The sequence below is a fragment of the Rhinolophus ferrumequinum genome, chromosome 22, assembly GCF_004115265.2.
Source record: "Rhinolophus ferrumequinum isolate MPI-CBG mRhiFer1 chromosome 22, mRhiFer1_v1.p, whole genome shotgun sequence".
Taxonomy (NCBI): Eukaryota; Metazoa; Chordata; class Mammalia; order Chiroptera; family Rhinolophidae; genus Rhinolophus; species Rhinolophus ferrumequinum.
This window is the reverse complement of record NC_046305.1, coordinates 50,158,745-50,286,363: the sequence shown is the minus strand read 5'-3', so window position 1 is coordinate 50,286,363 and position 127,619 is coordinate 50,158,745. Positions and strand designations below refer to the sequence as shown.

The 127,619-nt window shown below is 44.4% G+C and overlaps 6 protein-coding genes, 16 non-coding genes and 1 pseudogene across 23 annotated transcripts; 13 read left to right on the top strand and 10 right to left on the bottom strand.

The window, feature by feature from the left end:
• The first annotated feature begins 18,028 nt into the window (after nucleotides 1-18,028).
• Nucleotides 18,029-18,101, top strand: TRNAV-AAC (transfer RNA valine (anticodon AAC)). Its single transcript has one exon. It is a non-coding gene; the product is annotated as a tRNA-Val (tRNA).
• Nucleotides 18,102-18,947: 846 nt separating this feature from the next.
• On the top strand, nucleotides 18,948-19,019 carry TRNAE-CUC (transfer RNA glutamic acid (anticodon CUC)). Its single transcript has one exon. It is a non-coding gene; the product is annotated as a tRNA-Glu (tRNA).
• Nucleotides 19,020-24,605: 5,586 nt separating this feature from the next.
• TRNAN-GUU (transfer RNA asparagine (anticodon GUU)) lies at nucleotides 24,606-24,679 on the bottom strand. The gene has a single exon. It is a non-coding gene; the product is annotated as a tRNA-Asn (tRNA).
• A 550-nt stretch (nucleotides 24,680-25,229) lies between these two features.
• Nucleotides 25,230-25,301, top strand: TRNAH-GUG (transfer RNA histidin (anticodon GUG)). Its single transcript has one exon. It is a non-coding gene; the product is annotated as a tRNA-His (tRNA).
• A 1,128-nt stretch (nucleotides 25,302-26,429) lies between these two features.
• TRNAE-UUC (transfer RNA glutamic acid (anticodon UUC)) lies at nucleotides 26,430-26,501 on the top strand. The gene has a single exon. It is a non-coding gene; the product is annotated as a tRNA-Glu (tRNA).
• A 966-nt stretch (nucleotides 26,502-27,467) lies between these two features.
• On the bottom strand, nucleotides 27,468-27,539 carry TRNAE-UUC (transfer RNA glutamic acid (anticodon UUC)). The gene has a single exon. It is a non-coding gene; the product is annotated as a tRNA-Glu (tRNA).
• Nucleotides 27,540-28,667: 1,128 nt separating this feature from the next.
• TRNAH-GUG (transfer RNA histidin (anticodon GUG)) lies at nucleotides 28,668-28,739 on the bottom strand. Its single transcript has one exon. It is a non-coding gene; the product is annotated as a tRNA-His (tRNA).
• A 550-nt stretch (nucleotides 28,740-29,289) lies between these two features.
• On the top strand, nucleotides 29,290-29,363 carry TRNAN-GUU (transfer RNA asparagine (anticodon GUU)). The gene has a single exon. It is a non-coding gene; the product is annotated as a tRNA-Asn (tRNA).
• A 2,162-nt stretch (nucleotides 29,364-31,525) lies between these two features.
• Nucleotides 31,526-31,598, bottom strand: TRNAV-CAC (transfer RNA valine (anticodon CAC)). Its single transcript has one exon. It is a non-coding gene; the product is annotated as a tRNA-Val (tRNA).
• Nucleotides 31,599-43,044: 11,446 nt separating this feature from the next.
• On the bottom strand, nucleotides 43,045-43,208 carry LOC117015474 (U1 spliceosomal RNA). Its single transcript, XR_004421716.1, has one exon. It is a non-coding gene; the product is annotated as a U1 spliceosomal RNA (small nuclear RNA).
• A 735-nt stretch (nucleotides 43,209-43,943) lies between these two features.
• LOC117015516 (U1 spliceosomal RNA) lies at nucleotides 43,944-44,107 on the top strand. The gene has a single exon (XR_004421748.1). It is a non-coding gene; the product is annotated as a U1 spliceosomal RNA (small nuclear RNA).
• A 3,153-nt stretch (nucleotides 44,108-47,260) lies between these two features.
• On the top strand, nucleotides 47,261-47,334 carry TRNAN-GUU (transfer RNA asparagine (anticodon GUU)). The gene has a single exon. It is a non-coding gene; the product is annotated as a tRNA-Asn (tRNA).
• Nucleotides 47,335-49,371: 2,037 nt separating this feature from the next.
• On the bottom strand, nucleotides 49,372-49,444 carry TRNAK-CUU (transfer RNA lysine (anticodon CUU)). The gene has a single exon. It is a non-coding gene; the product is annotated as a tRNA-Lys (tRNA).
• Nucleotides 49,445-50,404: 960 nt separating this feature from the next.
• On the bottom strand, nucleotides 50,405-50,476 carry TRNAH-GUG (transfer RNA histidin (anticodon GUG)). Its single transcript has one exon. It is a non-coding gene; the product is annotated as a tRNA-His (tRNA).
• Nucleotides 50,477-51,324: 848 nt separating this feature from the next.
• Nucleotides 51,325-51,396, bottom strand: TRNAG-UCC (transfer RNA glycine (anticodon UCC)). Its single transcript has one exon. It is a non-coding gene; the product is annotated as a tRNA-Gly (tRNA).
• A 1,612-nt stretch (nucleotides 51,397-53,008) lies between these two features.
• On the bottom strand, nucleotides 53,009-53,080 carry TRNAE-CUC (transfer RNA glutamic acid (anticodon CUC)). The gene has a single exon. It is a non-coding gene; the product is annotated as a tRNA-Glu (tRNA).
• Nucleotides 53,081-61,600: 8,520 nt separating this feature from the next.
• HJV (hemojuvelin BMP co-receptor) lies at nucleotides 61,601-65,854 on the top strand. Its single transcript, XM_033092817.1, has 4 exons — nucleotides 61,601-61,785; nucleotides 63,009-63,195; nucleotides 63,556-64,130; nucleotides 64,600-65,854. Exons 2-4 carry the CDS (start codon nucleotides 63,099-63,101, stop codon nucleotides 65,221-65,223), a joined length of 1,296 nt encoding a protein of 431 aa, XP_032948708.1. The 5' UTR covers nucleotides 61,601-61,785; nucleotides 63,009-63,098; the 3' UTR covers nucleotides 65,224-65,854.
• A 6,095-nt stretch (nucleotides 65,855-71,949) lies between these two features.
• LOC117014697 (mitotic spindle assembly checkpoint protein MAD2A-like) lies at nucleotides 71,950-72,555 on the top strand (annotated as a pseudogene).
• Nucleotides 72,556-77,845: 5,290 nt separating this feature from the next.
• Nucleotides 77,846-81,883, top strand: TXNIP (thioredoxin interacting protein). Its single transcript, XM_033092818.1, has 8 exons — nucleotides 77,846-78,354; nucleotides 78,822-78,894; nucleotides 79,019-79,166; nucleotides 79,371-79,473; nucleotides 79,600-79,856; nucleotides 79,946-80,102; nucleotides 80,207-80,358; nucleotides 80,489-81,883. The coding sequence occupies exons 1-8, from the start codon at nucleotides 78,105-78,107 to the stop codon at nucleotides 80,522-80,524; spliced, it is 1,176 nt and encodes a 391-aa protein (XP_032948709.1). The 5' UTR covers nucleotides 77,846-78,104; the 3' UTR covers nucleotides 80,525-81,883.
• A 9,583-nt stretch (nucleotides 81,884-91,466) lies between these two features.
• Nucleotides 91,467-99,281, bottom strand: POLR3GL (RNA polymerase III subunit GL). The gene is given in 10 exon segments (XM_033093458.1): nucleotides 91,467-91,954; nucleotides 92,256-92,369; nucleotides 92,501-92,574; nucleotides 92,798-92,854; nucleotides 93,201-93,269; nucleotides 94,121-94,250; nucleotides 94,598-94,765; nucleotides 97,114-97,251; nucleotides 97,253-97,317; nucleotides 99,206-99,281. Coding segments are annotated over 10 exon segments (978 nt in total). The 3' UTR covers nucleotides 91,467-91,867.
• Nucleotides 98,861-102,365, top strand: ANKRD34A (ankyrin repeat domain 34A). The gene is given in 4 exon segments (XM_033093783.1): nucleotides 98,861-98,987; nucleotides 99,471-99,534; nucleotides 99,919-101,375; nucleotides 101,377-102,365. Coding segments are annotated over 2 exon segments (1,482 nt in total). The 5' UTR covers nucleotides 98,861-98,987; nucleotides 99,471-99,534; nucleotides 99,919-100,034; the 3' UTR covers nucleotides 101,518-102,365.
• Nucleotides 102,366-103,830: 1,465 nt separating this feature from the next.
• Nucleotides 103,831-122,171, top strand: LIX1L (limb and CNS expressed 1 like). Its single transcript, XM_033091980.1, has 6 exons — nucleotides 103,831-104,196; nucleotides 112,093-112,256; nucleotides 114,688-114,828; nucleotides 118,973-119,068; nucleotides 119,404-119,481; nucleotides 119,976-122,171. Exons 1-6 carry the CDS (start codon nucleotides 103,905-103,907, stop codon nucleotides 120,216-120,218), a joined length of 1,014 nt encoding a protein of 337 aa, XP_032947871.1. The 5' UTR covers nucleotides 103,831-103,904; the 3' UTR covers nucleotides 120,219-122,171.
• Nucleotides 122,172-124,880: 2,709 nt separating this feature from the next.
• Nucleotides 124,881-126,697, top strand: RBM8A (RNA binding motif protein 8A). 2 transcript variants are annotated; one of them, XM_033091983.1, is made up of 6 exons: nucleotides 124,881-125,026; nucleotides 125,300-125,359; nucleotides 125,486-125,563; nucleotides 125,737-125,873; nucleotides 126,246-126,382; nucleotides 126,493-126,697. In XM_033091983.1, exons 1-6 carry the CDS (start codon nucleotides 124,960-124,962, stop codon nucleotides 126,536-126,538), a joined length of 525 nt encoding a protein of 174 aa, XP_032947874.1. In that variant the 5' UTR covers nucleotides 124,881-124,959; the 3' UTR covers nucleotides 126,539-126,697. The 2 variants fall into 2 exon arrangements, with proteins under 2 accessions (XP_032947874.1, XP_032947875.1); XM_033091984.1 differs by having other exon boundaries at nucleotides 125,489-125,563; nucleotides 126,493-126,690.
• The last annotated feature ends 922 nt before the right edge of the window (nucleotides 126,698-127,619 follow it).

Here is a 127,619-nt window from a genome sequence, read left to right as displayed (position 1 = left end):
TATATGCAACAACTTCCAATTTTCATTTAAAAAAAAGCCATCTTCCTGAAACCCATTATGAATTTGGGGTGTTATCTTGGCTACATCCAAGGAAATGAAATATTTAATGCAAATGTTGTAGAGAAGAAAAAGAATTCATGTGTGAGTGGAAATATCCAGGAGAAAGGAGTTTCAGAGTATAAGTGGGAAGCTCTATGTTACCAAAATGAGTTGGTTCCTGGGGCAGATATAAAAAGGTTTTTTAGGTATTCTGTTAAGAGAGAAAGAAAACTAAACAGAAACTAAGATGAGTTGAATGAGTGCAAATGGGACTTGGGTAGCAATTTCACCAATAGAATTAAAAATGATGACAAATAATATTGTAGATTGAATTGTTCACCCCAATTTTTCACCCTACCCTGAATCTACACTATCTGTACAGCCTCAGGAGAGGCTGAGGGTATCTCCCTGACCCTGGGCTTTGGCTCATCCATGTGACTTTCATTGGCCGATGAAATATGGGTGGAAACATCATTGTGCTATGTTCGAACCTAGACCTTAGGAAGCTTCATACATTCTTTCTCACCCTCTTGGGCTTCTGTGATTGTCGTGACAAGAACATGCTCTGGCTAGCCAGCTATGTTGTGTGGCAGAGCTGTCCTAGCCATCGTAGCCTGAATTAGAGCTGCCCCAGCTGCCCTGCAAACTTCCAGTGAGAAATCAATGCTTATTGTTGTATACCACTGAGATTTTGAAATTATTATAGAGCAATAGCTGACTGACGCAAAGCAAGGAAGAAAAGTCTAGGAAGAACTTAGGAGATTCTGAGAGAGACAAGAAACTGTGAGTAGACACTCTTGTAATCTCCCTTTTACAAAAGAGGAAATTAGTCAAGAGAAATATGGTAACTGTTACAAGAAGTACAAACAGACAGATTGATTTCCTTTACACTCTCACAAATAGACTATGATAGTACCCACCCCATCCCTTACAATTTCTGCTTTGTAGGAAAATAGCTGTTGTTTGAAAAATGTGTAAATATATTTCAGTGACCAGGAAAACATGGAGGAATGAGTATTATTGTGGAAGACAAATAGAAGTGATTCATGACCTGGAAGGAAATCTTTTTTCTCTGATAAGTTTCCAAATGTTGAGGAAATAGCCAGCGATGTAAGATTGAATCCATGTAAAAAGAACTAGGAGGTCATGAAACAAACATTGTAACTAAGGCAGACGAGTCTCCAGTACCAATGGCCAGTGAAAATCATGATGCTTATAAGGACCATTAGAATTTACATCTATATGTGACATTTATATTTCCATATGTTGATGATATTTTACAATACCATCATACTCATAGGATTCATAGATTTAAAATCACTTCACACATACACTTTTCTCAAAGGCAGATGCAAAGTCTTGTTTGCCTATTTTAACTAAAATTGTTCTTTTCTCACAACAGAAAATAATTTGTGAACGATTACTCGATATATTTTTTAAAAGGTAAGATAATTTAAATCTCATAAAGACCAAAATTTTATTTTTGTATTCATTAAAAGTGAAAATCAGAGAGCTAGAAAGGGAGGTGCAGAAATACAGTGCTACACAAACACACAGGGGCTGATTTTGTCCTTCCTTACATTCACTGATTGGTCTGCTCGATATGATTAATAAATGACTAAATAATTAATATGTCAAAGTAATTATAAAAGGGTGATGATCATTTTGAGGAGTTATATTCTTGTGTTTTTTAACCACATAAACCCGTTACCTCCAATAGAAAAGGCATCTTAAAAACATTGATTTGTTTCCATAATAATTGCTTAGGAACATCAATCTCATATACGAGTATATTTATATTTCCCCCTACTGTCTTTTGTATTCACCCATTTTCATTTTTCTTCTCATTTCACTTTGTTTTCTCTCCTAAAACTATTCTGCTTCCCCAAAAATAAGACCTAGCCAAATCATCAGTTCTAATGTGTCTTTTGGAGCAAAAATTAATATAAGACCCAGTACTATATTATATTATATTATACTATACTATACTACATTATATTATATTATATTTATTATACGTGATCTTATATTAAAATAAGACCGGGTCTTATATTAATTTTTGCTCCAGAAGACACATTAGAGCTGATGGTCTGGCTAGGTCTTATTTTCGGAGAAACAAGGTTGTTCTCCTCTGGATCTGCCCACTTTCAGTCTTTCTACCTACCTCTCTCATTCTCTGTCTCCTCTGGGTATTTCTCTAGCATTTCTATTACTCTTATTTCCTTTTAACTACCCATTCTGTTTTCTAAGACAGTTATTTTTCCTCTTGATTATCACTTTTCTATTGTCATTATGTTTATTTTTATCTTCTCATTCATCTTTTTTTCTCTAATCTTTTTCTCCCTTTTATGGCAAAAAAAAAGTAAAAATCAGTCAACAATCCTTTATTCACTACTCATCCCTTCTTTAACAACCACATATTTTAGGAACTACTGAAACGTGTCAACTAAAGTTATGTAAATAATTGTATTGAGTAATTTCCTACCGCACAGTCTTGCTTAATATGTTTTGTATGATGTAGAGCATCTCTTGAATAGCTGAAATATATTACCTTTATATACCTGCTAATACTGGAAGTGTTTTTCAGGAGATTCAGATAAATTTTACCTGATGTTTTTCTTCAACTACTATTCATTATAAAAAGTCCCCCACTTGTTCGATTTCATGTTTCCATTAGAAATTCAACTTATTTTTTATTTTTAAAAACTGGCTTAACACAACACAAATTTATTATTTTACAGTTCTGTAGGTCAGAAGTGTGCAATAGATTTCACTGGGCTAAAATCAAAGTGACGGCAGGACTGGGTTCCCTTCTGGAGGCTCTAAGGAGAATCCATGTCTTGCCTTTTCCAGCTTCTAGAAGCCACCCACATTCCTTAGGTCATGACTTCCTTCCATCTTCTAAGCCAGAAATAGCCAGATAAGTCTTTCTCCCAATGCCATCTTTCTGGTTCTTATTTTTTATTCTTATTCTTACTACTTGATCTATCAAATCTTTCCTTGGTTCCTGCATCCTCAAAGTGATTCCATCAACTTTTAAAAATTTTATCTTCCCTGTCTATAACTTTTTTATCATCTAGTCTTTACAGTTAATTTTTTGGTGGTGTTACAGTTTGTCTTTTATAGATTGTTTCAATTTGGCATGCCCTTGTCCATTTCCTTTTTCCCTAACCCCACCGTTTTTGTCATCGTGAACAGACTCATCAAGCCCCTTGTCTAATTTTCCTGTGTGCCCTTGAGATTTCTTCCTAAGCTTTTTTGATCAAATCATTATAAATCTCTGTCTGCTTTTATATGCATTTTCCATCATTCCCAAGATAGCACATCACTGCATTTTGATTTTGTCCCTGCCCCATAGCAGCAAAGAGTTCCGGCCAGATTGAAAAGGCTAGAGGGGAAGGTGAGAAGGGTCCAAACGTTTATGTAGCTTGTGTTTCTAAAAATAGCTATTATCTGGAACATGAACTCTTCCCATGAACCCCTCCCCTAACTTTTCACTGGTAGTGTGAGTCAACACTGTTCAGAAAGGCCCTCATCTAGTATTATAAGTGGTTTGTGGGATCCTAGGGTATGAAAACTCCTGCTCTTTCCTCTCCCCAAGGTAGCGTCAATTCCCTCAACCATCTTGGTGAGTCAGGAAAACACGTTCAGTGACATGGGGAATAGGAGAGAGTTGATCAAGATGGGGGCTTGTGAATAGAAGGAGTAGAGGAGTCAGGAAGGTAGCGGGGGTAGGAGGTTGCCACAAACTCTTCCTACTTCTTTTGCCCTTGTTCTATCCCCGGGGAGAAAAAAAATCTTTCTTTTCAGAACTTTAAAAAATTTATGCAGGAGTACCTTTCTAGCTGCCAAATAGGATGCTGCTCATTCATGAATCACTAAATAAAGCCAATTAGATCTTAAAGAGAAAAAAGTTATGCAATATTTCATAGAAATGAAAGAATGTGTATCTGGTTATAAGGAACAATAAGCAAATGAACACTTATGAACACACCACTCAAATGAAGAACTAAAATATTATTAAGCACACACCAGATTTCTAGCCAAGATGGAGTAGCAGAGATTGGATTTATTTTTCTTACCTAAAATGACAACAAAATGAAAAAATATATTAAATAGTGGTTTTCAAAACAGTGGTCATTAGGTAACAAAGCACAGTCATCCCTGAGGGATGGGAAAGAAAAGTTATGAGCCCAGCTCACTGCGTTGAGAGGATCCTCAGGCTGTGGTGCAGGAAGGGGGAACTGAGGCACAGCCTAGCCGAGTCCCTAAGTTGAGAAGATGGAGATGAGAGTCTGGAGAGACCAAGGTGGCTAGGAAAAGGAGAAAGCTGTTCAGAGAGAGAATTTCTGAGATCTGCAGGGAATTCCCCTCAAGCATACAGCAGAGCAGTGATTAGTTATAAGTATGAGAAAAATCAGGCCTGGGAAAGAACCATTTGAAAGGATTAAATGAAATAACACTCAGTCCTCACACTGAGTGCTGGAAATAGCGCAAGTTCCCAACAGCCAGAAAGAACATCTTACTTCATCAGGCATGTGACAGAATACTGAGAAGAGTCATACCTCAGCTAAGGTGAGTCATGGAACATATAAACAGACCAAAATCCGACTTCTGGAGATGAAAACTGATACATTGGATGGGATTAAGAGCAGATTAGATATTGTAGAAGATTAGTGAATATCAAAACAGCATTAGAACCTATCCAAAATGAAACAGAATGAGAAAGAAAATGAAAACAGGACCAGTGAAGTATGAGACAACTTTTAGTATCTTAATGTGTAATTAGAGTCCCTGAAAAAAAAGAGGGTGGGTTGTGGACGGAAAATATATTTGAAGAAATAATGGCCAAAAATTTTCCAAACTTGATGAAAACTATAAATTTATAGATCCAAGAATCTCAATAAGCCCCAAGCACGTGCACACACACATGCGCGCGCATACACACACGCTATGAAGAAATCCAGTGTGGAGTGTAGGAGGATTTCTACTCTAGCTTATTGCCCTTAAACTAAAACATGTGATCCGTAACTTGTCACTGACTTTGGTTCAAATAACAAAACATCTCAAGCTTTGAATACTCCACAGATTAGCATAAATGTGTTACCTAGAATAGTCCAGAATAGTGAAAATATCCTTTACTGTACACTGGCCAGCTATACAAAAGCTATTTTACCTTTTTGAAGTAAAGACTTAAAAAATTGATCAATCTATCAGTTAAAAAGTTCACAATGTTAGTTAAGATTAATCACACTGATTCTTGGGCCCTATACTCATGTTCAGGCCCAGTCTGACTAGAAAAATGGGTATGAAGTAGATTCCAAATTTCTTATAATATTTGTGATCATACTCACACTTTTTTTGCCTTCTTCCACTCACGTTCATGTGTTTAAATGTTGATACAGAGCCATTATTCTATGGTAACATCCAAATGATTATTATGTATCAACAAAGGACTGATCTAACGGTCAAACTGTCTCCATTAGAAGCAGAATTTTGACCAAACGCTGGAAAGTTAAAAATTCTGAAGAGGAAAATGGTACAAACCTGGTTTAAGGGTTCCAACAGATGGACACTTGCAGAGATAACTCGTCATGTACAGTTTCTAGCTAAACTTTCAGTTCTATCCAGAAAACCCCAAAATCACTGAAATTGGTTTCCCCCATGACCCAATAAAATTGCTCCCAGGGTAGACTGTTCAGACTTTCCTTTTAGAGATCCCAGAATATCAGTTTATGAGAGAGAGAGAGAGAGAGAGAGAGAGAGAGAAGAGAAGAGATATCTTTACCATTCCCTCATTATGTTTTCTTTTCTCCCCTCTCACCTATTTTGTTTTAATATAATTTTTTTTGGAGGGAGCTTTGTTTGAAGATCAACAATTCTTTCTTATATACAAGAGTGAATTATATACGGATAATTGCCTCTGAATTGTTTTTTAATACTATCAATTAATATTGTTAAGGTCTGGAATCGTCCACCCCTCAGACAGACAGAGGACACACACAATAATGCAAGTCACACAGAGAGGTTTATTTCCAGCCAGCTGGGGTCCGAGTCTCTGCCCGACGCAGCGGGTTTTAACAAGGACCCCAAACACTTAAAGCCAAGGGTTTATATAGCATTTTCAAGGCACTCAGTAATTTTCCATAGCTTCAGAGAGTACAAGATAAACTACAGGACTTACATAGCTTCAAAGAGTATAAGATAAACTACAGGACTTACATAGCTTCAAAGAGTATAAGATAAGCTACAGGACTTACATAGCTTCAAAGAGTATAAGATAAGCTACAGGATCTCTGGTCTCCGTGCTGCAACTGCCCACATCCTGGAATTTACAATTAGGTTGTGTTTCAAGCCAGGGGCTGTTAACCCTGACCTTAAGATAGCAGTTCTCATGCTAACGGTCTCTTACAATATAGACACATCACATACAAATGTATACACACATTTATAAATCTCATGATTCACTTTGTAAATGAAAATGTGAGTTTACATTTATACACCCTGGATCCTCTAAAAAACAATGCAGGAGGGCAGCAGGATGAAGCGAGCAGAGTACAGAAAGCTCTCAGCAGAATTGAAGAGCAAAGAGAATTCTGCTATAAACCAAAAAGCTAAAAGCCAGGTTGTAAAAGAGAAATATATCTCTATGGTTCAAAAAAGCTGTTTGCTATGCTGAAATACATTTTTTTTTTTTTTAATGTCCAGAGTCTCTCTAATGCTCAGATCACAAACCCTGCTGGAAAGAAAAAAAAAGTTCTGATCCTACTCCCTAACATTTGAAGCCAGTGGAAACTGAATTAATTAAACAAAACCAACTCAGCTCAAGACACACTAGATTGACTCAGCCCTCCATACTAGAGGCCTGATAGAAAAATGGACTGTCCATACCTGGGAGTAAATATTTACTTCTGTCTCTACTGTTCTGTCACACACACTGTCTGGCATATATTAAAAAGCTACAAGAGGCACAAGGAAGCAAAAACAGTGACATTAAATCAAGAGAAAAAGTTAATCAATAGAGACAACCCCAGGTGGCCTAGATGCTGGACTTGGACATTAGACAAGGACTTGAAAATAAATATAAGAACTATGTTAAATGACCTAGCAAATAAAAGGTAGACAATACATGTGATCAAGTGAACAATTTCAACAGAGCAATGAAAAACAATAAAAAGTAACACAATGGAAATGTAAATAAAACAGGATCAGAGATCAAGAATCTATTCATGGCATTGACAAAAGACTACGCACAACAAAATATGAAATGGTGAAATTGAAGCTGAGTTAAGAGCAATTATAAAACAGAAACACAATGACAAAGGGGATTAAAATCAGAACGGGGTCGGGAGGGGAGGGTGAGAAGTAAACAGTGGAAACTGATTCACATGATTCAGCTATTGGAGTTATCAGATAGGAACACTGAAATATATGTTTCCAGTGGTCAAGGCCATAGATGAAGATAAGATGAAAACATACACCAGAGATTAGCAATTAAAAAACAAAATGAAATTTTAATTTAAAAAAATTTAAAAAATTAAAAATAAAATGGAAATTCCAGAACTGAACTATATAACTCATTTTAAAAAGCAATGTATATGGTTTTATAGCAGTTTGGACCCAGTAGGAGAGGAATTAAAAATTGAAAAATAAATATAAAGTATCTAGTTGATGTATAGAGAGCTAAAAGGAAGGGAGCTTCAGACAGGAGAGTAAAAAAAGTACAGGTCATGTTATAAAGGGCTAACATACATGTATTCGAAGTCTCATGTAGGAGATGGAAATTGGATTAAAAGCAATTTTGTAAAATATAATGGCCAATTAAAAAAAAATAACCGATGAGCTTTAAGGCAAATGTACAAAAAATTCTATCAACTCCAAACAGGTTAAAAACAAGAGAACTGAATCTAGAGACATGATTGTAAAACTGCTGAAAATCAAAGGCAAACAGAAAAGTCATAGAAACATCCAGAAGGAAAAAATTCACATTGACTATTAAAGGGCTAAAATACTACAATTTTTAATTGACAACTTAATCCCTGACAAAATATCTTTCAAAGTAAAGATGAAATAAAGATCTTTCCAGATCTTCAGTCGAACTTCACTTCTATTAAGACCTAAAGGAAAGAATAAACAAATCTGTTAAATTTACGAATCAGCCCCACATTAAATATCCATTACTCATATTCAAGGATATGAACAAAATATTTCAAGGACTTTAACAAAGTGGAAAGTAACAGAATGAAAATCAAAATAGTCATTAACAGCATGTAACATTTATAGAGATTTTTTTTTTTTTAAGCAATGCACAAACTATCAACTACAAGTAGCGAAGTTCGGTGAGGGTGGGAGTTTGGAAGGTTAAAATTGACTTCATGTTAAATGAAACCCCTACAGTTTTCCCTATTGGGAGAGAAAGAAATCCAACATTGCATTGGCATACATTCATTATTATGGGATGAAAAAGTAAGACATCATTATGCTAAATTTATTAGTCAGACTTACAGCATTATACTCCAGTGTTTGATCACTATATTCTTGAAAAAGGATGGAGGGGTCAAAATCTGGAGAGTTCCCACATAGGAACAGTACAAATCACTATAGATGCTTTTAATAATTCATTTAGGAAAAAAAACCACGAGAATTGTTTCTATTGGAAACTGTCTTCAAGAAAATAAGTGTTGAGAAAATATCGTTTTGATATTTTTCCAGTAAAAGCAAGATTGAACAAGGAGAATATGCTTAAAAGTTTCTCTAGAAATTGATTGGTTGGTAGTATGAGCAAAAGGATACACAGATATGAAAACTGGCTGGTGAAAGAGGTGGTCTCTCCATTGATAGAGCTGTCCAGGGAGAAACTGGCAGCCTTGTGTCGAGTGTGGCGAGTAATCAGAAGGCCGAGTAATCAGAAGGCCGAGTTTCCTCGGGTTCTGTAGCTACCTCTACATTCTAATTCTGATTATGGCTGGAGACTTGGGACCCTGAGTCATTCCCATGGCACTATCGTTCATGGGTCAGTGACTTGGGATTTGAGCTTTGCCATCTAATGCTTTGTTTCTGTCTTCATGACTCTCAAAACTTGTGGGTGATAAAAAGGTTTTCTGAATTCCGAAGGGACACTCGCAGGGAACTTTATTTTAACTGTAAGTACCAAAAATACTCATCCCTTAGCCCAGTATAAAGCCCATTCGTTTTCATCATTGTTTGCTTGTTTTTTCTTCTAAAACACCTCTGGACCCCACCTCTTCCTCCTCATAGCAGGATCTCTCCCTATTTGCCGGATCTTTCCTCCAACCCAGTGGGTCACCAGGGTCTTCATGGCTGAGGAACTCTTCAAGGGAGTATATTATAGGCTTCATTCTTTACTTCCTTGGAGGTTCTGCTCTTGTGATTTTCATGCCACTATGGGATCCCTCTTTATAATCCAACTTCCTTAAACCATAATTTTGTTTTGATACTTCTGTGTATCTTTGGAAAAAAGTGTGGCTATTGTGGAGGCCCAGACACATTTCTTTTCCATCTTTCCTTTTAAAGGAGGCAGTAACAGGGTTCTTCGTGAGAAAACGCTCCAACTGAAGGCTGGGATGCATCAGCCCTTAGAAAAAAAGGGACCTGCTGAGAAGGGAGTGAACGAGCAGACGACACCGCCTGAGGAAGCAGGATTCTCCTCTGTGCCCCTCAGCAGATAAGAGACTCTTTGTTCAGTGACTTCCACTGTCAGAATTAAGCCATTGCCATCAGAGCAGTTTTCAGTGTCTGCATCCGGGTTCTGTACCTTAACTGCAGGGCTTTCTCTTAAGACCTTCCTGCAAATTCCTTAGAGAAAAGTCTATAGTATTTTCATTATTAATTATATTATTCAGAGTAATTTGGTGTTATTCTAACAACGTATGTATTCAGCAAACATATGATCTTGCAAGCACATGGGTGCTTGAAATTTCTTGGATATCTTGTCACGTGAGTGATGTCCTTTCTGCATTGCTGGGAGCACATAAGACTCTCCTGTTACCTCAGATGTTAGCCTGGTGAATGCTGACCCATCCCAGTGCCAGAGGTAGATTTATACAGAGGCTCCTTTATCTCTACTCCATTCTCCACTCCATTCTCTAGAAGCTCATGTCCCTGGTTTCTGGATGGGCATTTATGATAAGCTCATTTTTTAAAATAAGCTTATAAAATTTCCAAATAATGGCCTGTTGGCTAGAGTCCTCAAACTACCTTTAATGGCAGTTTTCCTATAACTCTTCAAAGATATTCAAATAATATGGGGTTAATCCATTATGCATTTACCTGTGATGAGCAACAGTTACTGAAATACTAAATGGTCACTAACTTGCTTAATCATTGGGGCACAGCTTTGGAGGCAATTAAAATTGTTCATGCTCCGTTATTGGGTCACTGTGCATCTGTACCACTTACATTTCCCTGACCCAGAGAATAACGTCAGAGCTAGAAAAACCTTAGTCAGTCAGTTTCATTTCCTCATTTCAAAACTGCGAACATGCAGGCCCACAGACACAGTCAATCACCTGATCAAAGTTGCACAATAGCCTTGGGGGAAACAGTAGAATCCTGGACTCTCAATTCATAAAGCCTATACACGCTTTGTCAAATACATTTTGAAAATGTATATTCTTGTGATTATTCTTTTTAAAAAACAAACTTTACTTTGGAGAAGTTTTAAGTTCAAAGCAAAATTGACTGGAAAATACAAGGAGTTTCCTGTACACCCCCGTCCCCACACATGCATAGTCTCCTCCCCCACTAGCAACATGTCCAGAACACAACCTACGTCAGGTCCAGTAACATTAAGGTGTGGACGGAAAAGGGGCCACATGTTAAACCTGACAAGCTCAGGAGACTGAAAATAACCACATAGGATGCTGTGAACATAAAAATTCCTAACTAAGGTGGGCCATGGCGGGAAGTCACATCCTTGGCCTGTAGCTTCCTTGACAAAGGTCAATCTTTACCTTAAGTGAGCCTGTCTGTTGTCTTTTTGCATCTAAGATAACATAGCCTTGGAATGTCAGAGTAATCCCTTTTTCTGGACCCCACCAGGAGGCACAACCCACCTCACCAGAGCACGAAATTACAAAATCCCTCATTGTGATCTTGTTCCCCAAATACCATCTCGATATGTTGTAAAATGTTATTAACAATCCCGTACCCACCAATGTAAAAGTGTGTGTCTCTCCATTTTGCTTTTTATCCAATCCCAGAGATCCCCCATCCCCCGCTTTGCTTTCTCCCACTCCCTTAATCTACAACCAATGGATTTTATGTAACCCTCCTCCTTTGATTCTAATGTATAAAATAAGTTGCAAAACGGCCATTTTCTGGAGCATTTTCTCAATCCGTTGAGACTTTGCTTCCCGGGAATTGTTGTCAGTTTGGCTCAAATAAACTCTTACAAGCTTTCTCTTAGGCTGGATGTTGTTTTTTTGTTGTTGTTGACAAAGGTTTTCTGTACATGGGGACAGACTGCCAGCAATGAAGTTTATAGTAGTTATGGGCCATCCTTTAGCTTCCAAAGCTTCCTCCCAATACTAGATAAATTGGCCAAAAGTATTAGTTGAACGGCCAATGGATGGATGCCCAATGTTTTTGTAAAGCCATTTTCCTGTCAGCCAAGCAAGTATAGGAGCTGGTTCTAATATCAACTGAGGGTCTTCCTGAGCAACTATTTTGACTAGTAAAGAAAGGTATGTATTGAATGGTGGACCTTAGTGGATAAAGAAAATCCCTAACAGAAAAAGGAACATGAGTTTGAGCATTCTGTTAGGTTGTAAAGCAGAAATATCGCAATAATTGCCATTAAAGTAAGTCCCAGAAAAAAAGAGGACCCAGCAGAATCTTGTTCTGTGGCCTTGGGAGTAAGCTGGCTACCTTGTGTTGTTGTCTGCTTCGAGGGAAGATTTTCCCCTGGAAATCCTTAATTTTAAGTCAGCCATAGGTTGACACGGCTAAGAGTCTGGGGGCAGAGAGGAGGGACTCTCTTGAATTGATACATATGGACCCAAGGTTCAATATCCTATAATTTAACTGCTGTGTGAGAAATTAAAAGAACCTCCTAGGTCCCTTTTCATTGAAGTTCAAGTGCTGTTTTCATGGATATCTCTTCCAGAACACCCACTCTCCAGGTTCCAGTATATGGGTGTGTAGTCACACAACAGCCTAGCCAACTGTCCCCCCGTGTCTTTCCTTAAGGAAAGAAGAGTCTGTAAGACTGTGCCTTTCTGGGACTCTGTTCCATCCTTGTGTTTACACCTTATGTCTCTCTGTCTGGTCCCCAAAAGATGGTTTGCAGCCAAAGACGAGTAAGACATCTCACGGGAGATACAACCTAAGCCAGGTGGAGTCGAGTGAGGACCCCCAATGAGCTGCCTTAGAAAAATATGGGAAGGGGCCTTGCCTCCCTTTCACCCTGCCGGGGAAAAGCCATTGCTGGCTCTGGCTTTTCCCTGGCACCTGTTTGTGAGAGAAGTCATGAAGACAATAAAGATCAGTTCTCTCCACTTAATCTCAACGGAGCCGTAACAATATGAGAGACTTGACCCTGAGAGGGTACAAACCTTAATTAAGACATCATGGGACCTTGTGCTTCGGCTGTTTACAGACAAAGGGTGATTGGAATAAACATTTTTCTGCTATGATGTATGAGTCTCACAGACCGTGTAAGAAACAATGTTACTTTCTTGTATTTGTATACCTATCAATAAAAACCTTCAGTCGGCCTTATTCTGGGCTCCAGTCCTCTGAGACTGCGAGACCCCTGGCCTTCGGAGAGATTTAACTGCATTAAGTCTCTGTTCGTTTCTTTCTTAAAAACTTAACCCGGGCCGCCCCTTCTCACACCCTCACTGCCCGTGTTGCGCTGGACGCGACATGGGTGTAAAGACTTCATCAAGTGGAGGGTCTCTGAAAGCTTCTGCAATCTGTTGGATATAAGCTTTTGCATATTGCATTAGTGCGTTACAGTATCTGGTTATATTACTATTTACAAGGGCAGGATAGAGTTCTATCATCAAAGGCATGGGTTGTCCTGTGATGATTTCATAAGGTGCTCATTTATGTTTCACAAGAGGCATTGACCTCATTGTCATAAGGAATAAGAATAACGCCTTAGGCCAAGGTATTCCTGTGGTTTCAGTCAATTTTGCCAATTTTAGAATATCACTGGTATGTACAACCTTTCCTAAAGACTGAGGATGACAGTGCCATAATATTTGAATAAGCTTGTTTAGTTGTTTTATAACCTGTCCAGTAAAGTGAGTCTCTCTACCACTTGAAATTTCATTTGGGAGTCTCTACAATGGAAAACCATTTTCTAATAATTTCTTTGCTACAGTGGTGGCATCAGCTTTCTAACAAGGAAAAGCTTCTACCTATCTAGAAAATAGACATACTGTTACAGTACGTATTAATAGCCCATAGAAGGAGACAATTGAAAAAGTCTAATTGTAAATATTCAAATGGTCCAGATGGTGGGGGAGAAGACCCTGGAGTTATTTTAATGGTTTTAACCAAGTTATGTGATTGACAGTTTAAACATTGATTAGAAACCTGTTGTTCTAATTTAGAACAATCACCCTACTAATATTTTTTCATAATTTGAGTCCTTTTGTCAATTCCATGGTAGGCAGTCACATGAAGTCCTTGCAAGAGTAGTGATTTCAGGAAGCACCAGGCAGCCATTTGGGCCCTTCCAAAAGTCCTCTTTTTATGTTAAATTTGCCTCCTTGATGCAACTTTTGTTTTTCAGCATTAGATAAAAAAATATTTTGTCTATTACACAAATTGTCTTAAGCAATCTGATTTGGATCTATAGTGGACCACAAGTTGTGGAAATTCAGGAAAATGGCTTTACAAAAAGGTGTGGTATCTTAATTAGTCCAGTATCCAGCAGCTGTCTAACGACATGCGAAATGTTGGACAGAACTGTAAATAAAGTACAGGGTGGTTTTAAAGATTCAATGTTGGGGGATAACCTGCCCTGATCTCCATTCTGGCTCCTTCCAACACCTGAATTACCTGTTCCAGACCAGTAACTGACCAGTGACTCTGAGCCTGAGGCAAATTTCAGCTTCTCAGAAAACAGCTACGTAACATCTATGCCCCCTGCTGGCACAAAACAGACAACACTGCCAGGAGGTGAAATCCGAAGCCACTGGATCTGCTCTGGCACACCTACAGAAACACAGAGGATGTGGAGTGGGCCTCGCAAGTTTATCATTACCAAAGTAATGACGGATAATCTGTCTTCTTTTTGACAAGTTCAGTACTTTACAGTCTTTGCTCCACTCATCCCAACATTTAAAATAAATTTCAATCCTGACCATATTTCTGAAAAGGCAAAGTAAGTATTTTACCCTCACTTCGCAGATGGAGAAACTGAGGCACAAAGAAGTAAAGTGACGTCTCAAAAATGCAGTGGGAGGGTAGAGCACACTGGGGCTAAAACCCAAGCCTGTTGATTCCTGCTATATACATCCAACCGCTTTGCCTCTCTCAGGAACAAGATGAACTAAAACATTCTCTTCTACTCATTTCTATAACAAATAGTCAGGATATTATGGAATTCTAAGGCAGTTCAGAAAATTTTTTGGAGATCATTTTTTTCAGATCATCATTTCTTTGAACGCCTATGGGAAAAAACACCATACTAGCTAGTTACATGGAAGGATACAGAAGCAATAGGGGGTCCCAATGGAAAATCATACATATCTTCATCAGATGACATTTACTAGAATATTCACGCTAACATAATGTGTTAAGGTCAAAACTTAGAATCTACGTGAGAGCCCACCCATAGTAGAAAGGGCAAAAAAATTGTGTTATATTCCAAGAGTAGATATTATAGAGCAATGACAAATGGATAGAGCATGCTTGTCATTTGGAGCAAAGTGCTGAGGGCTACGTATCTGAGTGACTCCAACCACCCTTGAATTTGCCTTGAGATTAAATACCACTTTAGAGGTCAGCGTGAGAAGCCCTTAGGCAAGAAAGCTCTAGGTAAGTTGGCATTGAACAAGGCCTTGAGGAAGATGGAGGAGGAAAATGAGGAAATTCGTGGGCCACTCTGAGCTTCTCCAGAGCGCAGGGGCCCCAGAGGAGTAATGGAGAGGGATCATCAGTCCACTGCAGGACTGATTCCAGATAGTGACGAAGGTGAGGGGGACAGGGCTGGGCTCATCTCAGAAGATAGTTCCTTCCGTTTGTCATTGTAAATCCAAGATTAGGTCAGGGACACTTTCAGCACTTCAAGGTAGGAAATAGGGGAGTTGTCGCTTCCAGCACAACACGGGCAGTGAGGGTACGAGAAGGGGCGGCTTGGGTTAAGTTTTTAAGAAAGAAACAGAGACTTAATGCAGTTAAATCTCTCCGAAGGCCACGGGTCTCTCAGTCTCAGAGGACTGGAGCCCAGAATAAGGCCGACTGAAGGTTTTTATTGATAGACATACAAATACAAGAAATTAACATTGTTTCTTACACGGTCTGTAAAACTCATACATCATAGCAGAAAAATGTTTATTCCAATCACCCTTTGTCTGTAAACAGCCGAAGCACAAGGTCCCATGATGTCTTACCTAAGGTATGTACCCTCTCAGGGTCAAGTCTCTCATATTGTAACGGCTCCGTTGATAAGGGGAGAGAACTGATCTTTGTTGTCCTCATGACTTCTCTCACAAACAGGTGCCAGGGAAAAGCCAGAGCCAGCAACAGCTTTTCCCTGGCAGGGGGAAGGGGAGGCAAGGCCCCTTCCCATATTTTTCTAAGGCAGCTCATTGAGGGTCCCCACTCGGTTCCACCTGGCTTAGGTTGTATCTCCCGTGAGATGTCTTACTCGTCTTTGGCTGTAAAGCATCTTTTGGGGACCAGATAGAGAGACATAAGGTGTAAACACAAGGATGGAACAGAGTCCCAGAAAGGCACAGTCTCATAGACTCTTCTTTCCTTAAGACACGGGGGGACAGTAGGCTAGGCTGTTGTGTGACTACAGGGAGTCACATATGACCCCCCCTTTACAGCTGAGAAATTTGTTATATAGACAACAGTGACAGGGTTAAGAATAATTCAGGCCTTCTGAACCCAGTTGAAGGGGAAAAACTCACAATCTCCAAAAGTTACAGTGAGAAGGCTAGCCCAAGATTCGGCTATAGGACGCTGAGATCAAGTCAGCAAAGCAGGGAGGGTGTGTGTTCCCTGATCTCCCTGTCTTCTGTGGGAGCGTGGATGGGGAAAGGAAGAAAGCAGAGCTGGGCAGCAAAAAGAAGGTATGTTTAGACGCAGCCTGGAACGCATCCTGAAGGGAGTCACGTTGCTCCTCTGCACTTACTTCCAGAAGCAGCTGCAGGCAAAGACAGAGACGGTGGGAGCTCAGGGCTGAACAACTGGCATCTAGTAGGCTGTACACAGCACAAGCAAGCAAGACAGTGCCAGATCCAAATCCTGAGTTTCCCAGGTAGGGGAGGAATACTCCTCTTTAGATTCCCATGCTCTTGTGCGGGACTTGACAGCAGAAAATGCCATTTGGATCTGGAAAGAGATGCTGTTTTATATAAATGGCTTCCCAGCCCCTGCTCCAACCCCCTTTCTCTATTTATTTTTCTAACTCATCTTCTGCTCTCACAGTCCTGTTCTTTGCACTCTTCTGCCCACCTTTTTACTCTTTGTAGCTACAGTTTTAGGAGCACTTGCTACAATGAAAACAAGACAAGACAATGGCGACTTCTTCACACTGTCTCTTAAATGCAACACAGAAAACAAGATGGAATCCTTGAAAATCCATGACGGGATGGTTTGAGAACTACTGGTGGGGCCTGGGACCTACTTGACGAGAAGTACTGGCTAAGCAACTATAAGAGGACCTGTGTGCCACTACACCAGGGGTATTTCTCAGGGGAAGCTCCTGTGTTAGAGAAGCGGGTGGGGTGGGGGCAATAAGGGGATTCGGGTGGTGTGGTGGGAATCTGACCAACCACTGCCCCAAACCCACTGCCCCAAACCCAGGATGTGGGCATTGTAGAGCAGCAAATGGAGCATTAAGAGAAAACCCTGTCAAATCTCAGAATGTGACAGCCTAGATGGAAACACTGCTCTCACCCACCACCAAAGAGGGGCCGCCGTCTTATCCTTCAACTTTAAGGTGGATGCCCCAGCCCTCAGAGCTCAACTTAAGGACAGGGATCCTAGAGTACTCACTGGACCACCCAGACCCAGAGTGGGCATGCATCTCTACCTGCCCAGTGCCATTTAATAGTCACTTCTAGACTGACCACACATGTAACACTGAATTGTTAAAAGTAGAACATGGATCACTATTGTCTCCTGCAGAAATAGCTTGGCTTTTTTTCACCCAGTGATATAGCTATCTTGGAAAATCATGGGGTGAAGGAGGTTTCCTGCGGATGACTCTTCCTCTCCTGCATAACAGAAATAGGAGACAGCTAAACAATCTAACGGGAAGAGCTCAAGTGATCAGTCCTCCAGGCACACAGCTTTTGGCCCAGGCTTTGGCTATTAAGGAGGTAAGTAGTTGGCTGGAAAAGGGAAACCACACCAGATCATTTACCATGTGGAAAGGATTAAACAGTAATTGGATGCTTAACATGCAAAAAACAAACATCAATTTAAAACAGGTAAAAAGAGCAGGAAGCAGTTACCATACCTAGGGCTGAAAAATCGAAGGGAATATGCTGGAGTTGCTAGAGTCTGGAAACTTGGTCGAGAGGTCCCATGGGGCTGGAACCCAGAGAGAGCTCTGAGGATACTGTCTAGCTATTGCAGTGAGCACAGGCAATCAGAGGGGGCCCCCAGAACTAGGACTGAAACCTTTGGGTGGAGGGTCATTACCTGGCTAGTAATGGTCTGAGGGATCACCGGTGCTTCCCGGGGCGCTTTTCAGTTCAAAAAATTGGTAGCTAGAAGCGTTGTAGCAGGTCCCACAGTTTTCATGTGGATATCATTGGTCCCTTCTCCCGGCCAGGTTTCCGTAGTGTAGTGGTTATCACGTTCGCCTAACACGCGAAAGGTCCCCGGTTCGAAACCGGGCGGAAACAGCACTCTTTTCTTGAAAATTACCTTCACGTTTAACAACAAAAAAAGGAGGACAAAGGGGTGGGCTTTGGAACTTTTTTCCAGTCACAAGACACGTGGCTGGAGTTCGATTCTCACCTGAAAGCCTTGTCACCACGACGAACCAGGCCTCCCTTGTCTCCTCTAAATCACACTGGAGCGCAGGCCACAACCACTTAGTCCAACCAGGCACACTTCACGTTACCCTTAGATCAAGAACTCCACTGACCTTCTCATCTAGCGCCTCAATCTTCTCTACCTGCTGGCTGGCATTATGCCTCTGAAAACCAGCAAGTTCTTCCCGGCGAAGAGCACTTGGCTCTCCTCCATCCCAGCTAGCTTGTGGAACAGGTTGATTTGTGTGATCGAATAAAAGAAAACCAACCGAAGTCCGCATCTGGGGCTCGAGCAAAGCAGTTTCATGCTCCCCTAGTTGAGCTGGTCGGGACACCAAAAGGGAGCCCGTACACGTGACGTCAGGAGAGCCCCTTGAGCCAGGACAAAGATCAGGAAGTAGACGGACTCCGCTGACCCCCCGCTATGAGCCAAGTCCGTACCCTACTCACAAGGCAACCGAGGCCGCACACAGTGCTAAAGCTGGACTAGAACACAACCCAGCTCACTTACCTTGTAGTCTGATCTCAGAGCCCAAAGCGTCCTCCAGGACTGGGAGAGGTGAAGGGTGATGAGCCGCTGGGCAAGAAGGGCACAGCTGCATTCAGCCCCGTGCCGCTGGGAATCGCATTCAGTTCTGCTGCCCGTTTCAGAAAGCTAACCTTCACTTTCAACATTTTCCATCTAGAGATGCTAGGTGAGGTTCTTCTCGCGACTCCCTGGTGGTCTAGTGGTTAGGATTCGGCGCTCTCACCGCCGCGGCCCGGGTTCGATTCCCGGTCAGGGAATCCTGTTTTTATCTTTTTTTTTTTTTTTTTTTTTTTTCCAGGAGCTTTCCTACTGACTTCATAAACGCTGGTGGGGCGAGATCCAACGGTTCCAGGCATCATCGCCCAAGCTGAGAGAGGGGAAAGGGGATGATTTTTCCTGGCCTTTGCCTGTCTAGACTCCAGTCTAACTCCAAGCAAACACAGGCATCCTGATGTGTGGTGCGTATTCAGTTGTACCTCTCCTCAAAGTGGGAGGCCTTAACCGAGCTTCTGTTTCCAGAGTCCCATGGAGTCCAAGAGTGGGTTTAAAAAATTCTAGCTGTGGCCAAATTACTGGTTTTAGTGCTAGGAATGAGGAATAAGGGGGAAAAATAAAGATGATAAAAGGGTGAATCTCAAATGCTTTTAAACACTTTAAAGAATTCTAATAATTGACATACAGTGGCATAGAAAATTTTTATGTCATGTCATATTTCTAAAGATGACTTGTATGCACCAGACCAGTTTAATACTTTCACTCTAAAAACTATTTTTTGTTGCCTCCCAGATTTTCCAATAATGTAGAAAATATTGGTAGCATAGTATTCTGGTTTGTGTACATCTTGGACTTGTTTTCTCTTCAATATCTTAATTTTGAATTTCCTAAATTTCCTATACTGGTTTTCCCAGCCAAATAAGAAAACTTTAAGTCCAATAAACATTTTTTAATAAAATTTAAAATGATGTGTTCCAGGAAGGAATTCTGCCTCAAGAGTGCAACACAGAAATCCCGCCTGAGTTTTCAGCCTGCTGGCCTTCCCTATGGATTTCCAACTCAAGACAGCAGCAGCAACTCTTCCATGAATTTCCAGCCTGCTGTACTGCCCTACAGACTTCAGACTTCCCAGACTGTACAATCTCACGAGCCAATTCCTTAAAATAAATAGATGATAGATAAAGAGATGGTAGATAGATAGAGAGATAAACAGAAATATCTCTATGCAAACAAAATAGATTCTGTTGGTTCTGTTTCTCTCGACAAGCCTGACTAATACACCTCTTGCAATATTCTGTGCATTAATGATTAGCTTTCACTTATAAATTTGCAAGAAAATGATCTACATAAATCTAGACTATTATATAACCTATGTTCAGAGATTGTCAGAATGATACTATTTCAGTTTTAACAGAATTTTGACAGGCTCCTTCTCACAGCCATTTAGCTAAAGTGTCTTTTTCAAGGTGGTAGTGTTTTTTCCTTATTAGCAGTAACATATGAGATTATATTTATGTTTGACTGCATATAGTGTATACCATCAAAACTGATTAAATGAGTCATTTAAAAAATAAAAAATAAAAATAAATAAAATTATGTGTTCCAGCAAATAAATATACCACATAATACCTTTTAAATGGAGAATAAATCTTATAATTCTACAAATCATAGTGACAATTATTCCATTTACAATTTTTGGGTAAACATTTTTAGGAATCATGATTCCTATGTGCATTTCTCTATTATGTGTCAGCTCAATTTGCCATTTTAAGATCTAGTGTTAACTTTAAGTTCCTTGATATTAAATGGAGTTAATGTATAATCTTCACCTGGAGAATTTCTAATTAAGATAGAAATAATAAATCACTGTTTTAATTAATGCTGCCTCATATTTTTATGGATTATAGAGTGGCTGTATGTAAACAGGTTAAGGGGAGGCATGGATACCGTTAGGAGAGTCTGGTAAGCACGGCCATTATGTCACTTTAAGAAATGTGAAACAGGGAGCATTTGAGATCTTGCTCCCCAGCATATATCATCAGTTTGGCTCAAATAAACTCCTATAAAAATTCTCTCTTAAAAAAACAAAACAAAACAGAATAACAAGTGTAAAACATGCAATCACGTGCAATGTCTGCTCCAGGAAGTAAGCAGTTATCACTGGAATCACTGGAGGCCTGCTGTTTGCCTAAAGTGCTTGCATATTAAATATATATATATATTTATATATATATATATATATATCTGCCCACTGCTAGTGCCCCTAGGCCAAGGCAGGCAGGTGCACCTGGAAAGGTCACAGCACCAACCGGTTGTGCTCCCACAGTGGTGCCCCTTTGAGGCCTCCAAATGTGGATTCCACAGGGCAGGGACCTTGGGTCTGCTCATGATGCATCATCTCTCCCAGAGCAGGGCCTGCCACCTACTCAGTGCTTAATAAGTGCTCAGTGATTGAATACTTTCTAATGCAAGATCCTGGAAAGCTGAAGAGGAAGAGAATAAAGTAGGTAAGATTGGAGGCCGCCTAGAGTATGAGGAACAGAGACAGACAAAGACATACAGGATAGATTAGATAGATGATAGATTAGATAGATAGATAGATAGATAGATAGATAGATAGATAGATAGATAGATAGATAGATAGATAGATAGATAGATAGATTAGATAGATAGATAGATAGATAGATAGATAGATAGATAGATAGATAGATAGATAGATAGATAGACAGATAGACAGACAGATAGATAGACAGATAGATTGATGATAGATAGATAGAATAGAAAATGTCCAAGACCCAAATTTAGTGTGCAAAAGCCAAAGAGTTCATTTTTGTTCAAGAAATTCAACAGAAGATTCAAGGGAAGGTGAGCCAGTAACTCTGAGGAGCCAGGCCTGCCTGCAAAAGATGCATTGCCAGGTGCAGGATTCTGCTGGTTCCAATGATTTGTTTCAAATGGGATACTTTGTACAGAACCAGCCAAACACGGTCAAGGAATCATATAGAGACAGTTGTCAGCATGCCGATGCACACTTGAGTTAGGAGAAAGACCAGTCAGTAGATCGTGTCCACCCAAAGAAGGAAAAAACACAGTTAAAAAAGGAAAGGGAAAAGGAACAAATATCTGGGACCAGCTTATACACTCCCCTCCAATCCATTAGCTGCAAAATCCTGGCTTATTCTGGCCAGTCTTCTCTGGATTTGATTAAGTAAGTCACCACTGAAAGCAAGTACAATTGTTAGGAGACTTTCTAAACATCTTGGAAGTTTAGCTGCCAAACACGTGAGATAAGGTATCTATGGGTAATGTTCACATTGTCCTGTTTTACCTCAAGAGGGCTTAGTTGAGTCAGGAGGGCACCACTCCTCTTGTTAGAGTATCAGGTAGGTGTGCAGAAAATTCATTGTGCTGGTAAAAGCAATACAAAGGAATAGAATTGGCACAGCTTCTAGTGAAGTCAAACTAAGAACATACAAAGAGATGCCTGCAGCTTCTGGCAAAAATGGAATGACAGAAATCAAGTTTACCCTCCTGCCAGAACTCTCACTCTTCCCTCTCCCCTCAAAGGAAAGAAAAAGAAAAACACATGAAAGACTGGTTTCCCCGGCACTGGAAACCAGGCAACAAAGGACAGCAACCCTGAGAGATGAGAAACAAACAAGGTGAGCCCCACTGTTGGCCCAGCTTTGCTGCTTTCAGAGAGTTTCCAGGGTGGAAATGAGGAGGGGGGCCTCAGACCAACTCCTTGGACTGTAGAGGTGAAGCCGAATGTCCATGGAGAGCAAGGCAGCTGGAGTTCATGGGACAAAGATCCAGTGATGAGAGATGGACACAGAGAGAATCCAGGCACATGGCAAGTCTCTTTCAAGTATTCAGCACAGTACTGATCAACACATGTGTGTGAAGAAACTGCCTGAGGCCAAGGGAAGAAACTTCTGTAAAGATCAGAAGGTTCAGTGCCTGAAGCTCGCACAGGACAGGAAATCATACTTATTCCCACCAGCCAGACTGGACTACTCATAATTTATGGGCTACTGGGAACAACACTCAGGAAAGTCTTGCCTCAGTTGTGGGAATAATCATCCTGAGACTGATCGACCTCAAAATTCATAAAAGTAAGCTCCAAGGGAATCAAACTGTTGACAAATCACCTTAACTGTACTCCAGAACAAAACTCGAGAAGAGTTATAGGACCACCAAAATAGCCAGTACCCAAGAAGACAAACTATGACAATGTCTGGCATCCAATCAAACAATGGAAGGTAGGCAAAGAAGGAGGAAAACAACCCACAATGAGGAGAATAATCTATCTATTGAAACTGAGCTAGAACTGGAACAATGTAAAAATTAGCAGAGACGATTTTAGTACAGTTATTATGACTGTCTCATGTCCAAAGATTCATTAGAAACATGGAATCCAACTTTAGAGATGGAAACAATAATATCTGAAAATAAATTCAGCAGGTGGCATTAACCACAGGTTAGAAATTGCAGGGGAAAGATAGGGAACATAAAGCCATGAACAACTGAAAATATCCAAAATGAAACTCACAGTCCTAAAAAAATTTTTTTTTGAAATGAACATAGCATCAGTGAATGGTGGAACAACATTAAGAGGCCTAATATACGAGTAACAGGAGTCCCTGAAAAGACTTCAGAAGAAGAGACAATTTTTGAGGAAAGCATGACAGAAAAATGTCCCATCCTGACAAAAATGATAAACTCACTGATCCAAGGAGCCAAATGAATGCAATGAACGGAGCCCAAGAAACATGAAGGAAACCGCATCTAGTCAGCTCGTAATGAAGTTGCTCAAATACATTGAAAAAGAAAAAAAAAATCTCCAAACAGGCAGGGGAAAGAGATATGGCACATTCAGATAACAAAAATAAAGATCAGGACAGATTTCTCATCAGAAGCACCGCAAGTGAGAAGACAGTGGGGCAACATCTTCAGAGGACTGAAGGGGGGGAGTCAAAGAGGAATTCTATGCCTCCCCGCACCCCAACCCCCCAAAAAAGTCTTTCAAGAATGAAGGTGAATGATAACATTTACAGAGGCACAAGGAAAGACTTCATCACCTGCGGACCCCACCCTACAAGGAATGGTAGAGTCCTCCAGTAAGGACACTGATACCAGATGGAAATCTGGGTGGACACGAAGGAACGAAGGACGACAGAAGTGGTATCTGCATAGGAAACTCTAGAAGATGTTTCCCTTATTAATGAAATCTCTTTAAAAACAGGGCACAGACGAAAACACAGTCGGTAATAACGATGGGTTGTGGGGTTTATAACACAAGTAAAGTACTACTACAAAGCATGACGACAACAGCATAACGGCAGGCAGGGGAGAGATGCGAAGAGGCGCGACGTCACTTGAAGGCGGGCCGTGGTAAGTTACAGCTGTATCCTATAAAGCCCAAAGCGGTCGCTGACATAACAAAGGAAACGGAAACCGATGGAATCCTATGGAAACCTCGTTGGCAATCTAGTAAAAGCCTCGATAGAGCAATTGCTCTTCCGGCACTCTACCCTACAGAAATCGCCGTACGATTGCCCAAAGACGTGTGTGCAACAATGATGGCTACAGCACGCTTGGTAACCTTAAAATGGCAGAACCAGCTAAACTTGAAAAGTATATGGAAAGGGTTCAGTAAACACTAGTACAAATGAAGACTTCCGGATTCCCGCCCGAGATCTTTCTGTGAGGATCCTGTCTGTTGCGCACAGTGGACAACAGAAGACAGGAGGGTCGGGGTGGTGGAGGAGGCCTCTGTCTGCCTTTACGAGAGAGGATGTGCAGAAGAGAAAGATCCGCGGCGGCTCTACTTCCAAAAGTTACACACGCGTCCCTGGGTGGGCTCGAACCACCAACCTTTCGGTTAACAGCCGAACGCGCTAACCGATTGCGCCACAGAGACCACGACGACCGCACCCTCAAGCCAGCAGAGAGCAAGCGCCCAGTCACTGCCAGGCGGAGCCACTCGCCTGTTGCCCGACGGCCGTGCCCCCGGCTCCAAAGCCTGGGAAAACCCGACAGGTGGGAGTCCACGCTGCATGTTGGTCGCGTTTGAAACCCGTACTTTGGGCGATTCAGAAGGCAGAGGGGCAACCGAAAGGCCTCGCCGGGCCTTGCTCCACCCCCGCCTCAGTGCCAGGACCCCGGCAGACGCCGGTGTCCGCGGCCCCCCGGGGCCTGAGCCGAGTGGGGCCGGAAGGAAGCTGAACGGCCCGTGGGCTCCCGTGATGGCTCTTCCCGTTTGCTCCGGCTGCACCCGACCGTCTGGGGTGTTCTGTGTTATCATCACCGGTCAGAATTGACAGGAAGGGAGGGGGAAACGGAGAGCGGGCACTGAAGAGACAAGCATACGAGCACCGGCCGTTGTCCGAGAACCAGGCAGCGCGGTGATTCGAGTGGTTTTACGTCAAGTCACAGAGCGAGGCCGGGCGCGGTCTCCGAGGCTGCGGCGCGCCGTGATCGTATAGTGGTTAGTACTCTGCGTTGTGGCCGCAGCAACCTCGGTTCGAATCCGAGTCACGGCAGTGTCGCCTGTCGCACCTGGCGCTGGTTTCCCTTTTACACGAGTTCGAACCCGCCCAGGCTGCTCCTTTCCTTATCCGGTGGCCACAGGCCCAGCGCTTTCCGCTGCCCATCCCGCGCGACCACTTCAGGGGAAGGGAAGGAACCCCTACATACACCGCACCGACCTGGGGAGCGGGTCCTCCTCCACTCCGTCTCTCAGCACAAGGAAACTCAAGTACATCCTTTCTCTCCGCTGGGGATCCCAAAATGCCCGACTCCTTCGTGCCCCAACTGCCCGGCAAGGACGCTCAAGCGTTGTCATTGCTGGAAAGTGGTGCTTCTGTCTTACTCAAGTTCCGAAGGATCTCAAAGACCCGATTTTTAAAAATTTTAAAAAGTTTTCATCAGATACGCGGCGCCTCCTCCACAGACCTGGTTCAGCTGTTTCAACCTTGGCTCCTGGGAATCTGCTCGGGGGACCTTGGCGGTCCTTGGCTATCGGTCTCCTTATTCTCACCGTATCAACCTCTCTACGTAGTAGACTCTCGGGGTTTTTTTAATGCCTGCGGGCCGCTACTCACACGCCGAATGGTAGCGGTCAGGATCGCGCAACTGGAAGGATAGAGCTTTCCTCCACTAAGGTGGGGACAGTGCGGATGAGGCAGGGGGCGGGGGCGGGGTGGGGTAGGGTGGGGTGGGGTGGGGTAGGAGCCCGCCTCCAGGTCGGGGCCGCGGAGCGTCGCTGAAAGCGCGTTCCATCCCCGGCCTCTCGGTTCCCGCACGCCTCAGAATCTTTTCTGAGGTTGGAGATCCCGGGGTCTCACCCTCCGGCACCTCGTCCACTGCCCGGCGCCGGCGACCTTCCCTCTACATGCGGCCGCCTCGCAAAGGCGCGACCCCCGGGCGGTTCCGAGAGGCGGCCAGGACGGGACATCTCGCTCCAGGACATGTGGACTTGGGGGGGTTCGGGACGCTCGGTGGGCTGTCCGCGGGCTTCTTGGGGAAGAGGGCAGGGAGGGAACTCCGCCTTATGAAAAGATTCCTGGACGACGGGAGCCATTACCCACCTCCCACCCCAAAACCTCGCGGAACGCAGGGGGTAATATTTGTCGGCTCTGAATCCAGGAGCCAAGAGCCTCCCCTACGGCTCCCTGGTGGTCTAGTGGCTAGGATTCGGCGCTTTCACCGCCGCGGCCCGGGTTCGATTCCCGGTCAGGGAAGCTTTTTACGCCCAGACATCGGCCCTCCCGCAAGAATGTGCCCTCATCGCCCCACCCCACCCGAGGTGTGATGGCGCGTGCTCCCCGCACCGAGTGTTCAATCGCACAGGGGAAGGGACGCAGGGGCGGGCCGCTTCTCTGGGCTCTCCGCTCTTGCTTTTTCTCCACGCCGGCGACCCGCACGAGGGATTTCAGGGGCTCCTCCGCGTCTCGACCAGGTTTACACGGCCGTGTGGCGGTCACATCCCGGTGGGCGGCACGCGAGCCCGCGCTCCGGGGCGCCGAGCACGCGGAGCCCCGAATAACTGAGAGGGTGGCGAGTTGGTTGCGCGCCCTAGCCACCGGCGGGGCCCGCACAGGAAACGCTAAGCCTTCGGAAGAGGTGCCACGAGGGCGACCTCCGCCAGGAAGGTGACAGGGAGGCGAGAGCGGGCTGGGTTAAGTCTTCCAGGGCTGTCTTGTCCGTCTACTAAACGGTGTAGGGAGGTGACGTGAGCGGACCCAACAAAGGCACCGGGTGAAATAGGCACAAAGTGGGAAACGCCGACCGAGGGGGCACCCTCGGGCACCTCTTCCCAAGGCTTAGTTAGCGTTTCCTGTGCGGGCCCCGCCCGTGGCTAGGGCGCGCAACCAACTCGCCACCCTCTCAGTTATTCGGGGCTCCGCGTGCTCGGCGCCCCTGCGGCGGCCAGGAGCGCGGGCTCGCGTGCCGCCCACCGGGATGTGACCGCCACACGGCCGTGTAAACCTGGTCGAGACGCGGAGGAGCCCCTGAAATCCCTCGTGCGGGTCGCTGGCGTGGAGAAAAAGCAAGAGCGGTGAGCCCAGAGAAGCGGCCCGCCCCTGTGTCCCTTCCCCTGTGCGATTGAACACTCGGTGCGGGGAGCACGCGCCATCACACCTCGGGTGGGGTGGGGCGATGAGGGCACATTCTTGCGGGAGGGCCGATGTCTGGGCGTAAAAAGCTTCCCTGACCGGGAATCGAACCCGGGCCGCGGCGGTGAAAGCGCCGAATCCTAGCCACTAGACCACCAGGGAGCCGTAGGGGAGGCTCTTGGCTCCTCGATTCAGAGCCGACAAATATTACCCCCTGCGTTCCGCGAGGTTTTGGGGTGGGAGGCGGGTAATGGCTCCCGTCGTCCAGGAATCTTTTCATAAGGCGGAGTTCCCTCCCTGCCCTCTTCCCCAAGAAGCCCGCGGACAGCCCACCGAGCGTCCCGAACCCCCCCAAGTCCACAAGTCCCGGAGCGAGATGTCCCGTCCTGGCCGCCTCTCGGAACCGCCCGGGGGTCGCGCCTTTGCGAGGCGGCCGCATGTAGAGGGAAGGTCGCCGGCGCCGGGCAGTGGACGAGGTGCCGGAGGGTGAGACCCCGGGATCTCCAACCTCAGAAAAGATTCTGAGGCGTGCGGGAACCGAGAGGCCGGGGATGGAACGCGCTTTCAGCGACGCTCCGCGGCCCCGACCTGGAGGCGGGCTCCTACCCCACCCCACCCCACCCTACCCCACCCCGCCCCCGCCCCCTGCCTCATCCGCACTGTCCCCACCTTAGTGGAGGAAAGCTCTATCCTTCCAGTTGCGCGATCCTGACCGCTACCATTCGGCGTGTGAGTGGCGGCCCGCAGGCATTAAAAAAACCCCGAGAGTCTACTACGTAGAGAGGTTGATACGGTGAGAATAAGGAGACCGATAGCCAAGGACCGCCAAGGTCCCCCGAGCAGATTCCCAGGAGCCAAGGTTGAAACAGCTGAACCAGGTCTGTGGAGGAGGCGCCGCGTATCTGATGAAAACTTTTTTAAATTTTTAAAAATCGGGTCTTTGAGATCCTTCGGAACTTGAGTAAGACAGAAGCACCACTTTCCAGCAATGACAACGCATGAGCGTCCTTGCCGGGCAGTTGGGGCACGAAGGAGTCGGGCATTTTGGGGTCCCCAGCGGAGAGAAAGGATGTACTTGAGTTTCCTTGTGCTGAGAGACGGAGTGGAGGAGGACCCGCTCCCCAGGTCGGTGCGGTGTATGTAGGGGTTCCTTCCCTTCCCCTGAAGTGGTCGCGCGGGATGGGCAGCGGAAAGCGCTGGGCCTGTGGCCACCGGATAAGGAAAGGAGCAGCCTGGGCGGGTTCGAACTCGTGTAAAAGGGAAACCAGCGCCAGGTGCGACAGGCGACACTGCCGTGACTCGGATTCGAACCGAGGTTGCTGCGGCCACAACGCAGAGTACTAACCACTATACGATCACGGCGCGCCGCAGCCTCGGCGACCGCGCCCGGCCTCGCTCTGTGACTTGACGTAAAACCACTCGAATCACCGCGCTGCCTGGTTCTCGGACAACGGCCGGTGCTCGTATGCTTGTCTCTTCCGTGCCCGCTCTCCGTTTCCCCCTCCCTTCCTGTCAATTCTGACCGGTGATGATAACACAGAACACCCCAGACGGTCGGGTGCAGCCGGAGCAAACGGGAAGAGCCATCACGGGAGCCCACGGGCCGTTCAGCTTCCTTCCGGCCCCACTCGGCTCAGGCCCCGGGGGGCCGCGGACACCGGCGTCTGCCGGGGTCCTGGCACTGAGGCGGGGGTGGAGCAAGGCCCGGCGAGGCCTTTCGGTTGCCCCTCTGCCTTCTGAATCGCCCAAAGCACGGGTTTCAAACGCGACCAACATGCAGCGTGGACTCCCACCTGTCGGGTTTTCCCAGGCTTTGGAGCCGGGGGCACGGCCGTCGGGCAACAGGCGAGTGGCTCCGCCTGGCAGTGACTGGGCGCTTGCTCTCTGCTGGCTTGAGGGTGCGGTCGTCGTGGTCTCTGTGGCGCAATCGGTTAGCGCGTTCGGCTGTTAACCGAAAGGTTGGTGGTTCGAGCCCACCCAGGGACGCGTGTGTAACTTTTGGAAGTAGAGCCGCTGCGGGTCTTTCTCTTCTGCACATCCTCTCTCGTAAAGGCGGACAGAGGCCTCCTCCACCACCCCTACCCTCCTGTCTTCTGTTGTCCACTGTGCGCAACAGACAGGATCCTCACAGAAAGATCTCGGGCGGGAATCCGGAAGTCTTCATTTGTACTAGTGTTTACTGAACCCTTTCCATATACTTTTCAAGTTTAGCTGGTTCTGCCATTTTAAGGTTACCAAGCGTGCTGTAGCCATCATTGTTGCACACACGTCTTTGGGCAATCGTACGGCGATTTCTGTAGGGTAGAGTGCCGGAAGAGCAATTGCTCTATCGAGGCTTTTACTAGATTGCCAACGAGGTTTCCATAGGATTCCATCGGTTTCCGTTTCCTTTGTTATGTCAGCGACCGCTTTGGGCTTTATAGGATACAGCTGTAACTTACCACGGCCCGCCTTCAAGTGACGTCGCGCCTCTTCGCATCTCTCCCCTGCCTGCCGTTATGCTGTTGTCGTCATGCTTTGTAGTAGTACTTTACTTGTGTTATAAACCCCACAACCCATCGTTATTACCGACTGTGTTTTCGTCTGTGCCCTGTTTTTAAAGAGATTTCATTAATAAGGGAAACATCTTCTAGAGTTTCCTATGCAGATACCACTTCTGTCGTCCTTCGTTCCTTCGTGTCCACCCAGATTTCCATCTGGTATCAGTGTCCTTACTGGAGGACTCTACCATTCCTTGTAGGGTGGGGTCCGCAGGTGATGAAGTCTTTCCTTGTGCCTCTGTAAATGTTATCATTCACCTTCATTCTTGAAAGACTTTTTTTGGGGGGTGGGGTGCGGGGAGGCATAGAATTCCTCTTTGACTCCCCCCCCCCTTCAGTCCTCTGAAGGTGTTGCCCCACTTCTCACTTGCGGTGCTTCTGATGAGAAATCTGTCCTGATCTTTATTTTTGTTATCTGAATGTGCCATGTCTCTTTCCCCTGTCTGTTTGGAGATTTTTTTTTTTCTTTTTCAATGTATTTGAGCAACTTCATTACGAGCTGACTAGATGCGGTTTCCTTCATGTTTCTTGGGCTCCGTTCATTGCATTCATTTGGCTCCTTGGATCAGTGAGTTTATCATTTTTGTCAGGATGGGACATTTTTCTGTCATGCTTTCCTCAAAAATTGTCTCTTCTCCCCGTCTTTTCAGGGACTCCTGTTACTCGTATATTAGGCCTCTTAATGTTGTTCCACCATTCACTGATGCTATGTTCATTTCAAAAAAAAAATTTTTAGGACTGTGAGTTTCATTTTGGATATTTTCAGTTGTTCACGGCTTTATGTTCCCTATCTTTCCCCTGCAATTTCTAACCTGTGGTTAATGCCACCTGGTGAATTTATTTTCAGATATTATTGTTTCCATCTCTAAAGTTGGATTCCAGCCCTTTGTATATGTTCCAAGTTTCTAGTTAACTCTTTGGACATATGTAACACAATCATAAGTTTTAAAATTCCCTGCTATCTTTGACATCATTCCACTTCTGGATCGGTTTTGATTGATTGATTATTGCCTTCATTATGGGCCCTGTTTCCGTGCCTCTGCATGGCTGACATTCTTTGCCTTGATGGCAGACATTGTCAAAATTTACTGTCTTGGGTACTGGCTATTTCGGTAGTCCTATAAATCTTTAGTTTTGTCCTAGAGTCCAGTCAAATGACTTGTGAAACCTTTGATCCCTTTGGAGCTTGCTTTTACGTTTTGTTTTTTGCTTGTTTTGTTTTGTTCTTAGGTAGGTCAGCCTAGAGCTGATTATTTCCACGACTGAGATAAGACCTTCCTGAGTGTTGTTCCCAATGGCCCATATATTATGAGTAGTCCAGTCCAGCTGGTAGGAGTGAATATGACTTCCTGTGTGATCTCAGCCTGTGGAGAAGATGTGGGAGATAGATCATGATCATTGTCATGGGAGATTCTGGATCTAAAGGTAACCTGAAGTGGGCCTGGTCTTTAATGTGACTCAAAGGAGAAAACCGAGTGCTGCCTCGTTGTGGTGAGTAGTCTTTCATGTAACATTAGAACTCCAGCCATGGTTTTTCCGAATAGAAAAATGCGGCGTGACACACTCCCCTTTTTGGTTCCAACAATAAATTTCGCGAAAATAAGAGGCTGTTTCCGCCCGGTTTCGAACCGGGGACCTTTCGCGTGTGAGGCGAACGTGATAACCACTACACTACGGAAACAAGGCTTGTGGGCCACTATAACGCTGTATCCATGAAAACTTCAGGACTTGTCACAACTACCGTATTCTGGCCAATCTTTTTGAAATGAAAAATGCTCCAAGTATCATTGATCCCCCAGACCAGAAGACGGGGGCTTCCGAGAGGCCCTTGCTTGGGGTTCCGCGCCTACCCCCGAAGCAAGGACCCTGGGGACCTCTCAGTTTGGCTTTGGGATCCCGCATCGAACGTGGGTTTCCATTCCTGAACTCATCCCGGTGGTGGAGGGCACAAATCGCCCCCACTGATGCCTCGGCTCCCAGCAGCTGCAGGAGCCGGCAGGTTGGGTGTGTCTGAGTCCCAGGCGCACCCGCGCCGCCTAGCAGTGTGGACACTGCCCCTCTCTGGCTGGGGACACACGCCGCCGGGGCCCTTTTCACAGCGCCGGCGGTCAGTGCTCTTGGCTCTTAACCGTCGGCCGGTGCCTGGAATCTACCCAGGAACCGGAGGTCCCGCTCTCCCCGCCCTCCCTCTCCTCTGCTCCGACCTGCGCGCTCTTTCCACAGAAGCCCTTGCGCCTCTGTGCTTCTCCCGAGTCCTCTTGACAACAGTGTGTGTGGGGGGGGCGGGGGTCTATTTGGTATACTTTGGGTAAAACGGACCCCTCCGGTTCCTTCATGGGCTGCTTGCTCTAAAGCCATTGAATGAGGCCTGTGGCCATGACCATCTAACAGGTCCCATAAAATCTAGGGCAGGGAATGGAGGCATGGAGAGCAAGCACAAGAAACCGTTTTAAATGGCGCAGAGCTAAAGAGTGGCATAGCCCTGACTGGGCAGGGGGGCATCACCTGACACTCCTCATTTCATAGGCACCTATTCCTACCTGGAATTTCTGAGTCTGAGACGTGAGTGCGCTGCCCTGGAGTAACCCTCTTTGGCTCTGCTGCCAGACCTGAATAGGCTAGTGGTGACACTTGATGTGACCACAGCCACCTTCATCGATGCAATTAAGAATTTAAAACAAGGTGAAGACAAAAGCCCTAGAAAAACAGATTTTTTAAGTTGTTCCCTCTTTTTTAAAAAAAAAAAAAAGGCACTACTCAAAGTGGCCCATGCAGGGATCAAATGGGCAACCTTGGTGTTAGCAAGGCTCTCTAACCAACTGAGCTATCTCGCCACTCTTAAGTTGGTCTCTCTCTTCCCTCTGTCTGAATGCATGTATTACTGTGTGATATTGATTGGATTGTACTTTAGCACAACCACTTTCCTAATATTTGGCAGTTTCTTTTTATATTCTTAAAGTTATACCTTCCCTGTTACCTGGTAATATTACTTCTATTTACTTCCCATGAAAAATGAATGCGTACATCAAAAAAAGGAGGTTCTACAAAAACATTTATAACAATGCCATTTGTAGTAGGCAAAAACTGGATAAAACTCAAAGTACATCAACAGGAGAAGTGATATACAAACTATTGTATATTCACATAATGGATCAATACTCCCTCGTTAAAACAACCAACTATAGATCAGACAATAATATGGATAATTCCCCTCAAACAGAATGTTCAGCAAAAGATACCTAACAATAAATATTTTTGCATTATACTAAATGAAATAAGTCAATCGGAGAAAGACAAATACCATACGATCTCACTTATAGGTGGAATCTAAAGAACTAAATAAATGAGCAAAGTAAACAAACAGTCTCAGAGACACAGAAGAAAAACTGATGGCATAAATTTTCAGTTATTTAATTAGGGATTAGACAGCACAGAGTGGTAAGTAAGTACAATATTGCCACGGGGATATGAAAGACAGTTTGGGGAATATAATCAATAATATTGTAAAGATTTTGTAGGTGTCAGCTGGGCGCTTGTCTTATTAGGGAGACCTCTTCATGGACGGTGTAGATGCTTGACCACTGCACTGTACACCTGAAGCTGAAGCTGAATAATATTGTATGTCAGCTATAATTTAATATATATATAGTCACGGGATATGGAGTATAGTATAGGGAATAGAGTCAATGGAATTGTAATAGATATATATGATGTCAGAGGGGCAATAGATTGGAGGTGGTGGGTTATCACTTTGTGAGGGATGAAATGTCTAACTATTGCATTGTTTGGTACACCTGAAACTAATAAAAAAAAGAATTATTTTTGAACACTTAAAACATATCTATTTTAATGTACCTGTCTGATAGTCCTATGTGATTCCATGTCCGGGAAGTATCAGAACAAAAGAGTGATTCCCTTTTGGAGATATTTTGACGGGAAACTTCCTGAGTTGATAGAAATGTTCTATACACCCATGTGATACTTACAAAGATTTATACATTTATCACGTTTCACTGTATACTTTTTATATTTATATTTTTGACATAAAAAATAAGGTGAGTTATTTTTAAAACTAGAGAATTCTCAAAAAGAACAATTGTTTTAGGTTTTGGTTTTACTCTGAGATATATACATATATATATCTGTAAAATCTGTGCAAAAGACTTTGATATAAATTAGAACTTTTTACATTTCCTAGGCAATGCTAGGACTCTGGGACATCTTAATTCCACTTACTCTCCTCCTGATTTTTGAGCTATTGACACTGATTTTATTTCAACATATATGTATTTAAAATCACATAGGCATTATTCTTATTGTTCAGAGGGTAATATTTGTTTGCTCATATTTGACCTATCCATTGCTCTTCATTCCTTCCTTCCTTTTCCACATTTTCCTTAGGATCATTTATTAATAACTTCTGCCTGAAGAGTGGCCTTTTGCATTTCCTTTGGTTAGGGCCTGCTGCTTACCAGGTAAGACTTTCACTTCACTTTCCCTTGACAGGTACTACTAGGTCATGGATTAGGAGCCCCTCGTGGGCTGGAATTACACTACGGTAGCCCTTTTAAATGTCTTCTTTTTCATTGTTTTTGCTGAGAATTCAGCTCCCAATCTCTGGACGATGTAATGGAAATTTCCCCCTCTGGGTGTTGCCATGATGTTTTTCATTTGTCTTTGTTGTTCCGCAGTTTTGGGTGTGGTTTTCTTGTCCTTTACCTGCTTGAAGTTCATAGATCTCCTTGCACATGTGGTTTGATAGATCATCATGTTTTCTCCTTAATGGCCCATACTATCTTCCAATATTGTTTCTGTCCCATTTTCTGGCTTCTCCAACCTCTGAGACTTGAATTACATGTATATAGGCCTTTATGACATGACCTATATCTTTTTTATACTCTTGTCTTAATTTTTTCTTCCTTTTAGCCCTCTCTTCTTTAGTCTGGAGAGTTTCTTTCTACTTACATATTTCAGGTTAATAATCTCTCTTCAAGTGGGTCCAAACTGCTATTAAACTGATCTACTGACATTGTAAAATGATAACCAGTATATATTTTATCTCCATAATTTCCATTTGCTTTTTAAAATAGATTCAATTCCTCTGGTGAAAATTTTTATCTTGGCATCTACTTTCTGAACAGCTAAAACATATCATTTTAAGTTCCTGTCAAACAATTTTAATATTGCAACCCCCTGTGTGTCAGTTTCTACGGTTTGCTTTTTGCCTCTTGCTTCTGTTCCTTTATGGTACTAGAATATTGTGACTGAATGATGAACCCGTTGTGTGAAAATTAATGGCTAGTTTGGATGATTTCCTTCTCTGAAGATTCTTCGCCTTCTCCCCGAGGGGGGGGGGCGCGGGGAGGGCAGCAGCGCAGGTCAGCTCAATCCAATCCTTGACTGAGCTGATTTGCAGATGGTTGGCACTCCTGGGAAGTCTCAGTCTACACTGAGTTTGCTCTTGCTGCTGTGCTACAGATCTCTAGGGCTCCCACCTGAGACCTTGGGGTATTTCCTAGCACCCCTTCTCCTTGATAATGAATTCTGAACTTCAATTTATATCTCCTTAGCACCATGATAAGGAAAAATTCCTTATCATGCTGAAAATTCCACTCTCAGCCACACTCTGCCTGTCTTCATAGCCTCTTATGTGCACATACCGTGTTTCCCCGAAAATAAGACCTAGCCAGACAATCAGCTCTAATGCGTCTTTTGGAGCAAAAATTTATTTAAAACCCAGTATATTATATTATATTATACCTGGTATTATGTTATGTTATGTTATATTACATTAGATTACATTATATTATATTATATTATATTATCATATAAGACTGGGTCTTATATAAATGTTTGCTCCAAAAGATGGATTAGAGCTGATTGTCCGGCAAGGTCTTATTTTCAGGGAAACACGGTAGCTTAACTTGTCAATGTGTGTAGGGGAAATCTTGCACCAAGCATCCAGCTCACCTGTTAACCCACTCCAAGTCCTGGCTCCTCAAGTCTGAACCCCTGAACAGCTCCACCTGTCTTTCTTCTTTTCCATCCAGAAGCATGAGATTACTTCAAGTGTTGCTGTTTTCTCTGACTCTTAGCAGCTGCCCTCTCCCCAGCTTCTCCATCTCTTGTTCTTTGCCAAGAACTGGCAAATGTCCTGAAGGGGGAAAAGGCAGAGAGTTACTTTAATTCTAATGAGCCCTTATCTGAAGCTGGTACTGTTTGTCTTAGCTACATTGGCAATTCTCCAAAGACTTCAACAGAATTCCTTTAAACCAGACTTTACTTACTTATTTTCAGGGTGAATACTGGTTTGGTACAGATATTCCATCATAACTGAAAGAGAAAACCTACAAATTCCAGGTAAATTAAATTTTCCTACTTTGATTTCTTAAGAACAACAAAAAAGAAGGGGTCATTGGTACATACTTTGACTTTCCTTATAATACTTGGTTAAGTCGGACTGGATATTAAAGGCTCTTGCTAGACTTGTGTGCAAAAGTTTGTCTACCATGAGCTAAGCAATCGTCACACCTGTCCCAGGTCCAAGGATTTGATGAAGTTGGGTTCAGTCCCCTCATGCATTGTCTACACCTCAGTTAGATCACCATCAAACCTTTCAAGTAACCAGTTTTTCAGATCTGGCGACTAATATGGGGGAGAAGAGGCCAACCAAACCATTTAACACTCCTCGTTTATTCTGGGGAATGTTGAAAGTCAACAGTGGTGCAGTTAGACGTGGAAACAAAAGACATAATGAGAACAACAGCTTCCTTAGAGCTTTACTGTGTGACCAGCATGGTTCCTCAGTGCTTTAGCCTGTAATCAGTTATTTAGTCCATGTAACAATCCTGAGGTAGTGTGGCCATTACCAGCCCTCGCTGCAGATGAGAACACTGTGGCACTAAAAGGCAGCTAACCTGTCCAAGGGTCCCACCCCTGTGATGGTGAGAGCCAGCACTCGGACCCAAGCAGTTTGCCCTTGCTCTTAGCCATCATACTACCTGAGAAGACTTCACTGAGATTTGCATCCCCTCCTTCTTGCTCAAGCTCCAAGATTTTGAAAAGAAGAAGATTAAAAGTAAGGCTTACAAAACACTCAGAACTAATTAATGAAATAAAGAAGAAAAGGAGGAAGGGCAAACAACCATTTAGTCTTCCCCAGAAACAGACTCCATGGCTCCAGGGATGATGCAATCATATCTCCCATCCAGAAGTGTTTATAAGCCTTGATTATTCTTTTTTAATTTAAATTTTTTTGTTGGGATATAATTGACATATAACATTATATTGGTTTCAGGTGTACACCATAATGGTTCGATATTTGTACATCTTACAAAATGATCACCACAATACGTCTATTTAACATCTAGACACATACATTTTTGTTTTTATTCTGGGGAATGTTTAAAGTCAGAATGTTGTAATGAGAACGTTAAGATCTACTCTTTCAGTAACTTTAAAATATACAATACAGTATTATTAATTACATGGCTTTGCTGTACAGTACACCCCCAGGGCTTATAAGTGGAAGTTTCTACCTTTTGATCCCCTTTACCCACTTTGACATCTACCCCCACCTCACGCCTTTGGCGACAATGAATCCACCAATTCAAGGAATAGGAAATAGGTGTGGGAGAATGCATTCCCTGAGAAACATCCTTCCCCTCCTGCCTCGTCCCACTTTTCTTCCTACTAGAGGATGTTTCGAGATGTGCATGTTTTCTTTGGACCTGAGCTTGTCTGCAGTACCGGCAGGGTCTGTGCCCACCTCTGTGCGCCGTTCCCGAGGTGGCCACGAGGGGCCGACGTGCTCCTTCCCGAGAACCACCGCCTTTTTCTTGGTTGAATAAGGATTTCAGCCGAATTATTATACATTCCCCCAAACTTTGTCGGTCAAATGTGAGTGGTGCTAGAACGGAGGTGCCTTAAATTTAGTCACCACCGCCTCGGGGTCGTTCTGGATCATCCTAAGGCCTGCGCCGCCCAGACGTCGAGGAGGTGGCTGTGGACGCTCCGCAGCCCCACGTTGGAGCCGTCTCACTCAGTGTCCTCACGACCCGCAAGTCTCCTCTCCTGACCAGACCAGAGAGAAACGCATCCGTGCATCCGTGCTTCTTGCGTTGATGGAAAAATATACCCTGATCTTCCTCTGAGACTGTGGAAACCCATTAGAATGTTCTGCTGGCATTCATTACATGCAAGGGGCGGAGGAGGGCAGAGCAGCGATAGGAAGGAAAGATGGTGAGGTGACAGGGGCTGGGGCAAAGGGATGAGGAGAAAGAGAGCAAGAAAGGAAAGGAGATGAGATAGAGGTGGAGCAATAGAATGGGAGGCGGAGGGACAGGGAAGAGGAGGAGGAGGAAGAGTGACATCCCCAGGGTACTTCAGTTCACGGGCCCCATCACAACAGCTCCCACCACCACCACATCCCCACCTCTGACCTTGGGCTCCCAGACCCGACAGGCCCCTCGAGGGCAGTCTCCCCATTAATCGCAGTTCTCACCTCATTTTATTCTCTCCCTGACCCTTGTCAGAGCCCCGTTCTCCGACTTTCCTGGCCATTCTGTGACCTTGCAACACCCTTCCAAGAGATTTATTTTCTTCTTAAATGAACCAGAGTCCATTTCTGTTCCTTGCAGTCATAAACCTTGACTGATCTTAAAGTTCTTTTGGAGAAGATCTTTGTGGTTTGTTACTGCTCCACTTCTTGGTTTTCCAGAAGGAAATTTCGTCTTCTGCAAGTTGGAGAAAACGTTCCTCTCCATAACAAGAGTAGCCTCTGTGCCTCCTTCCTCCTTGATTCAACCTTCATCTAGTCTCTAGGAACAAAATACCTCTTCCAGTAATACCGGGTATCTTTCTGACTGTTTTTCACTCAGCAGATTTTTCTTCTTTTAATGCTAATTTTTCTGTTCTGTGTACTAGGTAAGGGAAGAAATGGCTTTGGGATAAAATAAGTAAAGGTGAAATGAAATACACAGATTATTATTTTGAGATATAATGTAGATTTATATCTATGATACATGTAACTATTTAGATTGGTGTATTTTGTGTACATAAGTATTATATACACTGTGAGACAGCTTAGGTACACATACCCTATGGCCCAGCAGTGAATTCCATGAGTACCTTATTATATGTTCATTTTAAAAAAACAAACATGCAATTTCCAGGTCATGATATATTGAGAAATTGAAATGGAATTAACTAGGCCAAGCTCTCAGAAAACAATCTGTGGCTGTATAAATGTTGATGGTATGTAGTTGGTTTTGAGTCACTACAGGTGAGTATGGCCTGGTTTGTCTGAGTGTTTTATATGAATGTTAAATGGTTGATTAAATTGTATTGTAAATTTAACAAATGTACATTTGTCATAAGAAAAACTTACAACAATTAAAAAACGCCAGACGTGTATGAAGAAGAACTCTGCCTCCTAATCATTCTCCACTGCTGACACACCTTTATATATCATACGTAGGCTGTTATGGTGGCTTTAGAGTATGATGGGTGTTATGTGGCCAAGGGACCCAAGAAGTCCCACGTCCTGCTCTGGGACAATCATCTGCCCTCTCTGGGCAGTGGGAAAAGTCTGAAAGCAACGAAAAGGAAAATAACATTATAATTTTCAGAAATTTCACCTCAGGACAGGAAACTGATAAACTGAGGCAGAATATGTGATTTATGGTGGAGGCTTAAGGGGCTCTTCACTGGCCCTAAGCAGAGAGTGAATTTTACGTCATTTCCTGAAGTGCAAGTGAAATGACAGAAGTCAAAGGAGAGAGGCAGAGGAAAAGCAAGTTGATAATCACCCAGGCAGGTCAACAGTACTTAAGTCTTGTCTAATCAGTAGAAGCAATGCCTTGGAATTGTCAGTAGAAACTATGGGTGCTAAACACAGTAACTGCTTATACATGTCTGGTGAGTAAACAAAGGGCCCCTGGCAACGGTTGTAGAGTATAATGATGAGCGTTCTGGACTCTGAGCCCAGCGATCCGAGTTCAAATCTCGGTGGGGCCTTTCCCGTTAGTTAAAATAAGGACTACCTTTTACTTCTCAAAGAGGGCCTGTCTTCCCGCCCCCGCGTCCACCCTCGGGTCCTCTTTTGGTCCCGGGAAGGACGCCCCGCGGGACATACGCTGCTCCAGGCCCCGTGTCCTTCTGCTCCCGCCGTCGACTGCGCTCTTGCCTCCTGCTCAGGAGCTGAGTCCCGGACACCCGGTCCTCAGAGTGACGCGGTCCATACGGACATGGCAGGGAAAGCCGGTGACCGAGCCTGTGGGGCTTCGTGTAGCTCCGCCCGCTGCTGGGCAACGGAGGCTCCGGCCTAGCGACCGAGCTAGTGCCAGCCTGTCAGGGTCACCCTCAGGCGTCGGGGATAAAAGGCAGGGGCTGCGTCCACTGAGTTCTGGCCCACGAGGGGTCTGCACACAGCACGTTGTTTATTGCGCAGATTGTCTCTTTATGAATAAATGGGAAGCTTGAGACACTGTGACCTGGCAGTGCTGTCATTGGTGACTCTAAGTTTGGGAGTCCAGGGTTCGAGACCTAAATTGGAAGTACTGTAATTTACTTAAATGACCTATTTTGTTCTGAATTTTAACTTATTTTATTCTAATTTATTCAGATTTTATTCAGACTTTCTAGCCCTTAGCCTCCATTGGACAGTAAAGCCACGATCACACTAAACTTGAGATTGCCTGACTCCAGGCAATCTCATCTTTGGTCCCCAGCTTGGGGACTATTAGAAACAAAGCTGCTATGAAGTCCCTTTTGTGAACATGTTTTATAAATTCTATTTTTAATTCTTTAATACTAACTTATTTTGTGAATGGATGTTCCATTGACAATACAAAACTCATTTAAATGTTACAAAAGCCTGAAGCAGAAATCTACACTTTTTTTGGTTATATTTCATAATGTAAACAATAATATAAATGGAACCGGAGCTGTCTTACCAGAACCATCTTGTACATCTTATGTCTCAAATCTTTAGAATGTTAAAACAGCAAAATAACCTCTGGGCTGGGCCTAAAGCAACCTTGTGCCTTGCAAAAGAACTGTTCACAAAGAACAAGAAAGCAGATATATTATGATTACTGGAGTGATGACTACTGAACTGAAAGTTTAAAACTTTGTTTAGAATTAACATCACTATATTATGTATGTATGTATTATGTATGTATGTATGTATGTATGTATCTGCATCAATAGAAATTTCTTCCTTCTATTGATGTAATTGTTCCCTTTTGTTTCTCATAAATACCATTGCCTTTGTCTCCTAATTGGAACATTGTTTGGGCTTCTGCCTGACTCAATGATTCCTGAAGAGCTATTTGTATTGATCTCAAATAAATGCTTGTTTGCCTCTGACTTTGAAAGGTCTTTTTATCTTTAGGTTAACAATAATTAAAGGAAAAAAGCTTATTTTGGATAGTTTCCTATCAGCACATACTTAATATAAGCCGTACACTATGCTAGGTGTATTATTAGATTATCTCAGATAACCTATGCAACTTTATGAAGTACTTAATATTGTTATTTTCATATGAGATTTGCAAGACTGAGCCCTAACATTAAGGACCTGGCCCAAGGTCAAACAGTAGACAAGTGGTGGAGCCAGGACTTGAAAGGAGGCCTCCCAGAAGTTGTGCTCCTAACCACAAACCCAACCTAATGTCTCTGTAATAACCTCAGGATGTCTCACAGGCCTGGAAACCAATATCCAACCAGTACTGGTCTGCAACTTTTGGTAAGAAACTCCTCCATCAGGCATCCGAAACATAGTGCAGACAGCCCCAGGACTGAGGAAATCCTTAAAAATCCTAAAAATCCAGTGTTCTCAGCAGTAAGGCACTGAATGTTGACTTCTCCGTTCAGATTTTTACATATTACATGAACAAGGAAACCTCCCCCTTCTGGGAGTTCATGCTCTTCATCACACTGGATCAGTCCGTAGGACATACAGTTTTCTACTGGCAATGTCCTGAATACTCGATCGGCTTCCTATGTGTCTTAGTTGGTTTTCTTTGGACTTACCCTTATGTGCCACCCCTTCCACATCCTGGCGCCCACTCCCAGACCCGCGGGGGTCTCAGCAGTTTCTGGGGCTGAGCGGACCTAGGGGGTGCCGTCTGCAAAATAGCCACGAGGGGTCGCGATAGTCCTTCCTGCGTTCCTGCTTTTCTGTTTGGACAGATTCTATTTGCCAGGACATAGTGGATCAGAAGTGAGGTTAAGAGAACACACCCCGGGAAATGCCCACAACTGCCAACACTGGACCTGGGGTTTTCTTCTAAACTAGCTCAATATTCCCACATTTTCAGATAGGAAAAAGCTAGTTATTTCTGACAGTAAAAAGAAAGGTGTTATTAAAATTTCTACTGCCATTAAGAAGGGATATTAAGGAAACTTCCTAATTTTGCCAGGCTACTGATGCACGTCAGGTGCAATTTGGAGTCTGAGAGCGCGCTACTGTTTCCTGCCTATGAAACTCATACGGAGGACCTTAGAGAAGAGGTGCGGGGAGAGGAAACTGGAGCGACAAGCATGAAAAGGTTGCTTTGTGGTTGGAAGGATGGGTGGGCTGGTGTCCAGGGAACTGGCTAGCAATGGTGGTAAGGGTTCGTGGAAGAAAGACATCAAGCAAGGCGGCTGACACTCAAGGAAAAAGTCTGAGAAAAGATTAGTGAGAAAGACCGCCCAATTGCAGCCTCTGGACAAGGTAGGCAGGTGAGCATCTGGTCTGGCTCCTCGCAGGACTTCCTGTCACACGTTTCTGGGAGTGTCGCAGGGAATTCTGTCAAGACTCACATCTGACTGCGACTCTGAGCCGCTTGGCCCACGTGTGCAGCATCTCCCAGGCACCTAGATAGAGCTGCTGTCTACTGCACAAGATGTACGTGGTGTGTTTCCGCGTGAACTTTCGTGGGCCCAATGGCCCTCTGCATGCTCTCATGGAGTTTCCCGTGTGTAGAAGCAATGTGACTTGCGCCGTGCGGACAAATCTCGGGTATTACCTCAGACGAAACAATGCAAGAATACTCTGTGAAAACTTCCCAAACACGATTAACAAAACAGAGCAGTAAACACTTGCCATGTAGCGAATCTGTCTTTTCAAACCTCAAGATCAGGGGAGAGCGCGAACGCAGTCCCCCACTACCACAAATTATGCAGTCGAGTTTCCCACATTTGGGGAAATCGCAGGGGTCAGCACATCCGGAGTGCAATGGATAAGCCTCGCCCTGGGAAAACCACCTTCGTGATCATGGTATCTCCCCTGCCAGGTAAGTATGAGTTGGATACCTTCTGCCCCACCACAGCCTCATACCCTTACACTGTTCACGCACGGTCACTTTGCTCCCCGCACCCCGGAGCCTCCCTAGCCCTTCCGCACAGCTAGGACACGCACTTTCAAGGAACAGTCCGGGACTCGCTCCCACAGCACGGGAGATCGTGCCGTGTTCAAGCAGCAGATGCCGAAACAGCAGCCCCTGCGCTGCTACATCTACATAGGGCACTCCCTACCCGTGGCGTCACCGGAATAGCCTTGCCTTTCAGCCCACGTCCCGCCCTTGATCGCTGCTCTCTTCTCTAACACCAGCCACCAGGCCACCTGGCCAAGCAGTTTCAAGAAAGACATCGGCTTCAACAGTCTCGGACAAAATCGTGCACAGGACAAAAAGGAAAAGAAGCCCGAGCAGAGAGGGTGGGAGGGAAGGTGGGAGAGGCCGACGTCACTTCCCCCACCGGCCAGCCGAGGGCCACGAGCATGGACTATTCCGGTGACGCCACGGGTAGGGAGTGCCCTATGTAGATGTAGCAGCGCAGGGGCTGCTGTTTCGGCATCTGCTGCTTGAACACGGCACGATCTCCCGTGCTGTGGGAGCGAGTCCCGGACTGTTCCTTGAAAGTGCGTGTCCTAGCTGTGCGGAAGGGCTAGGGAGGCTCCGGGGTGCGGGGAGCAAAGTGACCGTGCGTGAACAGTGTAAGGGTATGAGGCTGTGGTGGGGCAGAAGGTGTCCAACTCATACTTACCTGGCAGGGGAGATACCATGATCACGAAGGTGGTTTTCCCAGGGCGAGGCTTATCCATTGCACTCCGGATGTGCTGACCCCTGCGATTTCCCCAAATGTGGGAAACTCGACTGCATAATTTGTGGTAGTGGGGGACTGCGTTCGCGCTCTCCCCTGATCTTGAGGTTTGAAAAGACAGATTCGCTACATGGCAAGTGTTTACTGCTCTGTTTTGTTAATCGTGTTTGGGAAGTTTTCACAGAGTATTCTTGCATTGTTTCGTCTGAGGTAATACCCGAGATTTGTCCGCACGGCGCAAGTCACATTGCTTCTACACACGGGAAACTCCATGAGAGCATGCAGAGGGCCATTGGGCCCACGAAAGTTCACGCGGAAACACACCACGTACATCTTGTGCAGTAGACAGCAGCTCTATCTAGGTGCCTGGGAGATGCTGCACACGTGGGCCAAGCGGCTCAGAGTCGCAGTCAGATGTGAGTCTTGACAGAATTCCCTGCGACACTCCCAGAAACGTGTGACAGGAAGTCCTGCGAGGAGCCAGACCAGATGCTCACCTGCCTACCTTGTCCAGAGGCTGCAATTGGGCGGTCTTTCTCACTAATCTTTTCTCAGACTTTTTCCTTGAGTGTCAGCCGCCTTGCTTGATGTCTTTCTTCCACGAACCCTTACCACCATTGCTAGCCAGTTCCCTGGACACCAGCCCACCCATCCTTCCCACCCCCAAGGCAAACCTCCTCATGCTTTTTCAGTTTTCTCTCCCTGCACTTCTCTCAGGCCCTCTCTTGACTTTCATAGAAAACAGTGGCGCTCATCCTCGGAATAAGGCTTTTAATAATATAGAACATTGAAAGTTACAAGATAAATTCATTAATTTCAAATCCGGAGGCTACCACAGTCTGATGGCAGGGAGAATGAGGTAGCTAGTACTCAAACTGGGTGGCTGAGCTTATCCCAACCCACCTTGCAGGCCTGTACCCCAGCGGACCCTAGAGTTGACGTGGACAAAAACAAGAAACCCTGGGTTCTGCCAGTCTCAAAGAAATTGAAACTACTGGACATTATTATTCTTTACTATCCAAACAGAAAAAGTAGTGGTCCGTGGGCCAGCTCCAAAAGGAAGGACTACGCGCCCCTTCGTGGCCACCGCGGGTACCCAATCCAAAGAAAACCTAATAAAACGCAGTGGCCGCTGGGTCACACGCTCAAAACTTTGAAATTAGGAGTCTTGCGCTCTGGAAACTGAGTTTTGGATGACCCGAAGAGGGTGAGCTTTTCCCTCTTGTAGCTTGGGGTCAGTTGCCCAAATGTAAATTATCTGAGCCCAGACAGAAAGCAGACTTGGTGCATTGCTGATGAGGAAAAAAGATTTGTACAGAGTTTGCTCCCGCCCGGGCCTCCTGATCAGCACTAAATCACGGTCCAGGCCTGTGATCCTCCTACTTCTGAATTCAAGCAGAGACCCGAGTGGTGAACTGAAACTGCTGCGCCGGAGTGAGGTCGGACCTTTTAGAATGGGCTCTCTTAGTGCCCATTTCCTCCCAGACGGAACCTCGGACGTTCAGGAGAAAAGGATCTCTTTCAGTCCATCCCAAGAGGTCCCACCAAGACTTCCCACGGATCCACCTCCTTGGTCCTGTAACTGGAGTTTTCCAACTTTCCACGACAATCGTGGGTGCTTTTCTCCGGGGTCTTTAGGCACAAGCGAAAGTTCATAGGGCGCCAAATGCACTTTCTGTACCTCAGCCCTGCGCGTTCTCGCCTCTTCTCTCGGGGCTGTTGGGGAAATGAGAAATCTAGACTTAAAGGAACATGCATATGGATAGGGTACTAGCTAAATTTATTATTGGGGTAAAAAATATCAGAATGCACGCTGCTGGCAGCCCGCACGTGGCTATAAAGCTATAGGGGACCTTCAGCTCTATTTATGTGGAATTACAGGCACAGTTTTCATCGTCCTACTCTTAGTAAACAGCGTTACTCAGTTTGCTCCAGTAGTGACATTAATTTCCTCTGACGTTCTGCTCTGTACAATCCTTTATTACGTAGTATCTCTTACAGTTGCCTCCAATAGCACATCTATATGGTACAAACTATATGCTCTTGTCACTTTCTTCAACATTCCCCTGCAAGGCACGCCCCGGGAGGGCTGGGGCGGAGTCAGGGTCCCCCTGGAAGATGCTTTGCAGCCTTTCCTCCCCTCCTGCGGTACGCCGGGATTGTGCGTCCCCACCGCGAGGATCGCAGGTGCCTCGCCCACCTGCTCGGAGGTTTGGGCTCGGGAAGTCGCCAGGTTTAAGGGGTGACATCTCAAGGCGTTGCCGTCTTTAACCAAGCGAGAAACATCGTGTTTCGGCCTCGAAAGCATACACCGTACACGCTCACGGTCGGAGCGGTGGCACACAAAAAGACGGCAAGGGGCGGGGATCGAGTTACTTAACAAAACTGGCATTTTAGGGTTTCTGTTGGCCTTTTTCTTTAGTGGCTAGAGCGCTCGCTCGCTCTCCCTGCCCCTCACCAGCCCCCACTCCCCGCTTCTCTGCTGCAGCTTTCCCTGTTCAACACCCGCCCCCACCCCACCCCCACCCACCCGCCCGCCACCCCGAGGACCGACGATCCCAGACAGAGGCTGCGTCACGGTCTAGGGTAGGGAGCTCAGTTCGGTCCCAGCGCGCACGTATCCAAAGTCGGGACCTTTGCTGTGCTCTCAATCAGCTCCGGGAATAAAAAGCGTGTCTGCCTTGGAAAAACCTTTCTGGTTTTCGCATTTCGGGGTTCCTCGTAGAACTAAAAAGCTCTTAGTTTCCCTAGGAATGCATCCTTCCTCGAGCATTTGAGAGCCAGACCCTCCTCGGGGAAAGGGGGTGCGGGTGCGGGCTTCATCGCTAGCAAATCCCAGGTACTGCCGGCTGGAGTCCTAGAGGCATCCAAGCCCGGCGGGGGGTGGGGGGGAGACACAGGCTGTTGGTGTCCTTTCCACCTGCGCCCGCCAGGTCCTGCGGGGACCCACTGTTGGCGCGACGGGTGAAGCGAAGTTAAGAAAGGGAGATGAATGACTTCAGCGGGAGAGGCTGCCGTTGTCACCTGGGGCCCGGCAACTGAGGCGGCGAAGAGCCGGCGGAGAGGCCGTGGATCCCCCAGCTGACTCTCCCGCCAGGTATCAATGTCCAAACATGCTCAACGACACGACTCTTAGTTTCGGCGTCTCCCGCGACCCCGACTTCTAGAGTATTAGAATGAAGATGTCCCCAGCCAGGGGTTGGAAAGAAATTTATGGGATCAGGGAAGGAATTTGAGAAGGCAGTTCTTTGTGTCTCTGTGGCGCAATCGGTTAGCGCGTTCGGCTGTTAACCGAAAGGTTGGTGGTTCGAGCCCACCCAGGGACGGTCCCTTTTACTTCCTCGAAGTCCTTCCTATTTGCAATTGTAGATACTAATCTCTGAGTGACCTTACCCTTGGAGTCCTCTGGACCTCTGTCCGCTTTAAATCAGACTCCAAATTATGCTGTCCCAAGACTCAAGTTAAAAAAAGGTGCCTAAGAGAAGGAATTTTTCAGCAAAGGTATTTTTTTCAAGGGAGCAGTGTCTCGGGCTTCAGAGCTTACATCTCAGAGCCAATGCGCAGATTCCCTCACTTCCTGAAGCTGGGTTTTTACAACTGCACATTCTAAAACCTGAACTTCCCAAGAATTGGGAACAAAACCCCAGTCTTCACTTGTGTTGAAGCTTCAAGTTATGGGTGGAAATTTTTTTTTCCCACGATGTGATTTTTGACCCAGTTATTGAATTTTCTGTGCCTCAAGTTCTTCTTCTATAAAAGGGGGCAAATAGGAGTACTTCCCTCATGATAAACTTTAATGAAATTGACACATAAAGCATTTGACTACTCATTAAATATTAGGTACTATAATTCTTTTCAATGGTATCTCATCACTATTTTCATTATTTACCTCGTCCTTTTAAACAACTGCATATCCTTTCGTGGTATGGATGGCCCATTATTTATTTAAACATTCCTCAATAAATTGTCATGACATTGGATCTAATGTTTATTGTTACAATAATTCCTTAAGAACATTTTTATACAAATATCCTTATCACTTCCCTAAAATCGATTTGGAAGTGAATTTACCTGATCAGAGCATGTATGCATTTCTAATTTTGCTAATTCCTGACTGCCCTGCAAAGAAGTTGCACCTAGTCACATTCACACATTCTAAGAGAACACTTCTTTGGCAACCCTACCTGGCATGTAATAGCAGTACAAACCCATCACTTTGCTTGGGGAATGTATTGCTTGTTGGTCCCACACATTGCTCTGCCTCTTGTAGGTGAGGGGCTGGTGCTGTCATGGTCTCCTTTGTTCTCTGGATCCCTGGGGATTCTGGGGAAGGGGTTCACAAGGTTGGGGTTCACAAGGTTGGAGTCAGCAGACTGTAGAGGCGCTCTCTGTCCCCAATGTTCCCGTGACAGAGAGCCCAGGCTTGTCCTGCTGAACAAGAACCCAGAACAAACTCTACGGAGTGGGACCTTCATGGTGGATCCTGAGCCAAATAAAAATCGGAAGGAGGATACTTGTAACATTTTCCTCAGATTGAGATGTTAGATAATGGATCTGATTTTCTTGTGGCAGCTCTTCATAAGACTCCTCCTGTCATGTTCTGGGACGATCACAAGGCCCTCTGACTTGTAGTAAGATTCAGAATAGCTTCAGTTCAAGCCTTTGCCTGTGTGGGCTGTGTGAATATGTACAAGATCACCTGGGAACAGCAGAGCCATTCCCGATAGGAAATTCGAAAGAGAACAAATTGGTAAACTACTTGAAAAACTACAACATACAAAACCTTATCTTATTTAGTATTTATTTGTTATCAAACTTATATGTGCACATAGGTTAGACAGTCAAACACACTTGTAATGAACTGTAATGAACAGTTCCCTGACTCCCTCTCTGATTTCCTGCTTCCTAAAGGTAACTACTTTAAATTCTTTTATTCAATGACTAGCTATTTACTTCCATCTCTGTAAATAAATATTGTTAATTCTTGATTTTCTAGTTTTAGGCAATTTATCTCTTTCACATACATACTCCCCTACAATTACCACTCCACACACACACACTTCCCATTCCACTGTTTTCCCAATTGTGACGGTTAATTTTATCAGTCTAGATGTTCTTGTGAAGGTAGTTTTTAGATGAGTTCAACATATATCTTGGGTCATGGTCCCGCAGTCTCAAGGACCTGAATTGCTCGAATCCCTGGCCCGGATTACTCTTTTTTGTTGAATTTGGGGCGAAGAGAGGCAGTTCCTGAAATCATTTACAGAAGTTTAAACCAATAGTGACCACAAAGGCTAGTTAAGAAAGCAGCTGATGTCTGTCGGAAATTCAGTCAACACAGATCGGAAGAAAAAAACGAACTGCGCCCAACGTGGGGCTCGAACCCACGACCCTGAGATTAAGAGTCTCATGCTCTACCGACTGAGCTAGCCGGGCGCCGCTGGGAGGGCCCTTCTTATATTGGTATACCTTCTTTTAAGGGCCCGGATGTGTAGTCACGATGTACACTGACTAGTGTGAAAGAAATCCCAGGATCCAGAATTTTGTAGACGCAACACCAGCCTTTACCACCAAGGAACCCGAAGTTTTGACAGAGTAATGGGGCTGCGCAGAGCCAGGCGGGCTTGAGATAGAAGCAGGGTCAGTGGTCCCAACGTCTCGATGTTTCCGCCAATTTTTTTGGACCCGGTCACTTTGAGAAGAACTTGGCATCTGGGACCCGCAGTCCTGAGGAGGCGGCGAAACAGCGCAAGGGAACCGGGATAAGAGGCGCAGACAGCCGCGCGACTCGGAGCGGCGCCGGGACTAGTGCTCCGGAACCTTGGGGCTGCACGCAGCCCCTGCTTCCTTCTTCTCCACCCGATGCCCCTTTTCTCTCCTAATCTTGACGACCCGGGGGTGTTGACACGACACTGTGGAAAACAGATCCAATTCGCTATTCATCTGGGGCACGAGTTTGGTTTTAAATACTAGAATTTTTAAATACCATATTCATTACATGCAAAAGTACCGCCGATGTAAACGCGGACAGGATTCAGAGCCTCAGGCGCACGGGCTCGCGGGAGGTCTCCCCGCCCCTAAGCGTTCCTTTCTCCAACCTGTGCAAGAGGCGCTGAGCGAGGGAGTCCCTGCTCCGCTCAGGTGAAGCCGAAGGTACCTGACTCTGCAGCCTGGGTCGCCGCTCCAAGGCTCGGGATCCCGCCCTGAACACTCTCGCCAGGACTGGTTAAGTTCCCTTAGGTCGGCGAGCCGCGCCGTGAGCTGAGTGGAGACAATTATTCACCTACTGCATTGGCTGCACTTCTGGGACGCTGCCTCGCGCAAAAGCGGAATTATAAACGTTTTCCACTCTTAAAAAGTTAAAATACAGAGCCGCCAAAGCCAGCTACAACCATGTGCCGTGACTCGGATTCGAACCGAGGTTGCTGCGGCCACAACGCAGAGTACTAACCACTATACGATCACGGCGCGCCACCCGGAAAGCGGCGGACTGGGGCTGGATTTAATGCCTTTTGAGACAAGTACATACTTTGCGCTGCTATTTTGCCTGTTCAGTTCGAGAGATCCGTTTAGGTCAAAATCCCATACAAACGTTTCCATTCTGCAATCTCCAACCCCCGACGCCTGAATCTGGTTCTGAGCCCCTGAATCCCGCGGTGCCGGCGCCAGCATCACCCCCTCTGCTGGGCGGCGGCGCGCCCAGGTCCTGACTGAGGCCTGAGAACAGAGGCTGCGGCCGGGGGACAGCGTCCCCAATCGCCCCTCCTCATGTATCTATCTTCTCTCCATCCCCTCCAAAGAATCAACACCACCCTCCCACCCCCCGCCCCGGAGGATTTCCCTATTTACATCTCCAGCTTGGACTCTGGAATTGAGACATCTGTCCCCGGAATGCTGGAACCGGAAAATAAGTGGAGCTGGTGAGCCGCGGAAGGGGGTGATGGCCACTCTATTTTTTCTTGCTTCCCGAACTGCGGCAAGTAACTCCGCGAGCTCTGTCTCGGCAACGCGGGCGCTTGGGCTTACAACCTTACTCTGACTCAGTAAATCAGAAACTTTGCCTCCGAGAATTAAGTAAAACAAACCTGACAATCCTCTATTTCAGAAACTTCCTTAAAGACCCCCAAAAAGACAATTATCATAAACTGGTGCGAGGCCAGCGGACGAACTCAGCAGACGGACTTGGCTTGGGGGTGCAGCTACAAAAAACCCTGAAGAATCACTCTCGGGAGAGATTCTCGCGAGGACGCACAGGGTGGTCAAAGACCCTTTTTGGGGGGTCTACTCAACTTGGGAGAAAAGCAAAAGGTTGAGGATGCGTTGGCCGGGAATCGAACCCGGGTCAACTGCTTGGAAGGCAGCTATGCTCACCACTATACCACCAACGCACACAACAAGCATCGTCGGTTTGATTTCTTATGAGGACTAGCTCGTCAACTTTTGGTCCCACAATTTCTTTCCTATTTTGAGATTCATGTTAAGAGGAATTTTCAACACAGAGCCAAAGAAGAAAGAGGAAAAGAAGCTCTAGAATTTCTCTTATAATCATAATGAAAATTCTGTGGTAGTTTCTTATTTCACAGGTTTAAGGAAAGTCAATTCTAGTCTATCGTTTGAAGGGGACCTCTGAAACCCAGGGGAAGAATTAAGGCTCTACTACTGCGTGAGTTATTTCTGTACACTTGTGGTTACGCATTTGAGAATGTTTTCTTAGGACAAATGCATACTGGTAAAGTTGCAGTTGAAAACATATGCACATTTTTAACCTTTAGATACATATTACAAAATTACTGGGTGGAGAGAGATCACCAATTTTCACTATTCGATGAAGTATTACCAAATTACATCAGTCAACTGGATATCGTCATTCTTTTCATCGTTACAAAAATGCAAGATAAAAATATGGAGTACCATTTAATATTCATATATTCTATTACTATTGAAGTTGATCATTTTTCATACCTTTACCAGTTATTTGTATTAGTTTTGACACTAAGGCCTATGCTTTGTCTATTTTTTCTATTGGGTATTTGTTAATATAATTACATTTATATTACTGATTATACCAGTTTATCATTTGTCTTTTCATATTATTTATAGGATTTTTAAATAAGCAGAAGTTTCCTGTTTTTATGTGCTCTGATCTGTCAGTTTTATCCTTTATGATTTCTGTGTTTGCTTTTTTATCTTGGAAAAGTCTTCTCTGGCCCAATATTAAGGTAACTAATCCTTTTTTTGTAGCTTTTGTTTTAGTTCTTGCATTTAATTCTTTAATCCATTAATATGAAGTAGTAATTCCACTTCAAAGACTTTATCGTAAGAAAATATCTAAGGATACACACAAAGATGTATCTACACAATGTTCCTCTAAGTGTTATCTATAAAACCAGAATTTTAGGGGGTGGGGGCCTACAAGTCCAGAAATACAATTGAATAAATCAATTTTGATGAAAACCTACATGAGTTTTTTTTAAATGATTTTTGACATTGTCCATTGCTGGTGGGAACGTAAATTGGTCTGACCTCTGAGGAAGGCATACAGGCACTATCCACAAATGCACATACCTTTTGAACCACCATTTCAATTTCTCACATGTATTTCTCACACATGCAAAATGACATATATGCAAGGTTATTTAGCAGCATTGTTTATAATCACAAAGGTTTATAAAGAACCCAAGTGTCCATCAATAGGAAGCTGGTTTGATTAATTATGGAATATTCATACAATGGAATACTAGTGCCATGAGACAGAATGAGGAAGTTCGTTATGTCTAACCTGGATTCAGTTCTAAAATAAATACATCGTTAAGTGAAAAAGGAAAAGTGCAGAAAAGAGTGTATAGGTTTGATATCATTTATGCAAGGGGAGGAACATATTTAAATATATACGTATTTATGCAGGTACTTCCATTTGCATAAAATAGTAACGACATCATAATTACGAAAAACAATACTAATCATTTAAAAGGAATTCTATAGTAAAGAATAAAAGTGTTGTTCCCTGACCGGGAATCGAACCCGGGCCGCGGCGGTGAGAGCGCCGAATCCTAACCACTAGACCACCAGGGACGCTGGTAATGCTGTCTGATAGAGTGTATATAGTCCGAATTCTGTGTTTCCATTCACTCTTATTAATATTATTTCAATTAGGTAGGTTTCTGAGGTTGTTTTTTTTTCTTTTTTTCTTTTTTTTTTTTTTTTTGGTAATACTTGGGCCTTCCCCATGTCGAAACTACTTCCTCCTATTTCTTTTTTGGAGTAGAAACCGCGTGAGAGAACTGCTAGGCCTGACTCCCAGAGCTGAGGGAGGACCGTGTACACATGATCAGTCCCCACAACTAGAGACGAATGTTCGGAGAAAAGAGCAAGAGACTGAGAAAGGAAGCTCTCAACTTCACGTAGTTGCAGTGATTCCCTGAATTGTGATCAGCAGGAAAATAAAGGTCTCCAGTTGGGGCTTTGACAATTGACCAGGAACTTTTCCTTAAGGAATATAAAGGCTGTTGTGTGAGTGACACTAGGAGAACCAGGTCTCACACCAGCTTTTTTCCATCTGCTGTGAATTTAGACCAAATTCTGTTGGCCAAAGCGGTATTACAGACAAGTGAAGTTGCTCATCCTACGGATGCTTGGTGGTCAGCAGGATCCGAGTACAACTCACTGATGGGCAGGGTTTGGGAGCTTTAAATGTTTTAAACAAGAAGGAAGAGAGGGAGTGAGGAGGAAGAAAAAGAAAACTGGGGTGCAAGTAGGCATGTAGTCTAGGGAATGAAGGAACTTTTAAAACCAAACCCATCAATGTATGCAAATTAACTTCATATGAGAGAGAAAAGAATGCAGATGTGGAAAAATGTTAGCTATGAATCTAGGAGAAGGAAGATCAATAAAGAACTAATTAAGTGTTCATTAGTCTATCCTTTCAGCTTTTCTGTAGGTTTGAAATTTTAAAAAATAAAAAGTTAAGAAAAACAAAAATGAAACAAATAATCAAAAGCCTCCATTAAGGTCTTGTTTGGTCAGATGACTGCACTGTGATTAACTCTTTGCTCGAGTTCGAATAGAAATTTTTAACAGCAACACCCCCCCACCTTAACATCAGAAAATACTTTTGATAATAAATGAAAAAGAGAATTCAAAATTAAATCATCAATGATGTGTACATATCAGCAGGGTCTGATAGGCAAAAAATGGGTGGTAAGATTATGGGGTCTTTGTGGGAGTTTTTTGTTGTTTTGTTTTGCTTTTAAAGTATCAATGTTAAAATTTTGTTTAGGAAAAACAGTAATCCTCAAGTCATCCAATCTTCACCTTCCTATGGGTTTAAATGCCAAAAATTAGGGAAAAGAGTAACTAAATGCTAGACATTTATTTTCACAAAAACCAAGTTATCCTGTTGTTACATGTCACCAAGGAGCCTAAGAGAACGCACCTCCTCTTACTCCAGTTCTGTTCCCACTGGACAGCTACCTGTAGCCCCCGCCAAAAAAAAAAAAATGCATAACCTTCAGAGTGGCATCTTGGAATTGTACCCAGGCTGTGTACAAGGTAACAGAATTTATTTCTCCATGTCAGAAATAAGTTGTGGTCAAGTTCATTTTCATCGATTGATCTGCCACCTGCTGGTAATTTTTGGTAACACATGAGAACCTAAGAAGGAACTCTGGGAGCTAGACCACCTTTCAACATCAAAGCACCAGGAGTAACCTCATCATTCAGGATGGGATTTAAGCCTCCTCTTCCTGGCACTGCACACCTAAAAATGGATGAGGGAGGAGTGTGATTCATTCATTTTATTCCACCATCTGTTTTATTTTTTCCGTTTTTCAAGCATTTACAGATTATGTGCCAGACTAGGTACTGAAGATACAAAAATATACTTAAAAGAGCTCACAATCTAGTGGAAAACAAAATAAACAAATGAATAAAAGGAAAAAGATCAGGGAAGATTGATTAGATATACACTTTTCTCTAGTCCTCCTACTACCATGTTTCCCCGAAAATAAGACCAGGTCTTATATTAATTTTTGCTCCAAAAGACACATTAGGGCTTATGTTTAGGGGACGTCATCCTGAAAAATCACGCTAGGGCTTATTTTTCTGGTTAGGGCTTATATTTGGAGAAACATGGTAATACAATGAAAAACTCTGGACACTCCATATGAAATAAACATAAGGGACTCTGAAAGATGGAGAGAAAGAGGAAGACCAGCTAAGGGCTTCAGAACTCAAGGAACCACACAGTGGTGATTTCCTGGGGTTGTTTTTCTGTTTGTTTGTTTTTTGCCTCATACATCCCAAACTTGGAGCTGACGAAACCAGAAGCCTGGAAATGCCAATGGGTGCAGCAAAAAAAAAAAAGAAAAAAGAAAGAAACAAATAAAACAACCAACAACAAAAGCCTGCTCTCTCTAGCCAAAGGACCAGGAAATAGGCACCCTAGCAAAACTGAAAACTTTTAGATAATAACCACTCTACTCCAGCCAAACACCACAGAAAAAACTGTGGCTCACCCCTACCCACACCAGCAAAAACTGAATGGGGTGCCTAGACTTCACCCTCACCAGGCCTATAAAGAGATGTTTCTCCCCTTCCCTGCTGGATTTGTATCCAGGGAAAATTAGTAGAGAGTCAGTACTTTTACCAACACCTGATGATAACAAGGCCACCCCCATTCCCCAGTCAGTGGAGGCCATGTAGGGAGCACTAAAGAGGCACTCATCTCTCTCAGACAGGCTGGTATCAATGAAGGCCTAGTGGGGAGCTGGAATTCCTACTCTGCCCAGCAGTAATGAGGAACCCCTCTCCTCAGGTGTAAATGGAGGCCAAATAGGGAACCTGGACACCTACATCTACCTGGCACTCCCTTCCCCGCCCCCAACACACACATTTCCTCTGCCTAGTAGTACCAGAGAAAGCCAACTAAACCTCAACTTTTAAATATGATCCAGAGCACAAACTGCTCAGGTTTTAATTAAAAAGCACTCAGCATACCAAGAATAAAAAATATCTCAAACTGGATGAAAACAGACAATACCTATATGAAAGAGATGTTAAAAATTATCTGACAAAGATTTTAAAGCAGTCATCATAAAAATGTATCAACAAGCAATTACAAACATGCTTGAGACAAATGAAAAAATACACTGGCCCAGCAAATAAATTAAAAGTTTCAGCAAAGAAATAGAAGCTACAAAGAAAAACAAACTGGAAATTTTAGAACTAAAAAATTAAAAAACAAAAACCAACCTCAATGGATGGGCTCAACATCAGAATGGAGGGGACAGAAGAAAGACTCAGTGAACTAGAAGACAGAACAACAGAAATTACTTGATCTGAACAACAGATGAAACAGAATGGAAAGAAAAGAGCCAAGTGACAAGGACTTGTGGGATTATAACAAAAGATCTAATACTTGTGTCATTGGATTCCCAGGAGAAGATAAAAAGAATAGGATTGAAAAAAGACTATAAAAAGTAAGGCTGACAACTCCCCCAAATTTGCAAGAGGGATAAACCTACAGATTCAAGAAGCTGTGGAAACCCCAAAGAGGATAAACCCAAATAAATTCATGCCAAGACACATCATCATCAAATTGCTGAAAGCTAAAAACAAAGAAAAAAATCTTGAAAGCAGTGAAAAATGACACCTTATCTGTGGGGGGAAAAACAATTTGAATGACAGCAGATTTCGTATCAGAAACATGGAGGCCAAAAGAAGTGGCACAAAATTTTTCAAGTGCTGAAAGAAAAGACTGTCAACCCAGATTCCTATATCAGCAAAAATATCCTTCTAGAATGAAGGGGATACAACTCAAGAACAAAAAGACAAGCAATTCAATTTAAAAATGAGTAAATGATTTGAATAGAATTTCTCCAAAGAAGATATTCAAATGACCAGCAAGCACATGAAAAGAGGCTCAATGTCATTAGTCATTAAGGATATGCAAATCAATACCACAATAAGATACCACTTCGCATTTTCCAGGATGGCTGTAATTTTTTTAAATGGAAAATAACAATGTTAGTGAGAATGAGAAATTAGAGCCCTTGTACATTGCTGGTGGGAATGTAAAATGTTGCAGCTGCAGTCGAGAACAGTCAGGCAGCTCCTTGATAAGTTACACATAGAACACAATCCAATAATTTCACCCGTACGTACGTATTTATTCCAAAGAACTGAAAACAGGTACTCAAACAAATAGGTGTACATGCACATTCGTAACACATGCTATTCACAATATCTAGAAGGTAGAAACAACCCAAATGTCCATCAAGGAATGGACGGTTAAATAAATTGTAATATATACATGCAATGGCATATCTTTTGGACATAAGAATGAATAAAGTGTTGACATGCTACAACTTGGATGATATCAAAAGCATTATGATGAATAATGAAAGAAGCCAGACACAAAGGTCACTTATTATATGATTTCATTTGTATAAAATGTGCAGAATGGACAAATCCATTAAGACAGAAAGCAGATTGGTCATTGCCAGAGGTCTGGGTGTGACTGCATAATGAGTACAGGGTTTTCCTTTAGGGCAATGAAAATGTTCTGGAACTAGATATTGGTGATGATTTCACATTTTGAATGTACTAAATGCCATTGAATTGTACACTTTAAAATGGTTAAAATTGTGAAATTTATGTTATGTGTATTTTACCACAATAAAAAAAATTAGTAAAGCGGAAATCCTAGAAAGATTTTTTTTTTCAGATGTAGACAAAATTATTCCGAAAGTTATATGGAAAGCAAAGGAACTAGAATAGCTAAAACAAATTTTGAAAAAGAAGAATTAAGTGAGAGGGATCAGCTTATCTGTTTTACTCAGGATTTTACCCAAGACTTATTAAAAGGCTACACCTGTCAAGATGGTGTGGTAGTGGCAGAAGGATAAATACACAGATCAATGAAACATAACAAAGGACCCAGCAGTAGACCTACACAAATATGTGCAACTGATTTTTTTTTTTTTTACAAAAGTACAAAAAGTAATTCAATGGAGGAAGAATAGCTTTTTCAATACACATTGCTGTAGAACTTGGACATCCATAGGCAAACAAACAAAAAAACCCTCCCTAAGTCTCAGAGCTTACATAAAAACTAACTCAAAGTGGATCACCAACTTAAACGTGAAGCGTAAAACTTTTAGGAAAAAACTCTTCATGATCTAGAGCTAGACAAAGATTTAACATCAAAAACATTGTCTGTAAAAGGAAAAACTTATAAAATAGACTTCATCAAAATTAAAACACATTTGCTCTGCCAAAGACCATTATGAGGATGAAAAGACAAGCTAGTGATTGGGAGAAAACATGTGGAAACCACACATCTTAGGAAGGAGTACTATCTAGAATAATATATAAAGAACTCTCAGACTCAACAGTAATAAAACAACCCAATAAGGAATGGTCAGAATACATGAAGGGACATTTCACTTCAGAGGATATATAAATAAATAAGCACATGAACAGACATTCAGCATCATTAGCCATTAGGGAAATACAAATTGAAGCCACAATTAAATGTCATTACATACCTATCAGAATGGCTAGAAAAATAATGACAACATCAAATGCTGGTGAGAATAATACAGAGAAGCCAGATCATTCATATATTGCTCGTGGGACCATAAAATGGTACAGCCACTCTGGAAAACACGGCAACACGACGGAATTGAGTTCTACCCAAATAGTTAATAGAGAGTTTTTCCCTCTGCAAGACCTCAAGATAGAAATAAACATAAACCAAATAAACAGAACAAAATCTATGAAGGCACACACTGTAATGGAACTACTTGATGGTCAGAATAGAATTACTTCAAAGTCAATGTGAAATACTCTTGGAGCTGGAAGAGCAGAATCTGTTTGCCTGTGGTTCTATTACAACTCTGAGCTAAGTATTGACTGAGTACTCAAGGTCGATTTAGCAAATGTCTACCTTGCTCTTACTGCTAGCCACAGTAAAAGGTGGTTCCCCGGTGATCCAGTGGCTAGGAGAGGTTCCCTCTCCATCTTTTTTCTTTCTTCCAATTTACCGTGTTAATATAAGACCCAGTCTAATTTTACTATAAGACCGGGTCTTATATTAATTTTTCCTCCAAAAGACGCATAAGAGCTGATGGTCCGGCTAGGTCTTATTTTCGGGGAAACAAGAACCCTGGTCTGTTGAAGAACCCAGGACATTTGTGCTCTAGAGTATTCCCACAGTATGGATTTGCATCATTTGATGTCTCCTGTATTTCCTGTAAATTAGTAGTTAGCTCTAGACTAGAGCTTGATCAGATTCAGACTGAAGGGTTTCTTTACAAGGGTACCTCATAGGTCGAATTGTTTACTCCACCTATGACCAGCAGGACGTAATGTTTGTTGCTTCTCTTGTGATGGACAACAGCCATTGTTGACCATTGCCTAGAATCATTAATTCAGTAGAAGTTACAAGAATGTTGATATTCTAATTATGCCATTCCTTCTTCATTCATTTGCTGGAAATTTTCTATCAAGAGAAATTTCCCCCTCATCTTGAGTTCTCACAGAGAAAAAACAGGATCAATGCTTGATTCTTTCCAATTACTAGCAGTTTTCAAAATAATGAGTTGATCTCCTAGCATTCTCCAACAGTGACTAATAAATTTGTATTTTTAAGTATCACTGTGAACTCACAGATTTAAACATATCAAATATGTTGCTGATAGTGTCCATTTTGACACTCAAATTGCCCATGTTTGGCCAGTGGAAATTATTCTAAAAGCTTCTGAGTCCTTTTAATACCATTTTAACAGTCCGTTGAAAGCTTCCTTGCTTATCTTGGACAATTCCTGTCCCATACCTGAAGTTAGTCATTTCTCCAAGGAGTTCCTTTTAGTGGGAAATAGTGTTTAGATAGCTCAGTCTGAACACTAGGCGTGTTCATTGCTACTGAGTTATTATTTTTAGACCTTTTTAGGATAAAGTTGGGAAATGCGTTAGGATAAAAACACCATGAGCTCCAAGTTATATTTCCAATTTAAATTCAGAATTACAGAGTTTTTACCTACTTTCATCACCCATAAGTCTGTATCTCTTTATTATACACCAAAAATCCTAGTTCACAAAGACACTAATATTAACACTCATTCATTTTACCCCACAACACATCTACAATAGTTTCAGAATAATAATACCAACACTGCCACCAACAATGTGACTACTTTAAAATATTTTCACATTTCTTTTTGTCCTTAGGGTATATCTCACTTGGGATGACATGGTCTAATTATTGTGTTTTGAAGTCACTTAAATAGTTGGACTTGGGGGCATTTTACATTTTTGTGATAAAAGCCTTATGATACGGCCTCATGTGTTTGAGAGAAAAACTACATTTGTCAGATATGTATGTATAATAAAAAGAAGGGACTTGTGTGGGCCTCCAGATTCTGAATTAAATGTAGAGTCAATTAATGCAGAGGCCTTAGTGACACTTTATGAAATCAGCCCTTGTGTTAATTTCACTTGGCAGGTACTAAGAGATGATCCCAGATGCCTATGGCTGCAAAAATATGACATGGCTGAATTCTTTGGGTTCAGTATATTAAAAGGTCACAAGAATGTGTTACTTCACAAAATCATCTTTCTGAGTCTCGTTTTCTCTCAGTTTATCTCACCAAGTCCACTCCCCTGTGACTTAACAACCTTCAGAAAATTATATCCCCATTCCTTCTCCACCTCTTTGCCTCTGTTAGTCTCCCCCTACCCTCGCTCCTAACCACTCAGAAGGGGTGTGTGTGTGTGTGTGTGTGTGTGTGTGTGTGTGTGTGTTGGTGAGAAGGAGGGAATGAAATGGAGGCAGTCGGGGGATAGACAGCTGCCAGGACCTGAGCTGGTGGACTGAAACAAACCCTCATCTTAAACAACTTAGAGCTCAGATTTCTTCTTTGGACAGCTGGCTTTTTCAGTCGTTCTGCAATATTCGGCAAAGATGGGGGAAGGGCTGCGAACTATACCTCTGCTACCGTGTTTCCCTGAAAATAAGACCTAGCTGGATAATCAGCTCTAATGCGTCTTTTGGAGCAAACATTAATAGAAGACCCGATCTTATATTATACTAAAATAAGATGGGGTCTTTTATTAATGTTTGCTCCAAAAGATGCATTAGAACTGATTGTCCGACTAGGTCTTCTTTTCAGGGAAACACAGTATCAATCGTATTTAAAGTCAGCTACCTCCTAGCTATACTCCATAGAAACTAAATGCATATTCAATATAGTAAGAATGACAGCGGTGAACGAAAGGCATACAAATTGCCCACTCTAATTTTTAAAGGCCGGGAGCTCACTATTGACCATGCTGGAGGGCTGCCTGGAGTAGGCAATGACTAGTCTCATACAAGTTGGAATGAGATCTCCGACTTGCCTGTCCTATTTCTGTCCCCTCCCCGCCCCGTGGCACCTTATACTTCATATTCTCTCTAATCCTCCCATCCTCCCCACTCCCACACCCTACCCCCACCAACACTCCTGGAATTTTGGACTTAGCTATTTTTAAAACAGTCAACTCAGTAGCCACCTCCCTCCCCCACTCAGCTGTCCAGTGCTCCTGCCAGCCATATACTCCCCCTTCCCCCCCACACCAGACCTTCTCTGGCTCCCTGACCTCACTGAGATTGCAGCCGGTTTGGAGACCTGGGGGAGACATGGAGAAAGACGGGGATCCCCTGACTGGAGATGACTAACAGAATAGGCAGTCATGGCTGGAGAACTGGATATCAGAGTAATGTGTGACCTCTGGAAACAGTAAGTCAAAATGAACTTGCAATTCCTTTAGTAAGCTTTTGGTTTGAAGTTAAGACTTTCATAAAATTGCAACATCTACCTGGATGTCTCTGGTCCAAAAGCTAGGATCTCTTCCATGCTAAGGTGCCCCAATCTCCATTTCTCCTCCTGTCTCCTTTCTTTCTGGCCTCGGGCCTCTGCCCATTTGAAGTTTAATCCTCCACCTCTCCTCTGGCAGTCTTAGCTCTCTTCTCATCTTGTTACCTCAAGACTTCTGATGAAGTGTCCTTCTTTCGGAGGAGTTTCCCACATCCCCTAGTCTGTGGTTTTCTCACCAAGGCCAAATTTAGCCTCAGATGATTAGTCACTGATACTCTACCTTGCCTCTGCTTAGCAGTGCCCTCCGCTTTCCTCTGAGGGTGGGGGCCACTCCTTGTTGTAAATGATTTCCCCCCACAACTCTAGTCCTGCCGTCGTATTCTCCCTCCGGCATGACTGCTCCCCCCTCATTTCCTTACCCTAAGGAAGCTGGCAGGAGTGAGCTGGCCCCTCCCCAAGCTCTGTCCTCATCCAAAGCCTGAGAACGTCCAAATTTTCAAAGGGAAGATTAATGGAAAGAGTGATTCTTCGGTCAGGTTTGAAATATTCAAGAACTGCAGGCTTGGGTTGCATCCCATTATTCCACGAGAGAGGGGGACTTCTAATTGCAGCTCTCTAGCTTAGATGAAAGAGATTGGTTCCCTTTTCATTTGAATACTGAGGAAATGGCTATTCCACCCTTACTCCTTCTTGCTGAACATTCTGACACATGAAAAAAAGAAATGAATGATCCCTGGTAGGTGTCCCCTCCTGATGGGGAGGAGCAAATAAGAGGTATGTTTCTGAAGTATTTCCAGATCTTTATTCTATTGGGAAACCCACTGGGATGACTGCGATCTGCTCGATCCCCATGATTCCTCCTTTTTTGATATTTCTGCTGTTTGGTAGCTCAGAATGGGGCAATACAGTGGACTCTGCCCCTCCAGTCCACTCAACGTTCCTTCCACCCCCACCTAGGGGTATTGCATAAGGGACCTGAAAGTGGCCACAAGAACAGGGCATAGAGGCTTAACAGCCACACTTACAGTCTGCTTAACCTCCAGTCTGTTTATCCTCTTCCTGATCTTTCCAGATTCTCTTCACATCATCCTGAACAATCTTCACCTCTCCTCTTTCCCCATGCCCAGCCAAATTTCTTTTTTCAGTCACTTACAGGTCGGCGGGTCAAAATTCACTAGGTAGGAGGGCCATCAGCTGGAAAGAACTGGAGCCCGGGGGAACCTGGCTGGATAGGTATGGGGGAGCCAGGCCAGTCCCCTAGTCCGCGGTTCCCCCATGGCAGTCCCCCAACTCTAGGCGCTCTCACTCTCCTGCTGCTGCTCTGTGGACATGGTAAGGCCGGGCTAAGGAAGGGTTTGGGATGCTCCGGGGGAGGCTGTGTGGAGGGGCGGCGTGTGTCAATTAAGAGACGGGTGCTGCTGCGGGCTCACGTGCACCACCCTCAAACAGGAACATACTATTTCCCATTCAATTTGGGGAAGGCCACTAGGAAAGACCTTGATGGCCAGGGACAGGAGATCCAGCGGGTTTACACACTTGCAGCAAAACTGAATGAAGACAGGACTAGGGAGCTGGGGAGTGGGGACGGGCAGACCTTCAGGGGTTCCAGGAACGGATGGAACCCCCTGATGAGAGGAGGGAGAGCAGGGTCCTGGGGGGACCGTCTCACCATCCTCTCCCTCCTACCCTCAGCTAATTCTCAATGCAAGATCCTCCGCTGCAACGCTGAGTATGTATCGTCCACCCTGAGCCTCAGAGGTGGGAGCTCCCCAGGAGCGCTGGGAGGAGAAGGAGGCGGCGGCGGCCGGGGGGCAGGGATGGGCTCGGGCGGCCTGTGTCGAGCCCTCCGCTCCTACGCGCTCTGCACTCGGCGCACGGCGCGCACCTGCCGCGGGGACCTCGCCTTCCACTCGGCAGTGCACGGCATCGAAGACCTGATGATCCAGCACAGCTGCTCCCGCCAGGGCCCCACGGCGCCGCCCCCGCCCCGGGGCCCTGCCCTTCCAGGCAGCGGCCCGGTCCGCTCCTCCGGGCCCCCCGCCCCGGACCCCTGTGACTATGAAGGCCGGTTCTCCCGGCTGCACGGTCGCCCCCCGGGCTTCTTGCATTGCGCCTCCTTCGGGGACCCCCATGTGCGCAGCTTCCATCACCACTTTCACACCTGCCGTGTCCAAGGAGCTTGGCCCCTGCTGGATAATGACTTCCTTTTTGTCCAGGCCACCAGCTCCCCCGTGGCGTCGGGGGCCAACGCCACCACCACCCGGAAGGTCAGGACTCGTGCTCCCCCAGGCCCTCTCGTGGTGCCCCCACGGTACCCCTCCCGCCCACCCCCACTGCTCTTCAGCAATGCTTCTTCCTCAACCACTCCCACATCGGGAACCACTCCCTCCTACCGAACACTTGCTCTTGCAAATCACTTTCCCTTGGTGGGAACTGCACTCAAATTCAGAAAACACTGAACAGAAAGTTAGGGGGGGAGAGCTGAGGAGCCCTGGGTTGGCGTTCCAGAAGGGAACCTTTTCCTTCTCCTGTGGGAGTGGCTCAGCGGGAGGCCAAAAAGGAGAGAGGGGGTTGAGCACGGGTGAGGCAATGCTACATTAAAGAGAACAAGGGATCCCGGAGTGAGGGCCATGCTGGGCCTGGCATCTCTGCGGGAATCAGACCCCTGACTGGGGGAGGGGTGGGGGCAGGATGCCCTGAGCCCACAATGAACTGCTTTCCCTCTTGCCTTCACAGCTCACCATCATATTTAAGAATATGCAGGAATGCATCGATCAGAAGGTCTACCAGGCAGAGGTGGACAATCTTCCTGCAGCCTTTGAAGATGGTTCTGTCAATGGAGGTGCCCGCCCTGGGGGCTCGAGCTTGTCCATTCGAACTGCTAACCCCGGGAGCCACGTGGAGATCCGCGCTGCCTATATTGGCACAACCATAATCGTTCGGCAGACAGCTGGGCAGCTCTCCTTCTCCATCAAGGTAGCGGAGGATGTGGCCAGGGCCTTCTCGGCTGAGCAGGACCTGCAGCTCTGTGTTGGGGGGTGCCCCCCAAGCCAGCGACTCTCTCGCTCAGAGCGCAATCGTCGGGGAGCTATAACGGTTGACACTGCCAGACAGCTGTGCAAGGAAGGGCTGCCAGTCGAAGACGCTTACTTTCATTCCTGTGTCTTTGATGTTTTAATCTCTGGTGACCCCAACTTTACGGTGGCAGCACAGGCAGCTCTGGGGGATGCCCGAGCCTTCCTGCCAGACTTAGAAAACCTGCATCTCTTCCCCTCAGATGCCGGGGTTCCTCTTTCCTCAGCGACCCTCCCAGCCCCACTCCTTTCTGGGCTCTTTGTTCTGTGGCTTTGCATTCAATAATTAGGCCAAGCCCATTTGGAAATGATTTGGGGGCAGAGATTGGCAGGGAAGAACATAAAGAATCACTGAAGGAATCAGTAGGGACTAGGAGACACATGAAACAATGACATGTTTCCAGAGTCAGGTAAGGCTGCAGTCCAGGGTGAAATGATCACAGAATAAGGATTCTGGAGAAGGTTTCTGCATTCCAGACCTCTGTAGGGATTCTCCACCACTTTCCCCAGGCCCCTTTATAATAAGCAAATTGTTCCAGTCCATCTACTCCTGAGCGCACCCCTAGAAGCTTAGAGGTTATGGGGGTCCCCTGATGATCAGCAGAAAACTGAAGGATGGAGACTTTTAAGGGGAAAGAACTGAAAGAGGAAGACACGACTGTTACCTGTAAGAAACTCAATCTAATGAGATTTTTCTCTTGGAAGGCGGAAAGAGGAGGAAATGATTCTGGAAAAGAGTCTATTTGATGAATATATGTGGGTAAGATGTGGTCTGCTCTCTCACGTCAGAAATGCAGTGGGGATTATCCAGGTCTTAGGTGGAGGGACTCTCTCTGCCTTTGGAGAATGGTACAGACAGGAAAGAAACTACCATCCCCAGCCCTAACTAATCTGTTATTAAAACTATGAATTCTTCACATCCTCCTCTGTTGCCTATGTTGAAGCTCTTTACAGATGCTTGGATTGGAGTAAAGGCAATGTATTCACTCCACTGAAAGAGGGCTCAGAAGCATCAGATACCGTTTCTGCCCTCAGCAAGTTTACCAGCTGGTAGGGAGACAAAACTGATTCACATGAAGGAGGGATGAGCGTGGAATTCTTCACTAAATTCTACGGGACTGAGAATTCAGGTGGGAAGATGGTGGATGAGAACTCAAGAAATACTAAGTAATAAGAGGTGGTTGAGGAGATGGGATTTGAAGTGATCTTTGACGAGTGGGGAGGGTTTGAATTATTAACATTAAGGACCTTGCAGGCACTGGAAACCTCTGGAGTTATGCTTAGATCCATGACCCAGTGAGGAAACCCGCAACACTCAAATGAAGTAGAAAAGAAGTAATGGGACAGAAGGGCAGAAGCCTGACTAGGAAGCTCCTTGAAAGTGGGGCCAAGGAGTTTAAATTCAATTAACAGCTAACGTTTACTGAGAGCTTAAAACCTGCCAAGCAATGTTTTGAACACTTTTAAATCATTCATTCATTTAATGCTCACAGCTCTCTGAGGGAGTTAATATTCTCCTCTCAATAGAAGGAAACTGAGGTACAGGAAGATTAAGCAACTTGCCCACAGTCATACAGCTAATAGATGGTAGAGCCAGAAACTAAATCCAGCCATTTGGCTCAAGAGCCTTAACTCTTAACCACTACACTACCTTGTCAAGGTTCTCTGTCATGGCTGTAGAGCTGGGCAGGAAAGGGGAGCTGCAGCGGTGGCTGCCACCACACAAAAGCTACTTTTTCCTTGTCATATGAAACCCAAAAGGGAGAACTCAGGGGAGGGGGGGAACCCAAAGTTGAAGGAATCGAGTCTGTAGAAGAGAAGACTGAGAATAGAGGCTGTTCTAGTCCAAGATGCTCTGCAGTAAAGTGCTGCTCTCTTCAACACTACGAAGGATGTGACTTGCACATTCAGTATTTCCCCCTTTTTCCTGGCCTCAGTCTCCCCCGTCAGGGACTCCACCATCTAGGGCCTGCCCTTGAGCTAATCACATGTTGACACTTATCTTCCCCCTCTTCTCTCAGTCCCACTCACCTGACCATATACACACTGGTCAGTGCTTACCAGACAGTGGCTTCCTACCCGGTCTGCCACTTCAAATTGCTTTTGCAATTCTTCATCCCCCACTCTCCCCTCTCCACCTCGTCTAAGGACCACAGCCACTCTGCCATTTCCTCAAAGCACAGTCTCTTTACTTTCTGAAATGACTCTCGGCTAATCTAGAAAACAATCTAATGGAAGAAAACGGGAGGAAAACTACCTAGGGCTCTCCCTTCACTTACAGATAACATAGGCATTCTCATTCAAAACATCTTTCTTCAGAAACTGCTCCTTATATTGGTTCTCTTAACTCAAAAGTAATTTTGTCCCTCGGGTGTAGGAATTTCAAGTAAGTTAAGAAGAATTCATAGCCAACTGGTGAATAAGATTCTTTTATGGCACCTGTCATGTAATACTGCTTCCTTTGCCCACATTTAGGGTTAGCTCTGTTACCAATGGAGTATTTAAAAGGGGTAGCTCAAAATAAGTACATAAAAAGATACTCAACATCATTAGGCATTAGGGAAATGCCAATCAAATTAAAACCACAATGAGAAAATACTACAAACCCACTAGAACGGCTAAAATTAAAAAGCTTGACCATATCAAGTGCTGACAAGATATGGAGCTTTCACACGCTGCTGGTGGGACTGTAAAGCAGTATAACCACTTTGTAAAACAATTTGGCAGTTTCTTTAAAAGCTAAGCATACACTTACCAGACAATCTCAACATTCCACTCCTGAGTATTGGCCAAAGAGAATGATAACGTGTATCTGTACAAATGTTCATAAAACTGTCTGTCTGTAATAACCAAAAACTGGAAACAAGCCAAATCTCCATCAACAGGTGAAGGGATACACCAGTTGTAGCAAATCCACAAAGAGAATACCACTAAGCAATAAAATGAAATAAACTACTGATATACAAGTACCCAACAACATGACGAATCTCAAAATAATGAGAGTGAAAGATGCCGAACAACAACAAAAAAGAGTACATACTGTTTGCTTCCATTTACATAAAATTACAAAAACATGAAAACTGTAGTGACAGAAAAGAGATCAATGGCTGCCTGGGGTTGGGTGGAGAGAGGGAGGAATGGATTACAAAGGGACGTGAGGAAATTTGGGGGAGTAATTTGTTCATTCTCGTGAGTGTGGCAACAATTTCATGGGTATACATATGTCAAAACCCATGACATTATACACTTTAGATAGGTGTGGTTTATCATACATCGTGTTTGCCCAATAAAGCTGTCATTTTTAAGAAAATGGGTCGCCCACCTTTCCCTCTTCCTTTGGTGGACCAGATGAAGGCTTAGAATGACCACAGCATAAAAAGAAAGATTAGAACAGACTTTCCTTCTTCTAGGAAAACGGAAAAGACGGGGATGACGGGGTAAGGAAAGAGACTGTTTAATGATTTTATATTCTTCTATCACAAGGATTACATTCCTTTCTCCAGACTGTCATTCTCTAGGTCAGAGACCATAGAAAAGACATTTTCCGGTTTAAAAACGTCCACCCTGTGCCTCATAATTCTGTCTTTCCACTCCACCAACAGTCAGCAGGTGGCGTTGGTGACTAAAAAGAACTAGTGGGGATGGAGAAAATCTCCAGGAAAAAGAAAATTAATTTCTTAGCTTATCTGATATGTTGCCCATTTGAGAGAAAATATTAATAAGCATTTGGCAGAATTGGCATTTCAGAAATAAACTGAAGATAGGTCCATAGGAAACTAAATGAATTGTTTAAAAAAATTATTATAACTTCACAACAAAGGGTTGTTCAAGACATGAAACAATCAAAATACAGTATTTGGCTCCACATGGATATTATTTACACAGTGACAATAACGTAAACACTGACTATTGATTTAGTCAAAATTGTAATATAACTCTATTGGGAGGATGAGGTAAGAGAAAAGGGAAGGTAGGGATACAAGGAGATGTAAAATGCTTAACATTTCCATTACTATTAAAAAAAACAATAGATATGTCTAATATTTCCAAACTAAGAAATGAAAGAAGAAATATATGGTTTAGAAATATGAAGTAAATACCGGATGAAAAAGCTGAAGGAACTGGAAGAGACAACGATCTCAGTCCAGGTACCGGAAGACTGCTGTTTTTTGTGTAAGCATTAAATACCACGTGATTTCAACTACATTATAGTACATTATTTTGACCTTTAAAAGGGAGGGCATTTCCACCTTGGATGTCCTGAACATTTCCCCTTCACTTCTTAAACTTGTGGCCACCTCCACCACTTCTGCGATCCGCCCAACCCTTCCCCACCCGCTTTACCTCCCCTTGTGTGCTGCAAGGCAAGTTCCTTCCCACAGTTCTCCTCAAGGAAACAGAAGTCGTTTCCACGGTCTGCAGCAGCACCTAAGGAGAGGAAAAGAAGGCAGAACATTACAAAATGAAAGGCCTTCCTTAAGTGTTCTGCCTGCTTCCAAACCAAGTTATTCCTCATCCTCCCAACAGTTAATAGGAAGGAATAAATTAAATGTGTTTCCTGAGATAAAATTTGTGTGTGGGAAAATTTGAGAGTGGGAAAGTGCAAGAGAAATCAGGAAGGATAACTAGATTCTCCACTATGGGCTATTTTGTAATCATCCTTTGCTAGTGTTGTATCAAAGAACTAATATTTTTAATATCCAGCGTTTTGTGTAATCAGTCTTTGATACGGCACTTTTCTTCTACTCTGACCTCTGAGAAATTTAGTAAGTCGGATTTAAAAAAAAATGAATCAGCCTTTTCATTTTGCCTTCTCACCCCACCTTACCCCAGCCAAGAATTGAAAGGCCCTTTACTGAAATAGAAAATGTTCTGTCATGGTTTATGTTCTCTTTATGGAGGTCACTGACCTGGATCTACCACAGCCAAGCCTACAGCCAGGGCAGTACCACCGGCCTCAGAGGGAAACCAAAACCAGAAGGATGAGCAATGGCACGGGTTACATATGCTACACATTAGCTGATCAGGCTAAAATAATCCTATGGATTGATTTTTGACCCTTCTGTAGAATTTTTGAAGCACCTAAACTATGCCAGACCATAAGATAACATGGTTCCCACCTTTGGGGAGCTCAGTTTGCTGGGAAGGAACAGACAGATAAACAGATAATCACAAAATAAATGATCAACATCATAACACACAGAAGTATGTCCAACATGCTGTGGCAATATAAAAAAGGAAACAATTAAATCTGCTTGGAGAAATCAGAGAAATCTTTACAAAGGAGATGACTTTTTAAGAATCAGAGCTGCTCTAGTGGAAAGATCTGTGAACCACAAATCAGATGAATTTTGTCCTAGCTGTGTGAACTTAGGCAAGTCATTTGAGCTCTGTGAATCGCAATATACATTCTACAAAATATCTGCCTGCCTATCTAGTGAGAATCAAATGTTTGTGCAATTGCATTATAACACACATGCATAGCTGGCTCTACGTACACTATAAATGTTAACAAAGAAAGTACTGTTAAATGTTAGTCTGGATAAAAAACAAAAAACTGTTTTAATATGTGGTTTCTTCCTCTCAGTCGTGAACACCACATTCCTTCCTCTACTTCTTTTTCTCGTAATCAAAGAATCATCTTCACCACTCAAGAGGAGCAGTTTGGGTCAAGTTTCAGTTCTCAGAAAAGCTTATGTGTTTTTGAGACAATTCTTGGACGAACGATCTTGACAGTACATTCATTTACCCACTGGGTGGCAGGGCTGAGCCAACTGGATCACTGAATTGTGTAAGAAAGAAAGAATTTCTCAGAAAAAGGGAAGTCGGGCTAAGTACGAAATGTACCATTTCCCTCATATTTATAAACATCAGCACAGTCCAATTTTCCCCTCATAGAAAAACAAGTCATTACCTCTCACCTCCTTACCGTCCTTGGCTTTGAAGAGGAACTGGTTATAAGTTACAGTACAGCAGAAGGAATTCAAGTTTAAAGCCTAACACTGATAAGAAACAATACTAAATTCTGAATGAGTGGCACATTCTACTCCCGAGACATACCTCTATTTATCAATTCAATTTGTAGTTAATAATATATTTACTCTAGGAAATGTACTCTGCTAGATGCTATGAAGAATACAGAGATTAAAAAAAAATAAGGACATAGTTCCTGCTCTCTAGGAATTCCTTATCTAAGAGAGAAAAGGAAATTTACATGTAAGTTCTATGTGAGAAATATAAACAACGTGCTATCGAGTACTCAAAAGAGAATGAGATCCTATTTGGCTGCAAGGTGAACGATGAAGGGATTGGGAATCGAGAAAGGTTTCGTAGAGGAAAAGTCATTTAACTGTCTACTGAAGAATGGGAAGGATTTCAAAAAGCAGAGATGGGAGGAGAGTCAGGCATTCCAGGTACAGAGAAAAGCATTTTTAAAAAAAGGCAGAGGAGGATATATTAGGGGAACATTGAGTACTCAGTGTTAATAACATTTGTAGTGTACGTAGAGCCAAACACTGAAGTTTGGCTGGGATGTAGGGTACATACAGGAGGAAGTCGTGGAAAATGGGACTGAAAGTTTGGTTGATGCCAAATATGAAGGTTTTACATGCCAAGTTGAAGTATTTGAATTTGATTGTTAAGCAATGGGTTTTGGAGCCTCGCAGGAACAGACTGGAACTCAATTTTGTTAGATGAGTCATAGTCTATAAGTTATCGCAGAAAGATCAGTTAAAAGCTCTTAAAATAATCTAGGCAAAACTAACAAGGACATGAACCAGAGTGGGGGCAGTGGAATAAGAAATAAGAGATGCATTCTAGAAACACTGGAAAGGTGACCGCTACAGAATTTCCTTTGCTAGTTGACTGGATGTGGGGAATGTCAGAGAGGAAGGCATCAAAGACAACTCCTGGATTTTAACCCTTGATAACCGAGGGAATGTATAATGGTTCCATTTTAAAAACAAACAAAGCGGGGAGCTCTGCGGTTGCCATCTGCTCATGGGGCCTGGCCATGGCACTGTAGCTCTCCTGGGAGCAAGGAAGGCATCACACCGAAATCATGGCAGAATTCTTCTTATTTGGCATCAACAGCATTTTAGATCAGCATGACATACGCGTACATCCACCTGAAACCTTTACTCCAGTGCAGAAATACGGACTCACCTTACTTGTAACTACTGATCCTGAGGTCATGAAATACCTAAATAATGTGGTGAAACAACCAAAAGATTGGTTACACCAGTGTTCAGTTCAGAAACTGGTGGTAGTCATCTCAATACTGGAAGTGGTGAGGTCCTTGAAAGATGGCAATTTTGTACTTAGTGTGACAAGAAGTCAAAGAGGACAGTACACCCAGAGAAAAGTCTCAGAAAGCTATCCAAGATGAAACCGGTTCACTGATCAGACAGATCACAGCTACAGTCACATTCCTGTCACTGTTGGAAGTTTCTTGTTCATTTGATCTGATTTATACAAAGATTTGGTTGTACCTGAAAATGGGAAGAGTCGGGACCACAGTTCATTACCAACTCTGAGAGTCTGTGTTCCCACATTCCTCGCTACCACAATCCACAGAGTAAACAGCATGGTGACCTGCAGAATCCCTGTCAATGACTGAAGATGAGATGAGAACAATAATGCAATTCTCAAATGTGCTTTTCCTGAAACCAAGTCAAATGTAGTTCATATGTTTTATTTCATTGGTTAATTTTTAGATGTGGAAAACAATGCATTTTACTGAACTGTGCATAACTGTCCCATTTTTTGGTACCTGTTTAACTTTCCAGAGGGTTGACATAATTTTTTATACACTGTTCAAAAGGGAACCAGCAGATTACATCAGCACTGTAATGTCAATTCCTTTTAAAGGTGGTATCTGTAGATGGAACAACTTTTCATATAAAGCTAAATGCCTTCCTAAATCAGAACTTTTGGTTAAGTAGATTGCCTCAGAATATAGGTAGGGAGATACCTAAATATGAAACACCACAAAAGAAGTCTGAATATTCAGAATGTTTGTTTAGGTCCTAAAGTAACAGACAAGCCATAAAGAACAAAATATTGCTATTAGGTCCTTATGCCATTTATTTCATTTGTATAGTTTCCATATTGAAAAAACACCTCCAGTTATTTGATTTTAATTTATATAACTTACACCTACAAAGCTATCAATATTTCTCCTATTTAACTTCTGGTGATACAGAACTCAAAAATGTCTTTTTGTGTTTTATAAAATCAAGCTTTAAATGACAATGACAAATAAAGTTAAATATGTATGTTCAAAAAAAAACAACAAAGGGAAGAACTGAGTTTGAGCACAGGAGGAAGATTATGAATTCCACAGTGGACAAATTAAGTCTGAAATGCTAGCTGGAATTTTGGAGATAGACTAAAGGTATAGTATAGATTTTATACAAGTGACGTACAGATAGGCTGTACTGAGGAGCAAACTTAAAAAAAAAAAAAAAGGGAGAAGGCCCAAAGACAAGCCCCTGAGTAAAGCTTTCAGGGGGCACAGAAAAAAGGAATTGCTACAAAAGGAGAACAGGATAAAATCCAAAATTTTTAAAAGATGGCAGTTTTCAAATTATACAGGAGTCAAGGAGAATGAGGCCTAAGAAACCACTCTGGTTTCCTCTGGAAACCCTGAAAAAACCATTTCAGTGGTAGAAGTCAGACTACTGGGGACAAGTAGTCTGGGGGACAAGTTTAGTCAGCAGAGAAAGTGGTGTAAATTATTTATTCTCTTAAGAAATGTTACAGGAAAGAAAACAGATGTGGTGATAGCATTGAGAAGGTATTAAGATTTTTTTAAATATAATAAGGCAACTTTAACAAATATCTTAAATGAGTCTGCAATAGTTCTGAATAACTTAATTCATCTCTTCTCCCCAGCTTTCCCTGAAGTCGGACAACTCCTAGACCTCCATTCTTTCCTCACCGTAGTAGAGAAATAGACCCAATAAACATGAAATTTGGTCTTCCCAATGAGGTGGGGTTTTTTGTTTTGTTTTTGGTACAGTAAATATACGTATTAGTTTCAGGTGTACAACGTAATGATCCAACATTTATACATATTGTGAAATGATCACCACATTAAGTCTAGTTAACATCTGTCAACATAATTACAGGATTTCTTTTCTTGTGATGAGAACTTTTAGAATCTATTCTCTTAGCAACTTTCAAATATGCGATATAGTATTTTTAACTGCTATACATCACATCCCCAAGACTTATTTTATAACTAGAAGTTTGTGCCTTTTGACTTCCTTCACCCATTTCACCCAGCGCCCCCCTCCCCCACCTGTGGCAACAAGGTACCTGTTCAGATGAGGTATTTTTAATAATTAAAGAAAAAAAAAAAAAAAAAAAAAATACCCTCACAAAGCATCCTAGAGACATGAACTCTAGATTAAGTATTAAGAAGCCTGGTTTTGGAGAGTGACTCTACTAGCTGTTTGTCCTAGAGCAAATTGCTTAAATAAGGGAACTGTTGTTGTTTTTCAAAGAATGTTAGTGTCCTCTTTACCTCTAGAGCTTTATGTTTTGCCCTGAATCCTTTGTACTGAAGATCAAACAAGATACGATGTGCTTAAGCACTGCTCAGGTAGGACAACATATTGAAAAGAGTACATACAGTACTTTAGATCAGACACAGCTGGGTTCAAGATCTTGCTCCATTTACAAAATCTGTGACTTCCGGCAAATTACTTAACCCTTTGAGCCTGAATTAATCAACCCTGAGTCACAGGGTTATTGTGAGAATTAAATGAACAATGTAACCTTAAATCCTTTCTGGAACAACATGACAGATGAACTTACAAATAAAATATCATTGAGATAATTTTGTAAAGGACTTTGTCCATTACAGGTGCTCAATATACGCACTTTGAACTCAAGATGCCACACAATGATTAATGCATTCTTATTTATCTGAGTTGGAGGCACACACACACAGTTGGGGAGTCTCAGTTCCACACTACCTTTCAAACCTTTACTTGCCTCTAATCTGGAGGTGACAGAAGTGATTAAAAGAACAAAGAAAGGGGTTTGTTTTGCCTTAGGAACTGAGTCTTTAGAGGTCTTAAAGATTTGTCAGGCCAGAGGTTAAAGAAAAGAGAAGTGCAACCAGCCTCTTGTCTCTGACTGGTAACAGAGTGCTGAGGGCGCTTCCCTCCCTTTGGCTTCACAACTCAATCACCTCTGGGAAGGCAAACAACAGTCACCACTTTGTTTCCTGTTGGCACTGGGATTGAAGAGAGTGGGGAAGGAACAGGTAAAGATGATCTCACTTGCAAAACTCCTGCACTCAGCCCTACTTAGCTCCTGTCCCTTTTCTCCCCTGCACCCCACAAGTGTTTGCACCCTAGTTTCAGGACAGCAGTTTACAAGATTCCTTCTTCCTTCCAATCAGGAACTGAGAAAGAATCAGGGGGCAGACTTTTATCAGAATACCGGGCTACTAGGTGAAAGGTCGTGAACAACCCTATCCAAGAGAGCTCCATTTCAGAACATGCCTTGGCTACAAGCCTGGTAAGGCAGCAGCCGCTGCCAAAACAAAATAGTTTTTTGGCATTTAAGGGAACCCAGACATAACAGAGAGCAAATAAGTGATCTGTACTGAATTCTGCAAAATGGGGAAGAAAGATAAAACTGAAGCCCAAGAGAGGGGCTTAGAGCAAGACAGAATCATATTCAGATTTTTTAAAACTCAAAAATTCAGCATTCAGAGATATGCCCAAATAAATATCAGCATTCGCTTTTTCTAAGATGTCCCAAATCACCACCCTGATCTATTAGGTTGGTGCAAAAGTAATTGTGGTTTAAAAGATTAAAAATAATTGCAAAGAACACAATTACTTTTGCACCTACCTAATATTACTACTCTGGCTCTCCTCCCAGCCTCTCAAAATGCACATGGGTACATATCACAGAGTTTAACAATATTGAGTCATGTATTTCTTTGTAAATATTTTGATATTTCACATTTATGTACACTTTCATACCCATCAAACTAAAAATTCTCCCAGAAGCCATAATTTTGAATTTTAAAAATTTCTTTAGTGAGTTCCACCTTCCCTGCTCCAGAAAATTCAGTCAATATTGCATACTGATTGAAAACTCAGGCTTCACTGGTTAACTTTCTAGAACAGGGTGTTTGCCTCAAACCCCCACACACTAAGGATCAACATGTTCCCTTTTCTGTTGGTGGTAATTGGGTGTGTGTGTGTGTGTGTTCTCCAACAGTTTTGATGCCTGATTCTTGGGCTTGCTTAATATTGGGGTTGAGCTATAACTTGTTAGCCTCAACCCAGTAGGAGGTGTGAAGAAGGATCTTTAAGAACCACGAATAGCCTTCTTTTTGCTGAGAGGGTAGGATTTCTGTATATTTCAATGCTTCTTTACTTCCCCATCTCCATTTTGGAGACATCATCTTCCTCTTTCCAGCACAAGAAATTATGTAATAATCTCCTGATGCCCCACACAGAAATGAGAGGGGCTCAGGGATCAAAGAAAAGGGGGGAAGAATCCCTGTATCTCTGCAACAGTCACCTTCCTGCAGTTATGAATAAGTTCTCAGGAGTCAGCTCCTAAGACATCTCATGGCCAGTTAGGGGACAACCCTTCTGACAGAAAGCCAAATGACAACACAGGATGAGTCAGGGTCTCTTTTAATTTGAACGTATGATGTTCTAGTGACCCACCTCTCTTCTTTCATTTCTTACCGATTTCTAAACGGCTTAGGAAAAAAACTTTGAAAAGAGAGGGAAGTTCTTCCTTCAAACAGCAACACAGCTATCTCCCCACTGACACTTGTTATAAACAAGAGAACGTTCCTGCTTTTAATTAGAAGGCTGTGAGGTGTGTGGCCTACAGATACACGTACATGCCATCGATGTAGTGTGTTGGAGAGGGGATGAAGACAAAGAGTAAAAGTAACTCGGCAGAAAGTGAAAAGAGTGACGCACCCACCCCGCCCCCTTCCTGGAGATGTGTGGGGGTCGGGAGTGCGAAATAATCAGAGCCTTCAGAATGCACCTCACTAAAGAGGTCAAAAGGTAGCTGGGGGAACATAAACAAAGTGTCCCCCAACTATGCAGGTAGAAACTGAAAAGATGAGGGAATAAGCAACAGGATGTGAACACGCCCTTACTATTTCCGTTCAAGAGAACAGTCTGGAAAGTACGAGGGGGGGGGTGAAACAGCACAGGCAAGAGGACTAGAAAGGGAGGCCCATCGTTTACACATACCCGCTTTCCAATGAGGGCTGAAGAGAGGCTTAAAATCTGTGACCAGTTCTGGTTTGTGTTGTTGTTTAACACAGATGCGGAGCAAGAGGACAAAGGGGATCTTCCCGAACAATAACATCAACATTCCCTGTCCTCCACCCCATCCTCAAGTATTCTTGGAGCTCTGGGATTGTTTTTCACACGACTAGCGATGTGTGGGCCGGGAATACGCGGGCGCTTCTAAATTAATTGTCCTGGCTAAGGCGAGGCACGAAATCGCTCAGAAGCACGTTCTCCTTTTACCTTCAAACACCGCTCCCCGCCCTGAATCATCTGCACCCGCCATTCGAAGGCCCCTGGCCCTGGACACATTTTTAGGGTCAGCGAGGTCCTCCTTCCTCCGGGACCCAAGGGAAGCCGCTCCCCTGCCCTCCGCCCCCTCCCGCCCGTGCGGCCGCGGTGCACAACAACCATTTTCCCCGCCAGGAGCACACCGTGTCCACGCGCCGCTGCGACCTCGCTGATTGGCCGGGCTCCTGGTAAACAAGGACCGGGCAGCCAATGGGAGGGCTGTGCACGAGGGCAGCACGAGCCTCCGGGCTAGCGCTCGCGTGGCCCAGCCAGCCCCGCTACTATATAGAGCTGTTTCCGGATCTCAGTTGGAACTCCCCTCTTATTTTTGGAGACGGGGTGCAGTCAGCCAGCCGGCCGAAACCCAGAGCGCTTCTGCAGCTATTGGGGAAAGCAAGCTTACTTTTCTCTTGAAATTCCTTGGCATAACCAGCAGCTTACATTTTGACATCTTTTCAAAAATTGAGTAGAATTGAAGAGTGAAATAATCTTAAAATTATTGCCAAGGGTTCTTGGATTTAGGGTTTGGTGATTTTTTTTTTTTGCCTTCTTTGGTTTCTAATCCTTAAGCCAACCCAGCCCAATCATGGTGATGTTCAAGAAAATCAAGTCTTTTGAGGTGGTCTTTAACGACCCTGAAAAGGTGTACGGCAGTGGGGAGAAGGTGACTGGCCGGGTGATAGTGGAGGTGTGTGAAGTCACTCGAGTCAAAGCTGTCAGGGTCCTGGCTTGCGGAGTGGCCAGAGTCCTCTGGATGCAGGGATCCCAGCAGTGCAAACAGACCTTGGAGTACCTGCGCTACGAAGACACGCTTCTCCTGGAAGACCAGCCGACCGGTGAGTAACCCAGACGTGCTCTGCTGGAGGGTGAAAGCTGATTTGAGAAGAGTATTGAAATGAATAAATGGAGCCTGTACTAAATACTTTAAGTTGCTCAGGTTGAGTGCTTTGAGTTCTGTGCCGCGGCTCTTTCAGTTTTAATTTGCAACCCCCCCCCACCCCGAAAAAGTGACTAATACAACTTCTTAGGGTGCTGTGTTCTGGTCTTGCAGGATGTTGCCTTAGATCTTTAAAAATATTTTTGTGTGTGTGTGCGTAGGTTGCTTATTCTTTGTTTCCTGTTTGAGATGGCTTTGCAACTTTCTGCCCAACGACATGTATCAGAATTTGTCATTTAAAAATACAAGGGGTGAAAACTAGGGTACTACAATACTCTTGCATGCCACCCAAGAATTCCTTATCACAGGGATGCATTTTAAGTGTAACCAGAAACCTGATGGCTACTCACTTTTCTCTCCCTTCAGGTGAGAATGAGATGGTGATCATGAGACCTGGAAACAAATATGAGTACAAGTTCGGCTTTGAGCTTCCTCAGGGGTAGGTATCAGCTAAATGCATCTTTGGACTTTCTGTCTGTAAAAATCTTCCCCTCCTTTGATCATCTTCTGTTCTTGGAGAGCATATTTAAGTTAATTATAATACTTCTTTTTACTTGACACAGGCCTCTGGGAACATCCTTCAAAGGAAAATATGGGGGTGTAGACTACTGGGTGAAGGCTTTTCTTGATCGCCCCAGCCAGCCAACACAAGAAACAAAGCAAAACTTTGAAGTGATGGATCTAGTGGATGTCAATACCCCTGATTTAATGGTGAGGTTCATTTGAAGATTGTATGGGTTTCAGGGATAAGTCAAACGTCTTGGGCATTAGATTGAAGCAGCTCAGGGAATGAAGTCCTAAGTCATCAAGGTGGGAGGGCTGCCTACTCTAGGTAGGCAGGGGAAAGGAAAGAGAAGCAGAGAAAAGGATCTCTAGAAATTCTCAAAAAAACCTTTTCTCCTCCATTCTTCTTAGGCGCCTGTGTCTGCTAAAAAGGAGAAGAAAGTTTCCTGCATGTTCATTCCTGATGGACGGGTGTCTGTCTCTGCCCGAATTGACAGAAAAGGATTCTGTGAAGGTAAAAACCTAGAGCTTAAAACAGTAGACTGATAGAACAGAAACTGGGGGTTTGGGGGTGAGGACAGGGATCGAAGAAAAGTCATTAACTGTACTGAGCATCCGTTTTTATTTTTCTGATCGCTAGGTGACGAGATTTCCATCCATGCCGACTTTGAGAATACATGTTCCCGCATCATAGTTCCCAAAGCTGCCATCTTAGCCCGCCACACTTACCTTGCCAATGGCCAAACCAAGGTGCTGATGCAGAAGTTGTCATCAGTTAGAGGCAATCATATTATCTCGGGAACTTGTGCATCATGGCGTGGCAAGAGCGTTCGGGTGCAGAAGATCCGGCCTTCCATCCTGGGCTGCGACATCCTTCGAGTTGAATATTTCTTGCGGGTAAGTGAGTGAAATTGTTCATCTGTCAAAAGACCAGGGATGTCTTTTCTAGACCTGTAGTCTAACAAAGTGCCTTCATCCTTTTATAGATCTACGTTAGCATTCCTGGTTCCAAGAAAGTCATTCTTGACCTACCCCTGGTAATTGGCAGCAAGTCGGGTCTGAGCAGCCGGACGTCCAGCATGGCCAGCCGTACCAGCTCTGAGATGAGTTGGGTGGATCTAAACATCCCTGATACCCCAGAAGGTGAGCCAGACCTTATGTCTTTTCTTCCCCTCTGGCCTGCTTGGGTTTGTAAAATTGTGAAAATTCTTGGCCAGGCTTCTTATCCCCATACTTTTTCTCTCCAGCTCCTCCTTGCTACATGGATATCATTCCTGAAGATCACCGATTGGAGAGCCCCACCACTCCTCTGTTAGATGATACAGACGGTTCTCAAGACAGCCCTATTTTTATGTATGCTCCTGAGTTCAAGTTCATGCCACCACCTACTTACACTGAGGTGAGAATTGTCATTTTACCACAACGTTTATCCCAGGCCTTCTGTAGGATGTTAACTGGGCGGGATTGCTAAACTGGGGTTTTCTTTTATTTCTAAAACTAAAGGATCTTTTGCTTTTTCCTCCCTGCAGGTGGATCCCTGTATCCTTAACAACAATGTGCAGTGAGCATGTGGAAGACAAGAAGCAGCTGTACCTACGTGTTTCTTTCCACCTCTCTTCCTGGACTCGAACTTTTTCAGAGACTGGACAGTCTCTACAGTGGGCGATGGGTCCACCCTAACCTCTGACTCCCCAGTGTAGGAGATCAGCAGGCAATCTCCTGGGCCTTAAAGGGTGTGCACTCGTCCTCAGCCAGCGAGATGTGATATCGGGGTGTTGGCTGGATGGGTTTAAAAACACTAGAAGGACTCAGGCCCACCCCCTCCTCTCAGATCTCCTTGAAAATTGAGGCATCTTCAGTAGTTTCGAATAAGGGGTAGAAATGGCCTTCTGGCATGGTCTTCCCAAGTTTTTTTGGAGGGGAGTATCGATGGTTAATCACAATATCAGATCTTGAACTTTGTACCATCAGGGGCACGGCCAATTTAGCAAACTGGGAAAATGAAAAAAGTCATGGCCAAAACTTTGGAGAAAGGAGGTTCTTAAAATCATTGTTGCCCTTTGTTTCTACACTTACAGGAAAAAAAAAAAAAGAAAAACTTGGCCTAGACTTGGGGGAGAGCTTCTTATGTGAATTACAGGGAAGAAGCTCTAAGGTTGTCTTTGCTTAGAATGTACTTTAATCTGGTTTAAAGTAGTTGTAACTATGCCCCACCAAAGGTCTTAAAAGCCATTTTTAGAGCCTGTTGCACTGTGTTCTCCTGTTGCAAACATCTTCATGTGGGAGAATGTGTTTTTCTTACCATGTGACTCCTTGGAATTGATTCTGAGGGGATGTTTTTAGCACTTTAGTTCTTGTCATATATTTTTTTTATTTTTTACTATCTCAAATGTAAGCTAAAACTGGTCTACTATGTCTCTAAGGGTAAGCACAAGGACAAAAAAAAAAGTATTACTCATTACTTTTGAGACTCCCAGTGTACAGAATTCTGTAATTGTGACTAATTGATTATATGAGAAGGGTTGCTGCTATCAGCTATCAGCTGTGCCCACTGTGACGTTTCTAAACCTTAGGAGGAACTCGAGATCAAGATGCTCCAACACTGATCAGAGCCTCCAGCCTTGCCATGAGAAACTAGAGGGCAAGTGTTCACAGAAGCCCCAGGGACCCCTTCCTGCTCAGTGTTAGGGGGCCGGGGATGTTGACAGCCCTCTCACTGCAGCCGCTAGCACTTGGAGTCCCCCTCAGCCTTAGCACTTTGTTCACTAATCTGTGTCAGCACTGAGCTTCCACCCTTTTCTGAGAAAGTATGTGGGCTGAAGGTGGTTTAGTTTTTTTTGTTAATTGTGTACCTTTTTGTATGATAAGAAACTATATTTTGTACTTTACCAGATATATTTTCACCCCAGGTGGGGGTATTCTTTGTAAAAAAAAAAAAATAAAATAAAGGTGTTTTTTTTTAATGGCAAAAACTTGTTTTCTTGTCTGTGAGATGATGCTGGAGAAGTTGATTAGCAACTGTAGGAGCAACTCCCTACTTCACAATTCATTCTTGAAAATTCTGTAGAGAACATTACAGATTAACCCTAATGATTCTAGTCAGAGTGAGGGGTGGAAGGTGAAAAGGAGGAAGAATCTGAGCTTCATTTAGTCTTTTCCAATTCACTAAAGAACTAGCTGGGATTCTGGTGGTCTCAGCTATTTTCTACATCCATAGCTAATCATTACTGTGAATTCCTTCAATTTTGGAATGTGTGAGCAGACTTCTTTAAAAGGAGCTCTTGAAATACAGGGAAATGAGGTTGGTGAGGGTATTTGATAGGAAAGGTCTACGGTTCCATGTTTTACAATTTGGCTTCAGTTTCCAGTGTAAACCTGGTTTATACACAATAAGACAAGGTAATTACTTACGACTTAAGGATTTAGAGTTAGGAGTATTAAATTATTTGAAGGCTGCTCCCATTTTTATCTCTGCAGTTTCTACCACAGTTCTATCTAAGCACATAATCATAACTCAGTAAACGTTTGTTGAATCTTCAACCCCACCCTAATCCCTTAGGATATGTATGCTTCAGCAGTTCCTAGTTCTTCCTTGTAGGGTAATAACAATAGGTTGATACCACAATCCCACCTCTATTTGAAATGATTTTTATTCCTAAAGGAGTGACTAGGATGAGAAACCCTGAGATCGCAGGAGTTACTGTATTTTCTGATTTCTGGGTCGTTTAAATGTTGGTAGATCCAGTCCTACTTCTTAGGTGGGGTTTGGCTTTTCTGTGGGCCTCCCCATACTATTCCAAACGTCAGACTTCTGGAAGTTCATAAAATCGATGTGAATTGAACAGAAAGTGAAATTGATTCTTTTCCACTTCAATCTTTGTTTGTGTCTGTCTCATTCTCGGTAGCTCTTTTGCCCTTTCCTGGCTCTTTGTCGGTTTTTCCTTACCAAGGTGTCAAAGTCTCTAGCTCTTACCGCCATGATGACTCTCACCTTTACTCTCACCTCTGCTTCCTCCCTTTAACTTACCTATTCAAGAATTTAGTGGCTCCTCCCTTTTCAAATCTGTGACCAGGAAACTAGGTCAAAGTTGATGGAAAAGTTTCTTTCCGCAACTGATTTTGCAGAGTCTGGAGGGGTGGGACAAATACAAGAGCAAGCCAGAGGGCAGGACAAAGGGATGGAGACACCATGGAGTAAATTGTTGTGTGCATGGCCTAGCTACTGCTACTTGATCTGAGAAGAGGATGGCATGGAGAGGGTAGATAACTTACACCCAGGTCTACTAGAGGTTTGATCCTCCAAGGGCCAGAACATATGCATCCCCTCCTGATACCTAATACCTCAAATCCAGTACCCTATGACAGAACATTCGATGGTGATGGAAATGTTCTATATTTGCAATAACACAGTAGCCACCAGCCGTGCGGCTATTGAGCTCTGAAATATGGCTGCTGTGACTGATGAACTGAACTTTTTTTTTAATTGGGGATATTGGGAATGGTATTTTTCCAGAACCCATCAGCTCATGTAAAGTCGTGTTTTTCAATCTACTGTGTTTCCCAAAAATAAGAGCCGGACAGTCAGCTCCAATGCGTCTTTGGAGCGAACATTAATGTAAGACGTCTTAATTTCGCTCCAAAAGACGCATTGGAGCTGACTTAGCGCAGTTCAGCTCCAAGTCACGTCGTTTTCAATCTAGTTGTGGAAGGCGCAGCTCACTGGCCCATGTGGGACTCGAACCGTGTATCTTGGTGTTATGAGCACCGCCCTCTAACCACTTTACCAACCTGCCACCCACCTGTGGCTCAGCTCCAAGCTCAAGCCCTTGCTTTCTCACTGGGCCATGTGGAAATCGAACTGGCGACCTTGGTGCTATGAACACCGTTCCCTAACCACACAGAGCCAACCGGCTGCCTCTGAATTTTTATTTTTGTTCAACTTCATTAATTTAGATTTAATAAGCTCCATGTGATTAGTGACTACCATATTGAACAGTGCGGCAAGATATGAGGAAGGAAATAAGTAGCTCTAGATGTTCACCCAGAGGAAAACTCATCCTTCCCTTAGAGCACAAAAGGCCCCCACTAGACTTCCTTTGCCTCCTATACACAGCTTGTGCCTACCCCAGGACTTTTCCTGCATATATGCTCACTTAAATCCACTTTCCTGGGTACTGGCCTAGCTGTTTCTCCACTACCGAAAGTGGGCAGATATTTTGGGTCTTCCTTCTCCATGCTCTTCTCATATGCCTTTTAATTTTTAAAGTGCTATCACCTGCATGTACAGCCATGAGAGGAGATCCAGTTCTTGGTATCATTTATTCATTAGGTCCAATCTGGTATAGGAAGATTTGAGAGAGGACAGGAAGAAAACTACCTAAAGAGAGAAGAGAGCTAGAGAAAATGAAATGAACAAGAGAAGGGTAGACACTTCCCCATCCCGGGTCCTTGGCTACCTGGATATTCCAGAACAGACTGGAAACATAAGGATGTAGTAACTTGGCTGAGGCATTGGGAGACAAAAGTGTGTGGAAAGGATCTGACTGTGTACCTGGTCAACAAAAAACAATCCTGGGAGCTGAAGGGGACAAAGTGGGGTGAATGAGTGAGTTTTGTGCAGTTCTTTCAACAGCATACAGCGCTTTTCCTGGCATTCTTTCCTTGAACCATCTCTAGATGACAGAACGCATAAGATGGATATGGAAAATATTTTACCGACCTTCCAACGGCTGAGTCCCTGTCCCAAGCACCCCGACCTCAATAGTTTGGGGCTGGGAGAGCAGAAACTTGTGTCCCATTCTCTGTTCTGTCTCTACATCTGCCTCCCTTTCCTAAGCTGAAAACAAAACAAAACAAAACAAAAACCCCTCAGAGATGGCTGCAGATCCAATAGATAAGTCTGTAGCCTAGAAAAAGTCCAAGGATCAGCCTTCCTATGCTATTAATATTAAGGAGAGATAGTAAAGTGTGGTAGTTAAGCACATGGACTCTGAGGCCAAACTGTCGAAATTCAAATCTTACTTCTACCACTTGACAAGCTGTTTGATTTTGGGCAACTTTTTAAAGCTCTCTGCTCCAGTTTGTCTGTAAAACGGGTGATCGCTACAGTACCTTCCTCATAGATTACTGTGAAGATTTAAAAAATTTATGTGCAGTGTTAGAAGAATAGCAAGTAAAGTGCTTGTTATCTAAAATAAAAGAGGAGGGATACCCACCACCACTGGTACCTTGATGAGTTCACTCCCAGGCATGTCCCAAATTGTTCTTCCTCTCTGACCTGTCAAAGCAAGGCCATTCTTTCTTTGTTCCTCTGGATTCCCTTCCTGTGTTTGGGGGACAAAACAGTCTGAGAAGAGGTCAGTGTATAGAAGCTAACTCAGCCTGGAGTTTATTTGGTAGGGGACAGGTAGCCCACTGTTGGGACTGCCATCCCCAGGCCGGGATGGGCCCTCAACCCACCCCTGGCATCTCATGGTCTGTAGATCTGGGGGCACTCGAGTGTTCTCTCTCATACTCCCAGAGTGCTTCTCAGGCCCCTGGGACCTTCTGAATTTAACTGAGCTTTCTTAACTTTTTAGTATACAACTCCACGGGAAAGCTTCCCACCATTTCGAGTGATAAACTGAGGAACATATTGCATATACAATATGACACTACAAAGAACTCTCAGACTCCTTATTTGAAGGTATTGCATCTGATTGGATTTTCCCCCCCTGAGGTGGACTAGACTGAGTAACACAAAAACCAGTGGAGGTGAACCCTCTGATGAGGCCCAAGTTAGCCTATTTAGACTATTCCTGTTTTGTCCTGACCTTGCCCTTGGCTTGACCCTGTTGTACTCTCCATTGGGCCTGTTATATAAGAAGAATAAAAATAAACAGACTCTGAAGGCTGGGATTTTTCTGATTACCAAGTGTTTGGTCATCTCCGCAATGAAGCGATGGGAGAAAGAGGAGGACGGAGAACACAAGACATAATTGTGAATCCCACGTGCTTTGAGCCCTGGGATGTCAAGCAAGGTCTATTCTCATTCCTTATTGGGTGACGAAGCCGCTGACTATCTTTCCAAGTCAATCAAAGGGTCAGTAAACAGGTTCTTGGAAATGTCTGGCTGGGCGCCTCGTTTGGATATTTTTAACCTCCTGGACAGATGGACAGATGAAGGGTTTCGGTTGCTGGGAGGGGAGGTGGGGTCAGGGTCGTGAGAACTGTGTTTCCCTTTTATGGCTCTCTGGCTAAAGGGCCCTCCATCTCCACTTCACCTGTCTAAAATTCGGACTTCCTCCTTCATTTATCCAGACTCACAGGATTTCTCTCCATTCCTGGTTTTTCATGCTTGACTCCCCTTCCCACTGTGAGGAATCTTTGATTTCTGTTCCAGACCACAAGATATGTTTTCAGCTCCCTAACCATGTAGATCAAGGAAAGGGTGGTTGGGCAGTGACCCATGCTCCTTTGCTCCCCTGGAGAAAGGTGTAGCCTGCCAGAGGCTTCTGTTCAGCTCTAAACTCTCCAAATTCTCCTGCAACCTCATGCACCCCACTCACCCCCAACTTGTGGGAACAGAATTTGAGGCCTTGGGAGCCCAGATCTGGGCCTCATAATTCTTTGGCAAGTAGAAGAAATGTTAGTAGAGGTCAAAGGCAGCAAACAGGGGGTCCACAAGTGGAATCAGCTTGCAGACATTTAGAAACCTGTACAGTTTCTCCCTAAAAATTTCAATTGGTTATGAACATTGAAACACCAGATTTCACTAAATCTACTGTTTGGGCTTCTCTTAAACAGCAATCATTTGCTAACACTGAGCCCACATTCCTTCAGGGCGTCAACCTGCGGGAGCTGAAGGGGCCAGGCAGTCTCTTAATTACAAGTTCTCACCGCTGCCTGCTGCATCACACTCACCTGCCCCACTCCTTTGTACCGACCTGCCCGACTCCTGTCTGGTGCCTCAGATTTGTCTTAAGTTGTCTCCTCTGCTCTAAGTCGTGCTTCTCAAATATTTCCTCTGAAGGACCCCTAAGATGAGGGAGAATGAACTATTTTCCCCGGAGCTTCCCGAGCAGTCCAACGTAGCCTGTCACAAGCCAGAAATGTCTTCGAAATATGTATTTTAGGTTTCGAAAGTGCACTATTGAATTTATGCCATATAATGTATTTGTGTAGTTTAAGTATAAATATACTTCATCTCCCCCACCAAATCTCAAAAGTAAAATTGACATTCTGGAAGACGGGCCATGTGTATTCTGTGGCTCCAAGTATTCCTCACCACGTCACCCATGAATAATCCACTTTAAGCAACACATGAGGCAAAGACATGACACTAAAGACATGAGGCAAAGAGGGACATGGAAAGAAAGACATGGAGAGAGAGTGGAGAAGAGGAAAAGACTCTCACAGTCATTAAGGATGAGTCTGAGAGACACGCTCTCTCTCTGGCCATAAGTCATCCCTCCTGGCCTGGCCCAGGCCAGCTCCTGAGGGGTCCATGGACACCCCTGATATTTCTGGACAGGTGTTAGAGTGGTTGCTCAGAGTGAAAAGCAAGTCTCAAAACAGAAGCCAGGCCAAGTAAGGGAAAGGGGAGAGGCCAAGAGCAGCCAAGTATGATTAGACAGGAAGGATTGTCTAGGGGTCAGGAGAGAGGCTTGGGGACAGGGAGAGGAGGGCCTTGGAAAGGGCTGGTCAGCATTTGCCCTTTCTCCCACTGAGCCTATCTTTGTTTCATTTCCTCTTACCACCCCTGCTGGAGAAAAATGAGGTAAAAGAGTTACTTTGACCACCTTCGATGAGGGAATTTCCTCTTCAGAATGGCTACATCTCTGGCCATAACAGAATTTAGGAGGATAAGTCCCAGGGCATCTTTCCCTGTCCAAATGGGATTTCATCTATTCTCTGCCAGATAGGAATCCCCCACATCTGTGTCCTGGACTTAGGTGAATTCCTCCTCCCCCCCCAAACCCACCCCTTTCCCTTTTAGTAAGGCTAAGGCAAGTCTAACTAATCTCCCTCCTATTCTAGTACTTTCAATGCCGCCCTGAGTGTAACAATGTCAGGGACAGGGTGGGGATATTTTCTCTCTTTGTTCATTGTATACCAAGAGACATGGAATCACAGGATGTGAAGATGCAAGGATAAGCAGGGGTCCAGGTTTGGGAGGTCCAGCTGACAGCTGAGATCTGGGAGGAGGGAGGTTTGAGAACTGAGACTAGACCCACACTCAGAGGTCAGGGGGACACAGCCACACCGTGCATTGGTCAGGACTAAGTTTGAGGAATCTCTGGATTCCTTCCCCCAGAGTCCTGGGTTCCCAAGGTGATCGCACTTAGCCCCTCAGGTCCTACAGTTAGGGTTGTTTGATTGTTTTCCCAGTGAATCCCATTAGGGTTCTGGGGGGACCCTCCCTCTGTTCCCTCCAGGATGCAAAACAGCAAATTAAGTCCTGTTGGGTTTTTCTAAGGTGATACTAGGAAACTGGAACTTCTTATTTCCAGCTTTCTCATCTCAAACGACCTTGGGGAGAAAGTGCACCTCACTAGGGAAAAGGTTAATAGAGAAGGGGTCACCCCGGGTCTGGCCAGACTAGGTAACTGAGATACAGCATTCCTGTCTGACTCACTTCTGTCCTCTGGCCAGACATGCTATATGAGGAAAGAGAGAGAAGACCTGCCCCGCCGGCTCCCTCCTTCCTCAGTCAGAAATATCTTGGTGGTCTGCTTAATTTGAGTCCCGGCCTGCAGATCGTGACCTTGAACTCTTCTGCAGGGGTTATCTCCTTCCTTGCTAGTTGATGGAATTGCTGATCCTCCTGCTACCCAGGCTGAAGCAGGTTCTTGGAGAGGACTGGCTAGATGCCTGAGTTATCTTTAGCTTGCCCAAGCTGAAAATAAGGTGGGAAATCCAGTGGATGGAAGGAGTTCAGCAAAAGCCTGGACACGTCCTGACCTTTGTCCTCAGAACCATTTGGACTCTTGCAGGTGGAGCAACATGAACTTGAAGGATTCCCAGTGGACATTCTAATCCAAAATATGTTTCATACAGGAGGAATTTGAGACTTGGAGACCCGACATGACTTTCCTGAGGACACAAAGCTATCGAGCGGAGAAGCTAGGACCATAAACCAGTGCTTTGTCCAGCTGAGATGGCAGCCCCTCTCCCTTGGCTTTGTTCTTAACCCCCCTAGTCCTGCAAGCCACCCTTCCTTCCATTCAAAGTTAAAAAGGAAGATAATTGTCTTTTTCCTCATCAAACCGAGGGGGTCCTACCCACTGACATTTGACCCTCAAATTTTCTTTGGTCTGCACTCCCAATCTTCTAAACTGCATGTTGCATCCAAGTCTACTATTCAGCCCTGAAACTACTTGGGTTCTGCACTTAAATTTGCAGACCCCACTCTCAAGCTTCCTGCCCAAGATGGGAGGGGGCCAGGAGGCTAGGAACATAGGGTAGGGAAAGAGGATTCTTGCCGGAGAACCTACCCTGGCTGGGGCCAGCGCAGCCCAGGCTGTGGGCGTAGGAGTAACCTGTTCAACACAAGCAGGCCCCAGCAGGTACGTAGTACAGGGCTGAGCAAGCACTGCGTGGATCCCCTCTACATGTTTACAAGCAGGGCCTCAACCTCTGCCCTCTCACTTGGTCCTCCAGAGGAATAGCAGCCCTGTCTGACAGAGCCTGTGGAAAGTGGGGGAAAGGTCAATGGAAACAGTCTAGCCCAGGCTGGGAACGGCCCTGGAATCTGGGGAAGCTGCTGGGTCCCATGTCTCTGGCTTTGTTAGCAACGTCACCTGACAGGAGGTGCAGGAAGCCAGACAGGAAAGAGTCCAAAAAAAGTCCGATCTGTGCGATACTTGGTCTCTGAGGCAGTACAACTGATCTCAAGTGGTAATTGTAACCTTTGTCCTCCTTTCCCCCATTTCACTGGAAAAGGGGGGTGGTGTATACAGGTGGGGGGCAGGGATGTGTTCTAGTCCTCCTCTACTGTCTCTTGTCGAGAATCTTCTTTGTTCCCATTCTTTTAAGTTCCCAGGCTGGCATTAGGTGGGATTTTAGAGGGCTGGATGTGACCCCAACATAGACAATGATATATATAACTAACCAGGTTAGGACTGGTATGTGTGTGTGTGGAGAGAAGGGCAAAAGGAGATTTTCCAGGTCTTTTACTTTTGTTTCTTATCCATTTCTCCTTAGCTGTAATCACAGGCTATAGTGGGACTGTGGGGAACCCCTGTGACAGGTCCTCTGGCCCTTCCCCCTCACACACTTACTCACAACACCTCAGAGAACTAAAAAGGGAAACACATCAATCATCACAAATTGCTCAATAACTCTGGAATGTTCTATTTCTATCCTTGTTTTCTTCTCTTCTCTTGGCTTCTTCTACCGGAACACCTACGACCATACCCATACCAGGCTTGTAAGGTGCTTCCCTCAATGAAGTCTGAGCCCCTATTCATTCTTTACAATGGGATCAGAAATATCTGACATTAGATTGCCAGTCACTGTCACTCGATGCTGTGGAGAATTCAGTGTGCCTGCCTGAATATGGGTGGGGAATTTCTTGAAATTTCTCCGCATCGCATCATCCCGGCTTTCAGAGGTTTAGTCGGGTTGCTCTGACAGCTTCCCAGCTATCAGCGCCTGCCTTCTTGTTCAGTCCCTATTGTGGACACGCAGCTAGCCCGTGACTGCTGCATGTCAAGTGGCTGGAACCAATCAGCTCATGGAGGGCTTCTTCAGAAGCCAATCAGAGCTCAGGGAAGTGACCTCACCCAAGGGAGAGCTGTGTGGGCGAGAAATCACTTCTTAGAGCTGTGAGTGTCCCCAAGTGTCGCCTCCTCCCTACCCTCCTTACTTCCTGTAAAGCAACGCTGCCAACCCCCTTCCCCCTAAGAAGGGAGTGAGAAAGCCTAACTAAATTGCAGAAAGGAAGAACCAAAAGAGAAACTGCAACTCAGCCACACAGTGGCTTCTAGAAGTGGACAATAGAATATTAGGGGGCTCCCTCTGCACAGACGTACCTTTCAAAGTGGGGTCTCCAGGGCCTGGAAGTTGGAAGTAGGTGAGTGTGCTGAAAAAGTGGCACCTCCTCCCTATTCCTTCCCCGCACCTGGCTTTCTTGACTCTCCCCACAGAAACAGCTGCAGTCATTCTTTGTAAACAAGGACAAGATCAAGGTCACATGTGGGAAAGAAAGGGCCCGTGTCCTTGTGAACAGACACAATCGTGTCCCCAGGGCCTGAGGACCAGAGGCTCAGAAGCCAGCTGGTCTTCAGGGCGTGAGCTGTTCTCTTCTACTCACTCTGCACATCCCTGCAGACGAGTTTCCCGAATGTTCTGGACAGGGCTAGATTGGGAGCAGGTGTCAGAGGACAGGAAGGGGCAGAGGACAGGAAGGCTGTAACCCCCCCGGGGTGTCACACTGGACTCTGACAGGTAAGGAGAGAATGGTTCAGCCAGGTACCCCCTTCATTCCTCCAGCTCTCTCCCACCAGGCCTCACCCTGTACACAGAGACAGATAAAAATACTTTATTTAAAAATATAAAACTGGCCTTGTTTCTCCTAACTGCTCCCACCCCCAGTGATCTTCACAAAGAACTATACCAAAAAAAAAAAATGGGTAGGGGCTGTCTCAGCTCTAACAATTCCGGTTCTTATTTCATACATTTAAGACATTGGTTCTCTGTCTTTTCCCCAAGACAGCAGAGGTGATACGAGGGTAGAGGGAGGAGAAGGGGAGAAAAGAGAGCTGCCTGTCATCATTCTCCATTTCTATCTCCAGGGACCAAACAGGTTATCTGGACTCTGAGCACATGATTTGCTTGTCCACAAAACTAAGTAAGAGGGACGATGACTCTCTGGATCCTAAATCAAGAAAGACATGAGGGTCCAGGCTATTGTTTGGGGTCGTTCGTCAGTATATAGCCTCATCCATATTGTCATCACTGTCACCCCCAAAATCCTCTCCATTGTCGAAATATGACATGATGTAATCGGTTTCCTGAAACAGAAAATGAAGAAAAGTCAGGCACGCGTGCGGCATTCTCCTTCCTCCCTGTGTTCCAGGCCCCCTTCCTCCCAATCACACCATTCCAGCCTTGAAAATCCCTTCCCACAGGCGTTCGCTCTTGAGAAGAGCCTAGGGACAGATAAAGCGGAGGGCACTCTCCTTTGGGAGCCTTCTCTCCTCTGGGCCTCCAACCCTGAAGAGAACACTCCTGATGGAGAGAGCTGACATCCCCAGAGCTTGTGAGGGCAAGAGGACAAGAGAGAGGGAGTAGGTGGAAGGAAGTCCTCTTCACCTCTTCATGTTCTTCTTCATCATACTCTTCTTCTTCCTCCTCTTCCTTCTCTTCTTCTTCTTCTTTCTCCTCATCTTCCTCTGAAGTTACTTCTTCCTCCTTCTTCTCCAGGGTCTTATGTGAAGATGAATAGGAAGACAAACTCAGACTCAGCTCACAGAAGGGAAAAACTGAAACACACATGGGCCAGAGCGGAGGAAGTGGATCTGGGGCCCAGGCGGTCTCTATGCACATTTTCTCTTTACCTCTAGTTTCTGTATTGTTTCCTCCTTATCTTCTGTGGTCTTAGGGGGCCTCCTGGGGAGTAGAATGGTGGTCCCTGGCAAGGGGATCAAAAGGTGAACGTCAGAGAGCAAGCCTCCTTGTTTGCTTCCTACCCACCTTCCTGTAGAGAACATGTTGCTCTGCTGCCCTCATGTGGCCGCCATGGCCACCAGCAACAATACTGGGTGGTTTGGGTAGGAACTGGGAGGGCGGGCAACACCAGGAGCAGCCTTGGCCCTACAGCTCATGAAGGAAACCTCCTTTTTCCATGCACTCACGCTCCTTCTGTAGCTTTCGCACTCGTATCTTCAGCTCCCGGGGTAGACGTCGCCAATCTGGGAATAGTGGGAATGTAAAATTCAGTAAGATCTTGTCTGGGGTCTTCTAAAAATGGGGACTGGTTTTAAAGGAAAGATAAGGGTTGGGATAAAGGTGAGAAAGAAAGGGGTTGGGTCAAAGTTTCTTGGAACAAAACTGTGTCTTGGATGCCTCCCGGGGAGTGAGGGCTATTTAATAGGTTTTGAGGAAGAGCCTGGAAGTGTTTATAAGCACATCTAAGGATTGTAAATACTGAATGGAGTAGAGCGGGGACAGAGGAGGGTGAATGGGCTGGTGGCTTGTGGCTTGAGGCATCTCAAACATTTGAAAGCAGGGCAGTCAGTGAAAAGGCCCATCACCTACCAGGGTTCCAATCGATGGCATTATCAATCGGCCCTGACATCTGATATTTGTCCGAGTAACGCTCCACATCTGAGGGATCAGAAGCTAAAGGTCAGTTTTATCTTTTCAGAGCCCTAGAACAGGCCCAGCCCTCTCAATATTCAGGAATTGTCTGTTCCCCCTCCGCCCAAACCCAGAGCCCAGGGTGTCAGCTTCAGTGAGGACTTGCAACACTTTTTGCCTGTCCCTTTGCCACCCCAAATTACAATGTTTTTGTTATCTCCCTTAACCCAAAGGCATGACTATATTGAGGGGTAGTGTGGGACAGTGTAAAGTATACGAGAGAGCAAGAAATCAGGGTTTCTGTCTTCTCTTTACTCCTTGTTAATTGGGCTAATTTAGACAAGTCTTTCCTCTCTCTGAGCTGCAGCTTCTAGGGCTTCAGCAAGAAAGCACCGGTTGTCAATATACTGAATGACTATACTTCCACAGATGTTGGTGAATATCCACTACCCCAAATGCCCCCTTCTCCAGTCTCTTCTGGTCCCCCTAACCTCTCCACCACCCACCAACCAAAGAGGTAATACTTTAGTTTGCAGGGCTTCTCAGAGACCCAGCGCCTGCCCCACTTCTGATTGGTTGGTGCCTGTAATATCCAGATTGTTAAAAATTATAATACATCTCCCCCATTTATACCTGTGAAATGGACATCTTAATACTTAACCTCCTACTGTCCCAAGACTATTGTGAGACTCAAAATAAACTATGGATATTGTCATGCATTTCAAATGCAGGAGTAATTATTATGATCTCCCCAGTTAGATGGACTCCCCCATTAATCCAGCGCCTCTTCTGGCATCTCTGTCCCCCAACGGTGCTGAATATAGGGCACTGCTTACAGAAGGCATTCAGAACACAATGATGCTAGGATTCCAACTAACCTCTCTTGGGGACAGCGGGCCGGATGAAGTAGGGGAGCTGCCTCATGGCCCCTCGGAGCTCTTGCTTCAGTGCCAGGACATATTCCCCTTCTTCTCCTGAGGGCAGAGGCACTGGGCGGAACTCCAAGGGCTAAGGAGGCAGGGACAGTGGTCAGTCCAGGGAGAAAATGCCAGAGTGCAAATTCAGGAGGGTGTGTAGCACAATTCAATCCAGTGCTCCTACTGAGCAAAGGGCCAAAGGAAAATGGGGTGGGGTTGGGGGGGAGCAACACAGCACTGTGAAAGCTGGGGAGCTGGGAATGTGGGAAGTAAGGGTAGACACTTCCTTGCCTGAAAAACATCCCATGTGAGTTGGAAGCATAGAGACACGGAGGGGCAAGATGAGGATGGTTTTATGATGGCCCAGGAGAAACCCCGGATCATACATAGTCAGCCAGGGGTACTTGGGAGGCTTGGGAAGGGAGGGAAGGCACTCACCGGGAAAAGTGGAGAAGGTTGCAGGGTGGGTGGGGGCAGAGCATCCCCCTTCCCAATGCCCACAGCCTCCATGTTGAAGGTCAACTGGCCCCGGCCCCGACCCCGGCCCCCACCCCGGCTGGCCATGGTGGAGGGGGCCTGGATAGTCAGAGATCCAGTGAGAAAAACCTGATAAAGACAAAAATTAAAAGTACAGTAGAATGGATAGGAAGCCAGGGAGATACAAGACACTCAATCTTTTCTCCCTTGGACCTGAAAAATTTTGACTGAGAAGGCATAGTGTCAGGCAGGGTATTTCTGGAACTATAAACGTGGATGAGACATGGTCCCAACAGGACAGATAATTGCACTATAGTATAACTGTAGCACAAAGGGAAAAGTGATTAGATCTTTGGATAAAACTTCCCTATATCTCTAAGAAAATTTGATATTTATCACCATTTGCCTATCTACAGATGACCTTTGAATTCTTTCTCTCCCTGGCTTTTCAAACCCAACCAGGCCCCAATTCAATCCAATGCAGTGCATTTCAACTAAACATTTATTAAGCTTCTACCATGAAAATAGTAGTGTGTCAGGCATTGTGGGGACAGAGGGATAAGTTGGTCTTGCTGTCAGTGGGGAGGGGATGCAGGAGTAGGGAGAAGAACCATTACAATCAAATTAAAATCTTTTTAAATATCACTTAGAAGCACAGAATCTTAGAATTGGAAGGACCCATCAAGTTATCTAGTCCAAACACCCCTCCCAGTGCAGTACTCTATTCTGTAAGTTAGTCATTCAGCTTCCGGTGACATTTTCCTAAAGAGATGGTGTCCAGTCTTCCCCATTCCAATGTAATCAACTGCTGAATTGAAAGTTCCTCTTGCTACTGAATTGAACTCTGCCTCTTGTCATCAGTCCTGAGGGGCCAGTTAGAGGCAATCCTGCTTTAAAAAAATAATCTCCCCTCAAGAAATCATCAGACACATAGTCAGAGATATAAGTGCCAGGATGCTCACCAAAGCGCTCTTCATGGTAGTAAAAAATCTGAAATAATCTAAAGGGTCCAAGAAGAAAATAAATGGTTCAAATATCCATTTTAGACTGTTATGTAGCCATAAACATGACTTCAAATAATATTTAAAGGCAGAGAAATGTTCACAGTTTAAAGTGGGGGGAAACATAAAATTGTATTTATTGTATGGCCCTATTTATGTAATATACACACACATACACATATATGCAGAAAAGAAATTGAAATTTAACATTGTTAAAGTAATAATGGTTATCACTACCTCATGGTTGCAAAATAATAGGCATTTTTATTTATATTTTTATGTTTCTGAATTTTCTAGAATAAATGTGTATTACTTCTATGATCAGAAAGAAAAAGGGATGGTTTTCTTTATTTTTAAGAATGCTATCATTAGGACAGCGCTTCCTCTTTGACAGTGGAAGTGTGGAATGCATTTCATTGAGCTATTATATTTGTTTAGAATATTTGTTGGATATTAACTGAAGGACAATTATCCAAAAATGGAATGATGTGCAAAATGAGATAAGGAATTCTCTTACAAAAGACGTTTAAATAGAAGTTAGATAACAATTTACTAAACATGGTTTATCAGAGGAAGGATGCACGTCTACTGTAAAGGATTCACTATGATCCCCATTGTCTAGCACTGTGTCTGGCATATAGTACATGCTCAATAAACATCCATTGAATGAATGAATGAATGAATATATGGTTTCTAAGGGCTCTTCCAAACTTGAGACCTTGTGATTCATAAAGCCTCCCTTCACCATCCCAATCTTCTTAGCTTTCTCCTTTCTCTGGACTGTGGGAGCAATTATATTATGAACTACTAATTTAAGAGATCTTAATTATAGACTATATTGCATTTTATTTTGTCTTTTATTAATTGTTCCCTAATTACGCTAGGACTTTAAATTCTTCGTCCCCAATCAGTTCCATTCAATTAAATTTTATTGGGCACTGAGTATTAAGTACTAGAACCTGCCCTACAAAACCTTGTATTCTAAGAATAGTACCATTAAAAACAGCGTGCACTTAAGTACTCTAACACAGGTATGCATAAAATGCTACCATGAGACTGGGGAACAATTAATTCTGCAAAAAAGGTGGTCCAGGAAAGCTACAGGTAGGAAGGAGGTAATCTTTCAGCTGAATCTTGATAGGTAACAGGAGTCTATCAGGCTCTTAGACAGGGGAACAATATTAACAGATTTGGAGGAAGGTGATGCCATTGCAAAGAGTCAGAAGTACAAGAATAAATCTTTCTCACTTTCTGCTTTAAAATCTCGCCTCATGCACAAAAGAAAACTACAGCTCTCTGGTATACAATCAATGCAGCAAGTGGGAACCCAGAGGAGAAAGGGTAGGGAGCCAGAAGGGGGCTGATCCAACAGACAGCCAGAAAGCGTTGTCTATGTATCTCGCAGCTTTGCCCTGGTGAATTAGTTCGGGAAATGTGGGACCGAACCGGGTCAGAGCCACCAGGTCGGTGCCTTACCTGCTGCCCCTCCCCCACGCGGAGCCAAAGCCGCAGCCAACTTGAAATTTCCTTGTCTTCCTCAAACGGGTGGCGTTCTAGGTCCGCCTCCCGGAGCTCCCCATTGGTGAATTCTCCCGGCCAATCTAGGAGAAGCCGAGGAGGGAGGTCCGCCCACTTCAAGCCGAGGAGAAGGAGGGAGGAAGAGAGTCGCCGGAACCCAGGCTTAGGGAGCCCGGCACAGAGAGAGATGGGATTGCAGAATTAACCAGGGGTCAGTTATTTCGACCTCATCTTGGATGGAGGAGACCCTGGCTAGAGAGAGTTCACAAACGGAAACTGACACTCAGATCTCACCGAGGGACTCAGTTGAAAGAGCTCCAACAGAGAAATGAACCCCTAGGCAACCTGCTCATTAAGGAACAGTCTTTTTGTGACTCTGGTTTCACAGTTTGGCCTCTCCTCCATTACTCCAACCTTCCCTTCAGTCCTACACTGCTTCCCTCTAGCACCACCAATCAATACTTGTTTTTTAAAAAAATTTTTTTCCCTGTGGGTTGTTGTCTGTGAGAAGTTGGGAAGAGGGTTTGAGGAAGGAAAAATTAGGAATCAGAACCAGAGTTGGGGAGGCCGAGCAAGAGCCCAGTGTTTCTTGCATTTTCCACTGCCTTCCAGCTTCTCCTGGTCCTTGGCAAAGGGGGGCACGGTGCGAGAAGGAGTCCTACTTTCACAAAAACAGAAAGAGGGAGTTAGTCAAGAAGAATATCTCAGACGTCGAGAAAACGGCCCTGGAATGAAGCCTCTGGACTTGGAAGGCTGTATGCAGGTGTAGTGACAAGTGCCCGGTCTTTGGAACAGGACAGAAGCAAAACTATGAAGCTTTGGAGAACTTGCTTAGCTTTGCTAAGCCTCAGTTTCTTTATAACAAGAAGATAATTCCTACCGTATAGCGTTGTGGGGATTGGGTATCATGCATGTAAAGTACTTGGCACATTGTTAATGCCCAATAAATGGTAGCTAGTAAAAATGGGTAGCTGCCCTGCAAATAGTTCTCTCTCCCCCTTCTTCAGGAACATTATTTGTAGTATCTTATGTCTGTTGGCCTCCAGCCTCTGAATTCTCTCAGGTTAGTTTTCCAAATCCTTAGGATTTTTTTCCTTCATTCCCCCACTCTCCCTGATACACTCTTCCAGCTGGACACAAACTCATTCCTAAATATGCAGATGGAGCTATGGTAACCATGGAGACAGGGCAGGTGGCAAGGAGAGGCAGAGACAGACAGTGAGAGAAACCGATTGCGACAGATAGGGAAGGGTGAAGACTTAAGGAGCGATTTGGACAGAGACCTTCAAGCAAGATGAAAAAATGAGACTAAATGAGACGGAAAGTAAAGAGGTGCAATGAGAAAGGATGTGTCACAAGGTTCTCTCTTTTCTCTGCCCCTTTTCTATCCCCCTCCCCGAATATGGGGAGGAAACATCTGAAAGCCCCTTGCTGTACCTACAACTGGCCCCAGATATCCTCCTCATGCTTATCAAAGATGTCTCTACAAGGAGCCGAGGTCCAAGTTTATCTGTATTGTGTTTTCCATTTTGGGGGAAGTAGAGTGAGGATGTACCGCTGTGTCCGTCCGACTCCAGCTCTCCCTGACATTTAAACTATGAGAAGCCAGCCAGATCTCTTGCCTCTTTCTGCACATTATGGACTCCGGCTGTGGATCCCAATCGCCTCTCTCCACCCCTCTTCAGTGTGCCCTGTGCGGTTTGTGGTAGGTCAGGTCTGGCGCACAAGCGCACATAAACACACCGAGCGCGGAGAATGGGGATCTGAAGCTCAACGAAGAATTGGGGTGGTCCCAGGCTGGGTCGCGGAGGAATCTCCTAAGGAACATCTAGGTTTGTTGGGGCCGAGAGGGAGGTCGGCGAAGCAAGAGAAGTCAGGATTGGAGCTTCTAGGTTTAGAGGGTTTATATGTGCATGGGTGGGGGAACAGTTTGGTGCCCGACGCCCCCACCCGCAGAGACTAGGCTATAAATAGCAAGGTAGAGCTCCGCCCTTCGCACCCCCCACCCCAGCTTCTCTCCTCCCGAGCCGGCGCTGTGCCCGGGGCGCACCGGGAGGAGGGATCAGGATCCTGTGCCTGGGCGCAGATACTGACACCAAGGGAATCCGGGTGCCCCCCCACGCCATGTGGGCCCCTGGGAAACCAGCTCCACCACCCCGGTTGCCCGGTGGCCCTGGCCTCAGTCCTGGCCGGGCGGAGATTCTGCGGACATTCAGGTATCTATTTGGACTCACAGCCTGGGAGGGGAAGAGCAAGGAGTGATGGGGAACATAGCAGGGCAAAAGAGCCCCCCAATTCTCCCCCACCCGTTTTAGGTCCCAAATGCAAGCTGCTTCCCTCCCCCCACTCAATTTATGGGGCTGTGGCAACCTAAAAGAGGTTAGGAATTGGAATCTGTGTGTGAATGTAAGGGTGCATGTGCGTGGGTGGGTGGTGTTCAGCATCCTAGAAAGGGGGATTCCAAGTGCGGATAAGAAAAGGGGGATGCTGGAAAGGTCTGATAAGCCGTGGGGTGAGGGTGGGGGTGCGGATATCTCTGCGCGTGCACGTACGCATTTGCACGCGCGCTCGTTCTTTAATGCGGGTGCACCCTTCCCACCTCCTCAGGCATGCGCTGGGGGGAGGGGTCTGCTCAAAGGCATGAGTTAGTAGAAGGACCGTGTGCCTTGCAGTGAAGATCTCCCCCGCCCCACGCCGGGTCCTTCCACCGGTGCCTCAGTTTCCCTGCCTGACTCCATCAATAAATCTCTCTCTTTCTCGCAGGGATTGGCTTCGCCATTGAGCCCTCAGGCCTCTGCCATCCACCACCCCCACACCCCTAGCCTTCTTCGGCAGGTCCCAGTCCCGGTTCCATCGGTGCTCTCGCCCCAGCCGCAGCTATGCTGCACACCGAGGGCCACGCTCTTCTTCGGGCTGTGGGTCAGGGTAAGCTACGCTTGGCCCGTTTGCTTCTGGAGGGGGGCGCCTACGTGAATGAGGGTGATGCCCAGGGGGAGACTGCGCTAATGGCGGCCTGTCGGGCCCGCTACGATGACCCCCAGAACAAGGCGCGTATGGTACGCTACCTCCTGGAACAAGGCGCGGACCCCAACATCGCAGACCGCCTAGGGCGCACCGCGCTCATGCACGCTTGCGCCGGGGGTGGGGGCGCCGCAGTAGTCTCGCTGCTCCTCGCCCACGGCGCAGACCCCTCAGTCCGAGATCACGCGGGCGCCTCGGCACTTGTCCACGCCCTGGACCGCGGAGACCGCGAGACCCTTTCCACGCTGCTGGACGCTTGTAAGGCCAAGGGCACGGAGGTCATCATCATCACCACCGACACCTCGCCTTCGGGCACCAAGAAGACCCGGCAGTATCTCAATTCCCCACCGTCCCCGGGGGTGGAGGACCCCGCTCCCGCTCCTCCTAGCCCGGGGGTCTGCACGTCACCTTCGGAAATCCAACTGCAGACTGCAGGAGGAGGACGGGGGTTGTTATCCCCTCGCACCCAGGAAGAAGAGGAGAAGCGGGACGTATTTGAATTCCCTCTTCCTAAGCCACCCGATGAACCCTCCCCTTCTGAACCGCTCCCCAAACCACCCCGTCACCCTCCGAAACCACTAAAAAGGCTCAACTCCGAGCCCTGGGGCCTAGTGGCTCCTCAACCGGTCCCACCCGCGGAAGGGAGGCCGGGGATGGAGCGCCTGACCGCCGAATTTAATGGCCTGACCCTGACAGGCCGACCCCGTCTTTCCAGACGTCACAGCACCGAAGGCCCGGAGGACCCGCCCCCGTGGGCGGAGAAAGTGATGGGTGGAGGTCCTCTCTCTCGCCGAAACACCGCACCAGAAGCTCAGGAGTCTGGTCTCCCTTCAGGGCTGAGGCAGAAACTGAGCCGCATGGAGCCGGTGGAGCTCGACACCCCCGGAAATCTTTGCCCTGACTCGCCGGAGTGCAGCCGCCCGTCCCTGGAACGCCGCCGATACAGCGCCTCCCCGCTGACCCTCCCTCCGGCCGGCTCGGCTCCCTCCCCGCGCCAGTCCCTGGAGAGTCTGCCAGGGGCTGTATCTCCGCTGAGTGGGCGGAGGCGAAGTCCTGGGCTGCTGGAGCGGAGGGGCTCCGGGACATTGCTCCTGGACCATATCTCGCAAACGCGGCCAGGTTTCCTGCCCCCACTCAACGTCAGCCCCCATCCTCCCATCCCCGACATTCGCCCCCAACCCGGAGGTCGGGCGCCTTCCGCTGCCCCCTCCCCAGGCGGGGGCGCCAGGCTCTCCCAGGACCAAGAGAAAGTTGGTGAGGCGCCACTCCATGCAGACTGAGCAGATCCGCCTGTTAGGGGGCTTCCAGAGTCTAGGCGGGCCAGGGGAGCCAGGGCGCTGAGAAGAGTGAAAGGAGCCAAGGAGGGTGGGGGATCAGGACTTTGATGGGACAGGCGAAAGAACCAGCTCACACACACACCACGGACATAAGGGTCTCTTGCATGTGCTCATGGGCACGGTGCACGCAGACATGGGCAAACGTGTCCACAAGCACAGTTACTCTTATTTGCAGGGAAGGGTAAGTACTCTATTTATTGGGCATATAGACACATGCATTCATGCCCTCGTCACTTCACATGCATATGGGATTAGTTGGGTACCAACAAGCACTGCAAACACTGGGCCACTTGTGCTAGGGCCCCAAAAGGGTCCCAAACTCACTTGCATTTTTGTTCAGAAGCAGTACGGAACCCCTACTTATGGATAGTCTCCAGTCTCTTTGCTCTCCCTACAGAAGCAATCCCTTGTTTTCCATATATGCCCCACAACACAGCCCACTCATGATTTTGCACACTCTACCCTCTTCGTGAATATTCCACCCTGTTCTGCAGGTCTTGCTTCTCTCTCCAGGCCCGGCTCCTTATTCACACCCTGCTTCCAGCCCTCACTGCTGTTCAAGATATCTTCTTCACTCTCCTTGGGGGTTTCCAGCAGCAACCCCTAGCCTCAGTTCTGCTGCTGCTCTTCTTGCTCTCAGCTTTACTTCTCAACTTCCTGCTTTTTATTCCCACCCTGTTTCCCCAGCCAGTACAACAGGTTGTCTCATTTTTCCCCCGGGGGGTGGTCATGGGCTCTAAGCTGCTCTTCTGTGTGTCTGAGCTTATGAACACCCCCACAGGTAGAAGTGGGGAGTAACCCTAAATCACTCCTCTCTTCACTTGACATATCAAATAAATGTGTTCAGAAGTCTCTGTTTTGTCACTTCTGCCTGGGGGTGTGGGGTGTGGGGAATGAGGAATGGGGAAGGAGGGTAAAGCTAACTATAATGAGCTAGGGGATACTTAGAGGTCCCACTCACTTTCTTTGCAGGAAACCAACTAACCAACTGTGGTTGTAGAAGAAAGGCAAGTGTCCCCTGGAGGTTTTAAGGCGTTTGACAGGCTTTCATTTCCCCCAGTCTCCCCTATGTCCATCCTCAAATTCTTTTAAGATTCCTACGAAGAGTCCCTCCCTCCACCATCAGCAGATGTATCTCAGTAGATTAACTGTCCCTCTTTCAAGCTTCCTATTTCTTGAGCACTCCTAAGTTTTTCCTCAGGGTTCTAACTTTCATCTCACCAATTTCATTTCATCCATTTTCTTCTACTTCTTCCATTTCCTCATCCTTGATTTCAGAGCCACAGTAGGGTAGAGAGAGACATATTGAGAGGGAGAGACAGGAGAAAAGAGGAGTTAGTATAACCTGACCTAGGGAAAAATGGCATGATATGGTCACTGACAAAGAAGTGTGTGTGTGAGTGTGTGTGTGTGTGTGTTATGCACGCGCATAAGAGTCATCAGAGGACCCTAGCCTGACAGGTTCTATGAAACACGGGTACCTGTTTTCAATCTGCCCCCTGGACCTCTCAGTTTGCTGGTTTTTCTGCATACATTCTAACTCTTCCTCACTCTAACGGGAGGTAAGAGAGCAGCCCATTTTACTCTTTCTTACTCCCCCAACTTAGAACAGCTGAAATCAGAAAATTACCCAACAATGTTGTATAATGAAAAGATCAAAATATTGGGCATCAGAAGACCTATGTCTGACCCTCCCCTTTGCCATCTCCTAGCTATTAATTTTGGGCAATTTTATTTAGTCTCACGGAGTATCAGTTTCCTTATCCATAAAACACTAAAATCTAGTTAGTGATTGTGCTTATTAAATAAGACAATGCACTAGGTGCATTGCATAGTGTCTGACATATAGTAAATATTGGCTCATTAAATGTCAGCATCGTTCGTTCATTGCTTTAACTCCACCACCAATTGCATGTGATCTTGGACAAGTCACACCACTTCTCTGAGCCAGTGTCCTCATCTATAAAATGAGTAGTCAGACAAATGATCTCTAAGTATCTTCTCACTCTACAATTTCCACAGACTTGCTTCCAGGCCTATTTCCCCCCACGCCCCAGCCTCGCCCCAGGGGTCAGCAGGCTTTCTAGTATTCCCAAAGACGGCGCCCAAGCTAAGCTTCTCTCCGGTGGAGGCTATCGCTTTCTCTCTTTGCAATTGGGTGCTCAGAACCTCCGCCCTCCTCAATAATTTGCCTACGGCTGAGCTGCAGCCCGCCAGCTCCCGCCCCCCTTTGGTGATTGGCATAGGACCTGGCTCGTCCCCGCCCCCGCTTGATTGACGGCTGGGCTCCGGCACCGCCTTCAGTCCCTGGGCGCTAGCTGGCGGGGGTGGCTGGGACCGTTAGCTCGCCAGGCTGGCAGGCTCCCGGCCGCTACTCCACTGGCGGCAGGGATGGAGACTATGCGAGCTCAGCGGTTGCAGCCTGGAGTGGGCACCAGCGGGAGGGGCACGCTGAGAGCACTGCGGCCTGGAGTGACTGGGGCCGCGGCTGCCCCCGCCACACCCCCCGTGGGCCCCCCGCCGGCCCCGCCGCCCCCCGCACCGCCCCCGCCGCCCCTGCTCCTGTCCGGGGCCTCCGGGCTGCCTCTGCCTCCCGGCGCCCCAGGCAGCCCGGCAGTCCTGCGGGAGGCAGTGGAGGCCGTGGTGAGGAGCTTCGCCAAGCACACGCAGGGCTATGGCCGAGGTGAGTGCGGGTCTGGCCTCCTGCGGGACACCCTCTGTACGGGAGCCTTGCTCCCACAGTCCTCTGGATCGCTTTTCCTGGCGCAGAGCCCTCACATGCATTTCCTTTTGGGGAGTTTCCTTCTGGGCTACACACACACACACACACACACAGACACACACACGCACGCACGCACGCACACACACGCTTAAGCCTCTCACCCCCTCCCCTTTATTGAGTTACTACTATTTTCTCCTGGGATTCTTTTTTACAGATAGAGCCCTCTTTTCTTCCCAACCTTTTCTCATTCAGAAATAGAATCCCTCCTGTAGCCTTAACATCTCTCTGCCTTTGAGGACGGCTCCCTATTGTGTGGGATCCTATCCTTTATCTCAGATCCAAGACGTTTCTCATCCATACCCTCTCAGTCTTTCTTCTGTGATCTCAGCAATGCCTGGACTCCCCTGTACACTGACTCCATCTCCTTGATTTCTTAATTCTTTTCTTACTTATCGTCAATGAAATTTCCAATGCAACTTCAGGTTTCCTGGGAAATCGGTAGTGCCTTCACAAGTCACTTATAATAATTGTGTTTTTAAATCTGGACCCACACTATTGAGCTCACACTAGCTTCCTGTGACTTAGGACCTCACTTTGGTGTCTTTTTAAGTATGGAGCCTCTCAACTCAGGCCTGTCTGTCTGGCCCTGTTTTCCTGGCCCTTGCCCAGGAACTGAGGATAAATCCCAGGCTTTGGCTCTCTCCCTGTTAAATTCTGTGGAAATGAGCCAGGCAGAAACCCGATTTCCATTAGAAATCTTCATTTTAAAGATGCCTAATTTCTAGGGCTTCTGAGAAGGGAGATTTGAGGATTTTCTTTGTTGTTTTTGTTTAACCAGTGCGGCATTTCCGGAGTTTGAGCTCCAGATCTATAGTGTAATAAGGAATATATAGTGAGGGGTGTGGTATATAGAATTTAAGTCTGGAATTTCTGAGACATCACTTCTCTCTGGTTGGCCAGGTCCTGCCTGACCTGGAAGTGACTGTGTCTTTAACTTTCTAGCTTAATAATAATGTAGAGAAAAGTTACAGGGCTTTCTCTATAGACAGTAATTTTTTTTTCCCTCTCCCTAAAAAAGTGTAGTGAAAAGAGCACACACATGGTTTGGAGTCAGACAAGTCTGGATTAAACCCCAGATGAAATTTCTCCAGCTATGTCTTTGGGGAAGTGACTTAACCTCACTGAGCTTCAGTTTCCTTGACAGTTATGTGGATTAAATGAGATATTGCACCTGACACTTGATGGGTACTTGAAAAAATGATGAGTATTATCTCAAATTAACTGGTTCATAGTTCCTTGGGAAGAACATTTTGTCCCACTCTTAAATCCTGACAGTGCAAACCCAAAGATTTCTATAAAAACAGATTTTTAGATCCATTTTGTTATATGTGGATATATATCAAATGATACGTTTACTGTCAATTTCCCTTTGTTCAACACTTTGAATTCCTGCCATGGGGCGGTCACTCTGCTAGGTGCTGGGAATACAAATGTGTATGATTCTGGAATTCATCAAGAGGGAATACAGTTGTTTTTCTAGTTTAATTCCTACATTTAACAGAGCTGTGATGGAACTGCCATCATCTATTGTCCTGCTGCTTCAGGCTCCTTTGAGACCAAGGGAAGGTCTGCCTCGAGGAGTAGCCAGGAGTGGTCACTCTAAATGTGAATCCTTCCTCTTGGAAACTTACAGGCGTTTCTTAAAATTGTAGAGGAGTTACCCTTTTTCTTGTCTGTGCTACCTGGAAAGCCTCTGGTTTGGCGTCTAAATTGAGTGTCCTGTAAAAACTTTTTCATTTCCTCAGCAAAGATGAGGGAACAAGGGGATGGAACTGACAAAGAGCAATCAGTCGAGCTTCAGACTCTGCGGCACTTCTCTCTTCCAACCTCCTTACCTCCCACCACAGTCCTCATTATTTTTGAGTTTCTCATTTCCAGTCTGGGTGTCCAGCCAGTACTTTGGGAGAGTTTGGCAGATAGTTCAGCTTCAGGCAAGCAGAGACTCTCCGGATTTGGCTCAGAAGTCCTTCACCACATGGAATCACTTATTCTGCTTCGATTAATAGGCAAAACTGCCACTGGCATGCACCCACATACCCTTGTGACTGATGGTATGGTATTTGGGGGCTGGCTCTACTCCACTGAATATAATTTCCTTTGGTCTTTGCCCAGACCATTCCCCGATCCAGCAGTGCTTTTACTGCCTCATCTTCAATTCACATCCTTCATCTTCTGACTGTGCCAAATTCACCTTTTCCAGCCATGGTCTTCGGCTTTACCTCCACTCATGTAGGATCTCAGCATTTATATATATTTTAAAAAGCTTCTGTTATTTCACCTGCTTGTCCTATATCTCCCCTCCCCCCCCAGCACAATATCCCTGCCCAAGATACACACATAGCTCAGTATGTTGGAGGATCATAGTTTGTAGTGCGTGGGATTTGGAATCAGAGAACCTGGCCCTGTCAAGGAGTGGCTGTGTGATCTCGGATAAATTGCTTAATCTCTTCAGGCCTCAGCTGTTCCGCTCATTCGTCTAACGAATATTTATTGATCACCAGCTGCAGTGGTGAACAAGACAGATGACACTTAGTCCCTATCTTCAGGGAGCTCACAGTCCACTTTACAGAGCATGTGCGAGGATTAATGGCGAAATAAAGCAGGGCAGTACAATAGAAAGAGAGCTGGCTTTGGAGGCAAACAAATAGTGGCTCTGAATCCTAGTTCTGCCACTGTGGCCTGTCCTTAGCTTGTTCACTTTTTGTAAAATGGATATTATAATACCTATGTTGATGGGTTCGTGTGGATTAAATGAGATAATGAATGTAAAGCCTGCAGCACGTAGCACTCAATGAGTCGTTGCTATTATGCATTTGGAAATGCTTTGCAGACTGTGCACATTGCAGCTATTGTTAGCATTACCATTCCCTGTACCCCGTTTTCCCACATGGCATTTATTCCCCTTCTCCTAATGTTTGACTGCTGGCAATCTCTAAACTGGCATGAATGAGTTTCCTTGCTAGGTAACTTCTGCATTGCCCTATTCAAACCTGTTTTTTTTTTTTTTTAAATTATTGCTCTCCATGTTTATCACAATATGGTTATGTGATTGGAAATTCTGCCCAGCTTTCCACTAGGTTGAACAAGTGAAGCTTGTGTGGTATTTTGTTCAGTTGTTCCTTTTCCTCAGAATCACAGAACAGCTTCTTTGCCTGTAAGTGACCGTGGAGTTAAATTGATTGGTCTGAATATTTCCAATTTTTGGAATGTTGCATTACATCCTGTGTTAGTTTTCTGTGGTTGCTCCAACAAATTATCCCAACTTTGGTGGTTTAAGACAACAGAAATTTCTTCTCTCGCAGTTCTGGAGGACAGAAGTCCAAATTCAGTATCATTGGGCCCAAATCAGGGTGTTAGCAGGTCTGTTCTCCCTGCAGAGCCACTAGGGAGTAATCTGTTTCCTTGCCTCCACCAGCTTCTGGTGGCTGCCAGCAATCCTTGGCTTGTGACTGCATCACTCCAATCTCTGCCTCCGTGGTCACACTGCCTTCTCTTCTTCTGGTTTCATCAAATATCCTTCTCTAAGGACATCTGTGATTGTATTTAGAATCCACCTGGATAGTCCAGGATAATCTCCCCATTTTAAGATCATTAACTTAGTTACATCTGCAAAGTCTTTGCCACATAAAGTCACATTCACAGGTTCCAAGAACTAGGACATGGGCATCTTGGCAGGGTGCATTTTTCAGCCTACGATTGTCCTTTCCCTGTCACTGTCACTTTGCAGTTCCTCCTTTCCAAAGATTCTATGTACCTTGGACTATTCAGGGGTACCTTCTACAAATTGAAGTAGGAAATATCAATGAAATATTGTTAACCCAGCTTTTCTATCTTCAGAATAATGTGAATTAAGCCAGGATAGTTTATTCAGCCATCCTTCACCAGAGAGAATCTTCTCACTCACCTCTCCATTTCATTATCTATTAATCCATTCTCCTCCACCACAAAATTATTTTTATGATATAAAATTTTAGCTGTAATTTCCTGTGCTGTTGTAACATTTTTACTCTGCTAGATATGCAATCTGTCCCACTTAGACAGTCATCTAATATTTTATCTCCCAAGGGCAAAAGTGAAATTATTCTCCTTTTGTTGCTGTTCAACGTCATGGTACAAGTAATTAAATATTCCTCGCTATCTCGGTCTTTCTTGTTCCTTTAGCACAGCATCCATCAGTGACTCCCAAATAGCAATTGTAGCTGTCAGATCTGTATGTCTTAGTCATTCACGAAACTCCTACCTCCCTGTTCTTTAACCATCCTTATGTAAACCATTATATACATGGTTCCTCGCTGAGAATCTTCTGAAAACTATGGGCACCACCCTCTCCCCACACACATATAAATAGTCATATGCACACACACATAATTTTGTTAGAGTTTTAGGGGACTTTTGAACCCCCATGAAACTCATCAATGCACTACACCTTGGGCCCTGGGTTAAGATTCCCAAATTGAAGAAACATTGGCATCAGGATATCTACATTCATTCCCCTAACTCTGCCACAGCTATGTGACCTCAAGCAAGTCACTTACCCTTCCTTAGCTTGAGTTGGACTAGATGATCTCTAAAGTCCTAAAAATAAATGAGGCTATGAGCATTTTCATATGCAGATCGCAATGAATTGATTTTTTCCCTGAGCACGTACCCAATTTTCCATTTCATATTTATATTTCTGAAATAAGGCTCCCTATTTCCTTTGCCTTTAAGTAATCATGAAAAAAAAAATAGTCCTGTACTCGGTGCCAAAAGGGATTTAACTGGATATACAATGGACATATGCTTTTTAGTGGGACCTTCCCCATTATAGTGGTCTCCTCCCTTCCCTCTTTATTTCAATATTCTCCCTGTTGTTTGCATGTCAGGAGAGCTGTCATCCAGTGCATTGTGCTAAATTGTCTCAAACAGAGAACTGGGGCTGAAAAGATCTCAATACAAAGAACAAAGATGGCTAAGCGTTCTGGGCAGCAGTGACCTTTGAAGAGCCCCTGCCAAAACTAAGGGTGGGAAAGAGAGTTTCCTTTTCATGCTGTCTTTTAATGGAAGAATGAACATTCTAAAAAGTCAGTTTAATATAGGGTGTTAGAAAAGAGCTTATGCTGCTTTTCAAACTCTGGCTGGTACACGGAGGCCTTGCTCCAGTTGTAGAACAGGTGAAATAACAGTTATTATTGACCACTAGATTTTTTAACACCTTGCTGGCAGGGATGTGTTATTTATCTTTGCATCTCTGATGTCTCAAATTTTTGTGCTATTGTGTGCTCAAATTTTTGTTTAAAGTGCGTGTGGCAACCATGCAAATGTGCTGTTCCTGTCTCCTGCTGCAGGGAGCATAATTGACTGACAGCGGTAAACTGCTGTCGCCTCTAGGTCCATCGCCACATGTGCACTGAGGCTGCGTGTCCTACAGGCTGCTCCCAGCCAGTGACTGAGCACAGCAGGGGTTCTAACTCGGGCACATCCTGGGGAGATGTGGGACTCCTGTGGCTTAAGAACTTCCCACTGGCCTGGCCAAACCTTTCTTGGAACAGCACATTTGCATGGTTGCCACATACACTTATGCAGTGTCTCATATCCAAACCCCCTTCTTTCCTTCTCTCCTTCCACAGGTGTCAGACCTTCTGCATGGTCTGAAAGCTCTCCCTTCTCCTCCTGCCTCCCTAATAAATCCTTTGCATGCCTCCCTCATCTTAATGTCTTCTCCTTGGCAGACCTGAACTAACACAATATAAAAAAATGGAGGAGTCCTCATTGTAACTGAGAGTAGAGAGCGGTCATGTTGGAAGAGAGTGGAGAATGCTTGTGATCACTTATTATGAGGCTTTAGTTAAAGCCGTTTGAAATGTTTGGAACCTTAGTCAAAGTGATTCTTTCCAAAGGCAAACTGATATCTTCCTTCCTTCCATTTAAAACCCTCCAATGGCTTTCCATTGCTCTTAGGATAAAGCAAAAACTTTATTTTTTAAAGACTCTAACATGGCCTACAAGGTCCAACCTGGTCTGGTTCCTGCTTCTTTTTGCAACCTCATCTTGCATTACACTTCCCCTCACTTTCTCTTTTCCAGCCACACTAGTTCCTTTATTCACCATACTCCCTGCTGCTGCAGAGCCTTTGTACACGCGGCTGTTCCTTCTGCTCAGAGCACTAGTCTCTCACCTTCGCCTAGTGAATTCATATTCATAGCTATGCTTATAAATATCACCTCATCAGGGCAGCTTTATTTGGACCTTCTTAACTAGGTCAGATGTTCCTCCAACATTTCCCATCCTCTAGCCCTCCTTTATGGCACGTATCACACTGGCTACTTTTCATTTGTTTGAGGTTATTTGGTTAATCTCTCTCTCTGGCTTTAGACTGTAACCTACAGAAAGGAAAGGAGCAGTATATGGTTTTGCTCACGATGGTAGCCTAGCACCAGTACAGAGTCTAGCACACAGTAGGTACTCAATAGATATTTGTGGAATGATTGAGCCCAAGTATCAGGGGATGAGGGGAACTGTTCTGGAATACAGTGTCAGGTCTGGAGTTTGATTTTACCCTATCTACAACTGATGGGTTAGCCAGTTACTGTTTCATGGATGCTGGCAGAAGTCAAGAGACTTCTGGATCAGAGGCAAAGGACTTTATTACTCACAGCACAGCAAGTAGCATGAGCATCATGCTTGTTTCCATCGGTTCCCCTTGCCTCCCAAGCCTGATGTGGGGGCCTCAGGCAGATGCTTGCACAGGCCATGAGTTATGTTACACGAGAGGAATACTAAGTTTGGGGAACCTGACATTTTATAGCAAACAGTAAGCAAGCTTGTTCTTTGTCCCGGAGAGATACGTGACCTATCTGTCAAGGTTTCTTGCTGCAAACACAGCCCTGAGAAATGGCCCAAATAAAGAGCAGTCAGGCCCTTGAAATCTTGGCAGACCCAGCAAGATGGAAAGGAACGCAAGAGACCTGTGGAAGAGTATCTCCCAATATACAGTTTCTCCAAAAATTATTTATGTCTAGGGAAAGCCTCAGAAGAGAAATTCATTTCTCTCTGTCTTTCCCTTCCCCGCTCCCTCTCTCTCATACATAGTATACATACAGAATTCCAGGATGGAAAAGAAACCTGGCCATGGGTTTTCTCACCAGAAGCATAGGCTTGAGAATAGCTAATAAGACCGTATTTCCTTGAGTGGCAGTATTGCATAATGGTTAAGAACATTGACTCTGGAACCAAGACTGCTTGGGTTTGAATTCTTGCTGTGCTACTATCTATTATATCCTTGGGCAAGTTATTTAACCTTTCTATGCCTCATTTCCCTCATCCGTGAAATGGGGATAATAAAAGTATGTGCCTCATAAGGTCGTTGTGATTAAATGGGTAAAGCACTTAGAAATGTGTGACGTACAGTAAGTGTTCAGTAAATGTTAGCACTTATGATTGTGGCGGTGATTATTATTCTGGGCCAGCTGACCAATTGTGGAATAATCTATTTGCACTTCATCAGGCAGTGATAATGGTCTGCTGACTTTGGAAACTCTGCCTCCAACATTTAAGTTATTCACCTTTGGTGTCTAGGACTCCTCAAAATGTGCACTAGAGACGTCGGGGAGGAGGGCAGGCGTACTCTGCTCTTCCTATGCAAATAGACTTAATTACAGTCGAGGTTTATTAGTTGTTAAATGCTTTCAAATGGTGATAGGTAGGGAGCTAAGGAGGGTAGACTCGGTGTAGGTACTGGTTACAGATACTGTGTGGAAGCCGAGCACCCCTTCGAGGTGCTCTCATTGCTGAACTTCACCACTTCTCTTTTTGTAGTGAACGTGGTGGAGGCACTACAGGAATTCTGGCAGATGAAGCAGTCCCGTGGGGCTGACTTGAAGAATGGAGCTCTCGTGGTCTATGAGATGGTTCCCTCCAACAGCCCTCCCTATGTCTGCTATGTCACCCTGCCTGGGGGAAGTTGCTTTGGGAGTTTCCAGGTAAGAGTTGTCAATCGGCAGTAGCAATGCTTAGGTGCCAGTCATGGCCTTCTCCATCACTTTGGCCATTCAATCTCTGTCTGAAATCACATATGTGAGGACCTGAACCAATTCTGGGCAGACCATTCTGGTAAGCACCTGGGGTACATTTGACCACAAAAGAACCTCAGTTCCTGCTTTCCTTTCAGCCTCCAATACCTCAAACCCACTTGAATGTGGGCAGTTATGAAAATGCTCTTCCTTGGTGTATCCGACTGCCTCACCCATATTCTGATCTGGCTTTCCAACTTCCTGCCATCTCTTTTTGAGGACATAGACTAATCCTCCTATCAGTCCTTTTTCATAGGCAATTACTAAGGAAAGCAATGTGTGAGTTCTCTAAGAGATCAAAGGGGAGGGACTGGGTGGTGGAAACAGTACTCATGTAAGAATTAGACCCAAATTCTCATTTCCCTGACTTCCATCAAAGCAAGTCAGGTCACTTCTCTGGGCCTCAGTTTCCCTACCTGTAATAGGAAGGAGATAGGTTAGATTGTTTCTAAAGTCTTTCTAGTATTAGCAATTCTCCAATTATCCGAAAGACCTGTAACATGATGACGAAAAGAGAGATGGCTATTAGAATGTAATGAGAAATTTGACTGGTGTGAACATTATCATGAAAAACAGATTTGTCACGTTGCAGCTAGGAAGGTAGCCTTCTGAAATGGCAACTTAGAGCCTGGTGGGAATTTTGAGGAGAAAACAAAAGCATAAGCCCCGCTCTGTGCTTCCACAGCACCTTGAACTTCCCCGATCACATCACTTATCACAACATATTGTAATTGATTGTTTCTCTCTTCCAATGGACGATGCTTCAGGGAGGCAGAGACAGTGTCTGTCTTCTTCCTCGTTCAGTTTTACATCCCAACCACCAAACTCACCACCCAGAGTGGTCACTTAATAAATCTATTGCACGAATCAGTGCCATCGCAGATCAGCTCCTTTCTCAAACACAAACAGTCCTAAGGAAGCTCCATTTCAAATCAGGTGACGACGTTTCTTCCCTCAGAACACCAGCTCTTTCAGAGAAATAAATAAATGTCCAAGGATGACTAATGTGTATGCTTTCTCTTCTAGAGAATAAGATCTTTCCTTCCTTCTCCCACCTCATCATATTGTTGAAGAAAGATTTGATTATTTTATGGTGATGCTCAAAGCTGGACCATTATAGTAATTTGATTTCTGTTATTTCCTGAAAGAGTAGAATTATCTGTCATGGCCCCTTTTAGTTGCTCTCTTTTATATCCACTTCAGCAGGTGACATTTCTCCCGCTGGTTTTCTTCACAGATAAACCTTTTCAGAAACAGCACTATACAGTAGAATGGGCAGCAGGTTAGTAAATAGAGAAGTAGAAACAGAGAAATTGAAGAAGCAAGAAGGCTTAGGATTAACGTGCCAAGTCCATATGCTGTCTCAGAGAGACCTGTCGGTTATAGGAAATTGGGAACTATTGATATTAAGGATGGTTAAGTAGCGAACATATCCTGGTCTACTTTTGAAAACTGTAATATCACTTTTCTTCCTTGTCTCTAATCCTAATCATAAACGACAAAGGGCACAGAGGCCTCTGAAGCAGCCAGTGAAAATGAATTATAAAGGAATACTACGGTGCCTAGAGATCTGAAGTCGAGTTATTTAAGACCTCTGAACATCAGACTTGTTCTGTGACACCTACTCATATGCTGGATACAGTGTGAAAACATGATTTAAAACATTGTTTTTCGTGCTTTCCTTGGGTCAGTTTTCCTTCCCCTAGCCACTCCTTGCTTCTAAAAAAAAAAAAAAAAAAAAGACTACCTATTCCTTCTTCAGACCTTAGATTCTGTTCAGGGATGGCTCCTTGACTCACTACATTATTGGGGGAACTGCCTGCTCATAGCTAAAAGTCAAGTCCAAGAATCCCAGATGGGTGCTTCTGATAGAGACTTAAGAGGTCTCCTCTGCAGAAGCAGCCTAGATGCAGCTTTGTTCTAATGTTAGGTTACCTAGAGCGATGAAAAAAATCTTGCCTGTCCACAGAACAAGAAAACAAGATGCAGATTTCTAACAAGCTGGCCAGAATCTGGCTTTTGGTAATTAATTCTGTTGACAGTTGAAACGGGGCTATTTTTCATATCCAGTGATTATATGCTGACTTCAGCAGCCTTCCTCATTCTGCATTTGAGCTACAGCCATCTCCAGTTCCTTAATGACTTCAGGATGTTGAGTCAAAATTATGTTTCCAAATGCCCCGACCTTTTTTACAATAAAAACTTTGGAGGGGGTGTTGAACAAACTGATTTAACCAAAGAATGTCCAAGCGTCTTCTGTCCCAAGTGTTTCCCTCCCATTGTTCCTTTTCTCTCTCCGCTGCACATATACACATATTTTCTTTCTCTCTACCTTCCCTAGTTTTGCCCCACAAAAGCTGAGGCCCGGCGGAGTGCTGCAAAGATTGCACTAATGAACTCCGTTTTTAATGAACACCCTTCCCGAAGAATCACTGATGAGTTCATTGAGAAGAGTGTCTCTGAGGCCCTGGCATCTTTCAATGTAAGTTACTTGGAGTTGGAAGGAAGGAGAGTGGGGATGGGGGAACTGGCTGGTTGGGAAGTCTTGTATATGACTGGAAAAGGAAGCATGAAGTCTTGTTTTCTTTCCTACCTACATCTCTGTTCTTTCTGTTTATTTCCCCCCCTCAGTCAAATCTTTTGTATTATATGCTCCATATGTCTCAGTCTCTATTCTATATATGTGTTTGTTTTTGCTGTTATTTTGTCTCTTGATCTAGAAACCTTGAATCAAAATTTATGGAATTGTAGAGCTATTCCAAAATAAAAATTGAATTTTGCTTTTCCCAATTTTGGTTGAAGACCGTAGTCCCTTCTTCCTTCACTGTTCTTTTCTTTTCTTATATGACTGTTTTTATTGTCACTTGTCTTCTGCCTCCATTACTTCATCTTATTAATAAAGAATACTTTATAATACAGTGTCTTGTCTTTTTTCCTTTCTAGGTATGGGGAGGATAATTTATTTACTCTCTTTAAAAAGAACATGTGTTCTTTCAGACGACGACAACGATGATAGCCGTAGTGAATCCTAATTGAGCATTTACTTTGTGCCAGGGCCTATGCTAGGGATTTATATGTATTTTATCTCATTTGATCTTCACAAAAATCCTATGAGGTATAAGTACTATCATTACCCCTGTTTCAGGGATGAGGGAACTAAAAACACAGAAATGAAGTTTTTACCTAAAGTGACAAAGCTAATAAGTAGTAGAGCCAAGACTGGAACCCAAGGTGACGTACAGGTTTTTCTAGCTTAGGGTACATCTTCGAAGTTAACGCTGCCTTCTTCCTTCTTCCCACAAGTTCACTGACAGGGTGATAAAGCCAGACCAGTTTTCTGTTCTCTTTGCATTTAAGATGTAATGACATATTCTGCTTCAGTTATGTGTTTTGTGGATTAGTGTTGAATATTTTAAACCATACGTTACCTAGGACCCATCTGTTTTTCTCCCATTACTCTTTGCCCCAGTGAGCAGTGTCTGCAGGGAATAAATACATTTTTATATTAATCAAAGCCAATTAAAATGAAGAAAGTACATTTGTCACCCTTGTCACCTACTATATTATAAAATGAAATATGAGTTTGGATCATAGAAAGTAGTGGTTTTGAGCATGGGCTCTGAATTCATTGTTTTGGAAATTATGGTTCTACTAGCTATGTGACTTTGAGCAAGTTACTTAATCTAAGTCTCTGTTTTCTCATCTGTAAAATAGGACAACGATTGTACCTGTCACATAGGATTATTGGATAAAAGAGAACATATTCAAGCACTTAGCACATGTTATCTATTTAGATGCCTTTGGATGCAAGAAATAGAAAATCTCACTTCAAATTGGCTTAAGGGAATAAATAAAGGAACTGAATGTATTATCTAGCATGGATAGGAAGTCCAGAGTAAGGCACATTTCAGGGCTGGTTGAATCCATGGATCAAGAATGTCATTATGTACTGTCTCAAATACTTTCCATCTCTCCACTCATTCATCTTCTAGATATTGGCTTTGTCCTTGGGCTGGCTCCCCTCAGGGTGCAAGGTGGCTACAGAATTCTAGACATTAAATAGACATAACTACATTCAGAGACAGAAAGAGACCATCTTCTCTAGTGTCTTTAGTAGTAAAGAATCTTTTCCCAGCAGATCTCCCCCTTCTACCTCCCAGTGGCCAGAATTCCCACCTTAAAACCAATTACCAACTCACCCCCCCGCCCCCCCCCGCTCAAAAACAAATTACAGGCAACCGCCCTATAGGGGATTAGGAGTTACCCACTGGAGTTAGGATAAAATCACTTCCCTGAGGCACATGGGAGATGAGTAGACACTAGAACAAAATTAAGGTTCTAGAGAAAGGAAAAAGGAAATAGATGTTGGGTAGGTCACCAGCAGTGTCTACTCCAAAGGACAGTAAAAGTAAAGAAATAAAAGTAAACTGTTATTATTCTCATGCCACTGTTCCTCTTTGATTAACCCCCAAAACTGAGAACTTAATGGATTTCCCATGAATATCCCAGTAGAATCCCCCTTCTCCAGAATAACAATTTTCATTTGGTCTTAACCATGGGGAAAGAGTGATGATCACATTCTTTGCTTTTCGCTTTTGTTCTTTATAAGTCCTGAATCTGACACTATCGTATACTATGTCTTGACAAATCACCTAACCTCTGTGGGTCTGAGTTTCCTCATTGGTAAAATAAGTAGGTTGAATTAAATGAACTCTAATTCCTTTCCAATTATATTCTAATGGGCTTACCACTTATCAAGTATTCTGTGATTAAATGCTTATTGAACAGATGGAGTTCATTTCTAACCATGTGAGGTGTAGAAGTGTTATGTGAGGTAGAACTTCCCGACTGATGGGTCATGCCACTCTGGGTACTCCAGATGGGTTACAGATGTGCCATAATGTTGATCCCCTCCACTCTCAGGGGACAGAACAAGGCCTGGGGCCGACAGTCTCCTCTGCCCCACAGCCTCCACTCTATACCCAGCTGACTGTACAGATACGATCATTATTTTCTATGTGTCATATCATGGACAATTTTGGAGGTACTGAATAAGGTATCACTTTGGACAATTCTAGACAAAAATGAAAATGGTTGCTTGCTTCACAGCCTTAAATCCTAATAGTGAAGGTTACCTTTGTCCTTCCTCCCTCTGGCTTTTCACTTCTAAATCCCCCACAAAGATTAACTACGTGTGGCATGGTTGTTTCTCATGAGCCACAAAAACCATATGAGTTGCTCTTGCGTAGTTCTGACTTCTTGTTGATTCTAGCACAGTGAGAACAAATAATAAGTAATAATAGTAAGTAGTACACTTGTGGTGGACTTATTAAGTGCCTGGTGTTATTTTAGGTGTGATACAAATACAGTAAAACGCCCCACAATGTACCGAATTTGGATATAACTTAATTGGTTCCTGAACTCTACCCTTTCTCAAAGATAGCAGAATAAAGTTCTTATCTTGGGAGGTTGGGGGTGTGGTGTGGAAGTGGCTAGAAAGAGCAGGCAACTTCTGAGGGAACAGGAGGAGGAAGTTGGGTCCCTGTGTTCCCGGTAGTCTCCTGGCCTTATTTTCCTTGATCAGGTTGACAAAAGGGTCACCAGTAAACCAGGAGAGACTCTTCTTTTGGAAGTCCCAGCCAGCCCCAGGATTTGGAATTATCCTCATTAATAATAAAGCATCACCAAATAGCACCAAACCAGAGACTATACCAGAACGAATTTAGGTTGTGTAATTGGACACCAGGTCCAGTACAATAATGCACCCACATTTTATATAATTGGTGTTTTTAGACCATATTTATCGCTTTTTAAATTTAAAAAAGTTAAATATATTTAATTCTCAAAGCAATCCTATAAGGTAGATCTATAATTACTCCCATTTTACAGATGAGGAAACTGAGGAACAGAAAGGTTAAATGACTTCACCAAGTCCAAAAGAGTAGTAGGAGCTCCAGTCCATGCTCTTAACTTCTATATGGTATTGTATTTTTGTGCACAATAGGCTTGCAAGTACGACAATGTGTCTTAATTCTACCCCTGCAGGGTCACGTCACCAATAGAAGACACATGAGGTGAATGTCTAGGAGGTCAGACTGCTACCCAGAACTTGCCGTGCTTATGGGTCCTACTGTCTCCCTTTAAAATGCATTTGCCCAGTTGTCCTCTAGGCTAGTCCAATGAACTCACCATGTTATTTTGGCTAAATCAGGGCTCTTCTCCATGTCTCAGTGTTCCCACTGTAAAATAGGGAAAATCAGATTGACCTTGCTCTATCACCCTAGTTACAATGTGCAATGACTTTGGAGTCTCCTAGGTCTGCACTGACCAGTAGAATAGCCACTAGTCACATATAGCTACCGAGGACTTGAAATGTGGCTCCTAGGAACGGAGATGTGCTATAAGCACGAAAGAGACACCATCTTTTGAAAAGTTGGTACAAGAAAAACAATGTAAAATATTCCATTAGTATTTTTATACTAATTACAGTTGAAATAATATTTTGAATATGTTAGATTAAATAAAATATGCTATTAAAATATATTAATTACATTTTTGTTGGACGGTGCTGCTTGAGGTGCTAATCCTGATTGAAAAATCTATCTTTTGCTTTCCTCTGTTACCAGGGCAACAGAGAGGAAGCTGACAACCCAAATACAGGGATTGGTGCCTTCCGATTCATGTTGGAATCCAACAAGGGCAAGTCAATGTTAGAGTTCCAGGTACGATTTCACCTACTTCCCTGACTCTAATACATCTCATAATGTGTCAGCCTGTGTGTGTGTGTGTGTGTGTGTGTGTGTATGTGTGTGCGCGCGCCTGTGTACGTATGTGCCTCCTACTCATCCCTTATACTTTGACATTCAATTGCAAAGGAAGGGAGAGAGGCTGTTAAAATATTTTTCAGAATATAAATACCTTCCTTCCCCCAAGGGCATATCAGAGTTGGTATACGAGAGGCCTCCACAAATACATTTTGTAAAGGTTACCCCTGTAATTCTGATGCAACCTCGCAATATAAATCACTGTCCTGGCACTTCATATTTTCTTCCCCCAGGAGTTAATGACAGTTTTTCAACTGCTGCACTGGAATGGCAGCCTTAAGGCCATGAGGGAAAGACAGTGTTCTCGGCAGGTAAGAGATCCCATGGGTGAGGGGAGTCTGGCAGAAGGACTATTTTGAGGTGGCTCTTGTGTTAGAAATAAGCAGGCCCAAATATATGGTGATGGAAGGAGAACTGACTCCAGGTGGTGAACACACAATGGGATTTATAGATGATGTAATGCAGAATTGTACACCTGAAATCTATATAATTTTACTAACAATTGTCACCCTAATAAATTAAAAGAAAAAAAAAGAAATAAGCAGGCCTATGGATACCAGGTTATGAATATTGAAAGCCTGACTTAAAGTACCCTGTTCACTCTTATTATCTTTCCTATTTAAATCTTAGCTGTGAGTCTTTTCGGCCTTGCTTCCTGCTCCAGGAAGTTTCCCTTAAGAATCTTCTTAGAGGACTTACGTTGACTTCAGTTAGGACTCCAAAACTGAGTTCCTAGTCCCACTTAGGTCAATGTGGTATGAACCTTGACCTTGTCGGTGACCTTCACATTCCTCTCCCCCTGCAGGAAGTATTGGCTCATTATTCACACCGGGCCCTGGATGATGATATTCGCCACCAAATGGCATTGGACTGGGTGAGCCGGGAGCAGAGTGTGCCAGGGGCACTGTCTAGAGAGCTGGCCTCTACTGAGCGAGAGCTGGATGAAGCCCGGCTGGCAGGCAAGGAGCTGCGCTTCCACAAGGAGAAGAAAGATATTCTCATGTTGGCTGCTGGGCAGTTGGGCAACATGCATTCTTCCAACTGCTAGGCATCCACCCACATACTCTCCGTCCTCTCCAGGCTCTTTTTTATATGTCCTTTCTAAGACTTAGTGTGATTTCTGTACATACTTTCTCAATTTTATACTTTAAAATATAGAGATATATATATGTGTATAAATTCTACACCTGGATTCTACACCTGGATTCCTATTTGCTAAGAGATCCCCTTTCTTACTTCTAGTTTTTGGATGTAGTTTCATTTGAAACATCTCCACACCACTTTACAAGAAGAGCAGGCTGTCTTTGGAGCTTTGTTGTCTCTTACACTCCTAGTAACTATGTAGTCATTTCAGTAGCATGAGACGATGGACTAAGTGTTCATGTCTCCTCCTTTTAAAATTCCAGGGAGCTTGAATAAGGGCTATGTGCACCCCACCCCATTCCTGCTTTTCTTAGACTCAAACAGGTTATGATGAGTCCGAAGCCTTTTGCTTTGATTTATCTTGAGTTGGGCCTACTTGGTACAGAATTGTTCCTCCAGTAACGGTATTTCCTAACTTACACCACCCCTCCCCACCACTACCTTACTCCCCTCTCTTGACTCCTATCGGTCCTTCATTTTGAGGCTTCTTTACTTTATTATTTGGAAGGAAGTGGAGATACGGTTTCTTGTTTTTAAAGTATTCCTGAGAAAGTGCCCAGGAACAAGAGGAAGTATAAACACAATCTGTAGGGGATTATCACCTAAATTGCATCTGGGGCAGAGATACCATACCGGTAGTCCAGATGCCTGGACGTACTCTACACTACAGAAGGGGTCAGGGTTGAAGTTGCTTGTTTTCAGTATTTCACTTTTCCCTCCTCTTCCTCCCCTGCTCACACAGCTTAGTTAAGCCCTGTATTTAGACCTTCCTGCCTGCAGAGATTGATAAAAGGTAAAACCTATTTCCCTCTTCTCTCTCCTCCCATTATTTTGTTCTTTGGAAAAATGACCTATCCTATTTGGAGAGGACCATGTTCCTCTCTCTGCCATGAAGTTGCTGCTGTCTACTACCTTAGATTCACATTTGTTTTCTCTCCTCTTCTTCCACACTATTAAAGCATGAGTAGATCAGGAAAATCAGAGAAGACTTTGGCATTATGGCACTTCCTAATTGGAACCTTGGGAGACTGCAGGAAGGGAAAGAGAATCAATAATCAGCTATCAGGGATTGCTTTTTAATACCGTTCTCTCCGCCCACCTCTCTCCTGGGTGGAATAGGAGAGATGGGATCTGGAGAACAGCTAAAGCATTCACCTTTGGGAGTATTTTTTGTAGGTCTTCTAAGGTATAATTCCCCCTTGTTTCTGTAGTCTCCTTTATACTATAGTTCAGCTCAATGCACTTTCTAAACTGAACTTGGGAAGTATAATGTGCTTACAATTAGACTTCCCATTTAACAGTTATACACTTTGCTTTCAGAAATAGGTTAGGAAACAGGCCACAGTTTGTTCTTTTGGATCAGACAGGGACAAGATGGAAGTCAGCTTTCTTGCGTTTGAAATCATCTTGGTGACCAGTACATATGGGATCAGAGGTAAGGACTCTAGCAACAATTGTTACTAGTTCTTGAAAGGGACTTCCTTGAATTCTCCACACCCCTTCTCTCTGTTCCATGAAGCACATGTAGGGTTGGAGCAGAGGCTCCTACATTTAAAAATAGGTGTGTCTATTCAGTTTTTATTGATATTTATAATCTGGAAATCACAAACCCTCATTTCTCCTATGCTCCTTTCTTGGGGAAGTGTTAAGGGGTGTGAGTTGTGGGAAGAACTTGTCCTCGTACTTCCTGGATTTGTTTTTCTAGAATACCAACAAGTAAGATCTCAAAGGACTTGAGAAAAATTGTTCCCTGATCTGTACACTTTTGCTGTTAAAGATTTTACTTATCTTTTTAGTACTTTCTATGTATTTTATATGTATAATTTTATACAATTAAAAATAGATTTTTGTCTAGTGAGCCAGATTGACTCTTTCTTGAGACCTATGTATCAGAGGAGCTCGAAAATAACCCTTTCTCTTACATATAGGTATACTAAAAAAGAATTTTTATTAGTATTTTTTTGGGTGGTAGAAATAAAATTGTACTGCTGGGGGAAGACATTTTGCCTCTCCATTTCCAGACATTTGAGGAGCCTAGATTTTGTCTTTAATCCTTTCTCCTTGAGCTCTACACAATATCACTGGCAATCTCACCCATCATGGTGGTCTAAACTGTATCATACATGACTCTCAAATCTATTTCTTCCACCCCAACCTATTTTGAGTCTTAACATCTATATTTCCATATATTGAACATCACCACCTGAATATAACAGAAGCTCTGTGAACTCACATATCCAAAATAAAATCCAATTCTCCATACATGCTCCTGATTCCCCAGATCTGTTATTGGAATTATTATCTACCCAGTTACCTAAGCTAGAACCCCAGATCCATCTTTAACTCTTCCCTAGCATCATCTAATAAGCCACTTACTGTTGCATTTACCTCCTGTGTAAACATTCTAATCTGTTTTGTCTATATTTATTGCCTTAATTCAGTCCTTTATCATCTCTGGGCTGGACCACTGCAATAGTTTCCTAACTAGTCTCTGCCTTCATTTTTAACATCCTCCACATTACTGTCAGATTTCTTTCTAAAATACTTACGACTGTACCACTCCTTTGCTTAAATAATCACTTAGCTATCTTCACCTTTAGCAGTATTTCCCAAAGTTTTATATATGAACCCTTACTATTACCTGTGATGACTTTGGGTGGTAGATGGGCAAACATTTTTCATCTTTACTAGTTACGTTTTTATCTGAATTTGTAGTAAAAAACATAGGTTTTCCACATATGATAGTGATATCTAAATTTAGTGTAAATTTGTTTAAAAAGTCAGTCTATTTAAGGAAAAATGCTAATAAAAATAGAATAAGGCCCATTTACAAATGTTAAAAATAATGAATATGCAAATACTTGAAGTAGGGAAATTTATTTCCTTCAGGATAAGTTCCAGAATCTTCAGCATTGGCCTTAAACTGTATTTCCAGCTTTATTTCCTAGTCACACAGCATCAAGCATACAGAATTTCTTGCTATTCTGATAATCATTAATTCAGTAAGTACCAAATGTCTACTTTGAGCCAGGCACTGTTCTAAACTTTGCGAATACAGTTGTAAATATGAGTCTCTTGACATAAGGATTACATTCTAATGGGAAAAACACACATTAAACAAATTAGAAAGTAAACAAGGTAATTAAGGATTCTGATTTAAGTTCCATGAAGGCATAAACAGAGTGAAGGATAGGATAGAGAAGACCCCTTTGGGTGACCATAGTATTTTAGGGAGACACAAAGGATGGGGTTGAACTAGCCATGTGAAGAGCTGGAGTAAGACCATCAGAAACAGAAAGCTGCATAAAGTCCTGCGATGGGAAACAGTGCAATACAACCGAGTTGAGGGCAAGTGTAGGGAGAGCGTAATGCATGAGAGGGAAGAATGGTGATGGAAGAGGTTGGAGACATAGGCAGGGCAGGCTGTGAGTTTGAACTTTATTCAAAGTGCAAAAATAATTCAAGGAAGGGTTTTTAATAGGGGGATGTGACCAACTAATTTTGAAGAAGATCCCGCTACCTACTGTGGAGAATAGATTAGTGTCTCCTGGTCTCAATACAACTACATTGACTGGAAAACTACCAAATCTTAAAGGCCCTGTTCAAACCGAAGCTGTCCCTTACATGGACTTCCCTTACCCCCAGTCCTATTAGGCACTTTCTTTGTACTGCCGGAGTCCTTTGTGATAGCAGTTATCACTTACAAATGTAATTATGATTGTTGATAATGCAATTATTTTTCCTTGTATTGCCAGCACCTCCTCTAATATTAGACACACGCATATACAGGCATGCATAACTGTTTGATTAAAAAATTAATAAGGGAATCTGCAGTCTACTATTGTTTAAGGCCTGTGTCAGGGTTCCAGAATTTGGGGACAATATGGGTTTTGCCTCTTCTCCTAGGTTTTTAAACATGAAATACCCGCATGCTCTCAAAAAAGCTAAAGCTCCTATTTTGTTTGAAGCCATGCCTTTTTTTTTTTTCCTTTAATTCCCAGAGGTGGTGGGAAGAGTTTGGGAGTTTAGCTTTTTTTTAAAAAAAGAAAAAGTTGGTTTATCTTTTTTCACCAATCCAATTTCAAGACAATTAGGTTTGTTAGTTTCTTTAAGAGAGAAATTCGGTGCCGTCACTGTGTGTTCCAGAAGCAGCTCTTGGAGCCAGCATTGCTGACTGAACCATTTTTTAACAATGCTTCCATCACAGATCCGGCTGCTCCCAGGAACAGGGTACAGGCCTGGAAGTTTTGAGAGAAAAAACTTTTATCAACTTCCATTTCCTAGTATGGGGTGAAAACAGACGGAAGGCAGCCATCTACTAAAGAAACTAGGCTGAGCTCCATCGTCAGTAGTTTTTCTCCAAGGCAGCCTTAAATAGGAGGAAGCCACCATCTCCGCCTACCCCTAGCTTGTCTCTCACGGCAACACTGTTTCCAGCTCACGACCTGCTCAAAATGGCTACAGGAACACTTCCGGCTCTTCCCGGACTAAGCCCGCCTCCAGGACGTATTTTCACCGCACCGATGGGCGGGACTTAGAGTAGGCTTTTGATTGGTTATCTTGACTGGCGACCTTTCCCCTCCGCGACAGTTTCCCGAGATGCTTAGTTCCTGAGCGGCACAGACGAGAATTAGAACGAAGGCAAGATGGCGGATGTGCTGGATCTTCACGAGGCCGGGGGCGAAGATTTCGCCATGGATGAGGATGGGGACGGTGAGGACGGTGGAGGCGGCTGCGGGAAGCGGGGAAGGTGCGACAGAAGGGCGTACTAGGAAAACAATTTCCATTCTTCCCGGCAGGGAGGGTGGGAGGCGGGGAACCGGGTTTCGGTTGGAGTGGAGACTCCGCCCCCTTCGGGGCAGAACCTGGGGGCGGGACTGGGAAGGGACTGGGATGGGAGGCGATGGGGGTCCGCTTTCAGATGTTGTCTTGGGAGAGAGACTATTGTGTTGTTTTTGTTACTTACTCTTTACTTATGGGGCGCAGAGAGCATCCACAAACTGAAGGAAAAAGCGAAGAAACGGAAGGGCCGCGGCTTTGGCTCCGGTGAGTGTTTGTGGGGAAAGGGGGGTCTAGAACGGCTAGAGCTACGGGTTTTGGAGTCCCCATTCTGATTCCTGGGGAACGGTGGGAGAAGGGATTTCCGGTGATCTCGTGTATGTTTCTTATTAGAAGAGGGGTCTCGAGCGCGGATGCGTGAGGATTATGACAGCGTGGAGCAGGATGGCGATGAACCTGGACCACAACGCTGTAAGTAACATGGAGCCTGTAGGTGTCTGTGTAGGAATGAGGGACTAATAAAGTAAAACCAGTAGGAAAGGGGTCAGAGATAGCTTAACCAGTCTCTGGAGTTCACACTCCTGTGATCTTGCTTGAAGTTTTTCTCTCATGGGCTCAAACAACCTCCCTCCTTTCCCCAACAGCTGTTGAAGGCTGGATTCTCTTTGTCACTGGAGTCCATGAAGAAGCCACGGAAGAAGACATCCATGACAAATTTGCAGAATATGGGGAAATAAAAAATATCCACCTCAACCTGGACAGGCGTACAGGATACCTGAAGGTATCCTAAGTTACACTCCATTGCCTCCCATGTTTGGTGTGGTTGGCCAAGAGCAAAGCTGAAATAAAATATCATTGGAAATTGATTTTGTTAGGAAAGAAACAGACAACATATTGTAAATACAGTAGGGATATACCGGGGTGCCAAAAACATGTATACACATGACTTGTATTCATCTTTTGTTATCGGTATATATTGAGTATTACAATTTTAACACAGTTTTTCCTTTCTTAAGATGTATATATATATTTTTTGGCACCCTCTGATATATATTCATTGTTTAAAGTTTATACACATGGACTGTCCTACTTGAGTAGAAAACAGCTCGGTGGAATAGGAGGGTTTTGATACCTGCCTTTCCACTTGCCCTAGGGCTATACTCTAGTTGAGTATGAAACATACAAGGAGGCCCAGGCTGCTATGGAAGGACTCAATGGCCAGGATTTGATGGGACAGCCAATCAGCGTGGACTGGTGTTTTGTTCGGGGTCCACCCAAGAGCAAGAGGAGGTAAAGTGGAGAGGGCACACACCGTCTTGGGGAAGGGAATATGAGTGAAATGGAATAAGGACATTGTATTGTGTCCCTCTGACGGACCTCCCTCCCTTCATTTTCCCTAGAGGTGGCCGAAGACGCAGCAGGAGTCCAGACCGGAGGCGTCGCTGACAGGTCCTGTGTTGTCCGGGTGTTCTCTCCAGAGATTCCAGCCTTGGAGACATAGGGCTGGGCTGGAACTCACTGTTTGTATTTAATCTCTTCCCTTATTGCTTGGTGGTTCTTGTGAGTTACAAATAAATGTCCCGTTCTTTTTTTCTACATTTAAAATTACTTTTCTGTTCTAACATTGGAAGCTCTGAAGTGCTATTTCCAACAAGGTAGTATGGGTCACTGTAAAGATACTTCTCCCAGTGACTGAATTCTGTGTGAATATCTACATTACACATAGTCTCAAGTCTCAAAGGGTCTAAGTAGAGACACTGCTTAGTATTTATTTTCCTTGGAAGTAAGAATAGGAAGAGCAGTGAGATGTTCTCATGATGTTAAAGAATAATTATTCTGTCCCTATATACTCTGTCCGGAGCAAATGGATGTTATAGGAATGTTTCTTTCATTTCTGCTGCTGTTGCTGCCACGTTTGTGTGTACTTCCATCTGTCTAAGGGTCTGAATGTCCCGTCGGGGAGTTCTTCCAGACCCTCCTTCCCTGGAGGAGTCTATGTTAAGTTCTTGGTGCCCTCTTCAGCATCCAAGCGCAAATGCCCCATGGAGGACAGAATCCAGAGCAGCATTGAGGACACCAAAGAGGAAAAGGATGTGGCTGAGGCCGGGAGGCACTGCAGTCAGCATGGCAGGAGAGATCCAGCAGGTAATAAGATGTCCAGCAGAGGCCAAAGGTCAGCAAACCAAGCAGGGCCAGTCTTGGGGCCCACAGACGAATGCGGGGCCGATTGTTGAGACAGAGTGGCAGAGGGCATATTCACCTGACCTGAGTATAGGATGAATTAACGGATGGGCAGAGATAGTGAGATGGAGCTCTTTCCCTGCAAGGAAGAGAATGCTGCAAACCCTCTTCCCCTTCCCAGTTTGGGACTGTGTGTTTCCCTCCCCCCCAAGATTATGACACATGCTAGAGAAAAGGTTTGATTGAGGTGCTGTGTTATATGAAGCTAGTAAGTCTACTTTAAGACTTGATGGTGTCCCAAGAGTAAAGGAGAATACTGATCACCTCCTTAACCCTTGACCAGCTA

What these genes read in the sequence shown, in the direction of transcription:
- HJV (XM_033092817.1), top strand. Translation starts at nt 63,099, where the DNA reads ATGGGGGAGCCAGGCCAGTCCCCTAGTCCGCGGTTCCCCCATGGCAGT. An exon ending in GCTGCTGCTCTGTGGACATG is followed by an intron (nt 63,196 to 63,555) that starts GTAAGGCCGGGC and finishes TCCTACCCTCAG; the next exon opens with CTAATTCTCAATGCAAGATC. An exon ending in ACGCCACCACCACCCGGAAG is followed by an intron (nt 64,131 to 64,599) that starts GTCAGGACTCGT and finishes TTGCCTTCACAG; the next exon opens with CTCACCATCATATTTAAGAA.
- TXNIP (XM_033092818.1), top strand. Translation starts at nt 78,105, where the DNA reads ATGGTGATGTTCAAGAAAATCAAGTCTTTTGAGGTGGTCTTTAACGAC. An exon ending in CCTGGAAGACCAGCCGACCG is followed by an intron (nt 78,355 to 78,821) that starts GTGAGTAACCCA and finishes CTCTCCCTTCAG; the next exon opens with GTGAGAATGAGATGGTGATC. An exon ending in TCAATACCCCTGATTTAATG is followed by an intron (nt 79,167 to 79,370) that starts GTGAGGTTCATT and finishes CATTCTTCTTAG; the next exon opens with GCGCCTGTGTCTGCTAAAAA.
- LIX1L (XM_033091980.1), top strand. Translation starts at nt 103,905, where the DNA reads ATGGAGACTATGCGAGCTCAGCGGTTGCAGCCTGGAGTGGGCACCAGC. An exon ending in CACGCAGGGCTATGGCCGAG is followed by an intron (nt 104,197 to 112,092) that starts GTGAGTGCGGGT and finishes CTCTTTTTGTAG; the next exon opens with TGAACGTGGTGGAGGCACTA. An exon ending in AGGCCCTGGCATCTTTCAAT is followed by an intron (nt 114,829 to 118,972) that starts GTAAGTTACTTG and finishes CTCTGTTACCAG; the next exon opens with GGCAACAGAGAGGAAGCTGA.
- RBM8A (XM_033091983.1), top strand. Translation starts at nt 124,960, where the DNA reads ATGGCGGATGTGCTGGATCTTCACGAGGCCGGGGGCGAAGATTTCGCC. An exon ending in CATGGATGAGGATGGGGACG is followed by an intron (nt 125,027 to 125,299) that starts GTGAGGACGGTG and finishes TATGGGGCGCAG; the next exon opens with AGAGCATCCACAAACTGAAG. An exon ending in CCACCCAAGAGCAAGAGGAG is followed by an intron (nt 126,383 to 126,492) that starts GTAAAGTGGAGA and finishes CATTTTCCCTAG; the next exon opens with AGGTGGCCGAAGACGCAGCA.